At 43.1% G+C, this 141,397-nt stretch overlaps 2 protein-coding genes across 2 annotated transcripts; one reads left to right on the top strand and one right to left on the bottom strand.

Moving 5' to 3' along the window:
• Positions 1-23,880: 23,880 nt before the first annotated feature.
• Positions 23,881-37,397, top strand: OAZ2 (ornithine decarboxylase antizyme 2). The gene is given in 6 exon segments (XM_036278532.1): positions 23,881-24,070; positions 33,108-33,183; positions 33,185-33,265; positions 34,467-34,642; positions 35,449-35,534; positions 36,025-37,397. Coding segments are annotated over 6 exon segments (570 nt in total). The 5' UTR covers positions 23,881-24,050; the 3' UTR covers positions 36,156-37,397.
• A 1,898-nt stretch (positions 37,398-39,295) lies between these two features.
• ZNF609 (zinc finger protein 609) lies at positions 39,296-128,921 on the bottom strand. The gene is made up of 9 exons (XM_036278525.1): positions 128,883-128,921; positions 111,852-112,077; positions 53,473-53,560; positions 50,034-52,374; positions 47,070-47,436; positions 45,016-45,191; positions 44,553-44,769; positions 43,232-43,310; positions 39,296-42,917 (listed from the first exon to the last, which is right to left on the bottom strand). The coding sequence occupies exons 2-8, from the start codon at positions 112,075-112,077 to the stop codon at positions 43,237-43,239; spliced, it is 3,489 nt and encodes a 1,162-aa protein (XP_036134418.1). The 5' UTR covers positions 128,883-128,921; the 3' UTR covers positions 39,296-42,917; positions 43,232-43,236.
• Between the last annotated feature and the right edge of the window lie 12,476 nt (positions 128,922-141,397).

The following is a 141,397-nucleotide window of genomic DNA, read 5'->3' as shown; positions in this document are numbered from 1 at the left end:
GGGCTGTGGTTCGTGAGGTCCGGCTCTGCAGCGTCCTCGGTGCAGGTCTTTGTGAGGCTGTTGGAGGGGAGAGGATCCAGGAGTGTGGCCCAGAAATGGTTGCTGTCCCCCACCCACTGCAGCTCTGATTCTTGAGAGAGGGTCTCCTGGGAGCCAGAGCACATGGGCGTGAAGGTCGGGGAACCTGTGGTGCCAAGACCCTGGGCTGCTCTGGACCCAGCCAGGATGCCTGCGGCTGGCTCTGGGTCTTCCTCTGTGACTTGAGTCCTCTGTTTCCTCCTCGGTGATGTGGTTGGAAACCCCATCTAGCTCCTGGAGGGTTGGAGCACTGACCTGAGGGCTTTGCCGGTTCTCTTTTCTGTCTGTGTCCCCCTCCCCCATGTCCTTCACTGCTTGACTCTGAAGCTGTGCCTGGAGAGGGAGGGCAGGAGAGGCCCCAGAGCCTCCCTGCCACTGGGGCTGGCCCTGGTCACTTCCTCACCGGCACCTTGGGTAACCTTGGTGTCCTCCCCTCCCCTTCACACGTCCTGAGTCCTAGGCTTGCACTGGGCAGTGTGGGTCTACCATGTTCTTGTGTCACAGTGACATTTATAGCCCCAGCTGGTACCTGCATGTGAAGAGGACACAGCACCCCCAGGTGCTATGAGAGAGGAGGAGCCTGGCCCTGTGGCCACTGGGTGTCAAGTGATGGGTTATCTGGACCCTTGAGGGAGGCTCTGGGAGGACCGAGTTGGTGGCTGCTCATGCCAGCAAGAAGAGGGGTGTTGATGCTTTCCTGTCTGTACCCCCCACTTCAGTGCTGTGTTTGGATCAGCTAGGCACTTGCCAAGCAAGTGAGGCCTTACCAGCCTGCAGCCCCTCCTAGTGACGGCAGGGAAGCTGCTCTGAGCTCCGCAGCCCCCGCCCAGGGCCAGGGCGATAACTGACCTACTTTAGCTGTGTCAGGAACCACTGGGTCTTCCCGAGGTGGTGAATAATTTAGCTGGGTGCCTGGGCCTTTCTGAGAGGGGCTAAGAAAGCTGCTCCATAATTGAAAGGCCCCCTGCTCCTCTGGCTTCCCTGGGGGGGGGGGCTCCTTCACGCTCTACCGAGCAGGCCTCGGGCCTGGGGCTGAGAGGAGCAGCTGGGGGAGGGGAGGGAGGCCCTGAAGCCACCCCAGGGGGGACTCTCCGACTGGACTGCGGCCTTTTTCGGTGTGAAGTGCCAGAAGGGCCTTAGTGGACAGTCATGCTTGGACTGAACTGGAGCTGACGAGCCTCAAATAGTTAAAGGGCTTCCCGGCGAGGACAAGGGAAGGCTGGGGTCAGAAGCAGCCAGGTCCCAACTCCCTTCCCATGCTCGTTCCAGAAAGCACCTTATTTCTTTCCAGATGTGTTTAATCCTGATCTGTAGGTGGAAGGCTTCTTTCCTCTGAAAGGATTTAGGCACCTGGGAAGACCTGGGGCTCTTTTGCTCGTGGGTCCCTTCCCAGCAGCACTGAAGTTTCCCTCTGGACAGGGGAGGCCGTCTGCACAGGTGCACGGACACACACATAGGCACGCACGCACGCACGCACGCCACCCACCCCCCGGTGCTAAGTGGCTGCTTGTTAAGGCCCTGGAGGGCCTAGCTACTGAGACAGATGATGCTCGTGTCCCAGCCGGGCCTCTCCTGAGTGCTGCTGCCGGCCAGCCTTTCGGGTCGTGACTGTTGTCTTGGAGGCTTCATAGGCCAGCAGGTCTCCCTCCTTGGGACCTTCCAAGCTGTGTGGCCTGATGCTAAATTTTCCTGGGAATCAGTGCAAAGTGAAGGCTCCCATGGGGACCCGGGGGTCTCAGGAGGGACCGGCTCACTTGCCCCTGTACCTCAGGCCCTGCCTGTTATGTATGTGCCCTGTAGAGCTTCATTTCCTGAGGTCTTTTTTTTTCCTTTATTGATTTTAGAGAGAGAGGAACTGAGAGGGAGAGAGAAACATCAATGAGAGAGAACATTGACTGGCCGCCTCCTGCACGCCCCCCGCTGGGGATCAGGCCCACACAACCTGGGCATGTGTCCTGACTGGGAATCCAACCGGCGACCTTGGTGCACGGGCCAACGCTCACCCACTGAGCCATACCATACCGGCTGGCCTGTTTCCTGAGGTCTTACTTAAAACCCTTTTTCAAAATATTTAATATTAATTTTTTTTTTATCCTCACCCGAGGACACTTTTTGCATTTATCTTCAGATAGAGCAGGAGGGAGAGAGGAAGAGAGAGAAACATCAATGTGAGAGAAACATGGATTGCCTGCTTCCTGCACGACCCCTACTGGGGGCACATGCCCCAACCGGGGGTCTAACCAGGACCTCTCAGCCCACGGACCGGGCTCAATGCCCTGAGCCACACTGGCCGGGCTATTAATATATTTTTTATTACAGATGCCCCCACACACACCCTCCTCCCTGCTCCCACCTTGGTCTTAAAGCCTTTTTGATCCCAGAGTAGGATCAGAGGAGGTGCCAGAAGGGGACCCTGGGTGGGAAAGGTAAAAATGGGGAAAGAAAGACTGCTGCAAAGTCGGAGGAGGGAGCCACGCAGCTGCAAGCCCACCCTGGGAATGTTCCAGGGCTGACAGAAGGGGCGGGGGCTGCTGAGGCAGTTCCTCTGGGCTTGGACCGTCATCCAGCGCCCCCGCACCCACACCCTCTGGCTGCTGTGTGGGTTGGCAAAGGGGAGCCCCGCAGGAGTTCCGAGGGAGGTCAGTGAGGGAGGCAGGTGCCCCTCCGCCACTGCCTTCGTGACCTGGGAGCAAATCACTGCCCGGTTTTCCGCAGGGGCCTCGGCCTGGAGCATAGTTAGTCCAGTCCCCTCTCCCGTTTTACAGATGAGGAAGTTGAAGCATAGAGAAGGCGAGTGGTTTGCTCTAGGTCATGAAGACAATCGCCAACCCCCAAGGCCTGCTCCACTCTCCTGACTCCCAGTCTGGCTCCTCCCACCCCCCCAGCAGGCCCAGGCACCCCTTCGCACGTGCAGAGGGAGAGCCAACCCAGCAGTGAGCAGGCGCAGGATGGCCTCAAGCTTGGAAACCAAGATACAGCTCAGGTCCCAATTAGGCCACAGTCCGGCCTGATGTCTTCCTGTGCTCCTGGGTGCCGCTCCCTGGTTGTGGGACAGACATGCCCTCCGTGACGGATCTAGCTTCAGCCCAGCCCTGTGCAGTTTCTCTGGCCTTTTAAGCTACAGAGTAGGTAGGGTTGTTGGACCCGCAGGACCCATAGGGCCCTCGGTTTATGCAAAACCCGAAACTGTATTTCCACGTCTGCCTGTGGTAGGGAAAACACAACACAATCTAGTATGAGGCGCCTCAGAGCTAAGGAATGATTCTATTATTTCATGAAAACCCATCTTTTCTCCTCTAAATGTGTATATATTTCTTTGTGAACCTGTGCCTGTCTCTCACAGGGTCATTGTGAGGGTTAATGATAATAGACGAATGTGCCTAATACATGATAGATACTCAATAAACGTTTGCCATATGTATCTTAAAAAGAACACGTTTTCATATTTCACCTTTAACAAAGGAAACTGAGTTGACTCCATGCACTCTTGGTTATTTTTTCCAATGGATCAATAGTCCTCAAAAGATTTAAAAAATATATATATTTTTTATTGATTTTAGAAAAAGAGGAAGGGAGAAGGAGAGAGAGGGGAATATCCATCATCAATCAGTTGTCTCCTATATGTACCCCTGCCAGGATCAGACCTGCAACCTGGGTATGTGCCCTGACCAGGAATCAAATCCACGACCTTGTGGTACATGGGACAGAGCTCAACCAACTGCGCCACACTGGCCAGGGCCCTCAAAATATTTTAACCCCGTACTCTACCTTGAAGGGAGACAGAGGCGTGAGAGGGCAGAAACCCCCGGAGCTGACTTTTGGCACTTTGGCATCTTTGGATCTAACTCCGTCCTTTTGATCAAATCATTTAGGATTTCAGAGTTCTGACAATAGTAGTAATAAAACATTCATACTGCTTTACAGTTACAAGGTTGCAGAGGCCATCTCTGGCGATACTCGTAGAAGCCCTATGAGGTAAGCAAGAAAGGTATCCACTTTCTGTAACTATGGAAAACCAAAGTTAAAAAGATGCCCTGGAAAGCAGAAGCCTCGGGACCCAGGTGTTCTGGTGTCCCCCTCCTGAGTGAAATGATTCTCTGGGACTCTGGGTCACAGGATCCCACAAAGGCCGGGGCTCCTGCGAGACTGGGAGAGTCTCACTGGGACCAGAGAAGCTTGGGCAGAAAGGAGAGCCAGGGTTGAGCCAAACCTCTATCGTTACAAAATAGACTTCCAACAAAAAGTTCACAACCATTGGAGTATGTAGGAGGGAAAAAAAACCTGGAGAAGGGTGATCTAAGTTCAGAAATCTCTTCTTTTTTAAAAAGAATTATTATTCACTTTATTTTATTTTTAAATTGATTTGAGAAACATTGATCTGTTGTTCCACTTATTTATGCATTCATTTGTTGATTCTTATATGTGTATTTTTCCCATTTATTTTCAGACAGAGTGTGAAAGTGGGAGGGAGGGAGAGAAGGAGAGAGAGAGAAACATTGATGTGAGAGAGAGACACATGGATTGGTTGCACGACCCCAACCAGGGCCGGGGACCAGGGCTGAACTGCAACTGAGGTACATGCCCTTGACTGGAATCGAACCCGCGACTCCTTGGTCCGAGGGCCAACACTAACCGCTGAGCCAAAACAGCCAGGACCAGAAATATTTTAAGCAGACTTGTCTCCTAATTTGGCCAAAGCAGAATTATACAGATGCCAATATTAACTGCCTTTATCTGAGTTGGATTCTCTCATTCAAGTTTGTGAGCAACAGCAACCGCATCTTTGCAATGCCTGAATGAGTGATTTTTATCACGATGAACTACTTGAGTTTGCTGGTTTCAATAACTTATCGGGGGGCTGGGAGAGAAGGAAGGCGCTGAGTCACAGGCTGTCACCACGAAGCACTCCTGTCCTTTTTTGTTTCTTTTATTGATTTTAGAGAGAGGAAGGGAGAGGGAGAGAGAAACATCGATGAGGGAGAACATCGATTGGCCGCCTCCTGCATGCCCCCCACTGAGGGATTTGGTCCACAACCTGGGCATGTGCCCTGGCCGGGAATCGAACCCACAACCTCTTAATGCATGGGTCGATGCTCAACCACTGAGCCACACCGGCCGGATTCCTGTCTGTTCTTCACCCTCTGATCTTCACCATTGTCCTGGGACATGGTCTGGGGTATGGCCATCTCCATGTTCTGAACAACAAGTTCCAGTTTGGAAAAAGGCCAAAGTCCTGTTTGGCTTTGAGGAGCCAGGCCAAGGCCCCGAGTTCTGGGTTCCTATCACCCCTGGGGAGGGACCGGACCTGCTCACCTCTTCATTCTCTCCGGTCGCCCTTCTTGTCAGCACACACTCTTTCAGTGCTGTCACTGGGGCCGGTGTTTGGTTCAAGGCGGAGAATAAGGTCTAGTTGCTGTTCTCAGGGCACAGCTTGGGGTCTGGGGGTGGTCTGAGCTGTAGAGCTATTTAAGTGGGTAGTAACCAGGAAAGGGAAATTTTATTTTTTATAATTTTTTTTCTTTATTGATTTGAGAGAGAGAGGAAGGGAGAGGGAGAAAGAGATGGAAACATGGATGAGAGACAACATTGATTGGCCTCCTGCACGCCCCCACTGGGGATCAGGCCCACAATCTGGGCACGTGCCCGGAAGGAGAATCGAACCTGCGATCTCTTGGTGCGTGGGTTGATACAACCACTGAGCCACACCAGCCGGACAGGAAAGGGGAAGTTTTAGATGTTAGTGGTTCCAAACGGCTCACTTTCCCCTTTCCCCCGGGATGCCTTCCTGCTGCCCTCCACTCCCACCGAGTCCAGATCCAGACCCACTGTGGGCCAGTACTATTGCGGTTCTGTGTTTGGCTTCTCAGAACAGCCACATGGGTGGCTGATGGCCAGATTCCGGCAGGCATTCCGGACCCACCCCAATCTGGCTTCTAGCCCCTTGTTCCCTGTGCATTCAAGTCGAAACATTTGCTGACCACTGTGCAGGCTTTGAGAGACTCACAGAGAGTTGTTTTCCTGATGAGGTTGAGCATCGCTTTCATCCTCAAGGTAACAGGGGACCTCTGTGTGACTTCACCCCAGGTCTCACTTCCTAAAGGCTCTCTGGGCATGCTCTGTGACCCCACCCCTGTCCTGCCTCTCCTTGTTCTCCATTGTTCCCTTGTCCTGTGTTCAGCTGTTTACATCTCAGGTGTCTTGTCTTGGCCCAGTGCTGCTAATGGTGAGGTTTCTGCTCACCTAAGACAGCACCACACAGGTGGCCGCTGATGGAGCCTCCCTTTTCCCGGACCAGGTGGGAGGAGTGAGGCTGCGGCGCCCTCTTCTGGTCGAAAATGGTCACAAGCGTCGTTCAGAGACTTTTTTTTCCCCCCTTTTGGTCTTTCAGGAGGAACCCTGCCTGGGGCTACTCCAGCGACCTTTCCTTCTGGACTGTCTGGACCTCCGTTTTGGCTAATGCCCTCAGAGGCAGAGGCAGCGGTCAGTCACAAACATTTGTGGAGCACCTACTGGATTGGCACGTAGTTTATGTCCTAGATAGCGAGTCCCTGTGCTGGCACTGGCGATGCAAAAGTGAATATGGAGCCCCAAGAAATTTGATTCACCCCCTGTTCACAGATGAAGAAGCCTCAGCCCCAAGAGGCAGAGTTCATATGCCCAAGTTCATATGCAGAACTGACAAAAAACTCAGGTGTCCTGACTCATGGCTTCAGAGAAGATCAAGTCAATTACCTGCATGCCCCTTCTTCTCACACATTAAACTCCTAATGGCACAGAACTTAATAACCACAGTTGATATTTTTAGAGCTTACAGATCTAATTTCTCACATGTGGGAGACTTTACCCACTGGAATGTCAGGGGTACAGGTCCCTAGAAGGTCACATTTGGACTGTTCCTTTTCAGTCCACTTCCCAGGTGTCATGACATCAGCCAGCACAGCCAGGCTTTGGTCTCATCCGTGTAAAACTTGCTGGTCCCACCTAGACTGGAGTTCCTTTAGGATGCAGATCCTACCACCATTGCTTACCAACATGCCTAGGCGACCTGGTGGTACCTACCCCATGCCTGCTAACTGGCTACTTCACTTTTTTAATTTTAATCCTCACCTGAGGACATTTTTGCATTTATCTTCAGATAGAGCAGGAAGGAGAGAGGGAGGAAGAGAGAGAGAGAGAAACATCGATGTGAGAGGGACACATCGAGTGGTTGCCACCCACACAACCCCAACTCGGTCCGGGGGACAAACTGCAACCAAGGCACGTGCCCTTAGCGGGAACTGAACCCGGGCCTCTCTGGTCTGCAGGCTGATGCTCTAACCGCTGAGCCAAACCAGCCAGGGCTGTGGCTACTTCACTGTTGAGACACATTGCAGGCAAGGCTCTTCTCTCTGGACATGTGTCTTCATGGGAATGCCACCTGGACAGAGGTTCCCACCTTGTAAAAGCAGTCAGAGCTATCCAAAGGGCAGTGTGCTGCCTTAATAGGCAATGACTTTCTTGTCCCCAAAGGTCTTTAAGTATATGCTGGGTGTTCTAGCATGTTCCGGGTGTTAGTGGGGTTGTACTGGAGGCGGCCCCTGACCTGATGTTTTTTGACCTTGTTCTCATGGAAAGCCAGCCTTAGTGCAGTGCAGGCAGTGATGGGACTGAGGGAAGCAGCCTGGGTGGCAAGGTGGCAGGACACCTCTTGCTCCAATAAAAGGAGCAGCAGCTTGTCCTCAGCCCAGCCAGCTGCTGCTCAGCGGGATGGGGGCCCCATGTGGCTTGATGTTTTGATTTTTCGAGAGAAACTGGACATTCAGATTTTAATGTGAAAATTCTACCTGATATTGGATGTTGACAACTAACAAAAACTTTTTTAAACCATTGCATAGTCTAAGCCACAACTTAAAGATTTCTTTCTTTTTTTTAATTCTTTTTTTTTTATCCTCACCCGAGGACATTTTTCCATTTTTTGTTCAGATAGAGTGGGAGGGAGAACAAGAGAGAGAGAGAAACATCGATGTGAAAGGGACACATCGAGTGGCTGCCACCCGCACAACCAACCAGGGCCGGGAAAAAACTGCAACCGAAGTACGTGCCCTTGGTGGGAACCGAACCCAGGTCTCTCAGGACCGCAGGCCCACACTCTAACTGCTGAGCCAAACCAGCCAGGGCTAAATATTTTTCTTTATTGATTTCAGATAGAGAGGAAGGGAGAGGGAGAGAGAGACAGAAACATCGATGAGAGAGAACATCAAGTGGCCGCCTCCTGCATGCCCCCCACTGGGGATCAGGCCCACAACCTGGGCATGTGTCCTCTTGGTACATGGGTCGACCGAAACTGAACCACTGAGCCACACCAGCCGGACTAAAGATTTCTTCTAGTTTCTCACCTTTTGTAGTGTGTTTGGGGACAAAGACTGACCCCAAGTGCTCAGTTACTCCCAATCCATGTGCATGTCCCTGTCCTCTCCCTCTGTTGTTCCCTTCTTTCTCTACTGTCAATGCCTCCAGAAGCCACCAGGGGGCAGGGTTGAATGCAGGAAACCATTGCTGTTGGATGGTAAGAGTGAGGATTGTTTGTGATCACCCTCTCTCTGCCAAGGTTGCAGATCTATCTTGAATCCAGGTTTGGGGGTTCAGGAAGGCATCTGGGGTCGTTCCCTGGGGGTGCAGTGAGGCTTGCCATTCCCTGCTTCACCTCCCAGTGGGTGCTATTGCCTGGCTTCTGGATCAGAGGATCAACTTTCTACCTGAACTTCCTGCCGTTAGCTCCCCCACACCCCCTCGTGCACACACACATTTCCCATGTCCCCCAACCACCCAGCAGTCACTGATGATCTGCCTAAACCCACTTTCCACAGACCTTTTCAAGAGCCTTCAATGGCTCATCATCACACATAGCTTTTCAGAAGTGCAGTGTCGAGACACTGATCCCCGGTAGGTGAAGCGGCAGGAGCTTTTCTAGCATCTCAGCTGTAATCATCAGGGCAAGTCTTGTTATTTCAACTTCATAGATGAGGAGACTGAAGCACACAGAGAAAAGCGACCATTTCAGCCACCAAGCAAAACTTATATATTTTCTGACTGTCCTTGCTAAATAGTGTGAGGGGTATAAAAACTTGCAGAGCCGGCCAGTGTGGCTCAGTGGTTGAGCGCTGACCCATGCACCAAGAGGTCGCTGGTTCGATTCCCGGTCAGGACACATGCCCAGGTTGTGGGCCCGATCCCCAGTGAGGGGCATGCAGGAGGCGGCCTATCGATGTTCTCTCTCATCGATGTTTCTATCTCTCTCTCCCTTCCTCTCTCTAATATCAATAAAGGAAAAAAAATTTTTTTTTTTTTAGAAAGACCTTTCTAAGGGTAGGTGTCAGGGTTATGTTGAAGGGAGTCAATTTTCAGAACACATCTTCAGTAGGTACTATTCTGTGCCTGAAAATACCTCTCCTCCCTTCATTTGCACAATTTCTTGTCTCCCACTTTACAAAAGAAAGGTGTGGTATTCATAGGTGCTATTCCCCCATTTCCCTGTTCTCCTTTCAGGTACTTTCCCACCTTAAAAAATTTTTTTTTCTTTATTGATTTTAAAGAGAGAGGGAGAGAGAAATAGAAACATCAATGAGAGAGAACATCATTTGGCTGCCTCCTGCACGCCTCCCACTGGGGATCGGGCCCACAACCTGGGCATGTGTCCTGACCCGGAATCGAACTGGTGACCTCTTGGTGCATGGGTCAACACTCAACCACTGAGCCACACCAGCTGGGCACTTTCCCACCCTTTAGAAATTAGTTGTGGCCATAATGTAGCCTATACTATACAAAGGGCTTACCTTTGCCCATCCTAAATCTGACTTTGCTGTGTTGTTTGGGTGTGTAAAAATCTCTGGGGCTCTGAACAAACAATTTAAAATAGTAGTTTCAATATTGAGAAAGTGAATGGCTCAAAAGGACTAAATCATTTTGCAAATCAAAGATTTCCCAATATTTTGCTTTCAGCAATCGAATAAGGTAAAACAAATTCAGTTGTCACCTGCTGGTGGTATTGAGTGACTCTGCCAGAACCTCTTCTATTCCCATGTTCTTCTCTATATGAACAAGATTTCTCAGCATTAACATCTATAAAAATTAAATGTGGAAATAAAATTAATGCTGATCGCTGTCTCATTCCAGCATGTACATATCTGCCTCAATATGAGTTGTATTTCCTATTAAATTTTACTTCTGATGTTTAATAATTCTCTCTCAACATTTGTCATACGTTTATGTTGTTTTCACATAAATATAATAATGATTATAATGATAAGTCAATCCAGAAGAAAATCTTAAATTATAGATCCTTATGGACACAAGATATAAGAAAAAAATTTAATTTATATATATTTTTATGGTTTGATGATCAAACATACAGTTTGATGATATTTCTAAGCATAAACTTTATATTATATTAGGAAAGAATTATGTGGGGCAAGTAGAAAGAAAATACGAGTTCAAGCAGAAAATGCAATAATGTAAATTTTCCTCTGTTGAAGAAGAGTTTGCTTATACATTTGCAAATGGTTGACGATGGTTATCAAATCTCTGTGATTCCACTGGGTACACGTAATAGAAGGTTTTATTTAAGTCAGTATTTCCAATACACTAGAAATCATATCCTTTGCAACGGTTTAAGCCTGGTAAGAAATTTTTTTTAATTTAAAAATTTCTAGAGAATATAATTTTCAAAGCCAGCTTTATTTAGGGGTACATCATTTTCATTTTACAACTTAGTTTAGGGTATGCATTAGCTAAATGATTGGAAGACTACTATTTTGGTGTTGGGCTGGATTTGGCTTGGTAGAGGAGGAGGAAGGAGAAAGGCATGCTGGGTAGGGAGAAGAGAGAGAGAGAGAGAGAGAGAGAGAGAGAGAGAAAAGGTATGAAAGCAGAAATAGGGCATGTTCAGGAACTGAGTGGACCGGTTCAAGGTGGGGAGTAATCTGAGATAAGCTGGAAAGGTAAATTAGGGTGAGACTAACAGTTACTAGGCTAAGGCATTTCTGCTTCATATTTATTTCAATTATGCAAGACATGCATGATAAAATCTCCTTGTAAAAATTTAAAACTATATGGATGAGCCTGGCCGGTGTGGCTCAATGGATTGAACGTTGTCCCATGGACTGAGAGGTCCCGGTTCGGCTCCCAGTCAGGACACATGCCCAGGTTACAGGCTCCATGCCCACAAGGGGTGTGCAGGAGGCAGCCGATCGATGTTTCTCTCTCACATCAATGTTACTATCTGTCTCTCCAAAAAAATCCCTTCCTCTCTCTCTAAAAAAATCAATAAAAACATATTAAAAAAAAAAACAAAACTATATGGATGGGCTTGGGACTATCACCTCCATTTCTGATCCCTTACCCTCTCCCCAGATGTGATCTTGGTTTTCAAAGGATTCCATGTATTCTCATGCACATGTCGCAGGCCTCCACATGAGCACACACCTCCAGCCAAGGAGTTTCAGCTTGATGATCAGGTCCTAAGCAACCTGGGCTGAGGGTGAGCTGGGAGTTGCTCCAAGACATTACTTCTTTATGCCTTGCAACTGGGATTTGCTTGCTGAGGAAATGACTATTGTGATTTACGGTGAGAGAAGGCACAGGGAGTAATTTTGACACAAAGCCTGTGACATGGTATTGTCGGAAGGTGGCATTAAGCACCATGTCACTGGAAGGTGGAGGGGATTATGCTGAAAAGGTGGTGGGAGGACTAAATCCCACCTTTATTTGCTCACAGATACACCTGGCTGAGCAGAAATATTCTTTCTAGAAACAGGTGGCCCTCTTTCTTTTATGTCATCATTTTTTGATAGGGAAAAGGACACTGGAGGACATTTTTCCATTCTTTGTTCAGAGAGAGCAGGAGGGAGAGAGAGAAACATCAACGTGAAAGGGACACATCGAGTGGTTGCCACCTGCACGACCCAACCAGGGCCGAGGACAAACTGCAACTGAGTACATGCCCTTAGTGGGAACCGAACCCAGGCCTCTCCAGACCACAGGCTGATGCTCTAACTGCTGAGCCAAACCGGCCAGGGCTTAGTCTTAGTATTGAGGACAATGGGGAGTGGTGGAGACTGTGGCAAAACGGACAAACCAAGCTATTTTTTTTTCCCGATTTTTTGTTCAGATAGAGTGGGAGGGAGGGAGAGAGAGAGAGAGAGAGAAACATCGACATGAAAGGGACACTTTGAGTGGTCGCCACCCGCACGACCCAACCAGGGCCAGAGACAAACTGCAACTGAGGTACATGCCCTTAGCAGGAACTGAACCTGGGTCTCTCCGGACCGCAGGCTGATGCTCTAACCGCTGAGCCAAACCAGCCAGGGCCAAACCAAGCTATTTCTAAGGGGAGCAATCTTACTCAGCCCAATCAACTCCTCTCTTGGGGGAATATGATATCAATGTTTGCCATATCTTCTAATTTTTCAAGAGACTATAGAAATTAAGATTTTTGTGTGAAATCTCTCAATATTGGCTCAAAAATTTCTTAAATGCTGTGCTGGCCAAACAAGGTATGTGTCTGCAGGACGCATTTGGCCTGTGGGCCGCTAGTTTGTGATCTCCGCTTTAAGACTTCTTGCCTGAGGGCGGACCACGCCACCATCACAGAATCTCTGGCATGCCGCTGGCTCTAAGTCTGTGTGGTTATGAAGGATCCTGGGCCTCTTAGAGAGATGCTGTGGGAATGGTCGACTTCCCTCCCCATGTCCGGTTCCCACCGCTTTCCAACACCCAGCTAGTAAGAGAGGTCTGCCAGGAAGCTGGGAGCTTAGCAGAAGGTTCCAGAATCATCCTCATAAATACAGGAAGTCAGCCAAACTAGATTCACTAGAAGCCAAGACCCCTCCAGGGAGTTGGACCTAGGGCCCCCAGTGCCTTCTCTCAGGCGTCGGGGCGGGCTCATATGCCTCTCCCAGGGCAGAGCCCAGTGGGAACATAGACTGGTGACTATTTCTCAAAGGGCTTTGTCCTGTGACTAAAGCCAAGCAAGGCAGTCAGACGCAAATGAAAACACACATACATACACTGTCCCCAGCACTCCCAAGACCTTTTCCCACGCAGTCTCAGGGTGTCCGGAAGGGCAGCTGGTCATGGGAATGGACCCGAGGTCCCCTCCCCCAGTGGAAGCTCCACCCTGCTCCATTTACTCCTGGCCCTGCGATCCCGGGCCCCTCCACCCGCTTACTACTCCGGGGAAGGAAATAGCTGAACAATGCGGCAGATCAGAGAGTGGGCACCAAGCCCAGGGCCCTGCACTGGTCCTTGGCAGGCTGTGGGCTCCGACCCCTGGCTGCCCTACCCCACCGCACACCCTTCCTCTCAGTTGGTTTCCCTCAAGGTTGGCCTTCCGCAGACCTTGCTCCCTACCTTCTCGCCATCCCTGTGAAACTTCGGATGGCTGACAACTCTTTTTCATTTCTCAGTGTGTCCTTTCTGCTCTGTGTGGTAGCCAGTGGTGACCCACTCCCACTTGGGTGTAATTCCTCATATGAGGGGCCGAAGCCAGGCTTTGGTGGAGATTTTGGCCAGTGAAAGTGAGTGGGAAGAAAGTCTTTCTTTTCTAAAGTTTTTCTCCAGAGGTGAAAGCAAGTGCTGAGAATGTAGACAATGCTGGACCAGAGCTCCCGGTTCTGGGTCTCACTCTCTTCTGGACAGAGCCATCTGGGCCTGGTGGGCAGGGACGGAAGTGCTCCCGGGCCTGTGGGGCCATTCTCAGGAACAGAAAGGAATCGCTAGTCATTTCCAATTTCTTGGGACCAGGAAGTTGGTGACAACCACTACTTCTGTTTTTCCTGTTGGTCTAAAATGTTCTGCCTCTTGCTCCCCCTTGGTTCTAGTGTTTCTAACTGCCTTGTCTTCCGCCAGGCATTTCCTGCTCAGGGAGCCAAGGGGCAGGGCTCCTCATGAATCTTGGCCACCTCTAAAAGCCAGTCTGTCCTCTCCTGCCCGGATCCTGACGGAGGGAGGGAGTGGTGGGGTGGAGGCCAGACCCTGTCAGGTGACACACCAGGCCGATCCTCAGGCCCCTCCCCCGCCACACCCAACGTGGTCCCAGGACGTGGGTGCCATGGGTCCTGAGAGCCAATCTCTTTCCCCTAACATTTGGTTTCCTCCCTTAGGTGACTTGTGCCCCTACGTAGCTCGACCATATAAAAGAGGCCTCTTAGAAACCTAAAAAAGTTCTGAGAGCAGGAAAGAGCCCTCAAGAGCCTCAGATCGGAGGTGAGAAACTGAAGCACAGAGCACATGTGCCTTGTTCAAGATCAAAATGAGTAAAAGAGGAGAGTTGTCTTCTGGAACCTCCTACGGTTTCCCAAGGCAGCTCTGGCATAATCCTGGGAAGCAACAGAAGGAAATGCCCGTCTCTTGGTGTCCTGATCTTCTTGCTTGGGCCTTTTGGAACATTTATTTTTATCTTTTTTTTTTTTTTTTTTTTTAGTATCTCAGGCTCCATTTCTACCTTGAAAAGGTGGTATTTGAGTTGTCTCTGTTCTTAGCAAAGAAGCTATTGTGGAAAGTGTCTACACTCCTGCACCGCCAGGTGAGCACCGCACCTTCGCACTCATTTCTGTCTGCATTTGCTTCCTCCTTGTTTCATACATGCTGACAGTGTCTCTCCAACTTTACTGTAAGCTTTCCAGCTTTACCAAATATCCATTGACTTTTACCACAATAAAATGCTTGCTCTGGCCAGACTCTTTGCTTCTCACCCTCATGGAGCTTTCAGTCTAAAGGGCAAAAGACAGCCCTGCTGGTGTGGCTCAGTGGTTGAGCGTCGACCCATGCACCAAGAGGTCCCGGTTCGATTCCTGGTCAGGGCACATGCCCAGGTTGTGGGCCCGATCCCCAGTGGGGGGCGTGCAGGAGGCGGCCAATCGATGTTCTCTCTCACTGATGTTTCTTTTTTTTTTTTGGTACGTGCCCCTAGTGGGAACCAAACCTGGGACTTTCTGGTCCACAGGCCGACACTCCAACCGCTGAGCCAGACCAGCCAAGGCTCGCATCGATGTTTCTATCTTCCTCTCCCTCTTTAAAAGCAATAAAGAAAAAAAAGGGGCAGGAGACACTATGAACAAAGAAACGATTGACCAAATGATGACAGACGTGATCATTGCTGTGAGGGAAATGCCCGGCCGGGGTACAGTGATTCTCCCCGAGGTTCTCCGAGGAGGGGCTTTTAGGTGCGATCTCAAGGATGGTGAGCCAGCTTGTGAAGATGTGGGGGGAGCATGGTCCAGGCCAAGGGGATACAGGAGGAATAAATGCCCTCAGTCAGAAAGCAGCTTTTCGGGTCCGAGGCCCTGAAAAGGAGGCAGAGTTGCTCCAGAAGTCACCGCAGTGGGAGAGCAGGGTCTCACCTGCAGAAGAGGTGAGGAATTGGATTTCGTTACAAGTGAGATAGGGGACCACTGGAGGGCTCAAAGTACAACGCTGACACCATGTACATTTTTTAAATACTTAAAATATTAATTACCCTGGCAGTTTTGAGAGGAATGGATTAGAAGAGGGCAAGAAAGAAGACAAGGAGACCATTAGGAGGCGGCAATCTTCTGGGCAAAAGATGGTGGTGGATGGGATCAGGGTGGAAGAGATGGAAAATAATAGCCCTGGCCGGTTTGGCTCAGCGGTTAGAGCGTCGGCCTGCGGTCCGGAAAGGCCCGGGTTCGGTTCCTGCTAAGGGCACGTACCTCGGTTGCAGTTTGTCCCTGGCCCTGGTTGGGTCGTGCGGGTGGCAGCCACTCGATGTGTCCCTTTCACATCGATGTTTCTCTCTCTCTCTCCCTCTCTCTTTCCCTCTCACTCTATCTGAACAAAAAATGAAAAAATGTCCTCGGGTGAGGATTAAAAAATAAATAAATAACCATTGTGGAGACAGAAATGACAGGACTGGTTATGATGGGTTGGATGAGACGGGAAGAAGAGTGAGGGAAGGAGAGGACTAACCACACCTAGGAACCTGCCTGAGCAGTAGACGGCGAAGGGGCTATTCGTGGAGATGGGAAAGAAGGAAAAGCCTGGGGAAAGACCAGGTGGGAGGCGGCAGGTGGAATCAAGGGTTTCGGCATGTGAGGTTAAAGTCATTTAAGGATGCCAGGCCAGCCTTGTCGTACGTCATGTCATAGGGCCTATCTCTCTATAGAGAGCTTGAAGAAAGATTCTAGGCTAGAGACATGGATTTGGGAACCATCAGACCATGGATAATCTATAAATTTGTGGGAATGAATGAGACCACTCAGGGATATAGAGAAGAAGCTCCAGGACTGAAGCCCGGGGAAATCCAGCATTTAGAGGGCAGGTAGAGTTGGTGAAAGTAGAAAAGGCCATTGAGAAGAAACAGCCAGCCCTGAACAGCCAGCCCTGGCTGGTGTGGCTCAGCAGTTAGAGCGTCGGCCCGCGGACCAATGCGTTGTGGATTCAATTCCGGTCAAGGGCATGTACCTCGGTTGCGGTTTGTCCTTGGCCCTGGTCAAGTCGTGCGGGAGGCAACCAATTGATGTGGCTCTATCACATGGATGTTTCTCTCTGTCTCTCTCTCCCCCTCCCTCCCACTCTATCTGATAATAAGTGGAAAAATATCCTTGGGTGAGGAATAAAAAAAAAGAGAGAAGAAACAGCCAGAGGCCACCCAGGAGAGGACAATGTCATAGAAAAGAAGAGAGGAGAGTGTCCCAAGAGGAAAGCAGTGGTCAGCTCTGTGAAACATTCCTGAAGCCCAGGAGTAGGACAGAGAGCCGGTTCTGGACCAGAGGCCACCTGGACATGAGCAGCCTGCTGGCGTGGCGGGGTGGACGTCAGGTTGGTATGGTTAAATTGGTGGTTGTTGCTATTATTATTTGTTTTTCAAATTTTTATTGTGGAAAATGTCAAATATACATAAAAGTTAAAAGCATGATTCAACAGTCATCAGCTCATAGCCACTGGTTTCATCAGTACCTTCTCCCATTTGCTTTCTTTGGAGCTAACCTCAGGCACATTATTTCATTTGTAAATATTTCAGTGTGTAGCATTAAAAGATGATTCTTTTTTAAACAACCAGACCTAAAATGTGAATAATTATTTCTTTTTTAAAAATTGAGGTAAAATTGATACATACCATTGTATTATTTTTAGGTATACAACATAATGCTTTTGATATATATATATATATTTGATATATATATACTGTGAAATTACCACAATAGATTTAGCTAACATTCATCACCATACATAGTTATAATTTTTTTCTTATAACCAGAACTTTTAAGATATACTCTCTTAGCAACTTTCAAATATACAACACAGTATTGTAAACTATAGTCACCGTGCTACACATTATATCCCCAAGACTTATTTATCTTATAACTAGAAGCTTGTACTTTTTGACTACTTCACTAATCTTTTGCCTCCCCCCAATAATTATTTCTTAATATCAAGTCAGTGTTCAAATTTTCCTAATATACATTTTACAGTTGGTTTCTTTGAATTACCATCCAAAAAGGGTCACTGGTCACATTTGGTGGACAAGTCTCTTAAATCTATCTGAATCTATAGATTCCACCCACCCCACCCCTTTTAGTGAAGAGAGATTTTGTCCTTGAGAAATTTCCTATACAGTCGTCCCTCGCCACTTCGACTTTCGTGGCTTCACTCTAACGCGGTTTTTTCAAATATATTCATTAAAAAGTTGATTGAGACAGTGAAAATGATACAGCATGTGCTCGGTTGTCTGAGTCTGTTATACACCCCTGTATTACAATTACAATTACAATTACAATTACAATTACAATTACTGTACATGTGGACTGTAGGTCTCTGTACTCGAGCACCTCAGGAATCCTTCAACGCCAGGTGCAACCGCTTGAGTCTGGAACAGATTAACCGCGATAAACGAGGGACGACTGTATTTGGAATTTTGCTGATTGCGTTCCTTTGTCTCCTTTTATTTTCTGTACACTGTAATCCAAAGGCTTACTCTGGTTCAGGTGAAAGTTTTTTTTCTTGCATTTATCTTCAGATACAGTGGGAGGGAGAGAGGGAGAAAGAGAGAGAGGGAAACATCAATGTGAGAGAGACACGTTGAGTGGCTGCCACCCACGCGATCCCAACTGGGGCCGGGGACAAACTGCAACCAAGGTACAAGCCCTTAGTGGGAACCGAACCCGGGACTCTCTGGTCCATGGGTGGACGCTCTAACTGCTGAGCCAAACTGGCCAGGGCCAGGTTACAGTTTTTGTCTAGAATATTCATAGGTGGTGATGAATCCTTTCGTCAGAAGGCACATAACTGTCCTGTGTCTCTCTCCTTTGTAACATTAACAGCTATGGGTGATCACGCATTAAGGGTTTGTAAAATGTTGATGTTCTAGTCTTCATTTCTTACCTAATTAATTACCTTGAGGCATGTTGGTAAGGAAATCAGGTTGAAAGCTTGTTTACTACTCTTTTCAGAATAATTATCTCACATCAATAATTTTGTGAACCCGAAGCACAGAAAGGCAGGCTAGAGGATTAATTTGCTTTTCTCCCTTTACTTACCAGTTTTCAGAAAAATGAGTTGGTTCCTTCTAATACTCTATAAGTGTCAATGATGCTTTTTTTTTTTTTTTTGTATTTCTCCTTTCTCTTCTTTTTCTTTCTTTTTGAGCATCAGTAAGCATTCATGAATTTTATCATTATAAATTAGTTTTTTTTTTTTTAATCAGAGAGAAGATTTTTATACAGAAAAGTGGGACTGAATTTAGATGTCTGGAACATTTTCTAGGTTGGGCCAGAGGCTTTAATTTAATGCCCCCCGCAGTCTTGGAGGACAGGTGCCATGATCCTTGTTTTTCACTGAGGAGGAAATAGGCCCTCAGTAGCCATATGACTAGTCCAAAGTCATACAGCCAGCCAGTGCCCAAGCTCAGATTTGCCTGAACCACATGGCATCACAGAGCTTTTTGAATAGGATCCTGTGGACACTGAATTCCTAAACAAGGTCCACTGATTACCCGTCCAGCCTCTATCTTACCTTTTATTACATATTCTTTTCATACTTGCCTGTTTTGTTCCCTGGAGCTTGTCACTTTCATACTCGCAAGAGCAGTGCCTAAGGACAAGAATACTCTTCTGCCCTGTAGCTAAACTCATATATATATTTTTTGTTGTTGCTGAGTATGTTATTATTGTATTTATATATGTGATTTTACCTAAATGCAAACTTATCACATTATACATATTATTTTTTAAATAAAAAATTAAATTGAAAAGTGCTGAGTTGTATTCCATGGTATGCATGTACCACAGTTTGTTTAACCATTCACCTGCTGAAGGACATCTGGGCTGATTCTACTTTTTGGCTATTATGAATATAGCTGCTATGAACATACATGCATAAGTGTTTTTATTGTTGTTGTTGTTTTTTGTTAATCCTCACCTGAGATTATTTTTTCCATTGATTTTTAGAGAGACTGGGAGGGAGGGAGAGAAAGAAAAATTTATATGCGAGAGACATATCGATTGATTGCTTCCCACATGACCCCAAAGGGGCTGGGGATCAAACCTGCAACCCAGGTACCTGCCCTTGACCAGGAATCAAACCCACGACCCTTCAGTCTGCAGGCCAATGCAATGCTCTAACTGCTGAGCCAAACTGAACAGGGCATAAGGTTTTTTGTTGTTTTGTTTTTTACATGAACATAATTTTCATTCTTTGGGATAAACGCCTAGGAGTGTAATTCCTGGGTCATCTAGTGGTTGCATGGTTAGTTTTCTAAGAAACTGCCAAACTTTTTTCAGAATGGCTGTGTTATTTTTTAAGGATGGGAGAGTATTTGTGTGCTGAAAGAAAACATTAGATTGTAGAAGCCAGGTTCTTGAAAAGAGGAGAGGGGATTGGCCCCTTAGCTCCTGTGGAGGGATTAGCTGGTTTTTTGTAAAGCAGCAGGGGTACTTCTCAGATTCTGGGAAGGGAGAGCTATAGGTGGGTGGAGAGGCAGATAAGTTTGCAGGCTGTGTGAGGAATAAAAGAAAGCTCCTCTTTGCTTCTATTTCCTCAGGGACATAAGAAGGTAGGGATATATACATTCATCCAATTATCATGGTGTACACTTAAAACTAATATGATATTATGTGTCAATTATATCTCAATAAAACCAGGGGGAAATAAGTATGAGGCTAGCCCTGGCCAGTGTTGCTCAGTTGGTTGGGCGTCATCCCAGTGCACCAAAAGGTTGCCAGTTTGATTTCTGGTCAGGGCACATGCCTGGGTCCCAGGCTTGATCCCCAGTGAGGGGCATGCTGGAGGTAGCCAATCGATGTTTCTCACATTGGTATTTCTAACTCTCTCTCCCTTCCTCTCTCTCTCTCTAAAAATCAATTAAAAATAAAAAAGTATGAGGCTAGGTCATCAGTTAAGATGAGATGGTTAGAGGTTTTGCAGAGAAAGAACAGAGAGTGTAAAAGCAAACTTATTGAGAAATGTAGCAGGAATTCCCAGGCACTGTTGAGACCCATTTGAGGGTAGGATGGTGAACATGGAATGAAGATAATCTGCCTGCTGGTGTGATTTTGCTCTAGCAAAAAGCACTGAGAAGGTAGACAATGGGTTTATCCAGAGTAGGGGTTTGCCAAGCAAGCACCAAGAGAGGAGATGGGGCAAGAGAATGGTGGAAATGAAGCTAAAAGGGAGAAATATAAAAACTAGGGCCAATGAATAGTGACAAATTAGTGAGGTCAAGGGATGGGAGCTCATGAGAAGGGTCAAAGAATGTCTGAGGGAGGCTTAATTAAGAAAAAGGCTGCCCTGACTGGGTAGCTCAATCAGTTAGAGTGTCATCCCAATATGCCAAGATTGCAGGTTCGATCCCCAGTCAGGCACATACAAGAAGCAACCAATGAATGCATAAATAAGTGGAGCAACAAATTGATGTTTCTCTCTCTTTCTCTCTCTGAAATAAATTTTAAAAATAAAAAAAAAGTATGGTCAGAGAATCTACATAAAGAAGCAGTATGGTTTTGGTGAAAACAAAGTAGAGGGTGTGACTACAAGAGCAGGCAGCTGCTGGCGTGTGGAAAATATCACTGGCATGAGGTCAAGGAAGTGAGAGGAGGATGTTGGAGAGACCATCATATAGATGCTGAGCTCACAAAAAACAAAAAACAACAACAAAATTTAGGGTGGAGAGAGGCAGTGAGCCAAGGGTCAAAATGAAGGTTTTGTAGGAAGGAGGGGAAGCACTGTAGGAGGGAAGGGTTTAGAAAAGATATTGGGAGTGGGAGAGGAACATACATACCCACTTCCTGACCCTGAGGTACTTGAGAATGAGAGGAAAATAGCATTCAACTATTAGGGCTGCTCAAGAAGCAATGTCCATAGGGGATAGCCAGGTTTCAGGTCAGGCAAGAAATGAAGGCAATATCCCAAGAAAATGCTGAGGATAAGGAAGAATTTGCTGATCACAGGTTGCAGAGGCCAGAAGGGAAGTATGTGGCTGGGGGCAGAGAGCTGGGCAGGCATATTGCCAGTGTAAGGACAAGGATGGAGATACTCCTGGACTTTAGCACATGCCTGGAACACATAGTAAGTTGCTGCTCAGTAATAATTTGTTGATAATGGATGAGACAGAACTCAAACCTGTGTTAATGAATGAAATAAATAGGGATAGGGGAATAATGGGTATAGTGTTGTTCAGAACTTTCTGTGTTGATGGAAAATATTCACTGTGCAATACTATAACCACTCGCCACATGTGGCGATTAAGCATATGAAGTGTGGCTAATGGGACTGAGGAACTGAATTTTTAGCTTTATTTTAATTAATTTAAATTTAAATAGCCACATGTGGCTAGTGGCTGTCATACTGGACAGCACAGGTTAGAGGAAGGTGGCTCCCCATTTTTTTCACTTGCTTGCCAGGTGGCCATCAGGGTGGTCACTGCTTCAGACAGCAAGCTGTGGCAATGACCTTCTCACTTGTTTACCATGTAAGTCCAGACAAAGCACAGGATTGGGCAACTCTGGGTCCAAATTCTAACTCTACCACTTACTACCTTTTGAATCAGAGCAAATAAATTAATTTATTGGTACAATCTCCCCGATTTTTCATTCTTTTCATCTGCAAAATGGGAGTGGGGAGCTGTTGTAAAGACTAGTGCTTTAGCATGATGCTCAATAAATAGTCACTATTATTGACGTAGTTTAGTTCTCAATAATTGCTGATTGATTGGTCAAAAACTGTTCTTCAGGCCACAAGATTACTTGTCTAGAGATGGGTTGGCAGAAATGAGCCATCCCACCTGCCTTTGAGGGCCAGGGAAATTGCCCAGGTGTCTGGGACTGTGAGATGGGGTGGATCAGGGCCGAATTTAATTGTTCAATTCTGCTGTTTACTAACGGAAGAACATTCTTACCTTGAACTTGGAAGAGCAGGTAGGGATACCCAAAGAGGACAAGGTGGAGGATCTAAATTGATTCAGAGTATGGGACCAGTGATAAATACCTAGTGATAATTTGGGCATTTCTGGTATAATTTACCACTTTCCATTTTTGCTGGAAAAGCTTTAGTTTGGCAGCTCTAAACTTTCTTTCATCTTTGCATCTCCATCATTTAAAATTCAAAAGCATGTTGTTTGTCAAGTAGAGTAATGGTGCCCTAAGGTGGTTTTAATGTGGCACATTTGTGATTTGGGCTGTTACAAACTGGGGGTCATAGTGATCTCTGATCACCCTTTCTATAAACCATCCCCAATTCCCTGATTACTTTCTCTATGGCCTCCCTCAGATGGAGCCTTTCTGTGTCTCTCCTTCTGGCCAGATCATAACATCTGAGGCAGGAACTTTACCTAGTTGATGATCTTTGAGTATTCCTGGACTCTAGCACATGCCTGGAGCACATAGTAAGGAGCTGCTCAATAGTGATTTGTTGAATAAATGAATGGGATCTGAGGTGACAATGCTCCATTGTGATTTAAGATAATGTAATCTCTCTTGTTTACAATCTGGATTGACTATGAACAGAGTAGGGAGTTTTGATGATTGTGTTGAAGTGCCTTTGATTATGGCCTGCAATGATTGTGATCTGAGAGGTCCCTGCACTTGTGATAAGGACCACAGGGATAATGAAAGGAGGTGACTGTGAACAAGTAACCTTGTGTGATTGTGATCTAAAGTGACTGTGAACAAGTTCTGAGGGTGCCTTCCACTACTGCTGTCGTGACTGTGATCCTGACTGTGATTCTGGCTTCAGATGACCACCAGCCAGTGTCAGGCTTTGACCATTGATCTGAGATATGTCTTCAAGGTGCAGAGATTGATCTCAGTTGACAGCTGAGGCTATTGAGGTACACGAGATCTGTGGCCTGGGCTCAGTCTGGTAATAGTACTAATCATGTGCCTAGGACTCTTAGAATTCAGAGTTTGTTTTAATAAATATCCTCCCCAAACCTACAAATGACACAGCCCTGCTTGGCTCCACGCAAGCAAGGAGTCTAGGTCCAGGTCCAACCTTAGAAGACTGTACTTGAAATACAACGCATCTTTTGGGCAGCGCATCCCCGACACCCTCTTTTCATCCAGACTCCCATCCCACCTCACCCCACCTCACCCCACCTCACCCCACCCCACCCCACCCCACCCCACCCCACCCCACCCCACCCCACGTCCTGCTACCGGCCCCTGATGCGCCTGCGTGGAGGCGGGGCGGTTCTTTGCCCTTTGTTGTGGGCCCCAGTTTCCCAGGACACCGCGCGGCGCTGGGGTGGGGCTATGCAGATGAAGCACATGGGGGCGGGGCGGTTGCGGCGGCGTCGGCGGCGGCCGGGGAGGGTCAGTTGGAGGCAGGCGCTCGCTGAGGCAGGAGGAGGGCTCTGAGCCCGCGGCCTGACAGGGACTTATCCCGCAGAGATCGGCCCCGCGCGCGCGACCCCACACTCACCCACTCATCCACCTACCCACTCCCTGCGCCGCCTCCTCCCACCCTGAGCAGAGCCGCCGAGGATGATAAACACCCAGGACAGGTAACGGCCCAGCCCAGGCTCCCCGCCCCCATCCTCCCCTCATCTGCTCCAGAGGGACTCCTCCCCCACCAACCAACCGGTCCCTGACCCCCCCCCCCTTGCGGGGTCCCATCCGTCCCGCACTTGGACCCTTCCTCACTTCAGCCACCCCAGTCCGAGCCCCACTCCTGCAACGGGGCCTCCGTCCTTTAGCCCCCTCCCGCCAGCCTTGCCCATCCCCCTCATCCGGGCCTCCTCCCCTGTAAAGCCCCAACAACCCGGACTCAATCTTCCAGTCAAGTCCCCATTTTCTTTCAGCTCCGCTGAACGGTGCCCTATTCCCCACAGTGGGTTTTCCCTTCAACCAGGTTCTCCAAATTGTTTCCATCTTCTCCAAATCTTTCTTCCTTCCCTCTTTAAGTCACTTAACCTTATTCTTTGTATCTCTTCCCTAATTCAAACCGCACCCCGCAGCCAGACCTGTGTCTTATCACTGTCTCCCCCTCTCACCCCCAAGTCAGGCTCCATCCTTCAGTTCTCAGCTGGACTCATCCTCGAACCCCGCCACCATCACCCCTCGCTTCCCGCAGGCCTAATAGTTTTTACAATGATGTCCAGCCCTCCTCTAAGTCCCTCAGTTCAGCTTCATCTTTTCCCTTCTTCCCTCTATACCCCTTTCCCAATTAGGCCCCGTTTTTCCTGTCTCCCAACCTCATTCATTTCTCCAACACTTTGGACTTGACCCCTGTCTTCCATCCTATGCCCCTAATGGGGTTCACCCAAACCAGGCCTGCCCTTTAAACACTCTCACCTGGAGCTCTACTTTTACTCCTCCCATCTTAACTAACCCCATCTTTAAATCAGTAGATCACAGAAGGCTTATCCTCTGATCGAAGGCTTATCCTCTCCCTACCTCCATTGCCTCCATACTCTGGACACTGGGCTTTTGCAAGTTTACTCCTTCAAAACCTGACCCTGCCTTCTCTTATTAATTGGAGAGGAAGTCTCTACATCTTTCTGAAACAGCACCAGTGGTTTTCTAAACTTGCATCATACATACTTCCTCCTGCTCAAACGAGGCAGAATTTATCATTCAATTTTCCTCTCTACCTCTTCTCTTTTTGCCCCACACTCTTCTTTGAAACTGTTCCATAATTTCCTGATTCCCCACAATTTTTAACACCAGTTGCTTCTTGGAAGTCAGAATGGCTTTCATTGACAGTTTGGGTCTAATTGTCTTCCTCCTTTCCCCCCTAGACTTGTGCTGCTCACTCCAAAATGAGTCGGAAGCTCATTAGTTCCCCACACCAGCTCCTTTGTCCCCAGATTTGGCCTTATGGCCTCTGGCCCTCACTTGGGCCTCATTGTTTTGCAAGAGCCATTCCCTGCAAATTCTCCTTAAATTGTGCCTTGGTTTGTCCAAACTAGACTTTAGTTCCTCTTACAAACATAGCCTTCCTTATTGCTTTTCTTCACATAGGGCTCTAATTACCACTCAAGATTTCTCTCAAACTTGTGTCCCTTTCTCAGTAAAATGGCCTCGAACCTGCCATTTCCCACTCCTTTAGCAACACCATCCTTAAATAGTCCAGTTTGGTCTTCAACTTTTCTTGTATCTCGGTGTTTCTTAACTCTGGCTGCACATTTGAAAAATCAATCACCTGGGCCCTACCTCAAAGATCTGGTGTAATTGGCATAGGGTGGGGCCTGGTTATTAGCATATATTTTTAAAGCTCCCTGTGTAATTCTAATGTGCAGCCAAGGTGGAGAAACACTGTCCCCCCCCCTCCCAGAAGACCCTTCCCATTGTATTTCTTTTGTGGGTGTCAGCCCTTTCTTTACTGAAAAGGGTCTTGATTGCAGGGATTTTCTTAGTCTTTCTCTCTCAGGTACTATATGGAAATGAAATGCAACAGCCTTTTAAATTCTTCTACCGCTAGTTGCTCAATTCTCAAACTCTTATCTAGCCCCCACACTTCTATTCCCCACATGCAGAAAGAAAATTCACTTTTTTTTTTTATGGTCCAATTTGACCCATTACTCCACTTCTCGAGTCTTCTACCTACAGTCCCATTCTGCTGTTATATTTTTCTTCTCCGAGATTCTCCATGTCCATCTCCCTTTGCAGTCCCTTCTTTTATTCCATCTTCTCTAACCCAGCCCTTCTGGAGCTGAGGAGGTGGTAGTGGATGTATACTTGGATGGTACTGGATGCAAAAGATATTACTTGTAGTAGAGGAGGGAAGGCTGTGTATGTTCTGGGGATAGACAGATATGAGAAGCCAGAATGAAGCACAGAGGTGGAGGGAAGCAGAGGAACCTGCAGGATAACCTTCTTTGCTAGTCTTTATGTTTTTGCCTGGGTTTGGGGTTTTGAAGGTGGTGTGGTCTCAGCAGACATTCTTTGGAGTCTTCGGGACTGAGCTGGTCTCTGTGCCAAGTCCTATGCAGGCTGAGCCCAGAGAGATGAGCACTTGGGACCAGCACATAAGGGTCTTCACTGACTGTGAAGTTGAGAGACCTGGGTTTTAGTTCTGGCTTAGCCAGTGTGCTTACATGTAAAAAGAGGGGGTTGGGTTCGCTTAACTTGGAGATCCTTCCAGCATCCTAAGTGGCAAAACAGGCTTGCTTTTTTCCGGGGCCCTTGCTTAGTGTGTTGGTAATTTGAGGGGCTTGGCTGTATGACAGGCAGGTGGAGGGAGGAGCCAGCTGGCCTGCCAGGGCCTGGGCCAGACAAGGCCTTGGATCAGGCTCCTCCACTTTGGCCTGGGGGTGGGGTGGTGTGTACAGGGTGTCTGGTTTCTTTGAGTTATGGCAATCCTGTTTCCATAGAATGTTTCCCAGCCTCCTCTGGCCTGCGTCTAACTTTTCTAAAAGGAATCCTGGTAGAGCCTTAACTAGGGATTCTGATAAGAGCCGGATGTTCTTCCCAGTCAGTGTTCTTGGTGTTTTGTATCTGCAGAGGGGGAAGCTGGCTGAGAGTTTAGCTCCCATTGGGTGTGGGGGGATGGGCTTTCCAGCTTCCCTGGCTCCAGTGAAATACTCAAGAGGTGGATGGAGGCTTGGTTTCCTGGAAGAAATAGTTGCAGAGGAGCCGGCAGTATGTTTTGAAAACAAGGCTCTTCCTTTCCAGTTTTGTTCTGATTAGTACCTCCAGAATGTCAAAATTCCTGATGGGTGGAGGAAGGAAGAAGACACAAGTACAAGCACTTTTATTACAGTTTTTGAACATGAGGTTTAAATCCGTGGAAATTAAGCTTCATAGCCTTTCTCTTCCTGGATTTGCGGGGGTGGGAAGATAGTCTCTGTCTAGGTCTTGCTTAGTACCTGTGACAGCATAGTATGTGGAGAAGAGCTTGCCCTGGCTTGATATCCATAATGTAATCAGTCTGTGTCTGATGGCCTTTGAGAAGCATTTGGTTCTACAGGTGGTTTTTCTGGGGGGTGGAAAGGGTACAAGAGCACATCAGAGCTTCCTTGAGCGTCTTACTGAATCCCCTGAGTAATGGAATTTGTTTCTCCCTCACAAATAATTTGGTGTAGTTATTCCTTATTTATTGGTACTATGCTTGTTGGATATGGGGTGGTAGGGACAGCAAGTTTTCCTGTATGTGCTTTCAAGGTCACCTCAGAGACCGTGGGGGGGGGGGAGGGAGGGAGGGAGACTGAGACTCCTAGTATAGTCAGGAATCCCCCCAAATTGGAGCTATGCTTCAGAAAGCATTATGAACTAATAATAGTAATTCCTCACTCTGCCAAGAAATCCAAATTTAGCCTCAGAGCTGCTCAGAAATAGAAAAAAGGGGACTGAGGATTGGGGTAGAGGGATGATGTTACGTATGTGTGTTTCTGGGGGGAAAAAAAGTAATTCATTCCTTTTTGAAACAGTATGCAGTGTTGATTCCAGTTGGTGCCATGATTTGGAAGGCTATGAAACCTAATTGAAAACTGTAGTCCAGAAATGACCAAGTAGGTGGGCAAGAAGTTTGTTACTCGAAGTGAACAAAACAGGTAGTTTCCTGTTAGCAGCAGAATAAAATGTTCTGTATAAGCCCTGGCCGGTTTGGCTCAGCGATTGGAGTGTTGGCCCTTGGACCAGAGAATCCCGGGTTCGGTTCCTGCTAAGGGTGCGTACCTCGGTTGAGGTTCGTCCCTGGTTGGGGTCATGTGGGTGGCAGCCGGTTGATGCCCCCCCCCCCTCTTCCGGTCTGAAGATAAATGCAAAGAAATGTCATCAGGTGAGGATAAAAAAAAATGCTCTGTATAAGCTAAGCCTTAAGAAAGTTGCCTAGGCCTTTTATACTATATAAACAGTGAAGTGATTCTATCCTAGGAAGAGGCTAGAACTGGGTGACTTGACTATACAAACTAGATTGAGGTACTTAAAATGTAAACTTAAGGTCTTATGTTAAAGCATGATTACCTAGCTATCCTCTGATAGCATATGTAGTTGTGCCTACCTTTGGTAGAAGACGTAGGAGTATCATCTGTGTAATAAGATAAGCAGACCTCAGAGACACATATTCTGGCTGTCACTGTGTTTCTTCTGGAGAATCAATCAAAATCCAGTTTTGATTTCAGTCTGATTCAGAGTGGTGATGTTATTTTCTTTAAAATCGTGCTTAGCAAGTAGACTCCCTTTGGCACACAGAACAGCCCTAGTGAAATGACTTGTGCCTGGCATTTGACCAGGGCCTCTTTCTCATATGGAAAGGGATCAGCAGCTGGAAATCAGCCTCTGTATGCACACTAGACTGTGCATATTTCTTTTTAGCTAAGTGTGATGGCAGTCCTGGATTGGTCCCTCTTTGCATAGGGACTAGTCATCAGAGACCTTCCAAGTCTCAGAGTAATAGCAGCTTGTGTGAGGGTTCTAAGAGGCAGGGCCAGAGACAGGAATGGGTCAGAAGAGGATGAAGGGGAAGAATGAATGCAGAATGTTTGGGAATGTGACTTTTACGTCTTTTCACTTGATACCACAGGGTAGTAATACCAAGGCCATCTGACATGTAATAGAAGCCAGAGAGAATGAGTGCAGACTTGAACAAACTCAAGCCACTGATTCAAGTAAAACAAGATTAAAAGTAAAGGAAGTAGAATATGAATTCAAGTATTTGTTAGATTTAGCTGAATACAAGTTAGCTGCAGAATTACTTTTATATTAAATCTCTTGTGTAGCAGGCTGTACCCTGCTTTGAGTAAATATAAAAATCAAAACTGGCCGGTGTGGCTCAGTTGGTTGGAGTGTTCTTCTGTTCACTGGAAGGTTGTGGGTTCAATCCCTGGTCAGGGCACATGCAGGAAGCAACCTATGAATGTATTCATATCACATTGATGTTTCTCTCTCTTTCTCCCCTTCCCTCTCTAAAAATCAAAACAAAAAAACTGACATAGCCAACTGGAAGTGATTTTTGACAGGAGAGCCTTTACTTTATAAAGAGATTTAGGGTTACTTTCTTTAAATAGTAAGCACCCTAGAGGTTTAAAAATAGGATTTGAATGATAAAAATTTGATTTATCAGCAACATTCCCCAGGAATACATCTGCTCCATATACTGCCTATCTGTAGCCAGTGTGTGACATTATAACTTGCTAAGGATGTTTCAGACAATAGTCACAGAATGCTTTAAATTAGAGGCAGCAGGGTATTATGTGTTGGTAGCACTCATATGTATCCTCAGGAGTGTTGCCAAGGGCCTGTCCTATAATAACCTAGAAAATAAAAGGCACTAAGAGATCAGCTCTAGTCTCCTATCTCTCTTCTGAATTGACTTGGATACCTGATGCCCTCATTTCCAGCATGGTATATATTTTTCTTCTCTAAAAGCGGGACCAGCCCCGCTGAATGTTTGGGTTCAGCCTGATACATTTGATTCTCCTTAATCAGCCATGGTCTTTTCAGCCTCTAGATTGAGTTTGTTAAATCATCCTTTCGATAATAGAGATTAAACCAGTCCTGCCCCCCCTCCCCCCAGTGGAGTGAGCAGGACATGAGGAAGGAGTGGAAAAAGCTGGGCATTGGAACCAGTAGAAACACGACCGAACTGAATATGAAATCTAACCTGGTTTGGATCTTGTAACAGGAAAACTTGTGTTTAGAAACCACTTTCTCTTATGCTTAAGTTCCTCTAGGATCTACTTTTTCTTTTGAGTTTGGTGGCATATTTTGCCACAGTACCATTTGAACACTAAAGTCAGTACAAGAAGAGAAGGCCTTTGCTATGCAATTTTATGCCCCTTAATTTTTTTTTTTAATCCTCACCCGAGGACATTTTTTCATATTTTGTTCAGATAGAGTGGGAGGGAGAGAGAGAGAGAAACATCGACGTGAAAGGGACACATCGAGTGGTTGCCACCTGCACGACCCAACCAGGGCTGGGGACAAACTGCAACCGAGGTACGTGCCCTTAGCGGGAACCAAACCCAGGTCTCTCTGGACTGCAGGCCGACCTCTAACCACTGAGCCAAACTGGCCAGGGTCCTCCTCAATTTTTTTAACCACCACATTTGTACTATCTCCTTTCCTTTCTCACTTCAGAAATGAAGATCAGGTAAAAAACCTTTTCCATTCACAGCAATTATGATGGAAGGTGAAGATAATTGTGATCTCCTATCTACTAAGCTTATCCCAAACCCTAGCTGTTTCTCTTCTGGAACTGGAAATGAATACCACCGTGGGGACCTGAAACACCCTTCCACCCCTACTTACGTACACACTTGCTTTCTCTGTAGACGTTGTGGGGGAGGAGGAAAGAGTTCCCAGATCCTTGTGTGATTGGGGAAGTAAATGATTTGTTACCATGGAATATACTTATTGCATTTATTTGAAGAGGAGTGAGATCAGGATACCACACATACCATGAATTCATACATTAGTGCTGGATACAGGGCAGGCTCTAGGGAATCTTTCTAGGAAGACAAAGGGGATTCTGAATCTAAAAAAAGGAAAACCCACCTTATTCTGATCTTTTCAGTGGGCTGGTCCCATTGTCTCTACCATTTGCAAGTAAAAATGAGCTCAGAATCAAGATGGTGGTTGGAATGCAGGTCAGGGGGTTGAATGTAGCTCTACCATCTAAAGATCATTGAGGAATAATTTCTCTGGAAGTAGGAATGTGAAGTCAAGTGAGCTAGCAGCAGAATTCTAGAATTGCACGTGATCTGGTTTTGTGAACCCATGCATATCTGGTACACGAGGATGTGTCTCATCTGGCTACCCCAGGGGTTGTTTGCCTAGTACTTGGTAGCTCCACTGGCCAATACAAGCAAGCCACGTTTTCTCCAGAGGCCCAAAGTGGTCACTAGGAAATAGGAAGGGAACCATCTCATGTGGGATGTGTGTGTGCTGTTGCTTGGGGAAACCCCCAACTTTGTCTTTTTACTTCCAACCTGAAGACTCTATTCTATTCCTTAATACACTGGGAGGGGGGATTATAACAACTCATTGTCCCTAGTAGAAAATAAATCCTATCCTTGAAAACAGTAACAGTCCTCAGTCATGCCCTTTCTCTTAGTATCTCTTGGTGAGGCCAAGTGGAGGAGATGAGAATGCCCTGAGGCTTTTCAGAGGAGGCAGGAGGAGGTGCATGTGGTTATCACCCTCAGGTATTGATGTTTTTCTCCCACTAACACGGGCCCTGGGAATGCCATCTCCCAACAAAATTTCCAAGTATAATTTTAGGCCTCCTGTTGAAATCCTTGAGAAAAGTGGAGCCAAGCTAGAGTAATGATAGATTTAGACTTCCTGTCTGAGCTGGTCTCTTAGAACTGAGGGTCTCAGTGGGCTGCCCCTTTGGTTATTGTACCATTGCCAGGTTAGGTGTGATATCAGTTCTGTTGCTCTGAGCCTAAGTGAAAAACCCTGATCTGGCATGCAGTGCCATATAAAGCAAAGGACAGTGTGAAGAATGGTGCTTCATGTTATTTTACAACTGGTTTTCAGGGGGAAAAAAGCCTTGATTTATAGCATTTGCTTATTTCTGGGGTGTAAATATTTCCCTATAACTACCAACATGACATCATTAAACACCCAGTTGGGAAGAGATGTGCACAGGCAGGTGAGTTGGCTGAGTCATGGTGTACATGTACAGACAATTTACCTCTTTCATTGCTTCACTTGCCCATGGCCTGTGGAGTGGGCTACATCTCAGCCTAAGGAGTCATTACATTGGATTCAAAGAAGGCATTGGAGCAAATTTGGAACTCTGTTGGGTCCACCTAAAAATCATGGTGGCCAGTAAGGGCACATACCTGGAGATGAGTATTGGCTTCCAGCATGTATATCTCCTTCCAGCAACCCCCAACTGCCAATACATACACACTTGAGTGTCCATTTTGACCGTGGCAATAGTACCTAAACTCCCATGCCCAGGTCACATTCTAGCAAAGAAGGGCAAGGAAGCCCAGCATTTGGTGGCACACCAAAATACCTAATATTTAAGATACCATAATACTCTGTACTATAGTACATCTCCTTGCTGGGAGCCAAATCCCTGGATTTAATTCAGTTATCAACCCTAGATGGATTTGGGTAAGTGATTTCTGTCCAGTTACTCTGTTAGATCAGGGAGGAGGCCATTGTTGGAAAAGTGGACTTGGGAGTTCCTCGGGGACACAGTACCCAGCCCATGTGACTTCCTGAGGCCTATATGCCTCTCCAGCCTGAAGTGATTGTGTAGGCTTTGTGATTTTGCCACATAGGTTGCTGAGACACTGTTGGGGTAAGGAAAAGGACTGCTAGAGGGTACAGGGCTCTAGGCCTACCAGGCAAGCCAGGATCTGGTTCCCCCCAAGGTCTGCCAGCACCAGAGATTTGTTTGGTGTTTGACAGGTGCTCCTCTGGTCCCATATCTAGCTGGACTCCCTCTGCCTCTGCAGCATGGTGGGTTCCTGCCCTTTAAGAGCAGTAGCTCTGAAAGTTGAAGCTAAAAGGACTGGCCCAGTGGTATAGCCTTAGAGCAGCTGTTGAGGGAGAACCAGGGTGGGGGTTGGGATGGGATGTTGAATTAAATCTTAAAAGTCTTGATGTTCACTGTCTCACCTTCTCTATCTCTTGCAGTAGTATTTTGCCTTTGAGTAACTGTCCCCAGCTCCAGTGCTGCAGGCACATTGTTCCAGGGCCTCTGTGGTGCTCCTGATGCCCCTCACCCACTGTCGAAGATCCCCGGTGGGCGAGGGGGCGGCAGGGATCCTTCTCTCTCAGCTCTAATATATAAGGTAAGGAGAACACTGGGGCAGAAGGCTTGAGCAGAACCTTCTCACACTCCAGTGCACTGCTGCTTAAGGGCAGTAATCATTTCCCTTAGTCTTCTGACTGAGGCCAGGCCAGTAGGGGGAATGGGAAGGACTCTTTCAACTGCCATGTGGCTTTAGGGGAGTACTAGAAGGATGTCAGCATCAAGCAAACTCCCTGCCATCTTCTCAGCTATGGTGGTCAGCACTTTAGTGACGGTTCAGGATCTGGAGTGGGAAGGGTGCAAAACTCTTTGTGGTGCTACTCCTTCCTTAGTTTCTCTTGAGAAATACCAAGGAGCAGGAGGAGCCAGATCGCATTCTGACTTTTGTCCCTTACCAGCCTGCTTTGGAAGGTGGTGGTGGTGGTAGGGTAGTGTGGAGGTGAGTGGTAAGGAGAGGGGGCCTTGCATCTCAATCACCTATTACCCTGGTAGCATATGGCACAGCCCTGGGGCTGTAGAGAACCCCGAGAATCTGCCTGGGAATGATCTGGGCTGGGGCAGCCAGCTTTGCTGGCTTTTAATCTCCTGTCATTGAGGCCCAGAAGTTGGTTTAGCTCCTGCCTGATGGTATTAAAGGGTAGCAAGGCAGCTGAGTTCTGGTCTCTTGAGATTGTGGCAGGAGACACAACATGGACCCTGTAGTCCACATGGAAATAAGCTTTGGTTGATCTGGGCCTCAGTCAAGCCTCACATATGTTTGTTTCTAATGTTACTCTTTCAGAGGGAAGGAAAAGAGTATGGTATTGGGGGGACAAGCATGGACTCTGAGTCAGAGGGACCTGGTTTAAATCTCAACTGTGCCATTTACTAGCTGTGGAGCTTGGGTCAGTTTCTTAATTGTTCTGGGCCCCTAGTAGCTCAGATTTAAAATGGGGATATAAATGCCTACCTCAAGTGCTTATTGTGGCTAATGGGAAAGCACTTTGCACAGTATTTGGCATCTAGTGGGCACTTGGTAAATATTTCCCTTCCCATCACCCTGGCTTTTAGCCAACATCAACTATTCTTAGTGCCCAATGAATGACAGCTCTACTTAGCCAGCATGCGGCTCTATATTTTCAATGTGCCCTCTATCCCATGCTATCCTGAGATTGACCACAGGGGACTCTCAGCACCACCCAGGTTAGAGGGCCTACGATAGGGCCAGTAGTGACATGGTCCCCTGACTAATCTCCTCCCAGGACGAGAAGCTCACTGTGACCCAGGACCTCCCGGTGAACGATGGAAAACCTCACATCGTCCACTTCCAGTATGAGGTCACCGAGGTGAAGGTCTCTTCTTGGGATGCAGTCCTGTCCAGCCAGAGCCTGTTTGTAGAAATCCCAGATGGATTATTAGCTGATGGGAGCAAAGAAGGGTAAGGAGCAAGGGCTGGGGAAAGGGAAGGAGCAAATAGGGAAAGAGGTCCTATTCCAAAGGCATATGCTTACAGGGGAGAACAGAGCAGTTAGGGATCCTACCTTCTTCCCTAGCTCTAGGCCTCCCAAGCAGATATCATTTGGAAACAGGTTATTTTTAGCCAGTAAAACAGACCTGCTCTAGGTTATAATTAAAGCTGATCATTACCATCTTAACCAAATCTCTGTCATTAATCACCCCATGCTTCACTCTTCCCAGGAGACATTAAATCCTCCTTGAGCCACCATACAGTGGTGCAGTTCAAAGGCTAGGAAACTCAGAGATCCTGTGGGATTTCATTGGATTGGGAGGCCCTTCAAGCTGTCAGGTGTGTTAGAGAAACAGTCCTGAGTATGGAGTTCTCGAGTGGCTCCAACCTCTTGAGGAAATCCTTTTTGGCAGTGTTAGGGCCTGAGTCCCTCTCACTGGAAGGTAGTCATTATCAAACTTGGCTACTGGGAAGGCCTCTGAAAAACTGGGTTCTCTTCCGAGGCCCCACATTTGTGAACTGCATAAGTTAGGCTGGTCAGTGTTCATTTCAGACGAATCCCTACTCCAGGAAGAGATAATTCAATAACGTTTTCTAAAAGATTGTGGCTTATTTTTTCCTGAACTCAGAGCTCCTGAGGTCTTTAAATATGTACCTCCTCCCTGAACTTTGTTTGTAATGTGGCTAAAAAGCCTCAGAAAAGCCTTTTTTGGGAGTAGGTGGGTGGGAAGTCTAGAGAGGTGATAGTGGGCCTGAGTTTTCTTTCCTTATTGTAGATTATTAGCACTACTAGAGTTTGCTGAAGAGAAGATGAAAGTGAACTATGTCTTCATCTGCTTCAGGAAGGGCCGGGAAGACAGAGGTGAGGAGCCAGCAGCCTGAGACCTACTTTTCAGAAAATGGGGTCTGGGAAGGGGAAAAGGGGACACCAGGAGGCGCGGGGGTCCTTGAGTTTGTCATACAAATCTGGGCAATCATTGGTGGTGGTGGTAGTGCCCAAAGGGTCTTTAGTCAAGCCCTAGGGCTTACTTTATTTTTTTTGTTAATCATCACCCGAGGATTTTTCTATTGATTATTTTTTGGGAGGGAGGGAAAGAAACATCTCTGTGAGAGAGACACATTGATTGTCTACTGCATGACCCCAATCAGAACCACGGATTGAACCTGTAACTCAGGTACATGCCTTTGACCAGAAATCGAACCCGAGACCCTTTGGTCCCTGGGCGGATGCTCTAACCCCTGAGCCAAACCAGCCAGGGCCCTAGCACTTATTTTTTTGTCGTGGGTTTTTCCTTGATTTGACCTTATTCTTGTGTTTATTAGAATCTTCTTTATACTCTTATCTTCTGCAGCTCCACTCCTGAAGACCTTCAGCTTCTTGGGCTTTGAGATTGTACGTCCAGGCCATCCCTGTGTACCCTCTCGACCAGATGTGATGTTCATGGTTTACCCACTGGACCAGAACTTGTCCGATGAGGACTAATGGTCAGAGGATGCTTTGCCCAAGAGCCACAGTGGGGAAAGAGGGGAAGTTAGGCAGCCCTGGGACAGAGGAGGGGTCTCCTTGCTGTCTAGAGAAGGACACTGAGGGGCTCAGGGTGAGGGTTGCCTATTGTGTTCTTGGAGGTGACTCGTTGAAATTGTTTTCCATAAAGAACAGTATAAACATATTATTCACATGTAATCACCAATAGTAAATGAAGATGTTTATGAACTGGCATTAGATGCTTTTTAAACTGCGCTGTGTGATGTGCTCTATCTAGCCTAGGGGGAGGACATTGCCTAGACGGGGAGGGACTATCTGGGTCCGGGGCAAGGCCTGGAGGGCTGGTGGGTAGTACGGTCAGTCTCAGGCTCCCCAGCTGTTGGGCTTTCTTTATTGTTTTTTTAAGACTTGTGTATTTTCTTTCCTTGCTTCCTGTCACCCCAGGGGCTCCTGAATATAGGCTTTTCAGCCCCTGTGCATCAGTGTCCTTGAGTTGTTTTTTGATACACCTGGGCTTCTCTGTGCATTTGTGTCTGGCCTGGAGAAAGTAGGTCTGACCCTTCCTTCTTTACAGCTTAGTGTTACTCTGGCATTTGTGTTATCAGTGCATTTTAAATAGGGGCATTGAAGTTCACTCCCACCACCAGGGCTTTTTTTGCGGGGGGTGCCTGGGCCTTAAAAAAGACTAGCCAAACTCCAATTCTCAGATCACGGACAGGAGGTCTTGCTACTGGCTACAGGTCTGGGGCCCAGCATGTCTCCTTCCTGGATCACAAAGAGCAGAGAGGAAGAGGAATAGCAACTCAGGGCCTGGGGGATTGAAGGGGAGAATCTGTTCTTAAGGACTGGATGCCTTTGCCTGGCTGAGTACAGTGCTAACTGCATACCCCTTCAACCCACTCTTCTAACAGGTTCTGAATAGTGCCTGAGACCCTGCTCCATAGGGCTTAGGGATGGGACTGGGGTTGTAGAGGTGGCCTGTCCTTTTCTTTGTCAAGGAACAGCTTGTTCTAAAGGGAAAGGAAGAGATCTGGTCTGGGTGAGGGGGGTGGGGGTGTCAGGGAGGCAAGTGTGTTGTGTTACTGTCAATAAACTGATTTAAAGTGTGTGGTTGGTCTGTTCTTTATTCCTGTACCAGGACCAGCTTTCCAGCACTACTGTCTTTTGAGTCTAGAGCCTGACCTACTAGGGGGGTATGATGCATGCTCCTCAGGAAAAAAGCTGCAGCACATCAGGACAGATCAACTGGCTGAGGTCTCTGGGGCCACGTTACACTATAAAACATAGGGTTGCTAGGAGTCTGGGACACACTGCTAGAAGCCCCTAGAGAGTCAGTTGTGTACATAGCAGCTTCATCCAGAATAGAGGCTATATACCTAGGAGCAAAGCTGTTCTTAGGTCTTCCTTTTGTATAGAAGACTGGGTCCTGAAACCTGGTTCTGGCTTTTGCACGGAGCCGATGTGCCCAGTCCTAGAGGTACTGGAAGGAAGCAGCACGTACCTTCTTTGGAAGATGGTTTTCTCCCTTTGGAGCCCAGTGCCCTGGGGCCTGATTGCCATTCTCCTTGTACTACCAGCCTGTTGAGTAAGCTCTCAGTAGCACTGGAGGGGGCTAGAAACCTCTTCACTTATGGTCTCTTAATTTCTCAAGGTCTTTCTACCATTTCTTTCCTCTTGTTTCTGTTTCCCCAAGCAAAATGCTGGGCCTGTTCTACCTCCTCTAGCTTTAGAACTATCTGCTGCTGAGCTGTGGCTGTCTACTTTCTCTGAGTCTTTGGCCCATTTTTACATTGTTCTTTGTGAAGCTTGTTTTTTCACACTGGGCTAAGTCATTAACCTTGGACCCTACCTGGTGTTCATGAAAAGAAGTGAACTCAGCACCTTCACTCCTCCACAGTTATTAGTGGAGGAAGGTCTTGGCCTTGGGACATTCACTCAATTGAAATAAGAAGGGCCTGAAGATATCCTCCACTGAGCAGATAACCCCTAGAGGCAGCATCAAGGCAGTGACTGAAAAACATGAGATTTATAGCAGATCCACGTGAATGCTGATAATGGTCAAGTTAATGTAGGCAGTTTAGATTTCAGATGTTAAAGTCAAACTCAAGGAATCTACAAGACGTGTAAAGAACCAAGACAAAACTGTCCTTTATTGTCCCCAAAGCTAGCGAAGTGGACAGAAAACATGCCTGAAACTCTGCTGCCATCTACTGGTGGATCCTCTTTAATATAGCCAGAGTTAGTAAAATCAGAAACCTGGGCACTCGGTTAAAATGTCCCTTTCAAAAAGAAAAACCTTTGCTAGATAAGACCACTGACAGGAAAGAAATATGGCGCCCCCCAAATCTGCACTCTAATTAAAAAAGCAACTGAGAAAGACTTTTTGGGAATGATGGAGTGGGAGAGGAGAGATATGTGAAAGGCAAACTAGTCTAAATTTAAGAACAGGGACATTAAACACTTTATTCAATAAATACAACAAATAATTTAAAAATATATTTCAATTCCAAAGCCAATTAAGGAAGCAGTGAGAAAGGGGGAGGAGGAGGAGAAATCAGGCAAAGGAGAAAGTTCAAGAGGTGGAACAATAATTTGGTTTCAAAATGCACCACCCTTTGAAATTCTGATCAAATGCCCTTGACCCATAAACCCTTAGTGCTTGTTCTGATGGGGTGGGAAGCCACTGGAGTACACGAGCTGGGAATGATTTTCTGGTCTCTGGATCAGAGCACTCTGGAGGTTGGAACCTGGGAGTTTTAAGGGGGAGTTTCCTACTCATTTTCTAAAAAAACCATCTGTTCTAACTCCCAGGCAGGTTGAAGTAGTGCAAACTCTTAGGCAGAGAGCTCCTAGCTGCAGTTTCACAGGTGAGTATCCAAAACCAGGGTCTCTGAGAGGTCCCAGAGTACCCAGGGGTCCAAAGCCACTTCGGTGAATGGGACCTAAGGGGAAGGCAGGAGAGGCCAGGGCACAGGTTAAGCTCCTGGATAAGGCAGTGGCCAAGCTGGAAAACACTGCTGGGCAGGAGAGGAATGCAGGGCAGGTAGTCTGGACATTGGATTCAACAACTTGCCATCAGCCAGGGAAGGTGAAGCTGAGGATGCATATGGAGCAGGACCAGAAAGATAAGGAATGCTGAGAGAACAGAAAGGTGGGGAGGAAGGAGGAAACAGCTCAGCAGCAAACTCCAGGAGAAATAACCAGCAGCCCTCACAGATTTGTGATTGTCTCTTAAAAAGATTTATTTTTCTCTTCTTGCCTAAATGTACAAAGGCAAAAAGAGTACAGTTTGTATATATATATATTTATATATATATATAAAAAAACAAGGAACTTGGTAATGTACACTTTACAGAAGGGAAGAATCAGGAAGACTGAAAATAAATCCAACAGAGCAACGCCAATGGAACAAAAGCTATGAACAGCAACACTGCCCCTCCAGCCCGGGCCTCCAGCTCGCCCCAACCTGCTCCCAATGGGGGGCTGAGCACCAAGGCAAGCGGGTGGGCTGGGGCAGGAGGGGCTGGGATGGGGCTTGGAGGGGCTCTATCCCAGGAGGGGTCCATGGCAGAGGATCATCAGAGAACTTCCTGGGATGCCCTAATAATAAAACGAATAACAAAGGCCCAGAATTGTGGGGCCAACTAGCTGCCCAGTGGAATCTTGGGGGGCATCAGAGTAGACATTGGGATGGTGAAAGGGTATATGGGATAATTCGTGACATGGGCGACCTCAAAGCCCGTACACAGTAGCTCTTAGCCCTTCTACAGTCTTACCCTCCCACTCCTGAAGCCAAGTCCTCCCACACCCGTCCTGGAGCCTGGAGAGAAAAGATTCAAGAATCACCACTTCATTTCATGGAGTCCCTTTTAACCCTTCTGCATGTGGTCCTCTGACCTTGAGATGCATGTAGAGGGTGCGATAAGAGAAAGACATTTCATACGTGTACACATGTACAACAGGGAAAAGGATGAAGGGTAGTTACACACCATAAATGAGGAAGAAGAGGATGTGAATCCTGAGCAGCCGCTCTCCAAGCCTTGGCTGTCCTACCTGGGATGAGGCTCTCTCCTTCTAGTCTCTCTGTGGGGAGCCTGATGAGTAATGTCTAGCAGAGGCCTGGGCAGGGGTGGCTCCAAGAAAGCCATGGTCTGGTGGTCTGGGCCCTCAGCAGCAACCTTTTCCAGCCTTTGCTTGTGAGGTGGGGTGGAGTGGGAGTCCTTGCCTCGTGTCTCGCCCCTCTGACCAGGTCATGGGTGCCACAGGTACCCTCCCCTGTGTTCCTCCTCCCCATGTAGAGAGGCTAGAGGTGGACGCAAATCCTTCACTCAGCACTCGTCAAGGATCTGTTTCCTCCATTGCTGCTCCTGCTGCTTCGTGCTATTTTAGGGAAGGAAGATTGGACCTGGCAAGGATCTGAGACCAGGAGGATAAGGGATCAGGAAAAGGCAGTGCCATTCTGCTATTATTGGCTTTTACCTGCTTTTCTGGGTAGCTCAGCTCCTACTATTCAAGGGAAGCTTGGATATAAGGATCCAAGAGCCAAATGGTTTTTAAGGAAAAAAAGAGAGAGAAAAAAAAAAAGCTATTTCCTTCTGTAGACCCCAAGGCTGCCCTGCTATTACAGAATTTCCTCTTCTCTATGTTACAGAACAAAGTGGAAAGGGCAGGAATGCAGACCATGCCTGCCCAATGGGAAAAATTACTTCAAACGGCTTCTTTACAATATGTACAGAGCACGCTGCAAGCCAGCGCCACAGATACAAAACACACAACAATATTTAAAAACAAACAGGAACAGAGACAGGCCCTTGGCTTCACCTCGCAGAAGTGTGGAAGGGCATAATCAGGCTGAAATTCAGTCATCCTCTTAGTGGTGGTGACTCAGGTTAGGTGGGGTGAGGTGTCCACACCAACTATTTCCATGGATGAAAGGAGGTCACTGCGCAGAGCACTGCCTGCTAGGACAGCAGGAGGCAGAGGGAATATTAGGGAGGCTGCTAAGAGGTCTGAAACGGTGAGTTTTTGGATGGGCTCGGAACCCATCCTGAATAAAAACAAGAACATGAAACCTAGAGGAAAGGTCTATAGGGCAAAAGACCCTAAGCCTCTCTAGAGTAGGACTCCGGCATCTTGGAAAGCAGCCTCTGCTGGACATTGTGCTTACTGCCCTCCACCTCCATGCCCCACGCTGTCATGTCAGGTCCAAGTCCCTGCTTTTAAATGGTCACTTTTGGCACTCTGGTCACAAATACCCCTGTGTAGCCTGGGCTGGTGTCTGTCAGTATTTATCTCTCTCTCAATCCAGGTTAAAGACAGATAGGAGAGGAGAACAAAGGGATGATACCTCAAAAGCAAAGTAAGAGCTAAAGCTCCCCACACCTTGGGGAAGAAGTGACTCTAATAAAGCTACCAAGTCGTCATCCCTTCCCAGTACAAAGAGCATAGAGCCTGGACTGAGAGCGGAGAAATGTCTGCTGCCTCAAAGCACAGCTCCCACTGAGTATACTCTGTGGCTCGGAGGAGTAATGGCTTGGATGTGTCATCCCAGGGTCTAAGGAACACATAACCTCCCACGGTCAGTGGCTCCTAAAACAAAAATATGTGTTACAAAGAAACATGGCTCATGTTGGCACACAGGGTTACAGACTGAGCTATATAAAATCATGTACTTGTATACAGAGGAACTGGGCTGTATATATTTGTGGCCCTAATGAGGACACTCAGAGGGTTGAATGGAAAAGACATCTATTAAGAACTGCCTCCCAGGCTTGCCTTCAGGAGACCTGGCAGACTCCAAAGCTCCCCTGGCTCGGGAATCCTATTTTACCTGCCTGAGTCTTAAGAGCCAAGCAGTGGAAACGAAGAGGAGAGATCAGCGTGAGGATCCTCCTGGGCACCAAGGGGTCAGGAAGGAAGAGAGAAAAGGGCAAGGTGTTGGGGACTAAGAAGCAGCAGGACTTAGTGGGGATACAGGTTCCATTTCACAGACTCCATTCATGCTCCAGCTCCAGCTTACTCCCAGTATCCCTGGGGAGCCCTGTGCTGGTGTGGGGACCCCTGGCCCTCTGCCTGATAGGTAGCCCAAGGCAATGGTAGGGCAAATACCTTGGTCTTCCTTTCCAGGCTGGGCTCTGAGCATTTATATGTGCTCATATGAGAGGGGAGAAGTCTTCACATTTGAAGACCTTGTTTTCACACTTAGAGAAAACAGCCCCCAATTTCTTTCCTGAGATTCTAATTTCTCCACGTGCTGCCAGTTCCCAGGGCCCAAACCACTGGGGAGATGCAGGATCTGGTGATGGTGATAATGATGGTGAGAGGTGTATGGCTGCTGTGCTGTCTTCAGACCTTACCCAGTGCTTTGGGGGGGTCCCTCCCTGGGGGGGGATGGTACTCCTCTGGCAGCTGACCAGGGGTTGGGGAACAGAGCAGTGACTTCTCTGGGCTGAGGCCATGTTCCCCTGGTTGCTCCCCATGCCTTCATCTCCACAGAGGCCACAATAGTCATAACTGTGGCTGACAGAATAAATATTTTTGCTAAGTACCAGCTCTCCAGCTCCTGAGGAAGAGGGAGGGTCGGGGAGTCCGGGGCCTGGTGGAGGCGAGATAGCCAAGGGTCTGCCTTCAGTCATGGTGGGAACACGGCAAACAGGATGATCAACACCATTTAACTGATGTCTAAATGGCACCTCCAGCACCTCCTTGGGTGAGCCAGTCCGGGCCCGTGAAGCTGACTTTATCCGGGCACTTGGTGTTCTGCAAGGGAAACATGGACAGATAACCAGGCACTAGTTATGCTGGCTGGCATAACAACCACAAGGTGGCACTCCAAGAAAATGAACTGTAGGGGAGGCAGCTGCTGGTCTCCCTAGAGGACATGTGTGTTCCACAGCTCCTCTCAGATGCACGTGCTTCATGGGAGACTTGTACAAGAGGCTTGGCCAAGGTTCCACCATTTCCAGACTGCTGAGCCCACACAGCTGTCCCTCACATCGGCTCCACAGATATTCTGTGATCTAAGTATCAACTATCCCTACTCTACTTGTTGCCCCAAATTAAAAATTACTTACCATTCTCACCTCCGGGGGGGTGGGTAGAGGGAGGGAGTTGAGCCTTGCTGGCTGGCAACAATGGCTGTGGAAGAAAGCCCTGAGTGAAAAGGAGGACATGTTAGTGTAAGCACTGCCAGAACCTTTGATTTAACCACCTTCTTTTTACCAGCGGGGTGGGGGAGTGGGAGTAGTTTCTCCTTAAATTCCTAACTCCACTGAGTTTTGGGGTGCTGACAGAAAAAAATCTGGTACTTGGCCAGATAGAGTTGCTGGGAATAGACAGATAGTAAGGCTGCACTTTTCAGCTGCTCATTTCTCTTTAGCTGTGGGAACACCTGTTCCTTATTCTTCTGAATATGAAAGCCAATTTTCTGGAGGAGCTTGAGGGTCCCCAAGCTCCAAGGGAGGAAATAAATGTCATATGCTTTAATGATGGTGTGCAGGAGGCTAGGATTCTGAAGGAAGTGAAAAAAAAAAAAAAAAAAAAACCACCTTTCCGGGGCCTCCTTGATGTGGACAACGTTAGTGGTATGAAGTTAAAAACATAGTTAGTGGGGCCCTGGCCAGTTTGGCTCAGCGGTCAGAGTGTTGGCCTGCGGTCCGGAGAGACCCGGATTCGGTTTCCGCTAAGGGCACGTACCTCGGTTGCAGTTTGTCCCCGGCCCTGGTTGGTCATGTGGGTGACAGCCACTCGATGTGTCCCTTTCACATTGATGTTTCTCTCTCTTCCTCTCTCTCCCTCCCACTCTATCTGAACAAAAAATGGAAAAATGTCCTCGGGTGAGGATTAAGAAAAAAAGAAGAAAAAAAAAGATAGATAGTGGGGCCTGGCTGATGTGACTCAGTGGTTGAGTGTCGACCCATGTACCAAGAGGTTGACAGTTTGATTTGTGGGCCAAATCCCAAGTGGGGGGACATGCAGGAGGCAGCCAGTCGATGTTTTCTCTCATCGATATTTCTCTCTCTCTCCCCCTCTTCCTTCCTCTCTCTCTAAAATCAATAAAAAAAAAAAATTAAAAAAGAAAAAGGCAGTGGGCAAATATCACATAATCTTATTTATATGTGGAATATAATGAACAAAATAAACTGATGAACAAAAAGGTCCAGAGGTACAGAGGCATGAAACAATAACAGATCTCAGTAGTAGTGGTGGTAGTGAACAGGGGATGGGAAAAAACATATATGCATAACCCATGAACACAGACAATAGTATGGAAAAGGCCTGGGTGGGGTAGGGGTTGGTTGGAGGGGGGCAAAAAGGGAGAAAATGGGAGACATCTGTAATACTGTCAACAATAATAATAAAAAATAAAGATAGGCAGTGGGAAATGAGGCTTACCTGCTGCATAGGGTAAGTTGTACTGTGCTGGGAGCAATGAGTACCCCAGGTGGTGGTGGTGGTGGTGTGTGGACATCAGGCGCTGAGAAGGGGAGGTTCGGGGCCGGTCTACACTCCTCTCACTGGCACCTGCTCCCCCAATGCTGCTACAGCTGCCACCCCCCCCAACCACCCCACAGCCTCCCCGATCTCTCTCCTGAGAAGTTTTATCACTTATCTGGAAAGGAAAGCAGACACAAAAGCACTATTGTGAGACACACACACAAGAGCAAGACACCCAGAGCCCACATCATGACTTCTTAAAGGACACCTAAAAATCAAGGCAGTGCCTGAAGGAGCCAGTGTCAAATCAGCCAGACTGCACTGTGGTTAGGACCGACCTGGCCTTGCCCACCTTCTCCCAGACCCTGATTCTGGCCCTGCTGGTCTTTGAGCACAGCCAGTGTAACTGCACTCTCCTTACCGTGGGAGACTTGCTCTTGTAATGACTGGCGTGCTGCTGCAAGATGTCCAGGGCTTTGGACTCTGAGCCAGATTTACAACTGACGCTGGGGCTGGCTCGTGCCTTGTCGGCATCTTCACCCCCTGAGACCTTGCTGCCATAAGGGGAGAAAGAGTAGCTGGAAGGTAGGTAGGATCCTGGGAAAGGAGAAATAAAGCAGTCAAAGAGATGGGAGAGGCAGAAAAAAACTGCTTTACTGGGCGTGGCTAGGAGGGTATCAGCTTTCCTAGGCACAGGAATAGTTTCTACCCTGGTGTCTTTGGGGAGAGATTATTAGTTTCTCTTTTCTTAACTGAGCTCTAGAAGCAAAATTAGCTTAGGGACATGACCCTCAGTCTCTGGGAATCAATTTCCCTAAGTCCCAGTCTTAGAGATTCGGCTTGGAGAGGTGAGATGATGAGTGGCGAGATCACAGAACATGAAGGCAGATGGCTGATTGCTGTTGCCTGAAGAGCCATCAGAATCCTACCTCTGAGACTTACCAGTTGGGTCGCTTGAGCAAATTAATAACCTTTCTGAGTTTCCTCACCACCAAAATGAAGATATCAAAACTTATTTCCCTGGGTGACAAGGAGGATTAAATAAGATAATGTGCATAAATACCTAGTACAGTGCCGGGCCCTGGTCAGGCACTCATCAAACAGGACTATATTTTTATACAGATGAATAGTGGAAATAGGAGAAAGGAGTGAGACAATTTCCTATCTGTTTGAAAGCTTACTTATCCTTATAATGTTATGTCAGAATATCAAGACTAGTTAGGCTAGTTAGGGAGGAGTACATTTAAGGAATGAGAGGAGTTGTCTTTTACCCCAGAAGCATCACATATGGCTCTTCAGGCAACAGCAATCAGTGAGTAGAGTTGAATATGATCATTTTCTTCTAACAAGTTAAAAACCACAAACTCCTACTTTGTGTCCTCATTCCCAAGAACTCATGGATGGCAGTATAAAGAGCTGATCTTTCCCAAGCTGAACCTTTTCTAGCTGGACTTCCCCACAATCTGACTTCCAACTGCTGCTCCCCTCTGCTGCCTTCCAGTCTTACAGCTGAACATGATCTTGCCAATGAATACATGCATTGTCCTGGTTTGAATATTATTTGTTCCACATCTCTTTTGTTACAATTAAGTTATAAGCTACTTGAGGGGAGGAACTAGACTTCCCTATTTCTTTTGTATTCTCCACAGTGCTGAGCACATTTCAAAATAAATATGTGTTTAATAAATCCCAGTCAAGCCTGGCCAGTGTGACTCAGTGGACTGAGCATTGTCCCATGGACTCTGAGGTCCCAGTTCGATTCCTAGTCAGGGCACATGCCTGGGTTGCAGGCTCAATCCCCAGTGGGGGGCATGCAGGAGGCAGTCCATCAATGTTTCTCTCTCACATCGATGTTTCTATTGCTCTCTCTAAAAAAATCAGTAAAATCATATTTTAAAAAATTCCAGTCAAGGGAAAATGGCAGTGGTCAAGAGGGAGTTTTACCTTGATTACCCATGAACAGTGACTGTACAGGCGATCCTCCAGCTGGAGCAGGGAGGGTGAGGTGGTCCCACAGACTTTAACAAAGGGTTATTCAAGGAGTCTGGGCTTAGAGGGGCCATTTGACAAAATGTCACATTAAAAAAAGGGTTGTCTGCCCTGGCCAGTTTGGCTCAGAGGTTAGAGCATTGGCCTACGGTCTGGAGAGACCCAGGTTCGGTTCTCGCTAAGGGCCTGTACCTCGGTTGCAGTTTGTCCCCGGCCCTGGTTGGGTTGTGTGGGTGGCAACCACTCAATGTGTCCCTTTCACGTTGATGTTTCTCTTTCTCTCTCCCCCCTCCCACTCTATCTGAACAAAATATCAAAAAATGTCCTCGGGTAAGGATATAAAAAAACAAAAAACAAAAAAACCCCGGCTGTCATCTACCTGAGCCCCAGTAAGCTGTAGGATTGAGCAAGAAAACTGGATCTGAAATCTCTGTTTCATTTCCATCCCAAGTTAATGGAACACCAGCTGGAAGGGGGGCGCTGTACCTGGGTAGTTCTGCATCATCACAGCAGGCATGCCCCGGTAGCTGGGGTGGTTGGGGTCATAGGACTGGCTGTAGGAGTAGCCGTGCATGTAGGGGATGTAGGACTGATGCTGGGTGAGGGGGGAGGACACAGGCACATGGACACTTGGTCGGGGCTCCTTGCTCCCAAGGCGGGATTCCTCAGACGTGGGCAGCTTGCAGTCACTACTTGTGCTTTCCTTCCCATCCTCCTTGGGGACAGAGTCCTTACTCCGACTTCTTTCCTCCTTCAATTTGCGGTCCCGCTCTTCTTTCCACCTTTCATCTTCTGACTTGATGTCTGAGTACTTGGCAGGATAAACATATGTCCACATCCGGGGCTCTGCTTCCTACAATAATCACAGAATGAGCATTGAGTGTTGCACAAATGAGAGAGAGAGAGAGAGAGAGAGAGAGAGAGAGAGAGAGCGAGCCCTGGCTGGTTTTGCTCAGTGGTTAGAGCGTCAGCCCGAGGACCAATGAGTCATGGGTCCGATTCCGGTCAAGGGCATGTACCTCAGTTTCAGTTCGTCCCTGGCCTGGTTGGGGTTGTGCGGGAGGCAACCAGTTGATGTGTCCCTCTCATTTCTATGTTTCTTTTTCTCTGCCTCTTTCTCCCTCCCTCCCACTCTATCTGAAGATAAATAGAAAAATATCCTCGGGTAAGGATTTAAAAAAAAAAAAAAGTTAGAGATCATTCAAGCCCAGGGGTCCCAGCAGAAACACCACAGCAGATAATACTAGACACCTAGGACAGAGTTTGTTGTGGTCTCTATCCACTGTTTACAATGAACTCTAGTCCCTCCTGCTTAAAAAGCCTGTGTCTCCTCCTTGCCCCAAAGGAAATAAGGTGTGGGGGGAAAAAAAAGGAAAACCCACCAATGGGTTTCCTCTAGGAGAGAACAAGCACTGGAGAAATAACTCCTTGAATAGAAGAGGCTGCTCCCTTTCTAAGGACATTTAGGTTGTTGCACCTCTTCAGGGCAAGCTCAGGGTTAGAAGGTCTAACTGGGGCATCAAGAGAGAAGGAAAGGCCCTGGCCGGTTTGGCTCAGAGGTTAGAGCGTCGGCCTGCGGTCCAGAGAGACCCAGGTCCGGTTCCCGCTAAGGGCATGTACCTCGGTTGCAGTTTGTCCCCGGCCCTGGTTGGGTCGTGTGGGTGGCAACCACTCGATGTGTCGCTTTCATGTCGATGTTTCTCTCTCTCTCTCTCTCCCTCTCACTCTATCTGAACAAAATATCGAAAAATGTCCTCGGATGAGGATAAAAAAAAAAAAAAAGAGAGAAGGAAAGACTTTCTAAGTTTCCATAGCAGCCTTGGCCAGTGTGGCTCATTTGGTTGAGTGTCGTCACATGCACCAAAATGTCACCAGTTAGATTCCTGGTCAGGACAGATGCCTAGGTTGTAAACTTGATCCCCAGCAGGGGGCATGTGGGAGGCAGCCAATTGATGTTTCTCCCTTCCTCTCTCTTTTTCTCTCTCTGAAATCAATAAAAACATTTTTTTAAAAAAGAAGAAAAAGAAAATAAGTCTCTTGAACAGAACAAGATGTAAGACCAAGTTCTTGGTTCTAATTCTTCTATAAAATATTTTTGAGCCCTGGCCAGGGTTGTAGGTTCGATCCCTGAACCCAGTTGAGGTTGTGTGGGAGGCAACCAATCCATGTGTTTCATATCCATGTTTCCCTCTCTCTCTCAACCTCTTCCTTCCACTCTATCTAAAAATATCCTCGGGTGGGGATTAACCAAAAAAACCTCCCAAAACCCACAAAAAAACCACTTGACCAAAATCAAACTCACAACCCTTTGGTCCATGAGCCGAAACTCTAACCACTGTGCAAAACTGGCCAGGGCAAAAAATTTTTTGAAGTAACTCAGTCTGAGTAGTGTACTTTTGGTTTACTTTGAAATATGAACAGATCACCCAGCAGGTGTGGCTCAGTGGTTGAGCGTCAACCCATGCACCAAGAGGTTGCCGGTTCGATTCCTGGTCAGGGCACATGCCCAGTCGATGTTCTCTCTCATTAATGGTTCTATCTCTCTCTCCCTCTCCATTCCTCTCTAAAAATCAATAAAGAAAAATAAAATAAAATACGGACAGATCACCATTAACCCACTCCATAGGAACCAAACAGTGGAAGAAATACTGCACTAGGAATCAAGATACCTGGGTTCTAGTTTTGGCTCTGCTAGTGAAGTCTCATAACCCTAGCTAAATCAAGCTAACTAATCTGGGCATCTTTTGTGAAATGGGAAAACACCGTTTACTGATGTAAAAGTGCTTTTATTATTATTATTTTTTAAGTCTCACCTGAGGATATTTTTCCATTAACTTGTTTTAGATTGAGTAGGAGGGAGGAAGGTAGAGAGAGAAAGAAACACATTGATTGGCTGCCTCCCACAAAACCCCAACCAGGGCTGGGGATCAAACTCATAACCAAGGTAATTGCCCTTGAACGGGAATCAAACCACAGACTCTCTGGTCCGCAGGCTGATGCTCCAACCACTGGCCAGGGCTAAAAAGGCTTTTTTTTTCAGATAGAGTGGGAGGGAGGGAGGAAGGGAGGGAGGGAGGGAGGGAGAAAGGGAGGGAGAAAAAGAAAGAAACATCCACGTGAAAGGGACACATTGAGTGGTTGCCACCCGCACGACCCAACCAGGGCCAGGGACAAACTGCAACCAAGGTATGTGCCCCCAGCGGGAACCAAACCTGGGTCTCTCCGGACCGCAGGCCGACACTCCAACCGCTGAGCCAAACCGGCCAGGGCTAAAAAGGTTTTTTAAAAAAAACATTAAAATGATTTACAAAGGTAAAAAAAAAAATCTCTAAAATTATAGATTTCTCCTGCTAATCTGTATTCTGTTGACCTCCTACATCAGGACAACCCTGATTATAAGGGAGAGAAAAACCATCAAACAGTATTTCTATTTCCTCCCAGCACAGTTACCTGTCGGTACCAGAGTATTGGATCCACCTCTGCCTGTCGGCCACACTCAGCACCTGTCTTAGCCTCAGAAGCCTCCTTGCCTAGGTGGCTGGCCTCACTCAGCTTCACTTTAAGTGTTTCTGGGGCCTGGCTGGGGAGTTTGGAAGAGTCATCTAACTTGGGAATAATGACTGATTTGGCAGGGTCAACCCCTGGCTCCTTAGCCTTGCCAGGTCCTGACTTCACCAGGTCTGTCAGGCTGGGAGCCTTGGTGAGAGTTGGTGGAATTGATGACTTTTGCTTCCATTCTTCTTTGAGTGCTGCCTCACGCTCCTTCAAGCCCAACTCTGCCTTCTTGTCCAGTCCCCGCTGCTGCTGCTCCAAGCTCTGCCGTTTTTGCTGTTCCTCATATTGCTGCCGGTATGCCGTATTAGTACTCAGGAGGTGGGTGTGGTAACTCTGGTCGCTGTAGCCATAGGGGGGCACATAGGCATACTGGTTGTAGTATAGGGACTGCATGTACATGTTGGAACGTTGCTGGATGACAGAGGGCTGCTGACTGGAACTGCTCAGCTCTGGCTTCTTTTCCTCACAGACGTCATTCTTCGCTTTCCCCTCTATGCTTTCAGGCTCCTCATCCTTTTTTGTCTTCAGGGCCTGGCTTTCCACTCCTGCCTGGCTGTTGGGGTTCAGTGCCCCTGGGCTAGACTGTGTGTAATTTGGAGAGTAATAACTCTCAAAGCCTTGGTAATACGGTGAGTCTTTACTCTGTGGCTGAGGGGGGAAAAGAGTTTTCTTAGCTCCTTCTTTAACCAGCTGTTCAGGGTCTTTTGATTTGACACTGTCTGCTTTGCCCTCCCCGTCCTCCCCAGCATCAGAGATGTCAGAGTAAGCAGGGCTGTTGGTTTTGACTGAGCTGGCTTCAGCTCCATTCTGAGTCACTACATGTAAGGGGGTCATAGGCTGGGTAGGGGTAGTGCTATCTAGGCGGCTGCTGCTTCCAATGGAAGGGCTGGGGGCATTGTCCGTGAAGCTGTAGATCTTATCAGCTTCAGCCTTGATGCTAGCCAGTCGGCTTTGGTGGGGGTCTGAGGAGCCATTCAGGAGCCCCTCCATTTTCATCCCATCTCCTGATGATTCCCTGAATGGGCTTTTGCCTTCTTCTGCTCGACACACCTTTCCAGGAGTCAGAGGATTTTCAAGTTCTTTTGAAGACTCCTTCTTTTTTTTGTCTTTCTTTTTCTTGTCCTTGGCTGGAGTCAAGGCAGGGTTGACTGTAAAAGGTTCTCCCATCACAGTGGGCTTGGGCTGAATGGGCTTGAGTTGGGGGCTGCTGGGCATGGCTTGGACCACTGTGGTGGTCAAGCCTGAGGAGGAGCCTGGGCTGGCTGCTGTGAAGGTGGCTGTCTGAAAGGTGTAGATTTGTTGTGGAGGGATGGCTGGGGCAATGGGCCGGGCTGACTTTAAGCTCTTGGAAGGCATCTTTTCAGGTTTCAAACAAGAGGGTTTTTTACATTTTTCTTTTTCCATACACTTCCTTTCCAAAGAATCAAAGGCATCATTGCTTGTTTCATCCATTACTGAGGGTCCATCATCAGAGCCATCATTGGATAGGGCTCCAAGGTCTGTGTCCCCTTCCCCACTCAACTTTTTCTTACAGACACCTTTTGTGCTGAATTTGCTTGAAGGAGAAGGGCTATGGGGCTCCACGAGCCGAACTTTGGGGGTAGCTGAGCGGGCAGGGGACAAGGAACCTTTCTGTGAGAGAGATGCACCATTGCAGCTCCCGAGGTCTGCATGGAGGGGAGGCTCCTCTCCGTACTCACTGTCTCCATCTGCTTCTGGCTTGCTGTCATCATCTGTATGGGCATGAGCTTGATGGTACTTAAGTCCATTGATGTGCTTGTACTTTTTGTTGCAATTTGGGTGGGGACAGTCAATCAGGACTGGGGAGGGACAATTTCTGTCTAGAATAGTGGGTTCCACCTTAGTCCCAGGGAGGGGGCCAGTGGCTGAGCCCATGGAATTCGTACGAACACGCTTGCTCCCTTTGGAGTCCTCTGAGCTAGAATTCAGCTCCATATCTGAAAGGGGTTTGTTTTTCCGCTTATTCACTGAGGAAGGGCTGGCCTTGACATCCTCAGAGGTGCTACTGGCAGGTGGGCGATGCTCTGAAGAATTCTGGCTGCCACGACGGCCTTTGCTATTGGCTCCTGCTCGGGTTTTGCTGCTGCTGCTGGTCCCTTTGCTGTCAGAGGTTGTGGCTGTCTCATTGACAGGTGTGTTACTGTTGGGACGCATACGTTTGCCTCTACCCCGACCATTTCGCATTTCCAAGTCACTGGTGGGGGAGTCACAGAACCTTGGCAAAGGACAAACACAACAGAATATTATTAAAAAGAGAAAATGTCTTCAAATCAGTTTAGCTGCAGTCTCCACAAGAACTGTCCAGATGGTAACTATCATTTTCAATGAATATGATTTTCTAAAGGAACTTCAGAAAGAGTGGGGACTGCATTAGTGGTGAGCTCTTAGAACGCTATTTGCATACTGGCTGTAAATTATTCCCTAACATTTACGTTCCCCAAACACTGGCAAACTACAAACTAATATTAAAAATAAGCTGTAAGGTGCCATTCACTGAATGTCAATCTTAAGATCAAACTGCAATTTGAAAAGGTCCTTGTGACACCCACATTGTCTAGTAGAGTTTAAAAAACTGAAACATGCCTGGCCGGTGTGGCTCAGTGGTTGAGCAGCGATCCATGCACCAAGAGGTCACCAGTTTGATTCCTAGTCAGGGCACATGCCCAGGTTGTGGGCCCGATCCCCAGTGGGGGGCATGCAGGAGGCGGCCAATCAGTGTTCTCTCTCATCGATGTTTCTATCTCTCCCTCTCCCTTCCTCTCTCTCTAAAATCAATAAAGAAAAAAATATTTAAAAAAAAGAAGAGATACTCTCAAAAAGTTAAAAAATGAATGTTTGTCTACTAATAGTCAGACTCTATGGCCTTGCTCTCAAGGTAACTACAGGTAGCAATCAGAATTCAATAATTACAGACAAAGGCTTAAACAGAATATCTACCAATTTCTACTCAACACATCAACATCTGATTCATTTATTCTTGAATGCCAGATAAATATACCGCCTCTCCTCATCTCTACACCACAATGTTCTTTAAAAGCTGGGTGTTTTTTTTCCCTGTATGGCAAATGTTTTTATTTTCTAGAAACACATCTATGCTATCTAAGGTGAAAAATACTGTTATGAAATGCTGTTAATTTATTAAATTCTACCTTTTTTTAATTAATTACATTTGACATACAATACAGTTTCAGGTGTACAACCCAAAGCTGGGTGTCTTTTAAAAACTATCCAACCCTAGTAGGATAAAGGTATAAGAGATCACTAATTAAGGGGGTTCAGAATAACACAAACTAAAAAGCTGTAGAGTGCTTACCTGGGGGGTGCCCAATCATGCCGTGTGCAGTCAAGAAGTGTACCTACATATGTCTTGTTCCTCCATGTTACATTCACCACCAACATCCCTGGAAGACAAGAAGACTCAGATATAGACAAGAGAAACCCCTCTGGCCACTGAGAAGAATACTTTCCATTTGAGTAGCATTCTGGCTCCTATAGGAGGGTTTGGGGGTGCTCTGTGTCCCAATGAGACAAACAGGATTGAGCTGGAATAGTTCTGTGGGAACTGCCTACAATACTACCAGGGCCCCATAGGATGGGCAATAGTTGTAAAGATTTCATGGTCCAGTTAAGAAACATTTTAACTTTAAAAAAAATTATACAATATTTTAAAGAAAAATATGCATTACAAAGAATAACCTAACAGCCCAGCCGGTGTGGCTCAGTGGCTGAGCATCGACCCACGCACCAAGAGGTCGCTGGTTTGATTCCTGGTCAGGGCATATGCCCAGGTTGTGGGTGCAGGCCCCTGTGGGGGGCATGCTTGAAGACGATCAATCGATGTTCTCTCTGATCAATATTTCTCTCACTCCCCCTTTCCCTTCGTCTCTCTCTAAAATCAATAAAGAAAAAAAAATAACCTAACAAAAACTCATGTATCTACCACTCAATGATTTATAAGATTTTGTGCCATTCATGAATCATATTTTTGGTGTTAAGTGTAAGAATTCTTTGTCTACTGAAGATTTTCTTCCTAAAAGTTTTACAATTTTCTGTTTTAGTCCTTGATTCATTTTGAGTCATTTTTGTATGAGATTTTTTTTTTTTTGTGGTCTAGAATGTCCATTTGTTCTAATACCACTTACTGGAAAGTACCTTTTATCCCAAGAATTGCTTTAGTACCTTTGCCCAAATCAGTTGGGTATATCTGTGTGCCTATTCTGGGTTCTCTGCTCTGTTCCACTGGTCTAAGTGTCTATCCCTCTGCCAATATCACAGTCTCATTGATTTCTGTGGCTATATAAGTCTTGAGATGGGATAATCTGATTCTTCCCATTTTATTCTTTTTCAAAACTGTTTTAGCTATTTTAGTTCCTTTGGCCTTTAAATATAAATTTTAAAATAATTTTATCTATATCTACAAAATATCTTGCTGGAATTTTGATAGAAATTGCATTAACCTGTATATCAATTTGGGGAAAATATTTACTATGTGCTCTGTATTTACTTAGATCATCTTTGATTTCTTTCAGCAGCATTGTGTAGTTTCAGCATACAAATCTGGTAGATGTTTTGTTAAATTTACACCTAAGTATTTAATTTAAAAATATGTTTTTATTGATTTTAGAGACAGAGGAAGGGAGAGGGGGAGAAAGAGAGAGAAACATCAATGTGAGAGAGAAACACTGATCTGCTGCCTCCTGAATGCCCCCTACTGGGGATCCAGTTTGCAAGCCAGGCATGTGCCCTGACCAGGAATCAAACCAGTGACCTCTCAGTGCACAGGACGATGCTCAACCAAAAGCCTAGTCCTCACAACAATCCTGCCATATAGGGATTGTTAAAACTACTTTGCAGATCAGAAAATGAAAGCCCAGAAAGGCTAAGTAATTTACCAAAGATCTCATTATTTATTAGTGGTCAGATCTTTAAGGCATTACATAGCTATCTCTAGTGGATTCTGATTCTTTTTTTTTTATCCTTACCCAAGGACACTTTTTTTCCATTTTTTGTTCAGATAGAGTGGGAGGGAGAGAGAGGAAGAGAGAAAGAGAGAGAAACATCGACGTGGAAGAGACACATCAAGTGGCTGCCACCCTCACAACCAACCAGGGCCGGGGGCAAACTGCAAGTGAGGTTCGTGCCCTTAGCAGGAACTGAACCCAGGTCTCTCTGGACTGCAGGCCTATGAGCTAACTGCTGAGCCAAACTGGCCAGGGTAGATTCTAATTCTTTTTACACAATTTTCTCAAAATGTCCCTTTAATCTTCATCTTTGATAAAAAGCACATGCAGGATTACAGGGGGTGGGAAGATCCAGAGGGAAAAAGGACAGGATTCCTATCCCTTCTATAGCTTTCTAGGGCCCTGGCATCTTAAGGGAAATGGCAAACCTAAGAAAGCAATTAGGCTAAATTCTCTCTGGCTATTAGCAAGTGAATTCAAATGGATGTCTCCTCCCAGTGATGGGCTGCTCTGATTACTGTATAACCAATTTGAACAGGAACAGAGTCCATTTATTTTTAGACAAGGTAAGACTTAGAGATAGGCACCTCATTAATAAGGGCAGATGAGCACAGCTGTGTATAGAGAACAGGCATACATTTAGAAGACGGATATTAGTCCTACTCTTGAAATAGCTGGGCAGGAACACATTTATAAATCTGCCTTCTTCCTCTGGTACAATCTGCAAAGCTTAGCAATAATGAATGAGCTGAAAAGAAGACAGGTCAGAGAGAGTGCTGCAAATGCGAGAGGGGAAGAGGAAAAATTCTGTATGGGGAAAAAAAAAACTTGTGTAAATGTCAAAGCAAACACATTTTTCTGAAGTGTAACTCTCTTCCTACAAGGTTCTGAGTTGAGACAGCTGGGAGAATAAGAGGACAGGAAAGAAAAAGCAGGGGGAAAAAACACTTAACAGACCTAGTTTCTCAATTAGGGGCTAGCTTTAGGGCAGCAAGTAGGCTGAAGAGAAAGAGAAAAACTGGTTTTCATTTAGAAATTTCATTTTAGAAATTAAAAAATTATTTTAATTTTTTTGAGATCATTCTTAAAAAAATTTTTTTTTTCTTTATTGATTTTAGAGAGAGAGGAAGGAGGAAGGGAGAGGGAAACAGAGACAGAGACATCAATGAGAGAGAACATCAATTGGCAGCCCCCTGCACACCCCCCACTGGGAATTTGGCCCACAACCTAGGCATGTGCCCTGACCGGAAATCAAACTGGCAACCTCCTAGTGCATGGGTCGACCGATGCTCAACCACTGAGCCACACTGGCCGGGCGAAAGCTTCCTCTTTTGAGTAAGTGTTCAAAAAATAGGGAAAGATTGGCTTGTTTAAAGATGATAATGCTAATAGTAGTAATAAACTGTGTCTTGTGTTTCTCCAGGTAGTAAGTTTCCTATTTACCAAAGGTCTTATTGAACATAATCTTATTGAACATTAAGTTTTAGAGTGTTGAGTACTCTTCCTTCTTAAAGGTGATCAACACTTGGCTTAGGGAGCACGGTAAAGGGGAAAAGACAAATTACTGCAACAGCCCCCTAACTTACATCCATCCTTATCCCTCTCTGACAACACAGGAGCCAGTGAGATCCTGTTAAAACCTAAATCATATCCTATGATTCCTTTGCTCAAAACTGTTCAAAAACTTCTTTCCATTTCATGCAGATTAAAGGCCTAAATTCTTACTGTGACCTTAAAGGACTCACATGATCATGGCCTGCATTACCTCTCTAATCAATGTCATCTACTGCTCTGCTCTCCTCACTCTGCTCTAGCACAGTGACCTACTTGCTCTTTGAATACAACAGGCATGTTTCCATCTCATGGCCTTTGAACTTGCCATTCCATCTACCTGCAACATATTCTCAAAGCTTACTTTCCCTTCATTTCTTTCAAATCTTTTCTCAAAAGTTACCTCAGTGAGGCTATTCCTAATTCCCACTTACACGTTCCCTAGTTCTCTGTCCTACTCCTCATAGTATTTATCAGTATATAACATAGAAGAACTTTTATTTATCTTGTTTATTGTCTGTGTTCAGTCATATTAGAAGGTAAGTTTCATGAAGGTAAGAAGTTTTGTTTTGTTTGTTTGTTCAGATAGAGTGGGAGGGAGAGAGAAAGAAACGTTAATGTGAGAGAGACACATCGACTGGTTGCCTCCCCCACAGGACCCCAACCAGGACAGGGGATGAACTGCAACCAAGGTACATGCCCTTGACCAGAATCGAACCTGTGACTCATTGGTCAGTGGGTCGACGCTCTAATTGCTGAGCCAAACTGGCCAGAGAATGAAGGCAAGGATTTTAATCAGAATTTTTCACTGCTGTATATATAACTACTAGAAACATGTTTGGTATACAGTAGGTGCTCAATAAACACAGTGTATACTGAATAAATGAATGTTCCTTATTTCTCTCCAGAAACTCTGTTCAAGGATATAAAATTGTACAAGTAGTTTCATCCTTATACATAATAAATCTAAGAAGTCTTACTAGTGTTTGAAATAAATAATGGTTTATTTTTTTGTCTGAGTAAGCATCTCTCCTTCACTCAGCTGAGATGGTAACTAGCTGTATAATTCTGAACAATCTACTTTATCCTCCTGGGTTTCAATGTCCTCATCTGTAAGATCATCTAGGTTGGGGCTAGATTATCTTTAAATCTCTTTTAAACTCTAAAATTCTGTAATTCTGTGAGAGGTTATGAAACTCAAACACTTAAAAGTATAGATGACTTGCCCAGCCAGTGTGGCTTATTGTTAAAACTTGAGTGTCATCCCATGGACAAAGAGGTCTCGGTTTCATTTGAGGTCAAGGCACATGTCTGGGTTTCTAGCTCGATTCCCAGTAGGGGGTATGCAGGAGGCAGCTGATCAATGTTTCTCTCTCACATTGAAGTTTCTATCTCTCTCCCCCTTCCTCTCTCTCTAAAAAGAAAAGGTATAAGTGACTTTTAAAAAGTATAAAACTTCTGCCTGTTTGGCTCAGCAGTTACAGCATCAGCCCGAGGACCGAAGGGTCGTGGGTTCAATCCCTGGCCCCAGTAGGGGTCCTGCAGGAGGCAACCAATCGATGTGTCTCTCACATAGATGTCTCTCTCTTTCTCATACCTCCCTCCCAGTCTCTCTAAAAAAAAAATAATAATAAGTGGAAAAATAACCTCGGGTGAGGATTAACAACAAAATAAAAGTATAAAATTCCATTTCCCATGAAGTTTTAACAATGATCAAACACTTAAGGTAAAAAAACAAAACAAAACAAGGCATGAAGTGTAAGGTATGTCACTTCACACATTATTCACCTTGTAGAAAAATATTTTACCTGAGTGGGAATATAAATTGGTATAAGCACTCTGGAAAACTATTTTATTTCTACCAAAGCTCATGTATTTCTAAGCAGATCTGCTAACACTAAACATATACCTACCCTACGACCCAGCAATTCTTAGAAATTAGAGCCTATACTCAACAAGAAACATGTAAAAGAATGTTTACAGCAGTTTATAGCCCCTAACTGGAAACAATTCAAATGTCCATAAAAAGTAGAATGAATAAGCCCTGGCCGGTTTGGCTCAGCGGTTGGAGCGTCGGCCTGCGGTCCAGAGAGACCCGGGTTCGGTTCCCGCTAAGGGCACGTACCTCGGTTGCAGATTGTCCCCGGCCCTGGTTGGTTGTGAGGGTGGCAGCCACTCGATGTGTCCCTTCACATCGATGTTTCTCTCTCTCTCTCTTCCTCTCTCTCCCTCCCGCTCTATCTGGACAAAAAATGGAAAAATGTCCTCGGATGAGGATTAAAAAAAAAAAAAAAGTAGAATGTATACATAAATTGTGGCATATTATAAGCTAATACTACAGCACTGAAGAATGAACTATGGTCACATACTACAGTGTGGATAAATCTCATAGACATAATATTAAGTGAAAGAAGCTGGACAAAAACGTACACACCATGTGATCACATTTCAAGAGAGGAAAACTCATCTAATTATGATTAAAAATCAAAATTGTGGTTACCTTTTGGGGTAGTATTAACTGAACAGGGCATGAGAGAACCTTCAGGGGTACTAGTAATGTTCTAATTCTGGATCTAGTTGGTGGTCACACAGCTATATACACGTGTAAAAATTCATCAAATCATGTACTTAATATCTGTGCATTTTAATTATGATGAGATAAACCAAAGAACGTATATGCATGTATGCATAACCAATGGACATAGACAACAATGCTGGGGGGTGGGAGAGGTGGGATGGGGAGGAGGGTGTCTGGGGGAAAAAGGAGAAACATCTATAACAAAAATAAAAATAAAAATAAATTGTTATACTTTGAAATATTAAAACAAATATTTTTATTAATTTTTCTAGAGAGGAAAGGAAAAGTAGAGAGAAAGAGAAACATCGATGTGAGAGCAGAACATTGACTGGCTGCCTCCTGTACGATCCTTACCAGGGATCTAGCCCACATTCTAGGCATATGCCCTGACCGGGAATCAAATCAGCAACCTTTTGGTGCATGGGATGACACTAAACCAATTAGGCCACACCAGCCAGGCCTACTTCAATAAAATATTAAAGTGACCTAAATAGCAGCCAGTGGGTTCTCTCTCAGTAGCATCTTACTCTATAAAGAGTTTAAAAACTTTCTGGAATATAGTGACCAACTCAGTTTAACTTCCACAGGGAAAGTCCATCTCCCCTGAGATTAATCAATAAAGAATTATTGGGTATCAACATGAGTCAGGGGATTGTGTTGGGATTAAGTGTAAAAAATGTATATAATACTTTATTTACTGGCAACACTGCTCTAATAAGCTTTTCCAGAAAAAAAAATTTTCTTTATTGATTTTAGAGAGGAAGGGAGAGGGAGAGAGAGATAGAAACATTGATGAGAGAGAACATTGATCAGCTGCCTCCTACATGCCCCACACTGGGGATCTGACCCACAACTCTGGCATGTGCCCTGACCGGGAACCAAACTGGCCACCTCTTGGTGCATGGGTCAATGCTCAACCACTGAGCCACACAGGCTAGGCTTTTCAGCTAGTTTTAATAATTAAGCTCAAAATATTTAAATTGTGAAATTTCTAAAGTTTTCTACTATTACTATGACTAGAGAAGGAAATGTCACATTCTTATTGCTGGTTGGTGTAGGAAATTGGTTCAACCTCAAATACCTGTATTACAGGTATTTATCCATAAATATTCGTAGTATAAAAAAAAAACAAGGCATTTGTTGCAACAGTGATTAATAACAAGAGAGGAAACAAACTAAATGTCCTTCAATGAAGGACTCATTAAATACATTTTTGTATATCCACACAATGGGATACTACACAGCTGTTAAAAAGAATGAAACTAAATAAGCTGATATAGAACAGATACTTAGGTATACAGGTAAGTAAAGAAAAAGCAAGGTACAGGATTGTAACTATAGAATGCTATATCTGTGTAAAAGATAAGTGTATAAATATGTATTTTTTCCCCCATTTTTTGTTCAGATAGAGTGGGGGGGGGGGAGAGAGACATTGATGTGAAAGGGACACATCGAGTGGCTGCCTCCTGCACAACCCAACCAGGGCCGGGGACAAACTGCAACTGAGGTATGTGCCCTTAGCGGGAACCAAACTTGGGTCTCTTTGGACCGCAGGCCAACGCTCTAACTGCTGAGCCAAACCGGCCAGGGCTAAATATGTTGTTTGTTTTTTTTAATCCTCACCCGAGGACATTTTTTTGACATTTTGTTCAGATAGAGTAGGAGGGAGAGAGAGAGAGAGAAACATCGTCGTGAAAGGGACACATCGAGTGGTTGCCACCCGTGCGACCCAACCAGGGCTGGGGACAAACTGCAACCGAGGTACGCGCCCCTAGCGGGAACCGAACCCGGGTCTCTCCAGACCGCAGGCCAATGCTCCAACCGCTGAGGCAAACCGGCCAGGGCCTAAATATGTATTTTTAAGGGTATAGAAGGTCTCCGGAAGAATAAACAAACTACTAATAGTGGTCTTCTCCAGGGAGGGAAAGCAGGTGGCTGGGATTCAGGCAAAGGAAACTTGTTTTTCACTCTATGCTCATTTTATCTTTGAATTTTGTACCACATGCATATATTAACTATTTAAAAAAAAAATAGATAGAAACAGTTATTAATTTTGGTAGAAATATTTTTAAAATGTTTGTAAAATTTTCCTTTTACGAAAGAGTGCAGGCAATATTGAACTTGAAAAGGGCATTCAATAGATACTATCTCTTGCCCAGCTGGAAAAGGGCATTCAATAGATACTATCTCTTGCCCAGCTGGTGTGGCTCAGTGGATTGAGTGTTGTCTCATGGACTGAGAGGTCCTGGTTCTATTCCCAGTTAGGGCACATGCCTGGGTTGTGGGCTCAATCCCCAGTCGGGGGCATGCAGGAGGTAGCTGATTGATGTTTCTCTCTCACATAAATGTTTCTATCTCTCTCTAAAAAAAAAAATCAATAAAAACATTTAAAAAATAGATACTGCCCTGGCCGGTTTGGCTCAGCAGTTAGAGCATCAGCCTGCGGTCCAGAGAGACCCGGGTTCGGTTCCTGCTGAGAGCATGTACCTCGGTTGCAGTTTGTCCCTGGCCATGGTTGGGTTGTGCGGGTGGCAACCACTCGATGTGTCCCTTTCGCGTTGATGTTTTTTTCTCTCTCTCTCTTTTCCTCTCACTCCTTTCCACTCTATCTTTTTGTTTGTTTGTTTATTCTCACCCAAGGACATTTTTCCATTTTTTTGTACAGATAGAGTGGGAGGGAGAGAGAGGAAGAGAGAGAGAGAGAAACATCGACGTGAAAGGGACACATCGAGTGGCTGCCACCCACACGACCAACCAGGGCCAGGGACAAACGGCAATCGAGGTACGTGCCCTTAGCGGGAACCAAACCTGGGTCTCTCTGGACCACAGGCCAACGCTCTAACCGCTGAGCCAAACCGGCCAGGGCCTTTCCACTCTATCTTTTTTAATTTTTATTTTTTTTAAATCCTCACCCGAGGACATTTTTCCATTTTTTGTTCACGTAGAGTGGGAGGGAGAGAGAGGAACAGAGAGAGAGAAACATTGACGTGAAGGGACACATCGAGTGGCTGCCACCCGCACAACCGACCAGGGCCGGGGACAAACTGCAACCGAGGTACGTGCCCTTAGCGGGAACCGAACCCGGGTCTCTCCGGACCAAAGGCCGACGCTCTAACCACTGAGCCAAACCGGCCAGGGCTCCACTCTATCTTAACAAAAAATGGAAAAATGTCCTTGGGTGAGGATAAAAATACAAAACAAACAAACAAACAAAAAGGTAAGGCGTAAGTCCCCTCACCTTGAGTGTGGGTTGTGCTTCAGAACTCGCTTCCAATAAACAGAATGTGGTGGAGTGATGTGCATGACTTCTCAGACTAAGTAATAATAAAAGGCATTGTGAATTTCTCCTTGCTTTTGCTCTTGGATTACTTCTCTTGGGGAAGACAGCTGCAGTGTTGTGAGGACACTCAAGCAGTGCACCCTATGAAGAGGTCCAAGAGGCCAGAAACAGAGGCCTCTTGCTAATAGTCATATGATGAACCAACTTGGAAGTGAATCCTCCAGCCTCAAATAAGCTTCTGGATGATGCCGGCCCTAGCTGACATATTGACTGTGACCTCATGAGAAAACTTGAAACAGAGTCAGCCACCTAAGCCACTCCTGACTTCCTGACACACGGAAACAATATAATATATATTGTTTAAGTCTGCTAATGTTCTGGGGTTAATTTGTTACACAACAATAGATAACCTAAAACAGTGTCTTATCCTGAGTAGGCAAATGATTTGTTTAATTTATTTATTCCTTCCTAGAGGAAGTATGTACTGAGCTTCTATTACTTGCCAGGCATTGTGCTAAGTAGTGAAGTTACATAAAACAGCTAAGAAGATATGAAGGTCTATACCTGGGCTGGGAGCAAATATTTATTAAGAGCCTACTTTGTGGAATTCACTGGACTAAGTATGGGAGAACAAAGGTAAATAAGGCCAGCTATCTGCTTTCAACACAAAGGACTGAAAAAGAGAAAGGGTAGCGGTTAAGAGGTCACATATGACTGAATACTCCAGTTATACCCTGCTTTTAAATCGTGTTTCAATCTGAATGTTCAAATCCTGGTTGATGCTGATAACTACTTTCTAGATAAAGGGCAGGTTAGAATGCATGTATGCTTGCTTGCTTACATTCAATTCATTCATTCAACAAATGAACACCTAACTCTGGGCCACACACTGTTCTAAAGAAATAGGATATATAGTAAAGCACCAAACTGACAGTCTTTGTTCTTATGCAACTTATGTTCAAGTGATGGGAGACAGACAATAAATAAATGAACAAGTAAATATGTTTGATAGTGGTAAGCCCTATGGACAAAATAAAGTATGAGCAGAGGAATAGAGGATATGAGGCATGACGATGTAGCTCTTTTATAAAGGGCAATTTGTCGAACAGGTCACATTCAAGTAGACAAACCTGAGAGAGGTGAGAGAATAGCCATGTGGAAATTAGAACATTTCAGATAGCAGGAAAAGCAGGTACAAAGACACTGCAGTGGGAATGGTATGTTCTGAGGCACAGCAAAGCGGAGAATGAAGCAACAGTGAAGTAAGTAAGGGGAAGAGATGAAGTGAGAGAGACCAGTGTGGGCCAGAATATGTAGACCAGGGGTTGACAGACTTTAAATATAAGGGACAAATAGTAAGTATTTCAGGCTTTGCAGGCCACATAGTCTCTGTGGTAACTTCTCAACTCTTGGTGCACAAGAGTCACAGACAACATGTAAAAGAATGAGCACAGCTGTGTTCCAATAAAATTACAAAAACAGGCAGCAGACTGGAGTTGGCAGCTGGGCCTTAGTTTGCTGACCTCTGATGTAGACCATCAAACTACTTCTAGGGCAAATGATGGAGGTCTGAGGGGAATGGTCTGTATGTCCAGGCTTTGGCCTCAGAAAGCATTCACAGAGAAACAAAGCGATAGCCCAGCCAGTGTGGCTCAGTGGTTGAGCGCCAGACGCATGCACTAAGAGGTCGACGGTTCGATTACCGGTCAGGACACATGCCCAGGTTGTGGGCCCAATCCCCAGTGGGGGGCATGCAGAGGGCGGCCAATCGATGATCTCTCTCATTGATGTTTCTATCTCTCTCTCCCTTTTCTTTCCTCTCTCTCTAAAATCAATAAGGAAAAAAAAAAAGAAAGAAATACATATAAACAAACATAGGGAGGCAGACAAAATGAGGAGACAAAAGAACATAAATCAGAGCAAACTGAAATACTTCTATTAATATTAGGCACTAAAAGTTGTTTGTTAAACATAAAAATGAAAAAGCAGTTTGTCTGGGACCCCAAATAACAATTGTTTAACTATTTCTATAGAAAAATATTTGAGTTCCAAAAAATGTTTTAAAAATTAATTAACTTTCAAACACAAGCACATAAGTTGAGGACTCTCCATATACAGCGGACATTTTAATATTTCTTGATAACTCAGGGACATTATTCTAGATATGATTATACTACTGTATAGTAAGAGATGTCCCTAGGTTACTGAGGTGTTATGGGTTAATGGCTTCTATTAATTGTGATTAAATTGCTCTGTTAGTGTTTTTTGTTTTTTTGTTAATCCTCACCATAAGATAGTTTTTCCATTGATTTTTAGAAAGAGTGGAAGGGAGGAATGGGGGAGACAGGGGAGAGAGAAACATTGATGTGAGAGAGACACATCGATTGGCTGCCTCTGCACGTACCCCGACCAGGGCTGGGAATTGAACCTACAAACCCAGGTACATGCCCCTGACCAGAAATCAAACCAGTGACCCTCTGGGGTGCAGGCTGACACTCTAACCACTGAATCATGCTGGCCAGGGTGCTGCTTGCTATTTTGTGTTTTGCTTTTTAGTCTCCTCTCGTTGTCAGCAGTTACTTTTTCTTGCCATTAGTATGTCTATACTTTCTGCAGTAGTCTTCCCTGCATTGCCAACCTCTGCATCACATCCAACTTTCTTCTTTTTTTAAAAAAATAATTATGGTTTTGATTTTAGAGAGAGAGGAAGGAAGAGGGACAGAGAGAAAGAGTGAAACATGGGTCAGTTGCCTCCCGAATGCACCCTGTCTGGGGATCAAGCCCATAACCTGGTCATGTGCCCTGAGAATTGAACCAGAGACCTTTTGGTGCATGGGACGACGTTCAGCCAACTGCGCCACACTGGGCAGCCAACTTTCTTCTTGTAATCTACTTTAGATGAGGAAATCAGGGAGTCAACACTAACGTAGCTACTCATCAGACCCTATAGGTCCTATTATCTTACTTCATGGCCATATACATTCCATATCCGTTAACTACACAATTCTCTGAAGAGTCTCTTATATTTGGAACTCAAAGTCCATGGAGGAAAATTCTATAGCTAGTAACCAAAGAAATCAGTTAATCAGACACACCATTTTTGATAACTCCCTATATCTAGTTTCTCAGTGAGCTAGAGATCGGAGGTCGGTGGTTGCAGCCAGTCCTTGCAGCTGATCAGCCTGGGGTATAACCCTCCCATTGACATGTCAAAAAAAAACAATCAAGGCTCAACTACAAGAGGAGGGTGTACACAGCCTACATGAGGTTAGGGGAGATTATGGGGATTGTGCCTCAAGTGCCCAGCTTGGGTGATCAGAGAGGCTGTGCCACTAGATCCGACAGAACACATATAACATCAGGCCACTCTACCAATCCTGGGAGATGGAGCAGCTCTACTTAATACATATAAACAAACACAGGGAGGCAGACAAAATGAGGAGACAAAAAAACATGTGTCCCGCCCTGGCGGGTTTTGCTCCGTGGTTAGAGTGTTGGCCAGCAGACCAGAGAGACCCAGGTTCGGTTTCTGTAAGGGCACGTACCTCGGTTGCAGTTTGTCCCCAGCCCTGGTCGGGTTTGTGTGGGTGACAACTAGTCGATGTGTCTCTCTCTTCCTCCCTCTCTCCCTCCTGCTCTATCTAAAGATAAATAAGAAAAGAAAAGAAAAAAAAACATGTGTCCCAAATGAAAGAACAGAACAAAACTCCAGAAAAAGAACTAAACAAAATGGAGGCAAGCAATCTACTAGATACAGAGTTCAAAATAATGGTAATGAAGATGCTCAATTAACTTCGTGAGAACATCAATAGCATAAAAAAGGACCAGTCAGAAATGAAGGCTGCACTAACTAAATGAAGAATAACTTACAGGGAATCAACAGTAGAGTAGGTGAAGCTGAGCATCAAATCTGCAATTTGGAATATAAGAAAACAAAAAACATCCAATCAGAACAGCATAAGAATCCAAAAAAAATGAGGACAGTGTAATGAGCCTCTGGGACAACCATAAGTGCACCAACATTTGCATCATGGGGGTGCCAGAAGGAGAAGAGAAAGAGCAAAAAAATTGAAAACCGCCCTGGCCGGTTTGGCTCAGCGGTTAGAGCGTTGGCCTGCGGTCCTGAGAGACCCGGGTTCGGTTCCCACTGGGGTCGTGTACCTCGGTTGCAGTTTGTCCCCGGCCCTGGTCGGTTGTGCGGGTGGCAGCCACTCGATGTGTCCCTTTCACATCGATGTTTCTCTCTCTCTCTCTGTTCCTCTCTCTCCCTCCCACTCTACCTGAGCAAAAAATGGAAAAATGTCCTCGGGTGAGGATTAAAAAAAAAAAAAAAAAAAAATTGAAAACCCATTTGAAAAAATAATGACAAACACTTCCCTAACCTGGTGAAGGAAATAGACACACAAATCCAGGAAGCACAAAGAGTCCCAAACAAGGTGAACCCAAAGAGGCTCACACCAAGACACATCATAATGAAAATGCAAAAGGTTAAAGACAAAGAGAATCTTTTTTTTTTTTTTTATCCTCACCCGAGGATATTTTTCCATTTTTTGTACAGATAGAGTGGGAGGGAGAGAGAGGAAGGGAGAGAGAGAGAGAAACATCGACGTGAAGGGACACATCGAGTGGCTGCCACCCACACGACCAACCAGGGCCGGGGACAAACTGCAACTGAGGTACATGCCCTTAGCGGGAACAGAACCCGGGTCTCTCCAGACCGCAACTAAGCTGGCTAGGGCAAGAGAATCTTAAAAGTAGCAAGAGTAAAGCAGTTAGTTACCTACAAGGGAGCTCCCATAAGACTGTCAGATGATATCTCAATAGAAATTTTGCAGACCAGAAAGGATTGGCAAAATATATTAAAGTGATGAAAAGCAAAATATAGCCAAAATTACTCTACCCAGCAAAGCTATAATTTAGAATTGAAGGACAGATAAAGAGCTCCCCAGACAAGAAAAAGCTAAAGTTATTACCACCACCAAACCAGTATTATATGAAATGTTAAACGGTCTTCTTTAAGAAAAAGAAGAAAAAAAAAGATAAAAAATTTGAACAATAAAATGGTAATGCATGCATATTTATCAACAACTGAATCTAAATAACAAAACAGACAAACAAGCAGAACAGAAATAGACTCAGACACAGAGAATGTTTTGATGCTTGCCAGATGAAAGAGGGATTGGGATGGTGGTGAAAAAAGGTAAAGGGATTAAGAGATACAAATTGGCCCTGGCTGGTTTGGCTCAGTGGTTAGAGCATCGGCCCATGGACCAATGAGTTGCAGGTTCAATTCCAGTCAAGGGCACATACCTCTGTTGCAATTTGTCCCCGGCCCTGGTTGGGGTTGTGCGGGAGGCAGCCACTCATGTCGATGTGTCTCTCTCTCCCCCTCTCACTCTATCTTAACAAAAATGGAAAAATGTCCTCGGGTGAAGATTAAAAAAAAAAAAAGTACAAATTGGCTGTTACAAATAGTCACAGGGATGTAAAGTACAGCATAGGGAATATAGTCAATAATATTCTAATAACTATGTATGGTGTCAGACGGGTGCGAGATTTATTGGAATGATCACTTAGTAAATTATGTAATATCTAATCCCTGGTGTATACACCTGAAACTAATATAATAATGTATGTCAACTGTAATCAAAAAATAAAAATGATTAGTCCAGCTGGTGTGGCTCAGTGGTTGAGCGTCGACCCATGCACCAAGAGGTTACCAGTTCAATTCCTGGTCAGGGCACATGCCCAGGCTGCGGGCCAAGTCCCCAGTGGGGGGGCATGCAGGAAGTGGCCAATCAATGTTCTCTCTCATTGATGTTCCTATCTCTCTCTCCCTTTCCCTTCCTCTCTCCCTCAAATCAATAAAGAAAAAAAAGTGATTGAAAGAAAACCTTTCATTGAACTGAAAGGTTTACTCTCTTTGGGGAGAGGGAAATAAAGATACATAAAATTATTAGTACAAAAAAAATACATATGCTACATACTGTGGTATAGCTATGGAGTGTGACAGAGCAGAGAAGGAATAATAGATAGGATTTTGTAAATCGCAAAGGGATCTGGGATGAGCATGACACACATAAGAAAGACTGAAGCCATGTGATCATGAGCTAAGGCTGTGTGTTAGAGAACAGAAAGAAGACCTTGAAGAAGCTAGTCTAATACATGATGCTAAATAAATACTTGTTAACTGTTACTGACTAGTGCATTAAAATAAGTTAAGAGATAGAAAATAAGATATGAATTCTTGATTGGTGTGCTGAGTTGCTTAATTCACCCTTCCCCAACAGGTGCTACTCAGATTCACGCTGTTTTCTAAATATGGCAAGAATGAAGGTATGATTTTCAGTTTCCTTTTATTTAATTACTTGATTCATTTTACAGAATTTCCATGCCTCTTCCCCTCCATGGTCTTCTTTATGTTTAATGTACATATTTTTGTTTGTATATATTTATACAAAATGTATATTAGTTTTGATTTCATGTATTTTAATTTATGTATATAGTATTATGTTATAGATCTCATCTTGTTTTTTCAACTTGGCACTATGTAGTTAAGAGTCATCCACATAGCCCTGGCCGGTTTGGCTCAGCAGTTAGAGCATCGGCCCGCAGACCAATGAGTTATGGGTTCAGTTCAGGCCAAGGGCACATACCTCTGTTATTCGTCCCTGGCCCTGGTTGGGGTCGTGCGGGAGGCAGCCACTCGATGTGTCCCTTTCACGTCGATGTTTCTGTCTCTCTTCCTCTCTCTCCCTCCCACTCTATCTGAACAAAAGTGGAAAGAAAGTCCTCGGGTGAGGATAAAAAAAAAAAAAATGTCATTCATATTACTACATTATACCTAACCTGTAAGGTTATCTATAACTATAATCTAATAATAAATATTTAATGAGTTCTTATCAACAGTTAGGGGCTATGATGATAGAGTCCAGAAAATAGAAGCCATGGTCCCTATCCTAGCCTCAGGTATCTTACAATCCAGCTGACAGATAAAGACACAAAAAGATAATAAGCAGCAGTTGATAAAGACAAAGTAAAATTTGGTTGAATGGCCTGGTGAACCAAAACTTGTGATGACATAGTAAAAAAGGAGAGATGGAAAGGATGTGGTGCCTAGATTTAAATGAACTGATATGGTGAAGTTGTCAAATAACATTTTAAACATTTCTAGACTTTCCTCTAGATCTGTGATTTTTAACCAGTGTGCTATGACAGACACACTGGAATGACACAAAAAATTTAAAAACATGCAATACCTGATTATTTAGTCAACGGCACTGACCTCTTTTCCCTTACATTGTCAAACTGAAAAATGACAACAGCTAACACAACAATAGCCATCTGGTGGGAATGAATAAAAATTATACATATCTTTTTTGTCAGATTGGCAAAAAATATAATACATTTTTTGGTGTGCTGCAGAATTTTAGTAATTAGTTTTCATTGCCATGAGATTAAAAAATAGGTTGAAAATCACTGCTGTAGAGGGTGCTAGAGCAACCTGTTGTCTTTTATAATTCACGTTTCCTTCAACATTATAAAGAATAAGAGGTAATTTATGGCTCATTAGCAATTTGATAGTTCCTCTATCAATTTTATTGCTCTTTGGATTCTAGTCTTGGACAGTGGGAAATCCTGGACATTGCTAAGAAATTAAAATCACTGACAACTCAAACCCCAATGGTTTCTCATTAAATCTACGAAGAACTATTAATTCAAAGCAATGTACTTTTTGTACTCGTTTGTGGGTTGTGAAGCAGGGTTGAATGATTTTCAGTCTCTGCTTCCAGGAAGCTTATAATCTAGAATGAAGTAAAGGGGACAAACACTCTTAAAATAAAGTGGAAGACGTGATCACCAGCAACACTTACCATTACTAATTCAAAAGATCACAGGCATGCATAGGATAGGTAATGAATAGTCTAACCTGCCTAAGAAAATAATGAGTTCTTTAAAGACTAGTAATAAGTTTTGTTTGTTTTAATTCTCACCCGAATATATTTATTTTTCCCCACTGATTTTTAGAGAGAATGGAAGGGAGTTGCTGGGGGGAGGGAAAGAGAAAGGGAGAAAGATCTATTGGTTGCCTCCCCCATGTACCCTAACCAGGGCCAGGGATCGGAACCTGTAACCCAGGTACATGCCTTTGACTGAAAATTGAACCCTTGACCCTTTGGTCTGCAGGCCAGTGCTCTCTAACCACTGAGCAACATTGGCAAGGGCTAGTAATAAGTTTTTAAAGATTGGCTTAATATAAAATTATTGTTGGACACAGGTAGAGTAGCTACCCAAGACTGTTATACCAGGCATCTGGACCAGATTGGAAGCACTGTCTAGGAACAGCCATAGTGTGCATTCTGTATAGACTTTCAATATCCTTTAGGTAATATGATATAATGTTAGAAAGATGTGAAGTGAGCTCTAAGATTTTATATTATCAGGATTTTTGTGTTTTGTTTTTAAAATTCTGAATAACTGAACTTCTAGTACAGAGAGCTTAGGAAGGTGGTGACAGCAGTGGTTAATGAGAGAGTAAAGTGATAGAGCTAACACATAACAGGTAAGCAGAAACCAAACAGCTTCTACTCCCCCCCCAAGAGGGGAGCATCTGTACAGAACTACAGCTTGGCATTTGCAGAACACCTGTGAGAAACTTCTAACCAGGACTTCTCTCCATCAGCTAATACTGCCAGAGCAGCTTACAAACGTTTAGGTCATCTTAGGTCCTGGATGTGCCAGGGATGCTTTCTCCTTATATAGTTCTCTTGACAGCTCCTGTCACATTCTTTCCCCTCTAGATGTTAGTGATGAACTGATTAGAGAACCCCCACACTGAACACAAGCTAAGCTATGGCTCACTGCTCTTAACTAACCCCTCATAACAGCAGATACCTACCATAGGTACCTGGTCTCCTAGTTAAAAATAACTAGGATGAATAAGGGGTGCAGTGGTTTGCTTAACTGCCTACCCAGCCAGAGTCACCCTTTCAAAAGCTGAAAACAGCCCTGGCCGGTTTGGCTCAGCGGTTAGAGCGTCGGCCTGTGGTCCGGAGAGACTCGGGTTTGGTTCCTGCTAAGGGCACGTACTTCGGTTGCAGTTTGTCCCCGGCCCTGGTTGGTCGTGCGGGTAGCAGCCACTCGATGTGTCTCTTCACATCGATGTCTCTCTCTCTCTCTCTCCCTTCCTCTCTCTCCCTCCCACTCTATCTGTACAAAAAATGGAAAAATATCCTCGGGTGAGGAAAAAAAAAAAAAAAAGCTGAAAACAAACTGAGCTCTATAATTTAGCCAAAAGTGATCTCTTTTGATTCTTAATTAAATGGCATCTTCTAATTGTATCATTAATAGGGCTCTTAATACACAGTGTTTGGTGATATAGTTATTTGCATATATTTATTTAAACATATTTCAGTTATATTATTTCCTGAAAATAAGTTCCCACATACAAAGCAAATGTGAAGAAACAACTCTACAAATCTTAGGAAATAAAGTTGTCTATTCGTCATTACATGGTAAAAATGTGACAGGGTATAAATTTCTTTTCACTCCAGCAAACTTGAAAAATAAACAGGACTAGCTTTAGGCAAAGTTGTTTAAGATGTTCTTTGATTTAGTAAAGATTTACATTTCTAATGTAACAAAATCTATTAATCCTTTTCTTTGTGATTTCTTTAGCTACTTTTTTTTTTTATCCTTACCTGAGGACATTTTTGCACTTATCTTCAGATAGAGCGGAAGAAAGAGAGGGGGGAAGAGAGAGAAACATCCATGTGAGAGAGACACATCGACTGGCTGCTACCCATACAACCCCAAGTGGGGCCGGGGACAAACTGCAACCAAGGTATGTGCCCTTATCAGGAACCGAACATGGGTCTCTCTGGTCCATGGGCCAATGCTCTAACCGCTGAGCCAAACCAGCCAGGGCTATTGTGACTTATTTGATTTAGAAATTAATGGTTTACTTTACCTAATTTCTTATGTGATATCCCAAAATATATACCCATGTCTGCGTTACTTCCATCTCTAGATACATATTCTGATTTAAAAAGTGATATTAATCATTGTACTTTATTTTTTTATTTTTTATTTTTTTTATCCTCACCCGAGGACACTTTTTTTTGTTTTTTGTTCAGATAGAGTGGGAGGGAAAGAGAAGGAGGGAGAGAGAGAGAGAGAGAGAGAGAGAAACATCGACGTGAAAGAGACACATCGACTCACATCGACTGGCTGCTACCCACACAACCCAACCAGGGCTGGGGACAAACCGCAACTGAGGTACGTTCCCTTAGCGGGAACCAAACCCGGGTCTCTCTGGACCACAGGCCGACACTATAACCGCTGAGCCGAACCGGCCAGGGCTAATCATTGTACTTTAAAAATATAATTGTGTTGCCTCAAGATAGGTAGGCTAGTAGACAGAGGAAGATTTACTTTCAACTGTCTACCCTTTCTGTACCTTTGCATGTTGTACCACTTCATGTATACATATTAAAAATATGCCCAGCCAGTGTGGCTCAGTGGTTGAGCGAAAACCCATGCACCAAGAGGTCACTGGTTCAATTCCTGGTCAGGGTACACGTTCAGGTTGTGGTCCAGGTCCCCAGTGGGGGGCATCGATGTTCTCCCTCTTGATGTTTCTGTCTCTCTCTCCCTCTCTCTTCCACTCTCTCTAAAATCAATAAAGAAAAAAAAATTTAAATAAAAAGTAAACCCTGCTTCCTCCAAAACCCCAAAGATACTATATTAGGAGATAACATATACATTTTTTTTCTTTTCCATACATAAATACTTAGCAGGTACTCAGTAACTAATGAACAGAAAAAACAGCCCCCAATACTGGCTTAACTCTTCAGGCAGGGTTTAGATAGGTACCGATCTCATCTCAGTGGCTGATGAGCTGACAGCAATTACTCTTCCTTCTTTCAAAGATAAGAATCTCAGTTACTTTGTGATTCTCAACCTAATACGATTCACCAAATTTCTAGTAGCTGTGTGTGTGTATTGTGTTGTGTGTTTGGGTTCAGGAAAGAAGTGTTAATAAGCCTAATGATTACATTCAAGTAAAGTTACAATAATTCTACTTTTTCAAAATTCATCTAAGGGTTAACATTGACTATCGAAACCAAATGTATCATACATATTTTATTTCATTGGGTTCACATTTAAAAGTAAATTTCTGAATTTGTTCAAAGCTGAATTCAATTCAAATTCTTACCTTTGATTTATGACTTATTGTCAGACAAAATTTGTTGTAAATTTTGCAATACCCATCTATCTTCCTCTTCCCCCTGAGAGGAACCATCAGTAGCATCCTAGACCTTAGCTGTTATCACACAATGAATCTTTCCACTCAGTTAAGATTTAGATTCCAACATACTCTCACTGAAGTTGTGGAAGAGGGCCCTGGCTGGTGTGGCTTGATAGAGCATTGGACCACACATCAAAGGGCCACGGGCTCAATTCCCAGTCAAGGGCATATACTGGGGTTGCAGGATTGATCTCTGGCTCCAGAAAGAATGTGTTCAGGAGGAAATCAATGTCTCTCTCTCACATTGATGTTTCTATCCTCCCACCCTCTTTCTCTCCCTCTCACCCTTCCTCTCTCTCTAAAAATCAATGGAAAAAAATGCCCTCAGGTGAGAATTAACACACACACACACACACACACACACACACACGGGGGTGACTCTGTAATACTTTTTTTATTTGTTTATTTTTTTAGAGAGAGAGAGAGAGAAACATCAATGTGAGAGAGAAACAATGATTGGTTGCCTCCTGCACATCCCCTACTGGAGATCGAGCCTACAACCTGGGCATGTGTCCTGACTGGGAATCAAACCAGGACCTCTCAGTCCATGGGACAATGCTCAGTCCACTAAGCCATACAGGCCGGACTGTAATACTTTCAACAATAAAGATAAATTTAGTCCGGTCAAGATGGAGGTGCAGGTAAATGCAGTATCGCGTCCTCCCACAATGACATCAAAATTACAACTAAACTACAGAACAACCATCATTCAGAATCGCCTGACATCGAGCTAAATGGAAGTCCTATAACTATGAAATTAAAGAAGCGGCATCGAGACTGGTAGGAGGGGCAGAGGCACGACAAGCTGGTCCCACACCTATGTGTGGCAGATACAAATTAGGAGATACCTCGGCTGGGAAGGTCCTCCCTGAGGACTGAGGGGTTGCAGTCGCACACCAGGCGCCCAGCTCAGGGTTCCAGTGCCTGGAAGAGAAGTCCCATAACTTCTGGCTGTAAAACCAGTGGGAACTGAGACTGAGGGAGGCTGAGGCAGCTGGAGCCCCAGGCAGCTCCTCTTCAAGGGCCCGGACACGGACTTACTCGGACTCGCACCCTCCAGGCTCCAGCTTGGGGGAGGCAGCTTGAAAGGCACCAGAGACATACAGGGGAAGAACTGAGTTGTTTGGCTGGAGAGGCAGCTTTCTCGTGGATAGACATGCTGTCAGAGAGCCCTTCCCTGGGGCGGCAGACAGCAGCCATATCTGGGACTCCAACAACTTGGCTCACACTGTTTACCCTGCCCTGGTGATTCCCTGAGGCCCTGGCCCACCCAACTTTCAGGCCCACCCAAGCTGTTGTCAGTTGCTTTACCATAGGATTGGCCTGTCTTGGATCCTGCTTCAAGTTTTCCTAAATTCTTTAAAAAAAGCAGCATCTGGTCTTAGATAGCCCCATACCTCTGTTAAGTAACACACAGAAGCAGGTACAGGGAGGCAGCCAGAATGAGGAGACAAAGAAACAGGTCCCAGGTGAAAGAACAGAACAAAACTCCAGGAAAAGAATTAAGCAAAATGGAGATAAGCAACCTAACAAATGCTGAGTTCAAAACACTGCTTATAAGGATGCTCAATGAACTTAGTGAGAACCTCAGTGAACTTAGTGAGGGCCTCAAGAGCCTAGAAAAAAAAAAAAAACAGTCAGAAATGAAGGAGGCACTAACTGAAATAAAGAATAATTTACACAGATTCAATAGTAGAGTAGGTAAAGCCAAGAAGCAAACCATCAATTTGGAATATAAGGAAGCAAAAAACACCCAATCAGAACAGCAAAAAGAAAAAGGAATCCCCAAAAATGAGGGTAGCGTAAGGAGCCTCTGGGACAACTTCAAGTATGCCAACATTCGTGTCTTGGGGGTGCCAGAAGGAGAAGGGAGAGAACAAGAAACTGAAAACCCATTTGAAACAATAATGGCAGAAAACTTCCCTAATTTGGTGACGGAAACAGACATTTAAGTCCCAGAAGCACAGAGAGTCCCAAACAGATGAACCCCAAGGCACATCATCATCAAAATGCAAAAGGTTCAGATTCCAAAATGGCGGCGGAGTGAATGGAAGCTACACAGACCGCCTCCCAGGACCAAACTGGAATTACAACTAAAACACAGACAAATCGATGGGAAAAAGCAACAGCAAAGCAGCTTGCGAGGACCATATAACCAGGGACACTGACTCGATCCTGGTAGGATTGCGAAGGCGCGAGAGGGGGACTGGGAGCCCACGGTCGGCAGCGTGGCAGAGGCCTTAGCTGTGAGCAGCACCCTCAGGTTAAACTCCCAAGTGGCTCCACAGCGCAGAGCTGGGACAGAGGCTAAAATAGCCACAGCCACTCACCTTGGGCTCCGGCAGAGGGAGGGCAAACTGAACGAGAACTGTCTGGAGACACTCGGGATTTGGAGGACTCTCAGAGCTTTTGCTGAGTTGCAGCCACACAGGACAGAGGCCATACTGCTCCTTCCCAGGGCCCTGGGGAGAGGCAGCAGTCCCTCCCTTGGAGATTCAACCCCACCCTGTGGGCCACTGAAATGCAAATTGAGGCTCACTACCAACCAGCATCTGCCCCACCCTCAGGAAATCCCCTTATGCTGAGCACCAAAGGGAGTTTTTCCTTTTTTTTTTAAATTTTTAAATTTTTTATCCTCACCCGTGGACATTTTCTCATTTTTTTGTTCAGGTAGAGTGGGAGGGAGAGAGAGGAACAGAGAGAGAGAGAAACATCGATGTGAAAGGGACACATCGAGTGGCTGCCACCGCACGACCGACCAGGGCTGGGGACAAACTGCAACCGAGGTACGCGCCCTTAGCAGGAACCGAACCCGGGTCTCTCAGGACCGCAGGTCGACGCTCTAACTGCTGAGCCAAACCGGCCAGGGAAGGGAGTTTTTCTACTAACAACCCAAAACTCTTCAAATAACCTGGACTGCTAGCCTCCAGGCAAAAAGCTAGAGGATAACAGTACCATTCCTGGGCAAGCAACTCTAACCAGGAAAGTAAGACTTGACAGTGGTGTTTAACATGGGTCCTTCCTCACTCATCTAAACCCAGGAGAGGGAGCCACAAACAGCAGAACACCAATACCCACAGGGAAAACTTGGCAGGCTCTAAAGCCCACTGTGATAGTCAAAATGGTGAAACACAGAAACAAAAGCCAATAAAAGAACAAGAGACCTCCACTCAAGATGAGATCAATGTGGAGCAGTTATGCATGTTAACAGAGCTAGAATTCAGAGCCATGATCTTGAGGAAGCTCAACAGCATGAGTAAGGACATAGAGATGCTGAAAATAAACCAATCGGAAATTAAAAACCACCAAGAAGAGATCAAGAGTGACATATCAGAAATAAAGAACACATTGGAAGGTCTAAAGAGCAGAGAAGAGGAAGCTGAGGACCAGGTCAGTGAATTAGAAGACAGGGTAGAAAAAAATCAACCAATCAGAAAACCAAAAGGAAAAATGATTACAAAACAGGAAGACAGGTTAAGGGAACTGTGGGACAACTGGAAACGTAATAATATTCGCATCATAGGAGTCCCTAAAGAAGAAGAAAATGAACAAGGGTCAGAGAATATATTAAAAAAAATAGTGATGGAAAACTTCCCTAATTTGGCGAAGTAAGAATGCATTCAAGTTCAAGAAGCACAGAGAACCCCAATTAAGAAGAACTCAAACAGGCCTACACCCAAACACATAGTAATTAAAATGCCAAAAATTAAAGACAAAGAGAGAATCCTAAAAGCAGCAAGAGATAAGCAACAGGTTACCTACAAAGGAAACCCCATAAGGCTCTCAGCTGATTTCTCACAAGAAACACTACAGGCCAGAAGGGAATGGCATAAAGTAATCAAGGTCATGAAAAACAAGGATCTGAATCCAAGACTACTCTACCCAGCAAGGCTATCATTCAAAATAGAAGGTCAAATAAAGAGCTTCCCAGACAAAAAAAGGCTAAGGGAATACATTAGCACCAAACAAGCACTGCAAGAAATGTTAAAAGGACTGCTGTAATAAGCAGGAGAAATGGGAAGAAAAATAGAACCACACTAAACAAAAATGGCAATAAATAAGTACATATCAATAATCACCTTAAATGTAAATGGATTGAATGCTCCGATAAAAAGAAACAGAGTAGCTGATTGGATAAGAAAGCATGACTCATCTATATGTTGTTTACATGAGACACACCTCACAACAAAAGACTCACACAGATTGAAAGTGAAGGGATGGGAAAAAATCTACCAAGCAAACGAAAGGGAAAAAAAAGCTGGGGTAGCAATACTCATATCTGATAAAATAGATTTCAAAATGAAGGCCATAACTAGAGACAAAGAAGGCCACTACATGTTATTGAAAGAATCTATCCAACAGGAAGATATAACCTTGATAAACATATATGCACCCAATACAGGAGCACCAAAATATATTAAAAATCTTCTGTAGGACTTCAAAGGAGAAATCGACAGCAATACAATCATAGCAGGGGACTTCAACACCCCATTGACACCTCTGGATAGATCCTCTAGACAAAAAATCAGCTGATGACTTCAAAGGAAAAATCGACAGCAATACAATCATAGCAGGGGACTTCAATACCCCGTTGACACCACTGGATAGATCCTCTAGACAAAAAAATTAGCAAAGATACAGAGACTCTAAATGAAGCACTAGACCAAATGGATTTAATAGATATCTACAGAGAATTACACCTCAAAACTACAGAATTCACATTCTTCTCAAGTGCACGAGACATTCTCAAAGATAGACCACATAATAGGACACAAACTAAATCTCTACAAGTTCAAGAGGACTGAAATCATATCAAGCATCTTCTCAGATTACTATGGCATGAAACTAGAAATCAATTGCAACGAAAACATGCAAAGGCATTTGAACATATGGAGGCTAAATAGCATGTTATTAAACAAGGAATGGGTTACCAAGGGGATCAAGGAAGAAATAAAAAACTTCCTGGAAACCAATGAAAAGGAACATACAACAACACAAAATCTATGGGATGCAGCAAAAGCAGTTCTTAGAGGGAAGTTCATAGCACTACAGGCCTACCTCAAGAAACAAGAAAAATTTCTAATTGAATGTCTAACCTCACAACTTAAAGAATTAGAAAGCGAACAAAAAGAAAACCCCAGAGCAAGTAGAAGGAAGGAAATAGTAAAGCTCAGAGCAGAAATAAATGACATAGAAACCAAAAAAAAAACACCCCAAAACAATTCAAAGGATCAATGAAACAAACAGCTGGACCCTGGCTGGTTTGGCTCAGCGGTTAGAGCGTCAACCTGTGGTCCAGAGAGACCGGGGTTCGGTTCCCGTTAAGGGCATGTACCTCAGTTGCAGTTTGTCCCCGGCCCTGGTTGGGTCATGCAGGTGGCAGCCACTCAATGTGTCCCTTTCACATCGATGTTTCTCTCTCGCCTTCCCACTCTGTCTGAACAAAAAATGGAAAAATGTCCTCGAGTGAGGATAAAAAAAAAAAAAAGAAAAAAAAAAAAAGAAACAAACAGCTGGTTTTTCGAAAAGATAAACAAGATTGATGGACTCTTAGCTAGACTCACCAAGAAACAAAGAGAGAGAACCCAAATACACAAAATCAGAAATGAAAGAAGAGAAGTAACAACTGACACCACAGAAATACAAAAGATCGTTAACAGCTACTATGAACAATTATATGGCAACAAATTCGACAATCTAAGCGAAATGGACAAATTTCTAGAAACACACAGTCTCCCAAAACTGGACCGGGAAGAGATAGAAAACTTGAACAGACCAATAACAACTAAGGAAATTGAAGAGATAATCAAGACTCTCCCAGCAAACAAAAGCCCAGGCCCAGATGGCTTCACGAGGGAGTTTTACCGAACATTCAAAAAAGAACTAACACCCATTCCTCAAACTATTTCAAAAAATTCAAGAAGAAGGAAGACTTCCAAACTTGTTTTATGAGGCCAGCATAATTCTAATTCCAAAACCAGAAAAAGACACTACAAAGAAAGAAAACTATAGACCAATATCCCTGATGAACATAGACGCCAAAATCCTGAACAAAATACTAGCAAATCGGATCCAGCAATACATCAAAAAAATTATTCACCATGACCAAGTGGGATTCATCCCAGGGATGCAAGGCTGGTACAATATTCGCAAATCAATAAATGTGATACACCACATAAACAAAATGAAGAATAAAAACCACATGATAATATCAATAGACGCTGAAAAAGCATTCGACAAAATCTAGCTTCCATTTCTGATAAAAACGCTCAGCAATGTGGGAATAGAGGGATCATATCTCGACATAAAAAAGGCCATATATGAAAGACCTACAGCCAACATCATACTCAATGGGCAGAAACTAAAAGCATTTCCCTTAAGAACAGGAACAAGACAGGGATGTCCACTTTCGCCACTCTTATTTAACATTGTACTAGAAGTCTTAGCCACAGCAATCAGACATGAAGAAAAAATAAAAGGAATCCAAATTGGAAAGGAGGAAGTGAAACTGTCATTATTTGCAGATGACATGATATTATACATAGAAAACCCTAAAGACTCCATCAAAAATCTACTAGACTTAATAAATGAATTTGGCAAAGTACCAGGATACAAAATTAATGTCAAGAAATCAACTGCATGTTATACACCAATGATGAACTCACAGAAAGAGAAACTAAAAAAACAATCCCATTTACCACCGCGGCAAAAAAATTAAAATACCTAGGAATAAACTTAACCAAAGAAGTAAAGGACCTATTTGCAGAAAACTACAGGACACTGAAAAAAGAAATAGAGGAAGATATAAAAAAGTGGAAGCACATACGTTGTTCATGGATTGGAAGAATTAACATCATTAAAATGTCCATACTACCCAAAGCAATCTATAGATTCAATGCAATCCCCATCAAAATACCAACGACATATTTCACAGAACTACAACAAATACTTCAAAAGTTCATATGGAACCAAAAAGTCCCCGAATAGCCACAGCAATTTTGAAAAAGAAGGACAAAGTAGGTGGGATCACAATATCAGATATCAGGTTATACTACAAAGGGAATGTAATCAAAACAGCCTGGTACTGGCACAAGAACAGGCATATAGACCAGTGGAACAGAATAGAGAACTCAAAAATAGACCCAAGGCAATATGCCCAATTAATATTTGACAAAGGTTGCAAGAGCATACAGTGGAGTAAAGGCAGCCTCTTTATTAAATGTTGTTGGGAAAACTGGATAGCTACATGCAAAAAAAAAAAATGAAACTAGACCATCAACTTACACTATACACAAAAATAAACTCAAAATGGATAAAAGACTTAAATGTGACCTGTGAATCCATTAAAATTCTAGAAGAAAATGTAGGCAACAAAATTGCGGACATCATACGCAGCAGAATTTTTAATGATACATCACCTAATGCAACAGACAAAAAGGAAAAAAAATGATCATATGGGACTACATCAAACTGAAAAGCTTCTGCATAGTAAAAGAAACCATCATCAAAATGGAAAGGCAACCCACTGTATGGGAGAACATTATTGCCAATGATACATAATTTCCAAAATATATTGAGTACGCATACAACTCAACAAAAGAAAGAGAAAGAACCCAATTAAAAAATGGGCAGAGGAGCTGAATAGACACCTCTCCAAACAGGACATACAAATGGCCAAGAGACATATGAAGAAATGCTCAACATCACTAATCATCAGAGAGATGCAAATTAAAACAACAATGAGGTATCACCTCACCCATGTCAGAATGGCTGCCATCAACAAATCATCAAACAAGTGTTGGCGAGGGTGTGGAGAAAAGGGGACTCTAGTGCACTGCTGGTGGGAATGCAGACTGGTGCAGCCACTATGGAAAACAATACGGTGTTACCTCAAAAAATTAAAAATTGAACTTCCATTTGACTCAGTGATCCCGCTTCTAGGAGTATACCCTAAGAAGCCTGAAACACCAATCAGAAAGAATATATGTACCCCCATGTTCATAGCAGCACTATTTACAATAGCTATGATCTGGAAACAGCCCAAGTGTCCATCAGTAGAAGAATGGATAAAAAAGCTGTGGTAGCCCTGGCTGGTTTGGCTCAGCGGTTAGAGCGTCGGACGGCAGTCCTAAGAGATTCGGGTTCGGTTCCCGCTAAGGGCGCGTACCTTGGTTGCAGTTTGTCCCCGGCCCTGGTCGGTTGTGCAGGTGGCAGCCACTCGATGTGTTCCTTTCACATCGATGTTTCTCTCTCTCTCTCTCTCTGTTCCTCTCTCTCCCTCCCACTCTACCTGAACAAAAAATGGAAAAACGTCCTCGGGTGAGGATAAAAAAAAAGCTGTGGTACATATACACAATGGAGTACTATGCAGCTGTAAGAAAGAAAGATCTCTTATCCTTTGAGATGACATGGAGCGACCTGGAAATTATTATCCTAAGTGAAACAAGCCAAGCAGAAAAAGACAAATACCACATGATCTCACTTATATATGGAATATAATGAATATAACAGTCTGAGGAATAGGGTAGACCCAGAAACACGGAAGTAGGGTACAGACTGACAACCCTCAAAAGAGGAAGTGGTGGGGGGTGGGAAGAGAGAAACCGCAGAACTTATATGCATGTATGCATAACCAATGGACATGGACAACAAAGCCAGGGATGGGGGGGGGGATGGGGAGGAGGGTGTCAATGGGGTAAGAAAGGAGAAATATCTGTAACAAACAAACAAACAAAAAATGCAAAAGGTTCAAGACAAAGAGAGAATCTTAAAAGCAGCAAGAGAAAAGCAGTTAGTTACCTACAAGGGATTTCCCATAAGATTGTCTCTGATTTCCTAAAAGAAACTTTGCAGGCCAGAAGGGAGTGGCAAGAAATATTCAGAGTGATGAAAAATAAGAACCTATAACTACGATTACTCTATCCTGCAAAGCTGTCATTTAGAATCGATGGACAAATAAAGAGTTTCCCAGACAAGAAAAAGCTAAAGCCGTTATTATATGAAATGTTGAAGGGTGTTTTTGAAGAAAAAGATAAAAAATATGAATTAACAAAATGGCAATGAATACATATCTATTGACAACTGAATCTACAAACAGAATGAAAAGACAGAACAGAAACATTTTCATAGATACAGAGAACATTTTGTTGGTTGCTAGATGGGAGGGGGGTTGGGGGAATGAGTGAAAAAGGTGAAGAGATTAAGAAATACAAATTGGTTGTTTGACCGACAAACCTCAAAGGGAAGGGGGTTGGTGGGTGGGAAGAAATAAACCAAAGAACCTATATATATATGCATAACCAATGGACACAGACAACAGTGTGGGGAAAGGCAGGAGGGGGGTGGGAGTGTGGAGGAGGGGGTAAATGGGAGAAAAAGAAACATCTGTAATACATTCAACAATAAAGATAAGTTGTTTGTTTTTTTTTAAAAAAAAAAGATAAATTTAAGCCCAGCCCTGTGGTTCAGTGGACTGAGTGATGTCCCATGTACTGAGAGTTCCCATTTGGATTCCAGTCAGGGCACATGCCTGGGTTGTGGGCTCAATCCCTAGTAGGGGGTATAAGGAGGCTGCCCATCATTGTTTCTCTTTCACGTTGGTGTTTCTATCTCTCTCTCCCTCTCACGTCTTCTCTCTCTAAAATCAATAAAGGAAAAAAAAAATTTTTTTTAAACACATTAAAACAAAAAAAGATAAAAAAAATTGTGGAAGAGGTTTCTCAAGTCCTAATGATACTAAATAAATAAATAAATAAATAAATAAATAAAAGTATAGATGCTTAATCCCAGACACAATGGGTTAAATACTTTGTTGCTTTCTTTGATATTTTGGGGGTGGGGGTGTACAATATTTCTGTGACGCCTTGATGGCTTTCAAGATAACAGCTACCGCCCTGGCCAGTGTGGCTCAGTTGGCTGGGTATCCATCTCCTGTGCACCAAAAGGCCAGGCCACTGGTTCGATTCCTGGTCACGGCACATGCACAGGTGTGGGTTCAGTCCCTGGTTGGGGTGCATACAGGAGGCAACTGATCAATGTTTCTCTCTCACATCAATGTGTCTCTCTCTCTAAAAAAGTCAGTAAGAACATATTAAAAAAAAGATAAGTACCATTTATTGTGCTTAAGAGTCTTCCATAGTCCGGCTGGTGTAGCTCAGTGGTTGAGCGTCGACCATGCACCAAGAGGTCCAAGAGGTCGCTGGTTTGAATCCCAGTCAGGACACATGCCCTGGTTGTGGGCTTGATCCCCAGTGTGGGGCATGCAGGAGGCGGCCAATTGATGTTCTTTCTCATCGATGTTTCTATTTCTCTCTCCCTCTCCCTTCCTCTCTCTCTAAAATCAATAAAAAGGAAAAAAAAGTCTTCCATATATTATCTGATATTTAATCCCCAACAATCCCTAAAGTATTATCATTTCCATTTTACAAATGAAAAAAATGGAAGCTTAGAACAATCTGTTCCAATGTTACATAGCTAGCTAAGAAAGATGCAAAGCCAAGATCTGAATCCAAATCAGCCTGACTCTAAACTAAAGCCTGTATTTTTATGCTTTCTTACAAGATGAAGATATACTTTCTTGGTTCTCAGCAGCTCACATTTTCAAGTGTGAAACACTAAATGGTCCACGTATTGCACTTGAGAATACAATTGTAGACTAGAGTGAAAGACATCAATACTTGTAGGTTTATTTTTGGCTGAGATGCAGGTTATTGATTTTATGTTTGACCTCTCTCTACCAGAAAAGAAATAGAAGCAGCAATAAAGCTGCATACTGGTGGCAAAGGAAGAGATTCATAGAGCAGAAGAGGCAAGAAGTAAAAAGAAAATGTCAAAGCAAGCAAAAGGCACCAGTGGGACAGAAACTCAAGTCCAACGCTGCAAGGTTATTTTGAAACACATAATGTGTTTCCTTTGTCTGTGAATATTTTATCTTTTCAATTTTTATTGTTGACAGTGTTACAGATGTCCCTCCATTTCCCCCCTTTGCCTCCCACCACCCAGTTCCCGCCCCACCCAGGCCTTTACCACCCTAAATAAACTGTATCCTGTATTTTATTGATGATAATGAGAAACAAAGCTCAGTTCTTGAAGAGCTGGACATTTTCAGAAGTATCTTTTTTTAAGCCATAGAGGGTGGGGGTGGGGTAGGGGGGAAGAATGAAGTTGACTAAATCAATCATGAACATACTTAACATGCAATAATGTGTGGTTAATTAATATTATAGGAGACCAGACCTACGCCGGCTACTGGTGGCGGTTGCTCGGTGTCAGAGGAGGAGATCGAAAAGTGGATGGAGGAGGCCATGCAGATGGTAAGGAGCCCTGGAGGCCAAAGAAGCCCTAGAAAGTATTGAAGTTCCTGTTGGCTGCCTTATGGTCTACAACAATGAAGTTGTGGGGAAGGGAAGAAATGAAGTTAATCAAACCAAAAACGCTACTCGACACGTGGAGATGGTGGCCATCGAGGCAAAGTGGCAGGAGTCCATCCTTGGTGTTTGAGCACACGGCGCTGTACATCACCGTGGAGCCTTGCATCATGGGTGCAGCCGCCCTCCGCCTGATGAAAATCCTGCTGGTTGTATATGGCTGTCAGAATGAACGTTTTGGTGGTTGTGGTTCTGTTCTGAATATTGCCTCTGCTGATTTACCAAATACTGGGAGACCGTTTCAGTGCATCCCAGGATACTGGGCCGAGGAAGCAGTGGAAATGTTAAAGACCTTCTACAAACAAGAAAACCGAAATGCACCAAAGTCAAAGGTTCGGAAAAAGGAATGTCAGAGACCCTGAACTTGCTCTAAGGCAGGACTAATGCCCCCGGATGGAATTCTTGCCTGGGAGCTGGTGACATCAATATATGTTACCTACTGTCCTTAACCCATGGGGGAAAACGGTCTCTCATCATTTCCTCTGTTAAGGGAACAAATGAACATCTCAAAAAAGTTTGACAGCTGTAATCAACTATTAGTTTTTCCACAAGCTGAAAGAATAGTTTAAGAAGAGAGAAAATGAAAGATTGAGGTTTTAGAAGTTAGTAAGCAGTACAGTGCACTTCCTGACGAAACCATTGTGCCCAGTCCAGGACGGTGCGGTTAGAGGGAGCTGCAGACGCACTTCCTTGGCATGTCTAGACCGGGCTGTGCCACCATGGCACCAGCTGGGCACTTGGTGTTGCAGAGTTGGAGTCATCATGCTTTGCAGCCACTGTATTCTCCCTGGGTGTTGGGGGCCCGCGACTTCTTGGAAATTGTATATGACTTGTATACGTGTAGGCCATAATTATATGGTCCTTTGAATAGATTTTTTGCCTTTATAAAGCATTTAGAGAAAATGCATATTTTGAAACAAGTGCTCAAGTGTCATTTTAAATTGTAACATATTGCTTAAATAAAACCATATTTATGCCTTTTTTGAAGATGGGGACTGGGCCCACAACCTGGGCATGTGTCCTGACTGGGAATCAAACCAGCGACCTCTTGGTGCATGGGTCGATGCTCAACCACTGAGCCACACTGGCCAGACTATACCATTTTGTTTATTCATTCATATATTGATAGACATTGGGTTGTTCCCATCTTTGGGTTATTGCAAATAATGCTATGAATAGTCATGTACAAGTTTTGTTTGAACACCTGTTTCTAGCTCTTCAGGATATATACCTAGAATTGCTGGATCATATGTTAATTCTATGTTTAACTTTTTGAGGAACAACCAAACTGTTTTCCACAATGGTTGTAACATTTTATTTTCCCACCTTCAATCCATAAGGGTTCCCCAATTTCCCTACATCCTTTCCAACACTTATTTTCCACTTTTAGATAATAGACATCCTAGTAGGTGTGAAGTGGTTATCTTATTGTGGTTTTGATTTGTATCTCTTTTATGATTAATGATGCTGAGCATATTTTCATGTGCTTATTGATTATCTGTATATCTTCTTTGGCAAAATGTCTATTCAAGTCCTTTGCTCAGGTTTGAATTGGGTTGCTTTTTTTGTTGAGTTGTAGGAATTCTTGATATATTCTGGATATTAATCCCTTATCATATACATGATTTACATTTTCTTCCATTCTGTGTGTTGTCTTTTTTAGTCTCCCGATAGTGTCTTTTGATGAACAAAAGTTTTAAATTTTGATGAAATCCCATATATCTATTTTTTTTCCTTTGTTGCCTGAGCTTTTGGTGTCATATCCAAGAAACCAGGCATTACGTTTTAAATAAGTAAAAAAAAAAAAAAGCAATTAAAAAAACATCAGTTTTGAAAAACTAGTTGCTAGCGGTAGGGTAGAAAATGCAGGATAAAGCCCTGGCCAGTTTGGCTCAGCAGTTAGAGTGTTGGCCTGCGGTCCAGAGAGACCCGGGTTCGGTTCCCGCTAAGGGCATGTACCTCGATTGCAGTTTGTCCCCAGCCCCTGGTTGGTTGTGCGGGTGGCAGTCACTCGATGCGTCCCTTTCACGTCGATGTCTCTCTCTCTCTCTCTCTCTCTCTCTCTCTCTCTCTCTCTCTCTCTCCCTCCCTCCCTCCCACTCCGTCTGAACAAAAAAAGTAGAAGAATGTCTTCGGGTGAGGATAAAAAAAATATATATATATATGAAAATGCAGGATAAGATACAGTTTATTGCCTCGCATTCTGATTTCAAAATACAGTATAACATGGCTTAAAACAAAGACTTCTAAGCATACCCATTCCTCCTCTTACTACAATGTGCCCTAGTAGAGGCTCTTTTGGTCCAAAGATACATATAAAAACTTTTCTTCTTCAACTTTTCAACTGATCTTTTTTTTTTTTTAATCCTCACCCGAGGACATTTTTCCATTTTTTGTTCAGATAGAGCAGGAGGGAGAGAGAGGGAGAGAGAGAGAGAAACATTGATGAGAGAGAACACTGATTGGCCTCCTCCTGCATGCCCCTCACTGGAGATTGGGCCCACAACCTGGGCATGTGCCCTGATTGGGAATCAGCGACATCTTGGTGTATGGGTCAATGCTCAACCACTGAGCCATAGCAGCCGGGCTCAACTGTGGTTATTAAGCTCTAATCACTGGGGTATATACCTGAAATTAATATAATAATGTATGTCAACTGTAATAAAAAAATAAAAATGATTAGCCTGGCCAGTGTGGCTCAGTGGTTGAATGTCAACCCATGCACCAAGAGGTTGCTGGTTCGATTCCCAGTCAGGGGACATGCCTGGTTGTGGGCCAAATCCCCAGAGTGGCTATCATCTGTTATTTTTAAAAGACCTATGTTTCTTTTCATTTGTTTTTTTTTCCTCCCTACTTTTAAAAAAGCTTGTCACAAAAGAAAAAAAAGCCTGTCACCTTAAAAAAGGATTCACTTGGAAGCTGTATTTCCTCAGCTTAATTAAAGAATATAAAGTGCTAACCCTAATGTCCAGTGTTATTGAGAGTGGTTAATAATAAACACTAATGGTTGTTGCTGACACTCTTTACACAGGTGCCAAACTGTTCAATTTAGTCCTGTTCTCTGGAAGTTCAATATGCCTTCAGCTGTGTTCTTTGCTTTCTTGGTAAATCCTCTTTACTCTCCCCAACCTCTTATATGGGACCAAAGGTCTTTTTAGCTACCACTAAATGATCAAGAGCCTGTTACCAGGCTCTGTGTGGTTCCAATTTCTTTCTGAAAGAGAATGACAGACATACTTGTCTACTGTTAAGAGTGGGGGGCAAGAAGAAGGAGGGTACATCTGCAACAAATATCTCAACTACCAGTCAATAGTAGTTTCAGGTTTTCTAGTCCTCTTTAGAGATGGGAGTGGAGGAAGAGATCATATTAAAGTAAGGAAGTCACAGTTTCTGGAAACCTACAAGCATAGCTGCATCTTGGCCTAGCACAGGATGGTGCAGGAAACTGGCTAGAACTGAGAGAAGAGCGGAGATTACTGTGAAGAAGGGAAGTTTGGAACTCTGGGTACTATTACCTCTGTGGAAGCCCCAACTGGGTTAATGTAGTAGTTCCTACAGCTGATCTCTGGTATATTATTATCTAATATTAATCTTACTGTGTAATTACAAATTATGCAAATTTCTGAGCATTGTTTTTTTCCAGGACAAAAGTTCAAACCAGATATATAAGTAAAGATGAAAGTGAGTAGCCTTCAGAAATGAAAAAGACTAGGAGAAATTAAGACCATCTGTGGTTCATCTACTAGTTAGGATTATTTTCCCCAACAAATTGGTTGTTAATCTGAAAACCATTCTTTTTTTCTATGGGTTTGCCATATAAGTGATGTCAGAAACTTCGGTAAAGAATGCCATTTCAGTGAAAAAAACCCTAGCCCCAAATTTGTCTGTTGCTGTGAAAATTACTACAGAATGCTTTGCTATGCTATAAATTCTTATGTCCTACCAAATCTCATGTAGGCATAACCTCAAATCAGCTAACAGCAGTATCTTCTGGTTTTTATCTTACTTCTCTGGGTGATCTATTCATTTCTAAGTCATGGATTTGACTCTAAAGAAGAATCAAATCATGTGCAGGTCTTCCAAAACCAGAAACCCAAAGGCAGAAATGTGGTTATTATTCCCTTAGAGAGAGGGTTCTTCCAAAGAGAATCTGTACTTCCCAGGAGCCCTTTATTAACATTCTAAGTATAAATCTCTGAGATTACACAATAAAGCAATTTAGGATAAGGTCTTCTGCAGAAATTTTTGAAGCCTATGAAGCAGTGATTTCCAAACTTTGCTGCACATTGTATGGAGATCTTTAAAGACTACTGACAACACCTGGCTCCCACCTACAGACACTCTAATTTAACTGGGTATGACCTGGGCATCTGGATTTTTAAAATCCCTGCCCTTACATTCCAATGTGCAGCAAAATCTGGGAACAACTGCTATAAAACATGGTGTCCTTCAAATTATTTGCCTTCAGTTCTGAAGCTAACTGCTGAAACTTTTTTCTTTCTGGTAACCTCCACTTGACATTTACAGAATTTGTTAACAAAAATACTGTGCCCTTATTTCTGGGATCTTGTGGGACTGAATGAGCCAAAGAATGCACAAAGGTGACACACACAACCCTAAAACCACTTCCACATGACAATGGTATTTTCTTTAAAAAGAATAATATAATCGAGAGCTGAAAACATTATCAAGCAAATACCAATTTGAGAAGAGGTCATGTAGATCTGTTATTGCTGAAACTGTAAGTGGAGATGAAAGACCCAGATGGAACATCTAGCCCTGGCCGGTTTGGCTCAGTGGTAGAGCATCGGCCTGCGGACCAATGAGTTGTGGGTTTGATTCTGGTCAAGGGCATGTACCTTGGTCGAGGTTTGTCACTGGCCCTGGTCAGGGTCTGCAGGAGGCAACCAGTTGATATGTCCCTCTCACTACGATGTTTCTCTTTCCCCTTCTCTCCCTCTCAATCTGAAGATAAATGGAAAAATATCCTCAGGTGAGGATTTAAAAAAAAAAGATGGAACATCCACTAAATGTAAACCACTCCACCCCCAGGCAGGGGAGGCGGGGGAGAAACACTAAAGATCAAATAGAGTTTTTCCTCCCATCTACAAGTTCCTGCACCATGAAATTTGGCTAAGCACACAAAACCTGGTTCACCATACCCTTAAATCACACATCCTCCCTTTCCTCTTGCTGAGGTAACCACACACTCTACCCATAGTAAGAAGCGGCTCAGCAGAGGTCATCATGCCCTCGGCTGTCCAGCTGGAGGCCTTGTCTGGAAACCACTGCAAATAAGAAGGATGGTATCATTTCAGTGGGACAGCTTTGAGGAAATGCTTGGCTTGGGTTGAGATGGAATGATACTTGTCCACAGTCTTACTGCTTTCTGACTTAGCAGAAAGAACCAGGATAAGAACATGGCCAGAGGCTGGCCCACATGAGGAACTTTTCCTTTCAGCTTTCTGTAGCAAGAGGCTGGCAGGTGCAATTAACTGCTGAAACCTTTATCTTTCCACTTGGCATTTTCAGAAATTGTTAACAGAGCAGAACTGAACACATTGTGGCCCTTAGTGCCAAGCAGAGGGAAAGGGTAATGCATGGGATCAGACGGTGGATGCTTTGCTGCCCAGACTGGCTTTAGCAAAGCAATGCCTCTCATTACGTATAGTTCTAGATTTCCTTCCTATCTCTAACTTGTGACAATTATTATTTTGAAATTTTTCATAATCTCTGTTATGGGTTGAATTGTGCCCCCCCCCAAAGATATATTGAAGTCCTAGCTCTCAGTACCTCAGAATGCGATCTTATTTAGAAACGGGTTCTTTACAGAGGCAATCAAGTTAAAATGAGGTCATTTAAGTGGGCTCTAATCCAATATGACTGGTATCCTATTAAAAAGGAGAAATTTGGACACAGTGACTGACACACACACAGACATGTGAAGGTACATAGGGAAAAGACAATCGTGTGACTGGAAGGATGGCATCTACAAGCCAAGGGATGCCAGGATTGCTGGCAAACACAGGAAGCTAGAAGAGGCAAGGAAGGATTCTCCCCTCAAACCATCATAGACAGCATAACTCTGCCAACACTGATTTCTCACTTCTAGCCTCCAAAACTGAGATAGTAAATTTGTTTTAAGCCACCTAGTGTTGGATACTTTTTTTTTATTTTTTATCCTCACCTGAGGACATTTTCCCATTTTTTGTTCAGATAGAGTGGGAGGGAGAGAGAGGAAGAGAGAGAGAGAGAGAAACATCAATGTGAAGGGACACATCGAGTGGCTGCCACCCCGCACGACCAGCCAGGGCCAGGGACAAACTGCAACCGAGGTACGTGCCCTTAGCGGGAACCGAACCCGGGTCTCTCCGGACCGCAGGCCGACGCTCTAACCGCTGAGCCAAACCGGCCAGGGCTTGGATACTTTTTATAGCAGCCTTTGAAAACTAATAACAGCTTCCAAAGCTGACTTAGTGTAGACTAAATCAGTCAGATTTTACCTTAAGTAGCCTTAGTGAATTACTGCTGCGAGCCAAGGAGATTACAGTGGTTCTCAAATAGGGTGGTGAAGAATAGTGGTTATGGCAGCAAAACAATTTCTAGGGGAGCTGTTTCACAATAAACATGCCCAAGCTCCATCCTGAGCCTGTTGATTCAGAATATGAAGAGTGGGGAATAGCTAACATGTATTTTAATTTTTTTTCCTTTACCGATTGATTGATTGATTGATTGATTGATTTTTATCCTCACCCGAGGACATTTTTCGATATTTTGTTCAGACAGAGTGGGAGGGAGAGAGAGAGAGAGAGAGAAACATCGATGTGAAAGGGACACATCGAGTGGCCGCCACCCACACGACCCAACCAGGGCTGGGGACAAACTGCAACCGATGTACATGCCCTTAGCGGGAACCAAACCCGGGTCTCTCCAGACCGCAGGCTGACGCTCTAACCACTGAGCAAAACTGGCCAGGGCTCCTTTACTGATTTTAGGGAGAGAGCAAGGGAGAGGGAGAGGGAGAAAGAGAGAAACACTGACTGGTGGCCTCCTGCATGCCCCTTACTGAGGATTTGGCCTACAACCCTGGCATGTGCCCTGACCAGGAATTAAACTGGTGACCTCTTGGTGCATGGGTCAATGCTCAACCACTGAGCCACACCAGCCGGGCACTAACATGTATTTTAAATAAGCTTCTCAAGTGATATCATTCATTGACTTGTTCTGATCCTTCATCTCTCCCCCAAATTAATTAACTAGCTTAAATAAAAAGAATAAAACTTTGGATCTTCCCCAAATTGATCTGTAGATTTAATGTAACCCCAACAAAAATCTCAGCAGGTTTTTTAAATCCTCACCCGAGGATATTTTTCTAATTCTCTTCAGATAGAGAGGGAGAGAGAGAGAAACATCGAAGTGAGATGGACATATCAGTTGGTTGCCTTCTGCATGACCCTGACCAAGGATGAGGACAAACCGCAACCGAGGTATGTGCCCTTGGCCAGAATCGAACCCGCAACTCATCAGTCCATGGGCTGACACTCTACCACTAAGTCAAACAGGCTAGGGCTCAGCAGGTTTTTAAAATAAAAATTTACCACCTGACCCTAAAATTTATATGGCAATGCAAAAGGCCAAGAATATTCAAAGCAATCTTGAAGTACAATAAAGCTGGAGGACTTACACTATTAGATATCAAGACTTAGAAAGCTATTGTTATTAAGACAATGTAATATTGACACAAGACTAGATAATTGGATGAAAGGAACAGAAGAGAGAGAGCCCAGAAATAAAACCACACACATGTCACTTGATTTATGACAAATGTGACAGTGTAGTGCAGTGGGGGAAAGCATGGTCTTTTCAATAAGGTGCTGGGTCAATTAGATATTCATATGAAAAAAACAGAATCTCAACTTCCAACTAGCACCCTAAACAAAAATCAATTTCACATAGATTGTAGATCCAAATATAAAAACCAATAAAGTTCTCAAAAAACAAACAAACAAACAAATAAAAACCCACAGAAAACTATCTTTATTATCTTGGGAAAGGCAAAATTTCCTTAAATAGGCGGGTCACAAAAAGCATTAACTATAAAAGAAAAACAATACACTAGATTTTATAAAGATGAAGAAATTCCATTCATGAAAAGGTACCACTAAGAGAAAAAAAAAAGATATGGAATAGAAAATGTGTATAATATATATATCTGATAAAGGATTTATAATCAGAATATACAAAGAACTACAAATCAGTAAGATAAAACATACAACCCAATCCAAAAATGGAGAAAAGATCTGAACATGCCGTTCATAAAAGAAGATTTCCCAATAAGCACATAAAAAGATGCTCAATTTCATAACTCTTCATGGAAATGCAAATTAATACCACAATGAGATATCATCACACAGCAACCAGAATGGCACAAATGAAAAAGACAAATAAGGTCAAGTGTTGCTAAGGCTGCAGAGCAACCAGGATTCTAATTGGAAGTAGGAGTATAAACTGATTCAGATACTTTGAAAAACTAGCAATATCTATTAAAGCTGATCATATGCCCTCCATATGACCTGGGAATCCCATTCCTAAGTATATCTAGAATAGAAATGTATTTACATGTAGTTCCCAAAAGACATGTAACAAGAGTTTTCACAGCAGCAATTTTCACAATAGTCCCAAACTGCAAACAACCCAAATACCCATCAACAACTTAATAGAAGTTCCTCCCTTATCCACCAGGGATACGCTCCAAGACCCCCAGTGGATGCCTGAAACTAAGAATAGTACAAAATCCTGTATATACTATATTTTTTCCTATACATATATACCTATAATAAAGTTTAATTTATAAATTAGGTATGGTAAGAGATTAATAACAAAAACTAATAAAATAGAATTATAACAATATACTATTATAAAAGTTATATGAATGTGGTCTTTCAAAATATCTTATTTCACTGACAGAAGATTCTTTTTTTTTTTTTAATCCTCACCTGAGGACATTTTTGCATTTATCTTCAGAGAGAGTGGGAGGGAGAGAGGTGGGAAAAGAGAGAGAGAAACATCGATGTGAGAGACCACCCACATGACCCCAACCGGGGCCTCAATCGAGGTACGTGCCCTTAGTGGGAACCAAACTCTCCGGTCCACAGGCCGAGGCTCTAACTGCTGAGCCAAACCGGCAAGGGCAGAAGATTCATTATTACTGTGGTTCTCAGCAACCTCAGCATAAGATTTTTCCTTTCTTATTACATTAAGAATTTCTAGCCCTGGCTGGTTTAGTTCAGCGGTTAAGAATGTCAGCCCAAGGACCAAAGAGTTGTGAGTTCGATATTGCTCAAGGGCAGAAACCTTGGTTGAGGTTCTATTCCCAGCCCTGGTTGAGGTCGTAGGAAGTCAACCAATTGCTGTATCTCTCTCACATTGATGTTTCTCTCTCTCTTTCCCTCCCTCCTCCTTCTATCTGAAAATCAATGGAAAAATATCCTCGGGTGAGGATTGAAAAAAAAAAAAGAAAAGAAAAAGAACTTACGCCTTTTCACTTAAAGGAAGCACTTTATGGCTTCTCTTTGGCATATAATAAATTACTAGCATTACTACTCTTGTGCTTTCGGGCCATTATTAAGTAAAATAAGGGTTACTTGAACAAGTACTGCTATACTGCCACAGTCGATCTGATAACTGAGACAACTACTAAATGACTAATGGGCAGATAGTGTATACAGTGTAAATATGCTGGAAAAAGGGGTAAGTCACATCCTGGGCAGGATGAAGCTGGATGGCACGAGATTTTATCACACTACTCAGAATGGCATATAATTTCAAACTTATGAATTGTTTATTTCTGGAATTATCTATTTAATATTTTCAGACCACAGTTAACCACTGAAAATGAAACTGTAGATAAGGGTGGGCTACTGTATTCACATAATAAAGTACTATAAAATAATGAGACCAAACAAAGTACAACTACATGCAACAAATATGGATGGATTTCACTGGCATATGTTGAACAGCTAGACATAAAAAAGCACATACTGTAATAATTCTATTTATGTCGTGTTCAAAATGGATAACACTAATCTATGATGTTAGCAGTTAGACTTGATTTTCTTGGGGGGAGGTTAGCTATTGGAGGGAGGTATGAAGGGGCTTCTGGTAATATTGCATTTCTTTATCTGGATGCTAGTACTACAAAGTGTCTTCACTTTGAAAATTCAGTGATCTTCATGCTTATGATTTGGTTACATATTTATACTTATATTATTGTTTAATAATATCTATTAACATAAAAACAAAAATATAAACTTTGGTTTTGTGACTCCTGGAGATCAGTGCCAGGATCAGCTGAGACGCAGGCTAGTTTTATACTTTAGGCACTCTGTCTAGTCTTCAGGGTAGCAGATCAGTCTCATATCTAATGCAATAGCACATAGGGGATGAGGGTGGAGAGTGGTTTCCCACTTGTTTCATCTGTTCTTTCTCTACACTAATTCTTAATTCCTGAAAAAAATTTTTTTTAAATATAATAATTCTAAGGAGCAGGCTAAAAGCTGAAAAGCAGAGGGGAGCTTAGTAAATGGAAGATCCACAGTATTTCAAATTGATTGAATGAAAGGGGAAATTTTTCAAAAGACGAGGATAATCAGAGTCAAATAAGGAGAAGGCAGGTTGTTCACAGAATTAGGGTTAAAAATTTCATTTGATTATGAGTTCAATGGGGGTAGAAAATTATTTGATAGTAGTCTTTTAGGATTTTAAAAGATATTCTAAAGAGAAAATAGAGGACAAGTTGTGGGAGGGAGACTACTCAATTTCTCATTACAGCCTTTTCGTCATAGAGCTTGTTGCTATGGAGAAAGCCATGAAGGCAGCAACTAAGGGAAATAAAGGATCTGGCAGAATAAGCACAGGGACAGTGGATTAAACAAAAATTTCCTGAGCAATTAGCAAGTAGCAGGGCCTATAAATGACACACTTTCCATTTTTTCCTAACCCCTACCCCTCTAAAAGTACATGGCTCTAGTTTGCCACTATAATTTAACTTAAATACAGAGAAGCCTGAGTAGGCCTAACAAAGCCCAAGCCTGGCAGAGGAAACATAAGGCCATTTAGCAATGAAGCCTCATGCCAGGGGGAATCAGCTACCTACCTACCCTATCCTGGGGAAATTATCTCTAGCTGCATAAATTATTAAGCTGATGTCCTATAATTTCTTTGTTCTGTAAAGCCTGAGGCAGCTGGGATAATGAAGTATCAGAATAGAAAACAACCTCTTGTTTCATAGAGTAGTCAGAGACAGAGAGAAGAAAAAGAGAGTCCGACTGTGTGTGTGTGTGTGTGTGTGTGTGAGAGTGAGAGAGAGAGAGAGAGAGAGAGAGAGAGAGAGAGAGTGTGTGTGTGTGTGTGTGTGTGTGTGTGTGTTAATTCTCACTGGTATCATTAAGAGGCAGCAGCAATGACCTGGGAGCAAAGCTCTGCCTGAACCAGTCTGAAACTACTGCTGTGGGAGAAAAGGCTATTTGCCAAGTTAGTTAATAGCTTCTGCCCATCATTGTTACAGCAGCTTTATCAACCAGAGCAGGGCCAGGCCCTGTTTTTAGCAGTGTAAGCACCGAGACCAGAGGGTTCAACAACATTTTCCAGCGGGATTTAAATATATGACAGTGGACAGATAACATAATCCACAACGGTATATAAACCTGTAACTGCCCTAAAGCATCCCCTAGGAGTAAGGTGTTAGGGGAAAGAATGTGTGGCTGTTGTTTGGGGTGGGGGAAGGGTGGGAGAAAGTAACTATTGATTTCCCTAATGTTTCCTTTGTGTGGCTGCTGTTGCCATGTGGTGGTCTGTTGCTATGAAGATTTGTGGTGCCAGACAATGGCTGCTAGGCTCTTTATGACTGTGCTGTTGGTAGAGAGGTTTCTGCGGAGCGTCAGGCTAGCAAGCAATTGGCTAAGCAGGGAGAAAGCTTGGTCACTGTGAACCATTTCTCTCCAGGTAAGTGCTGCCTAAGGCAAGACTGCGGTGAAGGGGTGTTAATTATAGCCAAGGTAAAACAAAAACCAGTAACAGTGTACCATCTTACAAATATCTAAAATTAGATATTTCACAGTTCACACACATACTTTCCTACATCACAATCACACAGAATGAACCAAGGGTAACTTCCAAGGTTACTATTCCCATGAAGAAAATGAATGGACAGCCCCTTCCTTTTAGTAAGAAAGATAAAGGCCCACAGCCAGGAACTGCAATCAGATGAGTATAAAGAATAGCTGAGGCAGGTTCTCAGTGGAGCTACCGCAGGCAAACTAACTTCCTGCTAAGCAAAACCACTGCCTATTACTCTGATAATGAAAAAACTGCAACCCACAGACCAAAGCACAGGGCTCAACCACAGAGCCTGAAGGAGGGCCAATGTTTTCTCAGGTAAAAGGAGCCATAGTACACAGAAATCACTCTGGGTCTGTGTAGATGTCAGCTATTTACCCATCCTCTTCATCTTCCCACACAATTACTCTTCTTTCCATCTCAGAGTACATATACACTTTTACAGTATACATAACTTAAAGATCATCCATCCCCTATGCTGTTCAAAAATGGTAAACCACTAGCTTCATGTGACTATTTAAATAAAATTTAAAATTCAATTCCTCAGTTCCATGTGCCACATTTCAGGTGCTCAATATCATGTGACTAAGTTACATTTTGGACAGCATATTTCTAAGACAAAAAGTTCTATTGGATATTGTAGATCTAGCCTAAGGCTCTCACCCCATTAAAAATCAAGGGCCAAGAGAAGTTAAGAGACCCAAAATCACACAGCTAGCTAAGTTAGTCTTTTCTAGAATCAACTCTCCTAGTTCACAGATAGTTGTTCTATACTACTCTGCCCTTTTAAGGCAGTTATTCCTTGACACAGTTCTCAGATGCTCCTAGTCGTTGGAATAAACATGCATACCCACATGTAGAGATGGGGATGCATAACCTGTTTGTTTGCTTGTGCATGTCTATGATAAAAGCTTTACCAAGAGCAAAAACTGAAAACTCCCTCCTCCCTACAAAATCATTAAGCTAGATTGTACACCAATGATGAACTCACAGAAAGAGAAACTAAAAAAACAATCCCATTTACCATCGTGCCAAAAAAATTAAGATACCTAGGAATAAACTTAACCAAAGAAGTAAAGAACCTATTTGCAGAAAACTACAGGACATTGAAAAAAGAAATAGAGGAAGATATAAAAAAGTGGAAGCACATACGTTGTTCATGGATTGGAAGAATTAACATCATTAAAATGTCCATACTACCCAAAGCAATCTATAGATTCAATGCAATCCCCATCAAAATACCAACGACATATTTCACAGAACTACAACAAATACTTCAAAAGTTCATATGGAACCAAAAAGTCCCCGAATAGCCACAGCAATTTTGAAAAAGAAGGATAAAGTAGGTGGGATCACAACACCAGATATCAGGTTATACTACAAAGCGACTGTAATCAAAACAGCCTGGTACTGGCACAAGAACAGGCATATAGACCAGTGGAACAGAACTGAAAACCCAGAAATGGACCCAAGGCAGTATGCTCAATTAATATTTGACAAAGGTGGCAAGAGCATACAGTGGAGTACAGATAGCCTCTTTATTAAATGTTGTTGGGAAAATTGGACAGCTACATGCAAAAAAATGAAACTAGACCATCAACTTACACCATACACAAGAATAAACTCAAAATGAATAAAAGACTTAAATGTGACCTGTGAATCCATTAAAATTCTAGAAGAAAATGTAGGCAACAAAATTGTGAACATCATACGCAGCAGAATTTTCACTAATACATCACCTAAGGCAACAGAAACAAAGGAAAAAATGAACACATGGGACTACATCAAACTAAAAAGCTTCTGCACAGCGAAAGATACAATCATCAAAATGGAAAGGCAACCCACTGTATGGGAGAACATCATTGCCAATGATATATCAGATAAGGGGTTAATTTCCAATATATAGAGAGTGCTCATACAACTCAACAAAAGGAAGACAAAGAACCCAATTAAAAAATGGGCAGAGGAGCTGAATAGACACCTCTCCAAACAAAACATACAAATGGCTAAGAGACATATGAAGAAATGCTCAACATCACTAATCATCAGAGAGATGCAAATTAAAACAACAATGAGGTATCACCTCACCCATGTCAGAATGGCTGCCATCAACAAATCATCAAACAAGTGTTGGCGAGGGTGTGGAGAAAAGGGGACTCTAATACACTGCTGGTGGGAATGCAGACTGGTGCAGCCACTATGGAAAACAATATGGTGTTACCGCAAAAAATTAAAAATTGAACTTCCATTTGACCCAGTGATCTCGCTTCTAGGAATATACCCTAAGAAGCCTGAAACACCAATCAGGAAGAATATATGTACCCCCATGTTCATAGCAGCACTATTTACAATAGCTATGATCTGGAAACAGCCCAAGTGTCCAACAGTAGACGAATGGATAAAAAAGCAGAGGTACATATACACAATGGAGTACTATGCAGTGGTAAGAAAGAAAGCTCTCTTATCCTTTGAGACGACATGGAGGGACCTGGAAAGTATTATCCTAAGTGAAATAAGCCAAGCAGAAAAAGACAAATACCTCATGATCTCACTTATATACGGAAAATAATGAACATAACAGTCTGAGGAATATGGTAGACCCAGAAACATGGAAGTAGGGCACAGACTGACATCCCTCAGAAGAGGGGGTGGGAGGAGCTAAACCACAGAACTTATATGCATGTATGCATGACCAATGGACATGGACAACAAAGCCGGGGACGGGGCGGGGGTGGGGTGGGAAGGGGGGTGCCAATGGAGTAAAAAAGGAGAAACATCTGTAACAAAAAAATAAATAAATAATTAAAAAAAAAATCATTAAGCTAGAAATTAGGTTCAGAAGATAGGCCAAGTTTATCACATAGCTTTTCATACCCTCTGGCATACAGGGGAGTTACACTCATTTCAGCTTCAAAAACATGGTCTTATAGCACTACAACTCCTGTCTTTCCGATATTCTGGTAAAAAAAGACCGGACTAATTTTAGAAATATTGTAAGAGGAATTTCTACATGGAGTGGTAGGATGAACCTCAATAAATTATTATTAAACTTTTTTTGGTAGAGGAATCCTCTTCAAATATAATTTGCAAAGGAGCCTAACAGAAATCACCCAAAAGTAGAAAGAACTGCTCTGAGTTGCATCTGGTGGGGATGCAGAGGTTGGGGCTGGGGCCTGCCACTTGGCGCCCCTCACTCTCTATGACTGCTTGTGAAGTTCCTCCATGCTCAAGTTCCTTTAACTTCAAACCATTTTCTTTGAAAAGATCTGAAGGCCCTCTCTCTTTCATAATTTTAAATGACTGGTAGTGGAAGCCACAGTTTAAAAAAAAGAAATAAAGTAAAATACAAAGTCACTCATTTTTAGTTAAAACTGAGCAAATGAATCCAAGAGAGGTTACCCAAAAAATTATCATTTTTACCTACATGCTTGAAACATGTGGGAACAAGGCACAGTCAATTTTATTAATCAAATATTTACTAATTATTTTACTTTTTGTGTAAAGACTTAACTAGTCAAACTAATCCCTGGGGAAATAAAATGATATATAAAATGCAATTCCCTGCCTCAGCCATCTTAGAGTCTAATAAAGGAGAAAACAGGAATTCTAGGAGGAAACAAATAAGGACTAGCTTCTATTTATGTCACTGTAATCCTACAAGGAGAGGAGGAAAAAGGTGGTGTAAAAAAAATGTTAAAAAAATAATGGCCAAAGACTCCCAAAATTTGAATAAAAAATAAGAGACAAATTTACATACTCAAAAGCTAAGTGAACCTTCAAATACGCTAAACCCCCCAAAATCCATGAGACACACCTAATAAAAATACTGAAAATGACAGAAATCAACCAGGGGGAAATGACAATATGTACAATTTAAGAGATTAACATGCTCTAAAAGGATTACTAAAAATGATTCTTCAGACAGAAGGAAAATAGAGGAACAAAGAACAACAGGAATGAAGGAAGAACAACGGAAATGTTAAGTATATGGGTAAATATAATAAATTACTCTCCTGAGTTCATCCAAGTATATATGATGACTAAAAGGAAAATTTTTTTTAAAAAAGCTGTTTGATGGCATTTTCAGTGTATTTGATACAATACATAAGACCAGGTGTTTGCAAATTTTTTCAGTAAAAGACCAGATAGTAAATATTGTTGGCTTTGCTGGTGATATGGTCTCTGCCTACTCTGTCACTTTAGTGCAAAAGTAGCTGAAAATACATGAAATGAAATGTGGGTGAGTTCTAATAAAATTTTATGTATGGACATTGAAATTTGAATTTCATATAATTTCATGTCACACAATACTCTTTTTTTATTTTTCAGTTACAGTTTACTTTCAATATTATTTTGTGTTGATTTCAAGTGTACACAATATACACAATATCTTGTATTGATTTTCCCCCAACCATTAAAAAACACTGCCTGTTTTTGTATGGTCTATAGGACAAATAAAAAACATGCAATGACCTGGCTGGTGTGGCTCAGTGGATTGAGCATCATCCCATGGACTCTCTGAGAGGTCCCAGTTAGATTCCCAGTCAGGGCACATGCCCAGTAGGGGACATGAAGGAGGCAGCCAATGGATGTTTCTATCTCTCTCCACCTTCCTTTCTCTTTCTAAAAAAAAAAAAAGAGTCTACAAAAACATATTAAAAAAAAAAACATGCAATGGGTGTAAGACAAAACATAAAGAAGGGAGGGTAAAGGGACTTATATGGTGGTATGATTTCTACATTCTATTAGTTTTAAGTAGACTGTGAAAAGTTAAATATATATATATATATATTCTATATTATATTAAATATATAAATATTTTAAAAAATGTGTATATATGTGTGTGTGTGTATATATATATATATATGTTATATATATATATTACAATCCCTAGAGCAACCACTAAAGAACAATACCAATAGGTGATGCATTAAGAGCCAAAGATAACTAGGGAGGTTTGAGCCTAGAAAACTGGTAGGATAGTAATGTAGGTGATGAAGGTAGCTGTAATGAGAAATAGAGAAGACAGAAAGAGAACTAAAATTTCAGGAGAGACAATTGTTCTTTTTTAGACATTTTCAATTTAAGAAATCAGCTTCTGCTGATGTTCAAGTCAAGCAGTATGAAAAGGGATTAGGCAAAGGTCAGGTTTAGAGATAAAGTTTTGGGGATTGTTCATGTAAGGGAGACAGCTGAAGCTATGAATATATAAGATTGTACTTATTAAAAGAAGGTTGCCGAAGTAACAACTTTTGGGAGTTATGATCTATGAAGTTTATGCAGAGAAGAGTGCCCAATTGCTTCCTATTTTTCCTTGGTATGAACCTCTATTTTGCTGGGGAAACAAATGTATCCAGCTAAGAAGTTTCATTTCCTTGCTTTCCTTGCAGAAAGGGTAGGCAATGTGATGTAAGCAGAAGTATGGCTTCTGGGAAAGCTTGTCAAAGGAAAATATTAGGTGGGAGGCAAATGCTGTTTTACCCTTCTCCAGGTTGTAAAGTAAATGTGATGGCTAGAGCTACATTAGCAATTTTGCAATAAAAAATTAACTTGAAGGAACCCGGAACATTGACTGCATTGCAAAGCCCTCATACTAGCCCTAGATTTCCTACCTTCAGAATTATTTTACATTAAATCATTATTACTTAATTTTCTTTCCCCGTAGCCAAATCCTGTTCTTAACTCAATGTTTCCTCAATTTTCCCCACTATGGCATACATAGTAAATGAAAAATATATTGTGGATAGGGCTCCCGGTCTGAGGGGAAAGGGAGTGGGGCACCAGCTGCTATAAGCCTCACCTAGAGGCCAACAGGACAGAACTGATCACATTTCAGCACCCTAAAACCCATTAAGAATTTTGAGAAATGAGATTTAGGGAAGTGTAGTACAACAAAGGCAAGAGAGGAAAGTTTTAAGAATAAAGAAATAGTACAGCTTCTAAAAGTCTAGAATGGGCTAAGAAAAGACCTTAGTAAAACTGATGATCATTGGTATGAGAAATGGTTCAGTCAAATAGTGGCAGAAGAAATCTGATGGCAAGATGTTACATGATAGTGGGCAAGTAAACAGAGACTGAAAACAGCAATAGCAAGTAGTGAAGAAAAGGAGGGAGGTCAGTAGTTCAAAGGAGTAGCAAGGATGAAGAGAATATTTTCATTGTAAGAAAAGTGCTGCAGAGGGCAAAGAATTACTAGAAGGGGAAAGAATAAAGAAGAAGAAAGAATAAAATTCATGGTAAAGTCTCAAAGAGTCTTCAGAATAAGGAGAGAAAAAGAAAATAATAGGATAAGAAAATACATTTGAAGAGAGAAGGGAAGCTGGGGGATTTAGGTTGGTATCTTTGATCTTAGTTTACGAGCATTAAGAGAGAAAGAATTGGGCTAAGAATCTTGACAATAAAATAAGTATTGGGGAATGTGAATGTAATCAGGAGATGAAGGGATTGCTAAGCAGTAGTGTGAGCTCAGCTTAAGTCAACTAGCTGACAAATGGCTGGGTTTTGTGAGTTCTTCCACTTGTTAGTCTAGGATGATGAGCTGAAAAATGGAGGTAAAGATTTCTTGAATTTGAGACTGGCAAGGTGAATAGATTAATTTTTCTGATGAGGCAATTCTATTGAACAAATATATAATAAAATTTCATTGGTATTAATGTTTTTCAGTTTTCATTCTCATGACTAGTATGCAAAATTGTTCATTTTCAAGATGCCAGTCAACTAGTACTGGATCCATGATGATTCCAAGTCACAGGTTCTTATAACTTAAAAGCTGAATAGGTCCTCATATGTCACTAGTTCAAGAGATGAGGTAACTAACTAGGGCCCAAACAAGTTAAGAAACTTGCCCAAGGTCACAACTCTTGATGTTCACTTCTAATGCTTTTTGCACTATATTACAAAATTCTTCCAGAAAGCACATCTGCCAACAAAAAATACATCAATAGTGATGGCCTCCCACTTAGTGCTGTGGTCTAAAAAGGTAAACCTATAGCATCCCCTGGAATTCTTATTTAAAGTCAGCCTTACCTTTCTTTTAAAACACCATAGAAGCTAGTAAGCAATTTTGCCTCAGTAAAAGTATATGGTCTGCCTTAAGACTTCTTATACATTGTTGCTTCCAGGATCCTGGGTTAAGGTAAGCCTTGTGCACCAGAAACAGACTTGGGACCAGTTATCTGAATTTGAAAGTGTGGTGGGACAAAGAAAAATCAGGTGGAATCAGACCTCTACATAAGTGCTAAGCATAAGTCTCAAAAAGCCAAGCAAATAATTCCAGGTTACATTTGGGTCTTCTTAAATAGTCCTAAGGTTGAGCCTAGTTGAAGATCTTTGTAGTGCTGGCTGAATTACAAGCAGCCTAAAATGAGATGGGATCTGCAGGAATTTCAAAATGCCTCTAAGGCAAGGTTTACAGAAAGAGGTAGGGAAAAAAGAAGCAACACTGTAGTACAGGTAAGCAAAGACACAAGAAAGAATTGAGGCCACGTTCCTTACAACCTGATCCTTACAACCTGTTCTCAGCAAGGTGGCTCAGTTCTACAAGGACCTGAGGGTCCTCTGTTCCCCCTCACGGGCCAAGCATTCACAGCTTCCCTCTAAGCTGTAAGAGTTTTTCCATTTGAAGATAGTACTTCGCTGGGAAGAGAGTCAGAAATACAAAGAGTTGGGTAGAAAAACAAAAAGCCTAGAAAGCCAGAAAATTTTTTTTTAAAAGTTCTTATTAACCCGAGGACCTACTCAGTACACTATAGCTAGATCTTACAGATCTGCAGAGAATGGTCTTTGCAGGAAATCTGTTACTTTAAGATGAGAAGGAATATGAACCAACTCTGATCCCAATTCAACCTTTTGCCAACTGACAGCTCAGGTGAATGTCCTCTGAAATGGCCATAAAGCACAGCAGAGTATATAATTGCAGAATAGTTCTCTTTCCCTTGGGATTAAAAAAAAAGAAAGAAAGAAAGAAAAAAATGTACTAAACCCTGAAACACATATGGTAAATGGGGGAAAAAATATATTAAAAATAGAATGAAATAACCCAGCTGGTGTAGCTCAATGGTTGAGCATCGACCCATGCACCAAGAGGTCGCCAGTTCGATTCCCAGTCATGGCACATGCCCAGGTTGTGGGCCAAATCCCCAGTGGGGGGCATGCAGGAGGTGGCCCATCAGTGTTTTCTCTCATCGATGTTTCTCTCTCTCTCTACTTCTCCCTTCATCTCTCTCTAAAAATCAATAAAGATAAAAAAAAAAAAAAAGTAGAAATGTCTTAAAGATTTAGTTAAATAAATGAGAGTGGCCCTGGCTGGTTTGGCTCAGTGGTTGGAGCATCGGCCCGTGGACCAGAGAGGCCTGGGTTCGGTTCCCACTAAGGGCACATACCTCGGTTGCAGTTTGTCCCTGGCCCCAGTTGGGGTTGTGTGGGTGGCAATCAGTCAATGTGTCTCTCTCACATCAATGTTTCTCTCTCTCTCTCTCTCTCTTCCCCTTCTCTCCCTCCCACTCTATCCGAAGATAAATGCAAAAATGTCCTCGGGCGAGGATAAAAAAAAATAATAATAAATGAGAGTGATTCAAACCTGGTGCAAGTTGTATTTATTCTGAGTTTCAGAGAAGGTGGATAATTTTGGAAAGTATTTGACATGGCTTCTAAGTTCAAATAATATTATAGTATTTATCAGATATACATTAACATAGATCCAGAAATGACAATGATATAGATGCAAGCATTTATTCATTCAAATAAATATTTTTGAGAGCTTACTACAGGTGTTAGGTGTTGGGGATACAAGTCCTTCAGCTCAAAGAACTTCTAAAATAGTAGAAGAAATACACATTAATAGTTCCCTATTAACAGTGGTCTCGCTTAAGATTTCTAAGCTTTATGACAGTGTGAAAGCCATATACATTCGGTAGAAACCATACTTTGAATTTTGATCTTTTCCTGGGCTAGTGACATGTATGATACTCTTTTGTGATGCTGGGCAGCAGCAGCAGCAGCAAGATGATTTTGCCTAACTATAGGCTAATGTAAGTGTTCTGAGCATGTTTAAGGTAGGCTAGACTAAGCTACGATGCTTGGTAGGGTAAGTGTTAAATGTAAAAATATCCACTTATAATTATTTTCAACTTATGATGGGTTTATTAAGATGTAAGTTGAGGAGCATCTATACATACAAAATTGCAAATTGGGATGAGCGCTGTGAAATAAAATACAGACTGTGTTAAAAGTGTGTATCGGGGGAACTTGGTAATAGGCTGCCAGTAACAATCAGTGAGTTTTTCTGAGCAAATAATTTCTTAAAAAAATAAAAATTCTGGAGACGTCCGGTCAAGATGGCGGCGTAGGTAAACATGGTATCGCGCCCTCCCACAACCACATCAAAATTCCAACTAAACTACAGAACAACCATCGTTCAAAACCGCCTGAAATCGGGCTGAATGGAAGTCCTACAACTACGAAATTAAAGCAGCAGCCACATCGAGACTGGTAGGAGGGGTGGAGGAGTGATGGGCTGGTCCCACAGCCATGTGTGGCGGATAAAAATCCGGAGGATAGCCCTGGCCAGTTTGGCTCAGCGGTTAGAGCATCGGCCTGAGGTCCAGAGAGACCCGAGTTCAGTTTCCGCTAAGGACACGTACCTTGATTGAAGTTTGTCCCCAGCCCTGATTGGGTTGTGCAGGTGGCAGCCACTTGATGTGTCCCTTTCACGTCGATGTTTCTCTCTCTCTCTCTCTCTCTCTCTTCCTCCCAATCTATTTGAACAAAAAAAAAAATGAAAAAAATGTCCTCGGGTGAGGATAAAAAAAGTCCAGAGGACACCTCGGCTGGGAAGGTCCTCCCTGAGGACTGAGGGGTCCCGTCCCACACCAGGCGCACCACTCAGGGTTCCAGTGCCAGGAAGAGAATCCCCATAACTTCTGGTTGGAAAAACCAGCGGAAACTGAGGCTCAGGGAGGCTGAGGCAGCTAGAGCTCCAGGCAGCTCCTTAAAGGGCCCACGCACAGACTTACTCAGACTCTCTCCCTCTAAGCTTGGAGGGGAGGCAGCTCGAGGGGCGCCAGAGACATACAGGGAAGAACTGAGCTGTTTGGCACTGGAGCAAGGGTTGGAGAGGGGGCTTTCTCTGGGACAAACATGCTGTCAGAGGCCTTTGTTCCTTTGGTGAGCCCTTCCTGGGGCGGCAGACAGTTGCCAAATCTGGGATTCCAGCAACCTGGCTCACACTGGTAGCTCTGCCCTGGTGATTCCCTGAGGCCCCGCCCCACCCAACTTTCAGGCCCACCTAAGCTCTTGTTAGTTACTTAACCATAGGATTGGCCTGTCTTGGATCCTGCTTCAGGTTTTCCTAAATTCTTTTTTATTTATTTATTTTTTTATCCTTACCCGAGGACATTTTTCCATTTTTTGTTCAGGTAAAGTGGGAGGGAGAGAGAGGAACAGAGAGAGAGAGAGTGAAACATCGACGTGAAAGGGACACATCGAGTGGCTGCCACCCCCACGACCAACCAGGGCCGGGGACAAACCGCAACCGAGGTACATGCCCTTAGCAGGAACCGAACCCGGGTCCCTCTGGACTGCCGGCCGATGCTCTAACCGCTGAGCCAAACCGACCAGGGCAGGTTTTCCTAAATTCTTTCAAACAAGCAGCATCGGGTCTCAGATAGCCGCCATACTTCTCGTTAAGCAATACATAGAAACAAACACAGGGAGGCAGCCAAAATGAGGAGACAAAGAAACAGGTCCCAAATGAAAGAACAGAACAAAATCCCAAGAAAAGAACTAAGCAAAATGGAGATAAGCAACCTAACAGATGCTGAATTCAAAATACTGCTTATAAGGATGCTCAATGAACTTAGTGAGAACCTCAGTGAACTTAGTGAGGGCCTCAAGAGCACAAAAAAGGACCAGTCAGAAATGATGGATGCACAGTCAGAAATGAAGGAGGCATTAAATGAAATAAAAAATAATTTACACATATTCAACAATAGAGTACGTAAATCCAAGAAACAAACCATTGATTTGGAATATAATGAAGCAAAAAACGCCCAATCAGAACAGCAAAAAGAAAAAAGAATCCAAAAAAATGAGGATAGTGTAAGGAGCCTCTGGGACAACTTCAAGCGTGCCAACATTCGCATCTCGGGGGTGCCAGAAGGAGAAGGGAGAACAAGAAATTGAAAACCTGTTTGAAACAATAATAGCAGAAAACTTTCCTAACTTGGTGAAGAAAACAGACATACAAGTCCAGGAAGCACAGAGAGTCCCAAACAAGATGAACCCAAAGAGGCCCACACCAAGACACATCATCATCAAAATGCAAAAGGTTCAAGACAAAGAGAGAATCTTAAAAGCAGCAAGAGAAAAGCGGTTAGTTACCTACAAGGGAGTTCCCATAAGGCTGTCAGCTGATTTCTCAAAAGAAACTTTGCAGCCCAGAAGGGAGTGGCAAGAAATATTCAGAGTGATGAAAAGCAAGAACCTACAACCACAATTACTCTATCCTGCAAAGCTGTCATTTAGAATCGATGGCCATATAAAGAGTTCCCCAGACATGAAAAAGTTGAAGGAGTTCATCACCACCAAACTGTTATTGTATGAAATGATGAAGGGTCTTTTTGAAGAAAAAGATAAAATATATAAACAAACAAAATGGCAATGAATGCATATCTATTGACAATGGAATCTGAAAATGAGGTGAACAGGCAGAGCAGAGGCATTCTCATAGAGAACATTTTGTTGGTTGCCAGATGGGAGGGGGTTTGGGGGAATGGGTGAAAAAGGTGAAGGGGTGAAGAAGTACAAATTCATTGCTAGACTGACAAACCTCAAAGGGAAAGGGGTTGGGGGGTGGGAAGAAATAAACCAAAGAATTTAAATACATAACCAGTGGACACAGACAATAGTGTGGGAAAAGGCGGGAGTGGGGAGGAGGGGGTCAATGGGGGAAAAATGAGGAACATCTGTAATACATTCAACAAAAAAGATTAAAAAACAAACAAACAAACAAAAAATAACTGCTAACATCCCCCTGGCAGGGAGGGAGAAAAGAGATCCTCAGATAAAAAGGTATCCACTAATCTCAGGAGATTAAAAGGTGAGCCTTACTCTCTTACAAAGTTTTCACAGGTGCACATACACAAAAAGCATCTCATCCTTGGAGAAAAGTCACCAAAATAAAGATGTATAACCCTGGCTGGTTTGGCCCAGCAATTAGAGCATCGGTCCGAGGACCAAGGGTCATGGGTTCGATTCCCAGTCAAGGGCACGTATCTGGGTTGCAGGTTTAATCCCCTCCCCCAGTCGGGGTCATGCAGGAGGCAACTAATTGATGTCTCTCTCACCTCCATGTTCCCCACTCCCCAAACTCCCTTCCACTCTATCTAAATATTAATGGAAAAATATCCTCAGGTGATGATTAAAAAAAAATAATAATAAAGATGGATAGAATAAATAGGCAGGAAATTGATGTCTTCTATCTTTAATATATTGAGGCAACAGTCCCTGGAAGGTTGCTTGGTGGCACAGAACGGTGGGGTCTGGATATGTTTATCACTCCAACAGACACTCTGGCTGTTGAGATGTTTGGCCATAGGCAGATGACATTTTAAAAATCAGAGATAGAAACTTGTGATTTCCAGACTGTATATTGTATACACATATCCAGAGTCAATCTCTAGGGTCAAACTCTATCTACTGTCTATGCATCAGTTTCTAACACAATAGGAATTTTTTCATTATTGTCTCAGGCACACAATGAAACCTCATCAGTAATGTTATTTTATTTTATTTTTTTTATCCTCACCCTAGGATATTTTTCCATTTTTTTGTACAGATAGAGTGGGAGGGAGAGAGAGGAAGGGAGAGAGAGAGAGAAACATCGACGTGAAGGGACACATCGAGTGGCTGCCACCTGCACGACCAACCAGGGCTGGGGACAAACTGCAACCGAAGTACGTGCCCTTAGCGGGAACCGAACCCGGGTCTCTCCGGACCGCAGGCCGACGCTCTAACCGCTGAGCCAAACTGGCCAGGGCCAGTAATGTTATTTTAGAAGCTGAAGCTTTACTATATAACTACTGATGAGAGAGCCAAGAACACTTCTTAATCTATATCACATCATCACCAACTGCATGGTAGACTTTAAATAAATACTGAACCACAACAAACTATTCAGAGGAAAGACTTTTAGCAGAATGACCAGAATGAAACGCCTGAATTTCCATAGGCGGCCTGACAAGAAAGCTTATGATAATCAGAGATAATGAGCTGTGTTCCTCTGGGCCTCTAAAACTCCTCAGAGTGGGGATGCTTTTAAAGTCTGGTTATTGATGCAGAGTCCTGAGGGGACTCTGAGGCTCAGCCTTTCTAACCACACATACTTTGACAAGGACTTGGATTTTTTAATAAAAAGAATGTATTTGCTGAAATCAGATTGCCACAGATGGTACAAAGGGATCTGAAATACCTGATAAGTCTCTTTGCACTCCTATTTTTTCAGGTTTAGTAAAACAAAAGAGATCCTATTCTCAAGGGCAAATGGAACATATAAGTCTGGATGGTGGCCTTGGGCAGCAGCACCTTACAGTGAGCCAAATACTTAGTGAATACCTGAAAACAAGACCATGTAAACATTTCCCTGTTGCCTAGGCCTATAAAATCTGTACTGACCAGATGCATGAAGTGGTGTGGGTGGCTGGGCAATGAGGCAACCAGTGGGAAGGAACTGGCTGCACCTCCAGGTGTTAAAAAACGGTAAGAGCTGCACATTTAATGAGCCAACATTAAGTCAACTTAGAGTTTTCCATTTCCTGCCCTGGCCGGTTTGGCACAGTGGTTAGAGCATTGGCCTGCGGTCCAGAGAGACCCAGGTTCGGTTCCCGCAAAGGGCATGTAACTTGGTTGCAGTTTGTCCCTGGCCCTGGTTGGGTCGTGCGGGTGGCAGACACTTGATGTGTTCCTTTCACATCGATGTTTCTCTCTCTCTCTCTCTTCCTCTCTCTCCCTCCCACTCTATCTGAACAAAAAATGAAAAAATGTCCTTGGGTGAGGATAAAAAAAAAAAAAAAAAAGAGTTTTCCATTTCTTTGACTCCCACAGCTACTCTTTTATTACTTTTTCTCTTTAAGCCTGACCCAAAGTTCATTTATTAGAATTCTTCCATATAGAATGATAGAGGTATGGAGAGTATAGAAACAGTTTGAATTACCTGGCCAGCACCTATCAAATGACTTAAAGTACCAGGGCTAACATTGTTGAAGAGCTATGAAGGGAATATAATTAAAACGGATAATCTCTAGAAGCTGGGAGATTGTACTAAGAAGTTTACTGTAATCCTCTAGGTAGGTATCACCAGCAGACTACAGTAGCTTGGGACTCCTAATAAATACTTGGTGTGATTTACAACATAAACCCCTGCTGAAAGAAACAGGTTGAGGAGGGGTGGGAAAGCCACAAGTAGCACTTACCATCTTCTGTTTCCTGCCACACGATGCCCTCGAGGTTGACGCTTGTCCCGGGTTCACAGGGGCCCAGGCACTCAGGCTCGGTGGCTAGAGCCACATCACATGTGTTGACCCCGACTGATCGGGTACGAACCATGATCTGCTCACAGGGAGATGAGATGTCATTACTGACCACTGGTACCAAAAGGTGTAGCGGCAGCACTGCTGGTGTGGAGACAGGGGACTCCATCTGTGGGGGTAAAGAAAGTAGCAGCTGAGTTGCAGGAAGAACATTTAGAGGAAATACAGTCTCTGTATTTAATCTAGTCCTACATCTTTTCCTGCCAGAGTGCAGAGGACTCTAAATATAAGACTTTGGTCTTTCAAGTTCTAGCTCTTGATACCGCTACAAATCTAGCAGTTTAGATGAGTGCACCCTGTGCTAGGAGAAGCTGTATTTCTTATTAACAATTTTTCTCATAAACTGCTTGGCTAAAAGTATAAAAAGAAATCTTGTCTCATTTCTCTGGTGAAAGAGAATCAGAGCCAGTTTTCAGTAGTAACAGAGCACAAAGACTGATGAGAAAGAAAAGGACCAGTTTCTAAGCCATGATCTACTGCTGCCACTATGCTTCCCAACAGTCTATCACTCAACAAATCATACATTAACCAGCTATAAAATTCAAGAATACAGGCGGGGATAAAGACAGAGAGAATATCCAGATCCTAGGAATGCCACTTCAAGAAGACTGGAGCTCTAATTCATCTTTAGCTAGAAGGAAGTCTTCTTAAAATTATATAGGTGAGCTGGGAGTTTCCATTATAACAGCAAAGAGTTAATTAGAATGACATTTTGGAATGTGAATCTAACACCAAATTTATCTGAAAGAAACAGGAGGTGTTGTTACTACCCAGAAGCCAGTCCACAGCAATCTCCTGAAGTTGATTACACACACACACACACACACACACACACACACACACACACAGCTGAACATAAGGACCAACAATCTACCTCCAAATCTAGAACCTCTCACAAAAACACGATTACTTAAATTCTAAGAAAAATGCAAAACATCAAGATTTGCAAAACATCTAGAGTTAAAAGAAAAGTTATGATAAAGAGGGCAATAATCCCTTAATTCGTTAAATACTAGCATTTATCAGGCTGACAAAGTACCAACTTCGAGTCTACAGTGCCCAAACTCTAATTGAACATAGTCTTGCATATGCAAAGGCACTCAATACACACTGACTAATGTGGTATGATAGCAATCAGTAGACTTAGAAAATGACAGGGACCCTTTTCCCCTGTCAAAGACATTTTAGTCCAGGTTGCAGACTTTTATTCAGAGAGAGCCACACAAAGAACCCATAATACAATCTGCTGGACAGCTCTGCAACAGAACTCTGGTTCTAGAATAGTTTACTATATGACCACTGCTCTACCTATAATCCACCTTCTTCTTTTTTAAAATATGTTTTTACTAATGTTTTAGAGAGAGAGAGAGAGAGAGGAAAGGAGAGATAGAAACCTCAGTGTGAGAGAGAAACATAGATAGGCTGCCTCCTGCATACCCCCTGCTGGGGACTGAACCTGAAACCTGGGCACGTGCTCTGCTGGGAATTGAACCAGGACCTCTCAGTCCATGGGATGACGCTCAATCCACTGAGCCACACCAGCCAGGGTCTACCTCCTCCTTCTTAACACTGACATTTGGATATTGCATCCATTCTCTGAAGTCAGCTCTGACATCTTGGCTTATAAATCACTGCTATTTGTGGATCATCACTGTCAGAGTCCATAGACTGCTAAAACACTGATTCTGATTAATTCTGGTCCCTGAAAGCTGCTAAAACATTATCCTTATATGTTTGCCGTTACATATACCTACCTTGTACTTCCCTAACACCGCCTTTTGCATAAAATGAAATGAAAGGGACGCCTGTATAATGAATCTTCTGTATGATGGTAAATGCCAAAAGGCATTTTTGTTCTCTTTGCACTCTTGAAAATCAGGCATTCGTAATTTAATTTGGTAACCTTCTTGGGATGTGATACATCCTTGAAAGACCCTTTAACATTTCCATGCACTGACTTGAAGGTAGAAATAAAAAGCAAACTAGACTCCCTACTACTCCTATGTAGTGCTAGAATCTGACTCTAATCCTTAAGCCCTTTCAGGAATGCTACAAGAAGGTGGCTCATAACTCTTTGGAAAGAAAGCTTCCTGATGCCCTGGCGAGTTTGGTTCAGCGATTGAGCATCGGCCTGCGGACCAGAGAGTCCTGGGTTCGGTTCCCGCTAGGGGTACATACCACAAAAAAAAAAAAAAAGAAAGAAAGTTTCCTGAGGAGTTTGCTCTTGAAGGTTACTAGAAAGGGGGAAATTAGAGACAGAGTATACAGATCATCTTTACTCTTGGCCTTACTTCTGTTTCTGTTCTTTCTCTTGGGGAAGAACTGAGACAGAAGTAATTCTGCCATCAGGATGTGCATATCCTTTGCTTAGAGTTTGTTCCCTTTTCTATACCTTTCTTCTACTAGCAAGAGAAATTCCTACAAGATCCTCTTTCTGGGACACACAGATTGACCTAAACCTTTTAGGTCAGTCCTGTGTATTTTCTGATTGCCTCACTGAGCATGTCCTGTTGTCAATCTGTTCCACTACTGAAACAGCAATCCCAAGTACAGAAGGAGGTAAGTCCCTAGGGAGTCACCTACACACTCTCTCAGCTATCAAAGACAGCTCTTTTCTGGAAGTGGTTTTATTTCCTGCTAAGTTATTCAGTGCTGCTGATGTCCAGAGAGAAGATATGCTACTATCATTCTAGATTAGGCCAAGCTGCCCTGGCCAGTTTGGCTCAGCGGTTGAGCGTCGGCCTGCGGACCAGAAAGTCCTGGATTCGGTTCCTGCTAGGGGCATGTACCACACACACACAAAAAATTAGATAAGGCCAAACCCCTAGAGTTCCTTACTAACAGATCCAAAAAACATTTAAGATATAAGTAGAAAACACCAATGTTACATTCAAGCACTTTGCCAAATTAAACCCTGCCTATGGAACACCTAAAGAGAAGAAACTTAGCTGAACTGATCACTAAGAATAACAAGAACTAATACACATGAGGAGCTGATTAACATGTATATGCATCAAACTACCTTACTGATCAGAGTTACTAAGCAGAATTCAGGATCTCTGTATGAGGATGACTTTATTTAATTATTTAGTTAATTATAAAAGAGATTTTGGGGGGTGGGGAGTAGTGAAGAATCTACCTATGCGTTTGGAACTATTCAGTTTCCTTCCACTTTGCAACAGAAATCTAAGGAGAAATCATGGCGCAGCACAATAATGTTTAATTAGAGCTCCAGCTCTAATTACCATTTGGTCACATCTATAATCTACATTAAGCCATAGTGCATAATAAGCAGCTCTGTGATATTCATCTAATAACCTATGTGGTTTTATGGGATTTTATATTCTACTGTTCATTGGAACAAACATAGCTTCATTTATCACTCTCCAGGAGAAAATAAAAATCAGAAAAGGACTCATTTTGTCATCTTTCCCATATACTTAGGATTAAGAGCAGGGATAGTCAGGAGATTGATGCCAGCAGGAAAAACAAGCAACAGGAACATAAAAAGTTAAGGTAATTAAATACTTTAACAACTAGGACAACAATAAAAGCTGGGCCAGTTCTCACTCTGAAATGCTAAGTGCCACCATGGCTCCTGGGACTCACTGAATGCTGAGGTAAACAACAAAACCCTGAAAAGAAGAATTGAAATATGGAAATCTCTGAAGTTTCCCAACAATTCATGTTCCTTATCTTTTAATAATATTTCTTTCAATTCACCTCTAGATATTATTCTTAATAGCACCTATTAGGGATCTGAGTGTTGATAGGCAGGTGACACAGAAATGAGGACTAGAGACAATAAAGGCCAGAGACATTAATTTCCTTGCAAGAAGTAATTATACACTGACTTCAGCCGCTTCCCACACATGAGAGGTACTGATGGAGAAAAAACTTCAAGGTAGCAACAGAATTTTGGGGGTAGAAATGCAGTGAAGAAATATTTGGTTTAGCCCCTCTCCACTCCCTTATACAAATATTAGTCTGATATCTTCACCTTCACAGTCCAAAGGTAGAAAGGAAGCTGGCACAGTCAGAACGGCTCAGTTGGTTCAGTGCCATCCACGTACCAATTCCCGATGCCTGGGTTGCACTTTGTTCCCAAGTTAGAGAGTATACGAAAGGCAACTGATTGACGTTTCTCTCACTCTCTCTCTCTAGCAAGTCCTTGGGTAAGGATTTAAATAAAAGGAAGGAAGAAAGGAAGCAAGCAAGCAAGCAAGCAAGCAAGCAAGCTGATTCTACTGATAACTGTAGTAGCTCTAAAAAACTACCTTTTATCCAAGAATGAAAGGTAATTGGGGACAATGGTTAGATGAATGTTCACATTTATTCATAATTATTAGATGAGATTATGTAGAAAGTAGAATGTCATCAAATATATTAAATACAATATTAATAAGATGCTGTCTTTCTTTTTTTTTTATCCCCACTTGAGGACATTTTTGCATTTATCTTCAGATAGAGCAGGAGGGAGAGAGGGGACAAAAGAGAGAGAGAAACATTGATATGAGCGAGACACATCGAGTGGTTGCCACCCACATGACCCCAACTGGGGCGGGGGACAAACTGCAACCGAGGTACATGCCCTTAGTGGAAACCGAACCTGGGACTCTGGTCCGCAGGCCGATGCTCTAACTGCTGAGCCAAACTGGCCAGGGCGATGCTGTCTTTCTTTAATAAATTCAAAGATCCTTCAAGATTTCACAGTGACTCAGCTTCAGCAATACTAACAGTAATATAGATTCCTGATTCACGGACAAATATATAAGTACTCCCCCTGCCAACACATTACATAACACTTGACTCGCTCACAAAGCTTATTATGGGTTATTAAAAAGAGCAGAAATTATTTTTTAAGAAGACTTAACACTGATTTTTAGGGTGAGAGGGAGGAGAGAGAAAAGAAACATTGATTTGAGAGTGCAACATCAACTGGCTATTTCCTGCAGCCCCCCCACTGGGGATCAAGCACGAAACCTGGGCATGTGCCCTGACCAGGAATTGAACAGGCAACCTTTTGCTGCATGGGATGATGCCTAACCAATTGAGCCACTCAGCCAGGGCAAAAAGAGCAGGTATTTTTAAAAACCACATTTATTATGTTATTTGTCTCTTAAATTAAAGTGGAAGAAATATCCTCAGTTATTTTAATTTCTTCATGCTGACTGGGATTTTGAGACAAAATAAGTTTACTGTATTCATTTAATAATTGAGGATTATTTTTGCCTATTCTGAAATATTAATGATTCCTGTTGCGAGAGGTTGGCAGGTAGAAATCATGGAATAACTGAGGATGAGAGGGAAATCTAAATTCTTCTTTTCCACAAAGCTTTTGTCAGAATGGAAAGAAGAAGGAAGGAAGGAAGGAAGGAAGGAGGGAAGGAAGGAAGGAAGGAAGGGAGGAAGGAAGAAGACTGCTGGTTTGCAGAGCTTACAGATTTCGCTTAAGAATGTTTTGAGAAAGAACTTGATTATAACTCTGGTTAATTTCCAAGACATCTTGTAGCAGAAGGCAAAGAGGAAAAAGAAGAAAGACATGGTAGCTGGTACCATAACTAGAATCAAACAGTTCTGAGAGCCCAGCCGGTGTGGCTCAGTGGTTGAGCACTGACCCATGCACCAAGAGTTCGCCAGTTCGATTCCTGGTCAGGGCACATGCCCAGGTTGTAGGCCAAATCCCCAGTGGAGGGCATGCAGGAAGCGGCCAATCGATGTTATCTCTCATCGATGTTTCTCTCTCTCTCTCTCTCCCCCCCTTTCCTCCCTCAAAAATCAATAAAGAAAGAAAAAGGAAAAAGAAAAAACAAGGAACAGTTCTGAGAAACTACATACTCTATTCACAGAAAACTTACTTTAGCACTCATTTTAACCAATCTGTACTTGGTCAAGGTCAGCAGTGAAGGCTGATAAGTGTATATCAGAAAATGTAAGTACAGTGAACATATAATCTGAACACTACAGACTAACCATAGGACATTCTCCTGCAATGCTCTGTATACAATCTCAGGCTTAGACCCTAAAGACCTCTTCTGGTAAAGAGGAGACAGCAAATCAAAGGATCCTAAACATTAAAGTCTGTCTAAATTCCCAGAGTATGGAAATGGATTAATTATGCTGAAAATTTAACAAAGGAAAAAAATCTCATAAAGGAAATCAATGCATAACACAAATCACATGGCAGTGTCCATTACTGTGGCAAAGGTGTTGCTAAATGAAGCATCTATTCTGTTCTTCTAAAGTTTTCTTACTCTATCATCTCCTGCTTGCTTGAAATTCACATTTTCCTTTAGCAAAGCTACTAACTTTGCAGCTGATGAGTGAAACTACCTCTGAAAGTAATTTTTTTTCACAGAAGGTTGATAATCCCTCCCATTCCTGTATTGTTCCAAGGAAAGTGCTGGAATTGGCTTCTCAAGAATAAAGAATTTGAAAAAAAATCATTCTCTGGCTGCAATTACTTCCTCTCCTGAACATACTTCTTACCTCCTTTCACATACTCACTTCCTAAAAAGTCAGGGCTGGAGCTTGTCATTACTACTCCATTCTCTTACCCTTGAAGATACAAAAAGAAACATACAAAAAAAGTTACCCACAAACCAAATAAGGTGAATACAACAGAAAGCTAAAGCCTTTTTATGAATTGTTCAGAAGCACAGATATTAGAAAAAAAGTCTCAATTCACTTACAACATGAATGGACTAAACTGTTCTAAAGAACCTAATTGTGCCCTGGCCAGTTTGGCTCAGCGGTTAGAGCGTCGGCCTGCGGTTCAGAAACACCCGGGTTTGGTTCCTGCTAAGGGCGCATACTTTGGTTGCAGTTTGTCCCCGGCCCTGGTTGGGTTGTGCGGGTGGCAGCCACACATGTGTGTCCCTTTCACATCGATGTTTCTCTCTCTTTCTCTCCCTTCCACTCTATCTGAACAAAAAATGGAAAAATGTCCTCAGGTGAGGATAAAAAAAAAAAAGAAGAACCTAATCATCATTCATATTGGCTGTCCTATGAGGAAGCATAAGAATTCTAAATTCAGACATCACAAACCACATCTTGCTCTCCAGGACCTTGGGAAGAGAAATGGGAATGATGCTCCCTGCTTTAACTAGCTGTTCTTCAACTTTTTGGTCTTGGGAAATCTTAAAAATTGAGAACTTTTTACAGAGCTTTTATTTATGTAGGCTGTATCTATTGATATTTACTATATTAGAAACTAAAACAAAGGTTTAATATGTACTAATTAACTTATTTAAAACAACTAAAATTTTGAGGAGACTTCCAGTCAATATAGCGGCATAGGTAAATGCAGTCTCACCTCCTCCATAACGACATCAAAATTACAACTAATCATTCAGAATCGCCTGACATCGAGCTAAATGGAAGTCCTATTACTATGAAATTAAAGAAGAAGCCACATTGAGACTGGTAGGGGGGTTGGAGGGATGGAGGGGCTGGTCCCACACCCATGTTTGGCGGATAAAAATCAGGAGGGATACCTCAGCTGGAAAGGTGCTCCCTGAGGAGTGAGGAGTCCCTGTCAGAGTTCCAGCTCAAGGTTCCAGCGCCAGGAAGAGAAGTCCCCATGACTTCTGGCTATAAACACCAGAGGGAACTAAGGCTGAGGCTGCTGGAACCCCAGGCAGCTCCTCTTAAAGGGCCCGAACATGGACTTACTCGGACTTGCTCCTTCTGGACTCCAGAGTTGAGGAAGCAGCTTGAAAGGCACGAGAGAGAGACACACTGGGAAGAACCGAGTTGTCTGGCATTGGGGTGAGAACTGGAGAGGCAGCTTTCTCCCAACAGACTTACTGTGGAAGGCTGTTGTTCCTTTGGTGAGCCCTTCCCTGGGGCAGCAAAAGGCAGCCATATCTGGGACTCCAGCAACCTGGCTCGCAGTTTGCCCCACCCTGGTGATTCCCTGAGGCCCTGTCCCACCCAACCTCTGGGCACACCCAAGCTGTTTCCAGTGGCTTTATCACAGGATTAGCCCATCTTGGATCCTGCTTCAGGTTTTCCTAAAATCTCTCCAACAAGCAGCATCTGGTCTCAGGGAGCCCCATACCTCTCGTTAAGTAGCCCCAGGCCTGACATTAGAAGCAGCCAGCCTTGGTTCACAACTTGGCTTTTCCTGGGCATGTTCAAGCCCAACACAAGAAGCAGCTGTCTGCAGATCACTCAGTAACTTATGCCTGGTGGCCTGGGGTAGAACACAGGCAGAGACTGACCTTGCCCCAAAGCCAGCACACCCAGTGGACAGCTTCAGACCACATGGAAGCACCACCACCCAAACACCTCCACAAGTAACACACTCAAGGAGTGGACTCAGTGAGTACCAGAGTCCTATGAAGTAAGTCTTGCTCTGTGTTGGGCCCCTATACTGCTGATCCTCCAAGGGAGTCAGAGGCCAGTGGTCAGTGGGCACAGCCAGTCCCTGCAGCTGATCAGCCTGAGTAAATCCCTCCCATTGATGTGCCAACAGCAATCAATACTCAATTACAACAGAATGGTGTATAGTCCACACTACGGGTGTACCTTGAGGGCTCAGCTGGAGTGATCAGGGATGCTGTGCCATAGGACCCTACAGGACACCTACAACAATAGGCCACCCTAAGAAGCCTAGGAGACATAGCAACTCTATCTAATACATAGAAACAAACACAGGGAAACAGCCAAAATGAGGATACAAAGAAATATATCCCAAGTGAAAGAACAGAATTCCAGAAAAAGAACGAAACAAAATGGAGATAAGCAGTCAATTAGATACAGAGTTCAAAACACTGGTTATAAGAATGCTCAAGGAACTTAGTGAGATCTTCAAGGAACTTAAGGAGAAATACAAGGAACTTAGTGAGAACATCAACAACATAAAAAAGGACCAGTCAGAAATGAAGGATACACTAAAGAATAATTTACAGGGAATCAATAGAAGAGTAGATGAAGCCAAGAAGCAAACCATCAAATTGGTATATAAAGAAGCAAACAACACCCTATCAGAACTGGAAAAAGAAAAAAGAATAATAAAAAAATGAGTACAGTGTAAGGAATCTCTGGGACAACTTCAAGTGTACCAACATTCACATCATGGGGGTGCCAGAAGAAGGAGAGAGAAAGCAAAAAATTGAAAACCTATTGGAAAAACTAATGACAGAAAACTTCCCTAACTTGGTGAAGGAAACAGACATACAAGACCAGGAAGCACAGAGAGTCCCAAATAAGATGAACCCAAAGAGGCCCACACCAAGACACATCATCATCAAAATGCAAAAGGTTAAAGCAGCAAAAGAAAAGCAGTTAGTTACCTACAAGGGAGTTCCCATAAGACTATGGGCTGATTTCTCAAGAGAAACTTTGCAGGCCAGAAAGGAGTGGCAAGAGATATTCAAAGTGATGAAAAGCAATGACCTACAACCAAGATTACTCTATCCTGCAAAGCTATCATTTAGAATCGATGGACATATAAAGAATTTCCCAGACAAGCAAAAGCTAAAGGAGTTCATCACCACCAAACCAGTATTATATGAAATGTTGAAGGGTCTTCCTGAAGGAGAACAAAAATCTGAATAAAATGGCAATAAATACATATCAACAATTGAATCTACAAACAAAATGAACAAGCAAAACAGAGACTCATAGATACCGAGAACTTTTTGTTGCTTGCCAAATGAAATGGAAGGGTGTTAGAGGGATGGGTGGAGGGAGGGTAGGAAAAGATAAACCAAAGAACTTCTGTGCATATGTGCATAACCAATGGACACAAACAATAGGGTGGGGAAGGCAGGAGGAGGGCTGGATTGGGAAGGAGGGGGTCGATGGGAGAAAAACGGGGGAACATCTGTAATATATTCAACAATAAAGATAAGTTTTTTAAAAGTAAAAAAACAAATAAAACAACTAACAATTTTAAAATTATAAAATTAGACAGAGAATAGATTAGTAGTGGCCAGGGGTATGGGATGTGGAGGTGGTTAAGAAAGTGCAACACAAAGGATCCAGGTAGTGATGAAACTGTTCTGTATCTTAATTGTGTGTAAATACCCAATCCTACACATGTGACAAAACTGCGTAGAAGTAAACACGCATGCACACACACACACACATCAGTACAAGTAAAATGGGGGGATCTGAACATGATATGTGGGTTGCATCAATGTCAATATCTCTGCTGTGACACTGTACTACAGCTTTGCAAGGTGTTATCATTGGGGGGAACTAGGTAAAGGGTACATCAGATCTCTCTGAATTATTACAACTACAATTATCTCAAAATAGATGAATAAAAAATTGAGAACTCTAAAGAGCTTTTTTTTTTTTATGTGAAATATATCTATGGATCGTCACCACACTAAAATTAAAAAAAAAAAATTTAATGTGTTAACTTGTGTTTATTGATTTCAGAGAGAGGAAGGGAGAGGAAGAGATAGAAACATTGATGAGAGAGAAACATCAGTCAGATTCCTCCTGCATGCCCCCTACTGGGGATTGAGCCCATAACCCAGGCATGTGCCCTGACTGGGATTGAACCATGACCTCTTGGTACATAGGATGACACTCAACCAACTGAGCCACATTGGTGGAAGTATATTAACTTGTTTTAAATAACACTTAACAGCCTATTTTGTTCTACCATATATAACATTTTAAATAAAAATACCTACACTTTTTCAAAAGAAAAGAGAAGAGTGGAACTGATTTATATTTTGCAAATCTCTCCAATGTCTGATTTAATAGAAGACAGCTAGATTCTCATGTCTGCTTCTGCATTTAATCTGTTGGTTAAATGTTTTGGTTAAAAGTTTATTTAAAAAAAAAACAAAACTTGCTCTGGCTGGTGTGACTCAATGGTTAGAGGATTGGTCCAAGCATGGAAGGGTGTGGGTTCAATTCCTGGTCAAGGGCACGTACCTGGGTTGCAGGTTCAATCCCCAGTCCTGGTTGTGGCGTGTGCAGGAGGCAACCAATTGATGTGTCTCTCTCATATCAATGTCTCCCCCCCACCCCCCCGCCTTCTACCCTCTCTAAAAATCAATGGAAAAATATCCTTGGGTGAGGATTAACCAAACAAACAAAAAACTAACAACAAACTGGCCTCATACAGATTATATATATAATATAGCCTTTTCAGATAAGTGTGAATATTTTTCTTTGATATGACACCAAAACTCAGCAAGTGACAGTTCTTAAAGGTTAGTGTCAATGTGAAATCTGAAATTATTAACAATGAACTTTTTTGTACTCTGTTACATTATAATCCATTGGTCTATCTTGCACTTTGAATATTTCTTTTATCCATGTATGATTTTTAACATCACGCATTAGTCAATTCACTGAGTGATGCAGCTCTTTCAAATATGTATTGAAAGGTGGGGGAGGGGGGTGCTGGGTAAGAAGGGTGAAGAGATTAAGCAAAGAAAAAATAAAGAAAGACTCATGGACACAAACGATAAACAGTATGGAGAATGCCAGAGGGAAGGAGGTATGAGGAGGCAGGTAGAAGAAGGTTAATGGGATAAATGGAAGGAGACGTGACTTGGGGTGGTTAATACACAATACAATATATAGATGATATATTGTAGGATTGCATACCTGAAACCTGTATAATTTTATTAACCGATGTCACCCCAATAAATTTAAACTTTAAAAATTCATATTCTCTGGGCACATCAGAAACAAATTTTCCAAAATTATAATGTTTGCTTGAAAGCTGAAATTTTATCATTAACAAAAAATATTGCCAGTTGTTTTCCTTGGAGCAATAGGCTCATTTCATTCACTTTCAAGAAAATGTCTGCCAAATACCCAAGTCTGAATGACTAATCTTGTCAGTTGTTCTTTCAAGTGAAAAAATGGTTTTCAGCCCTGGCTGATTTGGCTCAGCAGTTAGAGCGTTGGCCCTCGGACCAGAGAGTCCTGGGTTTGGTTCCCGCTAAGGGCATATACCTTGGTTGCGGTTTGTCCCCAGCCCTGGTTGGGGTAGTATGGGTGGCAGCCACTCGATGTGTGTCTCTCTCTCTCTTCGTCCCTCCCTCCCACTCTATCTGAAGATAAATGCAAAAAAAAAGGTATTCAATGAAAAAACTGGGTTGGTCAGCCCACCAATTACACAGGTGTTAATGTGTACTTATAAAATGACAGGTACTCAAAGGTTGAGATATAATTAATACTTTTTACTGCTTTACTAAAGATATTTTAAAGTGAAACTGGCTTTATAATTTTAAAAATCTTTTACTGAAAGAACATTGCAATGAAGAATGTGATGGCTACTAGTGAAGTTTGGTACCATTGATTTGTGCCAAGATGCCAGTCATTTTACCCACCATTGCATTTGCACTATTAGTGAAAAGTCAACAGAGTGAAAGGGCAAATGAGGTCTTAGTATTAGTATGAAAATAGTTTTGACCTAGCAGGACCTCTGAAAAGGTCTGAGTGATACCTAGGGGTCTGAGGGTTATATTTGAGAAGTAATCAAGTTTCATGTTCTAGGACTGGGAAGTGATCAGCTTCTCCAGAAGCGTATGCCCATCTGATTCCTAAACAAAACTAGAATTCTGGGAGCACGAAGTTGAGGGAGATTGCCTGTTCATCAGGCAAACAAAAGTGCCTTGTTTGAGTGAAGGAAAGAGACAAAGGCAGGGAAAGTTATTAGTAAGAGTGAAGTAGGAAAGAACACTCCTAAAATTCATATACTAAGGATCTCATAAGGGATGTTTATGAGTTAGAGATCAACAGATTTCAGCAACTGAGTAAATAGTGAGTATTTAAAAAACTTGGGAAAATGAATGTTTCTCTCTCTCTCTCTCTCTCTCTTCCTCTCTCTCCCTCCCTCTCTATCTGTACAAAAAATGGAAAAATATCCTCGGGTGAGAATAAAAAAAAAAAAGAAAGAAAGAAATTGATGGCATTCTTATACACCAATGATGAACTCACAGAAAGAGAAACTAAAAAACAATACCATTTACCATTGCGGCAAAAAAATTAAGATACCTAGGAATAAACTTAACCAAAGAAATAAAGGACGTATTCATAGAAAACTACAGGTCATTGAAAAAAGAAATAGAGGAAGATATAAAAAAGTGGAAGCACATACTTTGTTCATGGATTGGAAAAATTAACATCATTAAAATGTCCATATTACCCAAAGCAATCTATAGATTCAATGCAATCCCCATCAAAATACCAACGACATATTTCACAGAACTACAAAAAATACTTCAAAAGTTCATATGGAACCAACAAAGACCTCGCATAGCCACAGTAATCTTGAAAAAGAAGAACAAAGTTGGAGGGATCACATTACCAGATTTCAGGTTATACCACAAAGCCACTGTAATCAAAACAGTCTGGTAGACTAGTGGAACAGAACAGAGAACCCAGAAATGGACCCAAGGCAATATGCTCAATTAATATTTGACAAAGGTGGCATGAGCATACAGTGGAGTAAAGACAGCCTCTTTAATAAATGGTGTTGGGAAAATTGAACAGCTACATGCAAAAAATTGAAAGTAGACCATCAACTTACACCATACACAAGAATAAACTCAAAATGAAAAAAAGACTTAAATGTGACTCATGAATCCATAAAAACCCTAGAAGAAAATGTAGGCAACAAAATTTCAGACATCATACACAGCAGAATTTTCACTGATGCATCACCTAAGGCAACAGAAACAAAGGAGAAAATGAACACGAGACTACATCAAACTAAAAAGCTTCTGCACAGCAAAAGACTCAATCATCAAAATGAAAAGGCAACCCACTGTATGGGAGAGCATAATTGCCAATGATATATCAGACAAGGGGTTAATTTCCAATATATATAGAGTGCTCATACAACTCAACAAAAGGAAGACAAAGAACCCAATTAAAAAATGGGCAGAGGAACTAAACAGACACCTCTCCAAACAGGACATACAAATGGTTAAGAGACATATGAAGAAATGCTCAACATCAGCAGTCATCAGAGAGATGCAAATTAAAACAACAATAAGGTATCACCTCACACCTGTCAGAACAGCCGCCATTAACAAATCATCAAACAACAAGTGTTGGTGAGGGTGTGGGGAAAAGGAGACTCTAGTACACTGCTGGTGGGAATGCAGACTGGTGCAGCCACTATGGAAAACAATATGGTGTTACCTCAAAAAAATTAAAAATTGAACTTCCATTTGACCCAGTGATCCCGCTTCTAGGAATATACCCTAAGAAGCCTGAAACACAAATCAGAAAGAATATATGTATCCCCATGTTTGTAGCAGCACTATTTACAATAGCTAAGATCTGGAAACAACCCAAATGTACATCAGTAGATGAATGGATAAAAAAGCTGTGGTACATATACACAATGAAGTACTATGCAGCTGTAAGAAAAAAGCTCTCTTATCCTTTGAGACGACACGGAGGGACCTGGAAAGTATTATCCTAAGCCAATCAAGCCAAACAGAGAAAGACAAGCATCATATGATCTCACTTATTTGTGGAATATAATGAACATAACAGTCTGAGGAATGAGGTAGTCCCAGAGACGTGGAAGTGTGGTACAGACTGACAATCCCCAGAAGAGGGGGTGGTGGGGGAGAGATAAACCACAGAACTTATATGCAGATATGCATGAATAATGGATATGGACAACAAAGCTGGGGACAGGGCAGGGAGGGAGAAGAGGGGGGAATCAGTGGGGGGAAAAAGGAGAAACATCTGTAACAATAATTAATTAATTAATTAATAAAAAAGATAATAGGCACAGAATAGGCATAGCATGGAAGAACTTGATAAATGAGCTAACTAACCACTCAAGGGTGAAATTCTTTCTGTAACAGGCATTCATAAAACCACTATTTGAACTGGCATCCCCACCTACCTATGTGGGTAAAGAAGATAACCCTTACTTTACTGGAGTGATTTAAAAGATTAAATTCCTTATCATATATCAAGTACCTAGCAGTGTGCCTACATTATTCTGGCAATCTCAAATGATAGCCATTATCAGCTATCTAAGAGTCAAGTCACTTTTGAAAGCTCATATTGAATTTCATATCCATTAAAACTCCCTAGATATTTTCTAATCAAATTTTGAAAAGATTATCTTCTATCCCTGACCCCTCGCTTTCTTTCCCAGAAGCAACCAAAGTAAAGCATATATATTTGCTTGTTCATATGTACCTTCCCTTTATTCTTTTTACACAAATGACAGTGCACTATATACATATAAATATGTACCTTATTTCTTCATGTAATAAAAATGTAGGTAACTGTTTTGAACTTTAAGTACTCATTTCAACAAGATATACTGGTTGAAATTTCAACTCTATTAGTTAATAGCTAGGTGACCACAGACACATTATGCAATCTTTCTGAGCCTCGGTTTCCTTTTCTGTAAAATAAAAACATTAAGGGTTTCACATGGTCATTGTATAGCAATTAATGACATGTAAAGTACTTGTGTATAATGCTCAAGACACAGTAAAAGTTCAATACATGTTAGCTTATAATAATGATGATGATAGTTATAATAACAGTATCTTATTTTAGTCCATCATTCAGTCTCTTATGACATTGTCAATCTTTATTCAGACATTCAGTGCTTGAGCTATCTGTCCGTAGTTGCTCCTGATAGTCAGTTGCTTTCCCTTCCTTCTTCTTCTAGTAGAGGAATTTTTCTTTCCTATGGAAAATCTACTACCCCAATCTCATTTCACTACAGGAGTGACCTAACTCCACCCAAACTATATGAAATCAGGTTATGGAGATTCCTTCTTTTTCTGGTCCCTTAAGATAAAAGGATTAATTAAATATGGAGCTGCCAGTGGCCACTTCTCCTCACATATGAAGAAGACTTGTCTAAGAATAAAGCCAATTCAGGGGGAAATAGAATAGGGAGATGAATCAAGACAATCTGCATGAAATTATTTAAGGCCCTGCCTGAAATCAATAAACTCTATTTGTATGGACCTACAAATTCCTTTGTTTGCTTAAACTAGCTTGAGCCAGATTTCCATTACAAGTGAAAAAGTCCTGCCCTGGCCGGTTTGGCTCAGCGGTTGGAGCGTCGGCCTGCGGTACAGAGAGACCCGGGTTCGGTTCCCGCTAAGGGCACGTACCTCGGTTGCAGTTTGTCCCCGGCCCTGGTTGGTCGTGAGGGCGGCAGCCACTCGATGTGTCCCTTCACATCGATGTTTCTCTCTGTCTCTTCCTCTCTCTCCCTCCCGCTCTATCTGAACAAAAAATGGAAAAATGTCCTCGGGTGAGGATAAAAAAAAAAAAAAGAAAAAGTCCTGACCACTATATATCACCCACAAATTTATATGCATAGTTTCTATTTAGTCATGGAAGTTACCAAAGGTAGACTCTTGTGGTCCACTACCTCCATTCTAGCTTACAAACATCTAGTAATCAATACTCTTTAAATATAGCTCTCAGCCCGCTATAAAGTCACCTAATTGTATCACCATCTAGTCCACATTTCATCAACATGTCATCAAAAATATAAAAGCCCTGGCCAGTTTGGCTCAGCGGTTAGAGCGTTGGCCTGCGGTCCAGAGAGACCTGGGTTCAGTTCCTGCTAAGGGTATGTACCTCGGTTGCTATTTGTCCCCAGCCCTGGTTGGTCTTGCGGGTGGCAGCCACTCGATGTGTCCCTTTCACATCGGTGTTTCTCTCTCTCCCTCCCTCCCACTCTATCTGAACAAAAAAAGGAAAAATGTCCTCGGGTGAGGATAAAAAAAAAATATATATATATATATCATAAAGGTCTTTTTCAAACACCTTGAAGAAATCAAGGCATTCTAATCTACCAACCCAACAACTCCACTGGGAAGAGAGAAAAAAAGTTCAGAGTATTTTGTTATAGAACTTAATTTGGTTTCAAATACGCATTCTTTTTCTGTATCCTTTCTTCATTCAGAAACATTAAATACTTACTACGGCCAAAGCACTGTACTATGTGAGGAATCTTAATCTGAAAATAAACACAGGGTAAATAGCTATGCAAGTAACATTAAATTATCTCTTTTTGCTGTATATCTACAAAAACTTAAAGATATCAGCTGAAAAGCCTATAGTTTGTTTAAAACTAGTATTTATTAAATAGCCTGCTCCTAGGTCTGGTGGGTTAAACAAAGTAAACAAGTAATTAGGTCTACTGGGGCAAAAAAATGTGAACAAGTAATTAAAGCAATGTAATAAAGAATGCAAATGAGGTAAGTACGAAGGGGGCAAAATAACTTGTGCACACCTGGGAGAGAGGCAAGTAACATTTCACCTGATTCTTGAGGAATAAGTTCAACAGAAAGATAAGGAAAAGCAGATTACTTTCATCAGCTGCAATACCAAATACATGGCCTGAGAGGGAACCACAAATTTTGGAGGGAGTGGTGGGAGATTACATGTCATTGTACAGTCAACGTGGAGTTTTAAGCAGGGAAGAAATATGATCCAATATCCTTTTTTTTTTTGTTTTTACTTTGGCTCTGAAGGAGATTAATCAGAAGGCAAGGACACCAGTTAAAAGCTCACTATAACAGTTCAAGTAATACTTTATAATGATGGCTTGAACCAAGGCAGTGGTAGTTGTAACAGAAAGAAAGGTATGGGTTAGAAGTGAAATCAATACGACTTAACGGTTGACTCAATGTCAAATAGGTAAGAAAAATCTGGGCTGAATTCAAGATTTCAGATAAGAGGTGTAAGAAAACAATAGCATACATAACAAATTGTGTTTGTTTGTTTTTTATCCTCACCCGAGGACATTTTTTTCCATTTTTTTGTTCAGATAGAGTGGGAGAGTGAGAGAGGAAGAGAAAAAGAGAGAAAGAGAGAGAGAGAGAGAGAGAAAAACATCGACGTGAAAGGGACACACTGAGTGGCTGCCACCTGCATCACCCAACCAGGGCCAGGGACAAACTGCAACTGAGATATGTGCCCTTAGCGGGAACCGAACCCAGGTCTCTCTGGACCGTAGGCCTACGCTCTTACCGCTGAGCCAAACCGGCCAGGGCCATAACAAATTGCTGACTGGACAGAATCAGAAAACAAGTTAAACTTTGGGCACGAGTTTCAAGTATGTAGCTGGAAATATAAAACTAGAACTCAGGAGAAAGATCAGGGCAGTAGGCAACAGAAGTTATAAAACTGCTTTACCCAATTGTAAGAGTCAATATATTAACAGATTTTTACTGCCTTCATTAGTTAAATATGGTCCTTATTCTAATACAAGTCCATTGAACAGAGCAATACAATGGAGAATCATGCAATTTTAGAAAAACAGATATCCTGCATTTGTAGAGTCAATACAAAGTTTATATCCTTGCTTGCAAAATTTCACTTTAGATTAGAAGATAAACTAATAAACAATCACAATAGAGATAAACAAATGACTGCAAGTACCCTACGCCCAGGGAGTGACTGCCAGAGAGAATAGGGAAGACTTCCTATTAATGTGGACCTAACTGATAAGTTATGAGCCTCCTAAGAGAAGGAGGAAGAAAGGAATAGCCTGTTCAAAGGTACTCAGTCATGAACAAAGAATATATTCAAAAGCTGCATAGTTGTTTGGTTTGGTTGAAGAGTACAGGTAGAGTAAAATTTGTACTTAACTTTGCAAGTTTTAAGATACTACTGAGGTAGCTGGTTGAGTAGCTCAACTGGTTAGAGCATCGTCCTGATACACCAAGGTTGCAGGTTCAATCCCCGGTCAGGGCACATAACAAGAATCAAGCAATGAATGCATAAATAAGTGGAACAACAAATCGAAGCTTTTCTTGCTCTCTCCCCCTAAAATTAATTAAAAAAAAAAAAAAAACCCACAAAAAACTACTGAGGAACTAAAGCAGAGGAATGGTATCAGATTTGTATATTTAAAGATAAAATGAGCCCTGGCCGGTTTGGCTCAGCGGTTAGAGCGTCAGCCTGCGGTCCGGAGAGACCCGGGTTTGGTTCCCGCTAAGGGCACGTACCTCGGTTGAAGTTTGTCCCCAGCCCTGGTTGGGTCATGTGGGTGGCAACCACTCGATGTGTCACTTTCACGTCGATGTTTCTCTCTCTCCCTCTCACTCTATCTGAACAAAATAGCGAAAAATGTCCTCAGGTGAGGATGAAAAAAAAAGATAAAATGAATAAGGGATTAGATTAAGAGATTGAAGAGGAGGGCTCCTAGTTAGATGTCTGTTGCCATAAACCCAGTAAGTCAGAAGTAAGGGGGATAACAGAAAGGATTCAAGAGACATTCAGGATGTATAAGCAAGCTGACTTCATGACAGATCAGACATACAGGTAATCAGCAAAGGAGTTAGGTATGACTAAAATGTCTGATTCAGATGACTGGGAGATGATTTCATTCCAAAAATATTTGCTGAGTACCTAAAACGTGCCAGGCACTACTCTAGGTGCTGAGGATATACTGAGAACAAAACAGACCAAAATCCCAGTCTCTGAAGCTTAAATTCAAGTGGATGGTATTCCATTACTGAAAGAAAGAAAAAAAAAAAAAGAGGAACAAGGTTTTAATTTAAAAATTATTTTTAAATTGATTTTTTAGAGAGAGGAAGGGAGAGGGATAGAAACATGAATGTAAGAGAGAAACATCAATCGGCTGCTGGTTATCTTGGTATGTACCCTGACTGGGAATCGAACTGGGATCTCTCAGGCCATGGGACGATGCTCAATTCACAGAGCCACAATGGCTCGACAAAGATGAGTTGATTAGTTTTTATGTTTGACTTTGCTTAGTTGCCAGCACTCTAAGAGGACTAGAAGCAGGTAGGTCTCCAAGATCACAACCTGAAGGGGTCTCTGAGTATTTTTTTTTTTTTTATCTTCACCCAAGGACATTTTATTATTTTTTTGTTCAGATAGAGTAGGAGGGAGAGAGAGGAAGAGAGAGAGAGAGAAACATAGATGTGAAAGGTACACATTGAGTGGCTGCCACCTGCACGACCCAACCAGGGTCGGGGACAAACTGCAACTGAGATACATGCCCTGCCCTAGCTGGTTTGGCTCAGCGGTTAGAGTGCCAGCCTGCGGTCCCGAGAGACCCGGGTTCGGTACCCGCTAAGGGCACGTGCCTCGGTTGCAGTGTGTCCCCGGCCCTGGTTGGGTTGTGCGGGTGGCAACTACTTGATGTGTCCCTTTCACGTCGATGTTTCTCTCTCTCTCTCTCTCCCTCCCACTCTATCTGAACAAAATATCAAAAAAATGTCCTCGGGTGAGGATACAAAAAAAAAAAATCTAAAAAAAAAAAAGAGATACATGCCCTTAGCGGGAACCGAACCTGGGTCTCTCTGGACCGCAAGCCGATGCTCTTACCGCTGAGCCAAACCGGCCAGGGCTCTGAGTATTTTTAAGAACTACAGAATAATATATACATGGAAATGAAAACACAATATCATTGTCTGCCTTTCTGATTGGCAAAGATAAAAGAGTTAAACAATAGCCAGGTTGGCAAGAGTATGGAGAAAAAGAGGCACTCTATGCAGTATCAGTTGGTGGAAACATACACTGGTAGTAACTCTGGAGAGGGCAATTTGGCAATATGTATTAAAATGTAAAATGCACATGCTCTTTTGTATACATTTCATTTCTAGAATTTATATCAGTAAGTTAAGCCCTGGCCAGTATGGCTCAGTCGGTTGGGCACTGTCCTGAGTACCAAAAGGTTGCTGGCTCAATTCCCAGTCAGAGCACATGCCCAGGTTACAGGCTCAATCCCGGGTAGGGAATGTGCAGGAGACTCACATCGATGTTTCCCTCTCTCTCCCCCCTCCCTTCCTTTCTCTCTCTAAAAAAAAAAGAAAATCAATAAAAATATATTTTTTAAAAAGTTAATAGCACAAATGCAGAAAGATGTATGATGCATGGTTTGATTCAGTGATGCTTTCAATAAGCAAGCAAACAAACAAAAACTCAGAAAAAATCTAAATGGCCATAATGGCATAGGATGTCTATCAAGGACAGATATCCACAGCATATTTTTGAGTGAAGAAAATGTTACAATATGGCATGTACTAGTATTAGTCTATTAATGTTAAATTGATCTTTATATAAGTATATATGATTATTATACAATATGTAGATCAGAAGTTAGAAACAGAAGTTGAGATATGGAGAGATATTCTTTTTTAAAAAGTTTTTTATCCTCACCTGAGGACATTTTTTGTTTAGATAGAGTGGGAGGGAGAGAGAGGAAGAGAAAGAGAGAGAGAAACATTGACGTGAAAGGGACACATCGAGTGGCTGCTACCCGCACTACCCCACCAGGGCTGGGGACAAACTGCAAACGAGGTACGCGCCCTTAGCGGGAACTGAACCCAGGTCTCTCTGGGCCGCAGACTGACGCTCTAACCGCTGAGCCAAACTGGCCCGGGCCCAAGGACATTTTTGCATTTATCTTCAGATACAGCAGGAGGGAGAGAGGAAGGAAGAGAGAGAGAGAGAGAGAGAGAGAAACATTCATGTGAGAGAGACACATCGATTGGTTGCCACCCACACAACCCCAACCGGGTCTGGGGTTGAACTGCAGCTGAGGTATGTGCCCTTTGCAAGAACCGAACCCGGGACTCTCTGGTCTATGGGCCGACGCTCTTAAAGACCGAGCCAAACCAGCCAGGGGGAAAGCTATTTTTATTTTATTTTATATATTTTATTTTATTTTATTTTATTTTATTTTATTTTATTTTATTTTATTTTATTTTATTTTATTTTATTTTATTTGTTTATTTATTTATTATCCTCACCTGAGGACACTTTTATCTTCAGATGGAGCAGGAGGGAGAGAGAGAGAAACATCGAAGTGAGAGAGACACATCGACTGGTTGCCACCCACATGACCCTAACCGGGGCTGGGGACAAACTGCAACAGAGATACGTGCCCTTAGCGGGAACCGAACCCACTCTAACCACTGAGAGCGGGTCTCTCTGGACCACAGGCCAATGCTCTAACCACTGAGCAACCAGCATATAAGTAGCAGGGGAAGGCAGAAGGGTAAGGACATTAAGTCAGTACATCCATTGCAGGTCACTGGCAACAGGACTGGCCCCCAAAAGTTGGGTTGTTCCTATGAGCTGAGTACAGGGGCAGTACTACATGACATTTCTATGACCTTCATAAGACAGATGTTCATAACCTAGGGACTTTCTGTATTCATTTGATTCTCAGTAAGAACTATGTGGCATCTTCCATGCATGTGCAAATATGCAAACTCTTTGTTGAGAAATAAACAACAATCCCAAACCCCCTGTCTGTGGTAACCAGAATCCCACCTGGAACGGGGCCAGAAAAAGCCATGTTTCCAGCACTTCTGAGGAAACCACTGCTGCTGCTTATCAAATTAAAATGCAAAGCAGCTCACTTCAGTGTTACTGGGAACTGTCAGAAAGGGATTATGGTTTCTACCCCAAGGATGCAGGTCAGCTAAACAATACCCATTTTCTTGGGTTGAGAAGGAGGGAGGAGGAGGAGAAAGATTAGGCTAGTTTCCAAATAGCAGTCCTGCCTGCTTGTTACCGTGGTAACCTCCCTTCCCTGAGCTGCTCTCATTTGTCTCTCTCTGCCTGACCTTCATGTTGCTCTGACAGTAACTGAGGAAGAAAAGGTGCCCGCCTGCCAGCTAAGCACTCAAGTAGAGGGCAATGAGCAAGAAAAAAGGCACTCTCATTCTAGATTCTAAACGGTGACCTTAGAGCAATTAGAGTCCTGAAAGAGATTTCTGGTGGCCCTTGTCATTCCATCCTTCCTTCTCTGCTCTCAGGGCCACCCTACTTCTGATATACCCTTTTAGTGTGACAAATCTGAGTCAGAGTCAAGTGAGAAGTCACAGAGAAGAGAAAAAAACAAGGTATGACAAGCTGAAGAACAGAGGTAATAAAATATTAACTCGAAAATGCCTGAGACAATGATCAGTAAAGTATAGCTTTTAGTTTCCTCTTTTCAGGATTTGTGCCATATGTTTATTCAGTGGAAGTGTGAAGGCAGTTAAGGTACTTGGGACGGGATAGGGGAAGGACCCGAATACCAAGTGCTTTTTATTGTTTTTCTTCAACCCCTGGATATAGAAAATTCAATCATTTACAATAAAATTATTGAGCACCCCCTATATGTAGATCCTGTACTAGACACTGGGTATGGAGTGAGCAATCAAAGAGCCTGGTAAATAAATATAAATTAGAAAATCATTAAGGAACAAACAGGGCAAGTGATTAAATAACAATGTGAGCTACCTAGGGTAGTCAGGGATGGTGTCTCTGAAGAAGCTGGGTTTCAGCTGAGACCTGAAAGATGATAAGACATGAAGAACTTAGGGATAAGCAATGCAGGCAGAGGGAACAACATATGCAAACCCCTAAGGCAGGAAAGAACATGGCATCTATTTGAGGTCCACATTTCATTTAATATTTCTGGACACACCCATGGAAAAATGTTTGAGTCTGCTGATTCTAGAAGCTTAGGAGGTGCAGGGAATTGGCAACATTTGAACAGCCAGCCAAATATTTCCCACTAAATTCACAGATGCTGAATTATTAATATATCAATCATGAAATACTCTGGACAAAACTTTTTATCCAATAGTTTAGAAAAATAAGAGCTACAATACTGGGGTCAATTCTCTGCTAATACCAGTTACTGTCATTCCAAAAGACACATTGTTTAACAGTAGGTTTGATTTTCACTAGTTTATTTTATTTTATTTTATTTATCCTCACCTGAGGACATTTTTCCATTTTCTGTACAGATAGAGTGGGAGGGAGAGAGAAGAAGAGAGAGAGAGAGAGAAACATCGATGTGAAAGGGACACATCGAGTGGCTGCCACCCGCACGACCAACCAGGGCCGGGGACAAACTGCAACCGAAGTATGTGCCCTTAGCGGGAACCGAACCCGGGTCTCTCTGGACCGCAGGCTGACCCTCTAACCACTGAGCCAAACCGGCCAGGGCTTCACTAGTTTATTTTAAATGGCACCCTCAAACCTATCACATACTTTACCCCCAAACCTATTTAAATGGATTTATGTTGGAGTAATGAGCTTATATAGGAGGTAGCTGGGCCCGGTTTTCGTCTCAGTTTTTTACCACTTAGCTGTATAACCATAGGCAAAGTCACTTCGCTTCTCCAAACTTCAACCTTATGAAATAAAGTAGCTGGACCTTATGATCTTGAAGGAGATTGCATTAGGGTTTTTCTAGTTACAAGTGACAGAAAACCACAGTCAAACTGACAAAAAAGGAATTTAGTGGCTTTCATATAGTGAAAGAAGTCCAAGTGAGGCATGGTCTGATACAGGGGCTCAAATGATGTCACGGACACCTAGTTTCTATTTTTCTGTCTCTTAGTGCTGTTTTCTCTGGTTCAGCTTCATTTTTGAACAGGATCTTACCCAGGGTGGCAAGGTAGCTATAGCAGTTCAAGCTTTACAAGCTCGTAACTCCAAAGCCAGTGGAAAAACACATTATTTTCTGACCACTGTAACATAACTCCTGAAATTCATTCTGACTGACCCAGCTTCCAGAGTTTAAGAACCGATAACCCTTAAAATTTTTAAAAATTTTATGTTTTGTAAATATTTGAACATATTCCCTCTAAGTCTTTACCTTTTCAAGTTTTGATTTAAAAAAAAATGTAGTGTACATGTAATTTTTTTTTTTTAATTCTTACCTGAGGATATTTTTCCACTTATCCTCAGATACAGTAGGAGGGAGGGAGGGAGGGAGAGAAAGAGAGAGGAAGAGAGAGAGTGAGAGAGAGAGAGAGAGAGAGAGAGAGAGAGAGAGAGAGAGAGAAACATTGATTTGAGAGAGACACATCAACTGGTTGCCTCCTGCACAACCCTGACTAGGGCTGGGGACCGAACCGCAACTGAGGTGCATGCCTTTGACCAACATTAAGCCCATGACTCTTTGGTCTGCAAGCTGACACTCTAACTGCTGAGCCAAACCGGCCAGGGCTGTACATGTAATTTTTATCTAACCAGCATCCCTCTTTCCTAGAAGAAAATTGCTCCTTTACCAGTCCTGTGTTCCTAGTAAGATGGGTAATCACAGTGTCCCTTCAGTCGCCTGGATCTGGAGTGGGTTCAGAATCAATCTATTCTTTTTTTTCTCAAATAAGCTATTGATGAAACATTTGTTTCTTTAGAAGGTGGAGCCATGTTTCATCCTTAATATGCCTGTTTGTGATATAAACCCTTTGAACCTCTCCTGCTCTTTTTTTTAATCCTCACCTGAGGACATTTTTTTTTTCCATTTTTTGTTCAGAGCGGGAGGGAGAGAGAGGAAGAGAGAGAGAGAAAAACATTGATGTGAAGGGACACATTGAGTGGCTGCCACCCGCACGACCAACCAGGGCCAGGGACAAACTGCAACTGAGGTATGTGCCCTTAGCGGGAACCAAACCCGGGTCTCTCTGGACCACAGGCGGACGCTCTAACTGCTGAGCCAAACTGGCCAGGGCTGAACCTCTCCTGCTCTTAAAAGGATTACATTTTTGTATCTGCCTTAAACAAAATACTTGAATGATAGCCAAGGAGTTCTACCACCAAAGTATTAATTTGGTCACACAGCAAACACCAATTCTTATTATCCAATTCAATTCTATTACACTTGAACCTACAATTCTATTCTTATACACTCAATTCTACTATAGAAATGAGTTATGAATTAAAACAACTATGAGGTATCACCTCACTCCTGCCAGAATGGCTGCCATCAACAAACCAAACAACAAGTGCTGGCGAGGGTGTGGAGAAAAGGGGAATCTACTACACTGCTGGTGGGAATGCAGATTAGTGTAGCCACTATGGAAAACAATATGGTGTTACCTCAAAAAATTAAAAAGTCATTTGATCCAGTGACCCCACTTCTAGGAATATACCTACCCTAAGAAGCCTGAAACAATAATCAGAAAGAATATATGTACCCCTATGTTCATAGCAGCACTATTTACAATCACTAGGATCTGGAAACAGCCCAAGTGTCCATCAATAGATGAGTGAATAAAAAAGCTGTGGTACATATACACAATGGAATACTATGCAGCTATAAGAAAGAAAGCTCTCTTATCCTTTGAGACAACATGGAGGAACGTGGAGAGTACTAGCCTAAACAAAACAAGCCAATCAGAGAAAGACAAATATCACATGATCTCACTTATTTGTGGAATATAACGAACAAAACAAGCTGATGAACAAAATAGACCCAGAGACACAGAAGTAGGGTAAAGACTGACAAACCTCAGAAGATGGGGATGGGGGTGGGGAATTGGAAGGAAGAGATAAACCACAGAATTTATATGCATGTATGCGCAACCATGGACATAGACAACGATACTGGCGGGTTGGGAGAAGAGGCAAGATGGGGAGGAGGTGTCAAGGGGGAAGAAAGGAGAAACATCTGTAAAAAAAAAAAGAAAGAAAAGAGAAGAGTTACATATGGTTGGATCATCAAAACATTCTGGATCATTCTTGAATATGAAAACTTTTTTAAAGACCAATGAGAATTTTCAGATTGCAAAATGCCAGATTATCAGAATTTTACTGCATCATAAACATTTTTTTGTGTCAATTAGCTATTAATTTAAAACACAATTTTAAATGTTTGAATACTATTCAACAAATAAACAATAATTTATTTGACTGATGCAGGTAGCTACTTAGGTTGTCCCAATTTTCATTTGTATAAAAGAGCTGAGAGGAATATCTTAATGGCTAAATCTCTTGCACCAGTTTCACTATTTTTATGTCATACATATGAGATTAGTGAGTAAAAGGATATATAATATACATATATATTTCTCTCTACACATACACACACTAAAAATTTTTTAATTGAATCTGCAACCTGGGTACGTGCCCTGACTGGGAATTGAACCTGCCACCTATTGGTGTATAGGATGAGGATCCAACCAACTGAGCCACACCAACTAGGGCAAAGGGTATATTTTAAGGCTTTTTGATATACACTATTTCACACTTTCTAGAGTTAATGTGGACACACACACACACGGCATTTAATATACAACATACAATATGCACTTGTACATACAGAGTTCGGTTTATCTTATGCCCCACCCTCCATATGCATGACTTTATATTTATTCATAGGTAATATTCAATCAGTTCAGGCCCAAGATATTTTTTTCCCTTTGTTTTTGTTAATTCTCACCCAAGAATACTTTTTTCCATTGATTTTTAGAGAGAGTGGAAGGGAGGGGGCGGAAAGAGAGAAACATCGATGTAAGAGAGACACATCGACTGGTTGCCTTCCACATGACCCCGGGCCGGGCTGGTCCAGGGAATAAAACTGCAACCCGGGTATGTACTCTTGACCGGGAATCAAACCTGCAATGCCTCAGTGTGTGGGTTGATGTTCTAACCACTAGCCAACACTGGCCAGGGCCAGGCCTAGACCCATGATCTTGAATTCTGGGAAGAGTCTGAGTCCCTCTTAAGCCAGGACAATAAAAAGCTAGATTTCTTAGAGTACAGGTTAGGAGTTGAGATTTCTAATCAGCAAGTAGTTAGTAGACAGGAAAGATTTAAGTTCATAATGTGAATGGGGGCCATGCACAGTATGTTTTTCTTCTCTCCAACTTTTTCTGATAGCTCTCTGACTTTCTAGTAAAATAATGTTTTAGCTTTTACCATAACCAGTATAATCAACCATACCATCTAATTGTTTAACAACATCCATCAGTCTGTTTTCAGTCACTTATCTGTGACTACCGTCAAGAACTTTCCAAAAGGAAAATGTTTTTCCTGCCAAATTGCTATAATGAACAAACTTCTTAAGTTTCTGGGTCTGTTTCCAATATATAAAGGTTCTTAACCATTTTATTTATAATTTTAACCTTGTAGAAAAGAAAATCTCATATTAAAAAAAATCCCTGATAAATTTCATAGATGTGGAATATTTTAGGAACTAGTAGAGGAAGGTTTTGGTTTAGGAATGGATAAGGGAAGAAAGACTTCTTCAAACAGAACTAAATGGTGAAGATAAACTAGAGGAGAAAATTAAGAAAAATGGATGTTGAAGATAGACAACTGGGTTCAGACAGATCCACCACTACTGGCTGTGTTGTTTTAGGCAAGTCATTTAACTTCTTTAAGACAGCCCGCTGGTGTGGCTCAGTGGTTGAGCATCAACCCATGCAACAAGAGGTCGCTGGTTCGATTTCTCCATTTTTTTTTTTTTAATCCTCACCTGAGGGTATTTTTCCATTTTTTGTACAGATAGAATGGGAGGTAGAGAGAGGAAGGGAGAGAGAGAGAGAGAAACATCGATGTGAAGGGACACATCGAGTGGCTGCCACCCGCACGACCAACCAGGGCCGGGGACAAACTGCAACCTAAGTACATGCCCTTAGCGGGAACCGAACCCGGGTCTCTCCGGATCGCAGGCCGACACTCTAACCGCTGAGCCAAACTGGCCAGGGCCGCTGGTTCGATTTCTGATCAGGGTACATGCCAAGGTTGTGGGCCTGATCCCCAGTGGGGGGCATGCAGGAGGCTGCCAATCAATGTTCTCTCTCATTGATACTTCTATTTCTCTCTCCCTCTCCTTCTCCCGTCCTCTCTCTCTAAAATCAATAAAGAAGAAGAAGAAAAAAGACACAGTTATCCAATTAGGAAAAGGGAAATCATATTAGTATCTATCTCACAGAACTACTGTGAGAATTAAATGAAATATAGAAAAAGCATTTAGCATTGTTGCCTGGCACATGCCCTGATAAATGTTAAATGCTGCTGCTGCAGTTTTTGTTATTACTGAATGTGCTGTAGGGATTCTCCAAAAGGGCTTTACTTTCAGAACAAAGATTAGAAGGTTCACAAGCCAGATATCAGCAACTCTTTTCAGGCAAAGAGCAAGCAGGACAGGATTATCTCCTTTTTAGCTTTTCAAGTCCACCCTTATTTTAGGTTGGAACACCTGCACATAAGATGAACACACCTTCTGTAATTCTTGTCAAAATGGAATTTGTTCATCTGAACAAGCCAGTAACAAACATAGGAGAGAAAGTCCCAAAATAACATTCTGATGTCCTTGTTGCACCATTAAGACTAGGAAATAGCCTGACCAGTGTGGCTCAGTGGTTGAGTGTTGACCTATGCACCAAGAGGTCACCGGTTCAATTCCCGGTCAGGGCACATGCCCAGGTTGTGGGCCAAATCCCCGGGGGGGGGGGGGGGGGAGGCACATAAGAGGCAGCCAGTAGATGTTCTCTCTCATGGATGTTTCTCTCTCTCCCTCTCCCTTCCTCTCTCTCTAAAAATCAATAAAGAAAAAAACAAAACAAAACTAGGAAATAGATCTCCAGAAACTCAGTAGTCTACACAATCTTCTCCTTCTTGCAGAACAGACTGTATAACCCACAGTCTCCCCAAGCAGATAAAACTGGTCAGCAGGTGATAAATTGGTAATAGTCCTATAATTCTCGAAGGAGTCAGAGAGC

This window comes from Molossus molossus, unplaced genomic scaffold (genome assembly GCF_014108415.1).
Source record: "Molossus molossus isolate mMolMol1 unplaced genomic scaffold, mMolMol1.p scaffold_m16_p_1, whole genome shotgun sequence".
In the NCBI taxonomy this organism is placed as follows: domain Eukaryota; kingdom Metazoa; phylum Chordata; class Mammalia; order Chiroptera; family Molossidae; genus Molossus; species Molossus molossus.
Note: the sequence above shows the minus strand (reverse complement) of the source record. Positions and strands in the feature narration are given on the sequence as shown.

What these genes read in the sequence shown, in the direction of transcription:
- ZNF609 (XM_036278525.1), bottom strand. Translation starts at nt 112,077, where the DNA reads ATGGAGTCCCCTGTCTCCACACCAGCAGTGCTGCCGCTACACCTTTTG. An exon ending in GTGGCAGGAAACAGAAGATG is followed by an intron (nt 53,561 to 111,851) that starts GTAAGTGCTACT and finishes CTTGTCTTCCAG; the next exon opens with GGATGTTGGTGGTGAATGTA. An exon ending in CATGATTGGGCACCCCCCAG is followed by an intron (nt 52,375 to 53,472) that starts GTAAGCACTCTA and finishes TCCTTTGCCAAG; the next exon opens with GTTCTGTGACTCCCCCACCA.